The following is a 144,179-nucleotide window of genomic DNA, read 5'->3' as shown; positions in this document are numbered from 1 at the left end:
CCCACCCCCCAGCCACCAGGGGAAGCCTCAACCAGGCCCCCACCCATGTCTCCCACCACCCCCACCCCCAGCACTGTGGGCCACCTGCCAGCAGGCCCCCACCCATGTCCAACTCATGTTCCCCACCACCCCCACCCCCCAGCCACCAGGGGCAGCCTCCACCAGGCCCCCACCCATGTCTCCCACCACCCCCACCCCCCAGCACTGTGGGCCACCTGCCAGCAGGCCCCCACCCATGTCCAACTCATGTTCCCCACCACCCCCACCCCCCAGCCACCAGGGGCAGCCTCCACCAGGCCCCCACCCATGTCTCCCACCACCCCCACCCCCCAGCACTGTGGGGCACCTGCCAGCAGGCGCACACCCATGTCCAACTCATGTTCCCCACCACCCCCACCCTCCCAGCCACCAGGGGCAGCCTCCACCAGGCCCCCACCCATGTCTCCCACCACCCCCACCCCCCAGCACTGTGGGCCACCTGCCAGCAGGCCCCCACCCATGTCCAACTCATGTTCCCCACCACCCCCACCCCCCAGCCACCAGGGGCAGCCTCCACCAGGTCCCCACCCATGTCTCCCAGCACCCCCACCCCCCAGGCACCAGGGGCAGCCTCCACCAGGCCCCCACCCATGTCTCCCAGCACCCCCACCCCCCAGTCACCAGGGGCAGCCTCCACCAGGCCCCCACCCATGTCCCCCACCACCCCCACCCCCCAGCCACCAGGGGCAGCCTCCACCAGGCCCCCACCCATGTCTCCCACCACCCCCACCCCCCAGCACTGTGGGGCACCTGCCAGCAGGCCCACACCCATGTCCAACTCATGTTCCCCACCACCCCCACCCCCCAGCCACCAGGGGCAGCCTCCACCAGGCCCCCACCCATGTCTCCCAGTACCCCCACCCCCCAGCCACCAGGGGCAGCCTCCACCAGGCCCCCAACCATGTCTCCCAGCACCCCCACCCCCCAGTCACCAGGGGCAGCCTCCACCAGGCCCCCACCCATGTCTTCCACCACCCCCACCCCCCAGCCACCAGGGGCAGCCTCCACCAGGCCCCCACCCATGTCTCCCACCACCCCCACCCCCCAGCACTGTGGGCCACCTGCCAGCAGGCCCCCACCCATGTACAACTCATGTTCCCCACCACCCCCACCCCCCAGCCACCAGGGGCTGCCTCCACCAGGCCCCCACCCATGTCTCCCACCACCCCCACCCCCCACCACTGTGGGGCACCTGCCAGCAGGCCCCCACCCATGTCCAACTCATGTTCCCCACCACCCCCACCCCCCAGCACTGTGGGGCACCTGCCAGCAGGCCCCCACCCATGTCCAACTCATGTTCCCCACCACCCCCACCCCCCAGCCACCAGGGGCAGCCTCCACCAGACCCCCACCCATGTCTCCCACCACCCCCACCCCCAGCACTGTGGGGCACCCGCCAGCAGGCCCCCACCCATGTCCAACTCATGTTCCCCAGCACCCCCACCCACCAGCACTGTGGGGCACCTGCCAGCAGGCCCCCACCCATGTCGAACTCATGTTCCCCACCACCCCCACCCCCCAGCACTGTGGGGCACCTGCCAGCAGGCCCCCACCCATGTCCAACTCATGTTCACCACCACCCCCACCCCCCAGCACTGTGGGGCACCTCCCAGCAGGCCCCCACCCATGTGCAACTCATGTTCCCCAGCCAACATGTCATCACAATCTAGATCCCTGGTCCCTATGGTCAGCCTCGAAATGCAAAACACCCACCCGAGTATTGCATCCACCCACTCATAATTTGCAATTACATCACAGAACACCAATTGCAAGTTCCGAAACAAACACATTTCCCTCACATACACCCAATGGGTGTCAGTGAATCTCAAAACACATATCATGAAATGCATGAAACCAATGAGATACCACACATTGAAGTTCACCAAAAAAAATATGTATTAAAGGAAACATAAATAGAATAAAAAATGAAGAAACAGAAATGTGAATGTACAAAAATTAAAGAAGCATGTCCGTGAAAAAAAGCAAAACCAAAAATAAAAATCTAAAGTAATGTTGTCCAAAGTCAATGTCCACAAAACAAAATCCAATGGGAAATAAAAAAAAAAGCCATTGCTCCATGGTTAAAATGTGAAAAAAAAATACAATCCAACAGTGAACTATGTACATGGGAACAAGCCAGGGTCCATTATCCCAACAAAAGAAAGGAAACCTATCTAACTACACTAACTAATAAAATAAACTATATACAAAAATGTGGCCAATGTCCGAAAGGTCCAAATAAAATCAAAACAAAAATGAAACCTAACACTACCTACATAACTATGTACAAGGGCAGCGGGCTAGTTTCACGGCTCACTTGTGGATGTCCCGGGCCAGGGCATCATCGAACTCCTCCTCAATGTAACGGAGGCGGTCCTCCTCCATGTCCCCGAGGGTCCGCAGGGCCGTCGACGTATCCACCTCCAAACCCCTGCGGATTGCCTGGAGGCACTCGGCCCGCCTCAGGGCCCTCCGCATGGAGTTCTCCGCCCTGACCATTGTGAGCCGTGCCTCTTCTGCCCGCTGCCGCTCCGCATCTATGGCGTGGCCCAACCGCTGCCACACGGAAGACACTCTCTGTCCTGGGTCCTCCTGCCCTCCGGCCGATGCCTGCCCCTCCGATGTTGAAGGCCCCGAGCTTTCATGGCTCCCACCACGTTGCTGCTGCTGCTGTGCCTCTGCCCGTGCACTGCCTCCTGCTGCCTGCACATCCTCCGCCGGCTGGGGTGCAGTCGTAGATGTGGCCACCCCTGCTGGACGTCCGACTCCCGACTGTGGCAGGGATGCCTCCTCCACCAGCCTGGCCGCACCGTCAGAGGCAGCTCCACAGGGCACCCAGGTGACTGATGGGTGGGAAGATGGCACAGAGGACGACTGGCGCATAGGGGGTCCAGTTGAGGAGGGGGTAGTAGCAAGCCCCATCAGACGGAGGAATCCGGCCTGGGTGACCTGTCCCAGCAGGCAGACGTGGTCAACGAGCCATTCGAGATGACGTGCAGTCTCCTCATGAAAAGACTGCAGGTCACCTCGCATGGCCCGTTGACGCAACGCCACACCAGCCAGGACAGGCTCAACCCGGACCCGGATAGCCACGTCCGCAGGCAGAGGAAGGCCAGTTGACGTGAGCTCATCCCCTGCCTGAAAACGGGTCTGGACGTAGGCATCCCTGCTGGTGCAAGATGATGCAGGGACAGGATCAGGGACAGGATTGCACACAGGCACCTCCGCGGCGGCCTGTGCTGCCTCCTGTCCCTGGTCCTGCACTGCACCACTAGCACCAGTGGGATCCCCACCTCCAGACCCCGTCTCTGGTGCTTGCACGGCCACCTCCTCCACCAAACCCCCCACCAACCTGGATGACTCAGTGCCATCTTCCCCTGTTGGGCCCTGTGGGGTCCCAGCTGCCCCTTCTGCTGCCGAGGAGTCCAACTCCAACCTCCGCCTCTTGGACCTCCCCCCAGCAGCTGCGGCCTGGGACGCGGCACCGGACTCCTCACTCCCCGATGAGATCACAACATGGGAGGGGAGCCGGGCCTTGCGTCTCCGGCTGGCGGTGGGATCCCCGCCGCTGTGCTCCACAGCACCTTCTCCGCCCTCTTCATCAGTTGACGCTGCAGACAGGGAGAAACAAAACACAGGCATCAGGGCACTGTACAATGGACACATACACACATGACAGTTGTACATGAGTGGCATTGGCAAACCTCAGACATGTCATCACAATCCCCAACACACATGTCATTACAACTCGCACACATGAGCCATACCACAGCCATATCGCAACTGCCACCACCATCCATACACATACAACAGCATGAGCAGCCAAAGGTGAGCCAGACATCACATGCAACACAGGAAGTGCACCACACATGTACACACACCACCACACTTGCATGCATGTGTACACCTCTGCCAAGTGTCGCAGTGTTCAGACGGTCATCCATGTCACATCTGCCAATCAGGCTTCCACATACCGCTGTCACATGCATCCATGTTGCATCACTGTTGCACCCTTGTCAAATACACACACATGCACATGTACACAGTGCTGATACATGCAGCCGAAAACAACATACATGCGTGACATCACGGACATGTCTACTTACATACACATTCATCCAAAGATGTGTGCCCACACAACTGCATTTGGCATGCAAGCCTACACACACAAGCACCATCCATGTCTCACACATTCCAGCCCTCGCATGTGTCAGCCCCACGGCCCTGTACACCCCCGCCCATACTCGACCCCATACAAACAGATGTGCAACCTGCACACTACTGAATAATCACCACACGCACTGCTCACAATAAGGATGCATGTACACTCACCGCTCGACTCCAGACGGGTCTGCCTCTCAAGGACCTGGACGTGGAGCGCTGGGGATATGCGTTCCAGGACCCTCATCTGTTCTTCCGACAAGTGGCCCCGGCGCCCCTTGGCATCCGCTGCCTTCAAGAGGTGCCGGGCCTTGTTCAGGGTCCTGGACCTGAAGTCCTCCCAGCGCTTCTTGACATGTTGTAAGTCGCGGACTGCCACCCCCTCCGTGTTGATGGCAGTCACGATGTCAGTCCAGATCCGAGTCCGTCCTTCCTTGTTGGCGCAGGAACTTCCGAAGAGGGCATCATACTGCCCCAGGACTTGCTCCACCAGGACACCAACTTCGGAAGCACTGAAGCTGGTGCCCCTCTGCCTCTCTGGCCGGGAGTTGTCAGTGGTCTCAGATGGTGTTTGCCCCGACATGACAAAGGATCACCTTTACCCTTCGTCACCATCTCCCACCTTGTGTGTAAAAAGATGCCTGGACCCTCAGAATCCACACTCATTTCCAAAATCACAAAATTCAAGGCATAAAAACGAACCCGAACACCCTCCAGTAGATGACTTGACGTAGCAGTACCTCACAAAGGCCAAGTACTACAACAATGATGCAACAACCAAGGTAGCACAGCAAAACAATGTCACGACAGGATGTTGCACCATGAATGGATGTGTACTGTCACAGGTCCCCTGTACAGGCGCGGGAGTGTCACGAAACAACCACCCCCACCATGTCCCGGGTGCCTGCAAGGTCAAACTCACACAGGCCCCTGAGACCCTGGTGGGGAATGAGGTTCAGGGATATGCAGTCGGGACAGGTGTTGACACACTGGATGACTGGAATGAGTGGCAGGAGAGGGGAGGAGGAATGACACATGAAACTAGGGAATGCACGAAAATGTACAACCTGCATGAACACATACACAATCCAAACAAACTTGGACATCATTGTCATGGCCTTCTGTAGTCCAGGCTCAGGAGTGGTACGAACCAACCACCCCCTCTAGGGTTTTGGCGCCTGCAAGTTCGGGGCTTACACAGGCATCCGCAACCCCAGTGGGGAAAGAGGATCAGGGAACGTTGCTTGGATAGGCACAGGAAGCAGGAACACCGGGTAGAGGGTACAGGTTTCAAAATTGCATAGGATCACGGGTGATTAGGGAGAAAAAACATACCAAATTGAACCACACATACATCCATGCATCAGTACACTCCCCAGCAAGCCTATGCAGAGCAGTTCGAAAGAAAAACAACAAGACACTTAGCTCTGGTTTTGAGTGCTGGCCTCCTGCCTGCGCACTCGCAGGTCTGGTTACAGGAGCACTGCAATGCTGCAAAGAGAGCCACAGTCAACAACCTGTACGTGCCAATTACACAAAAACACAACACCAAACATGCCCCATAGCAACAAACTACTCTACAAACAGACAATCTGGGGTCGATGCTTCGTACCCATATATAACATCACCCCTGTGACGGGTCATACACAGTCAATGCAGTAAGTCAGCCGCTGGTGGGTGCGTGGCAAATGGAACACCAATGTGTCACAATTCACACAACATGCAATGTTCCCTGGGTAAGCCGACAGACCCATATAGCAAGCCATGACTACAGAGCAAGTTGCGTACCACCATGACCGAAACAAAGTTGGCAGTGCATTTATCATGAAGTACGTGGAAAAGACATGCACTGCACCCGAGTATGTCCCTTGCTGTATGTCCCTGTGAGCTGCCCCTTTCCATGTCTCGGAAGGCTACATGGTTGATACAAGTGCCTCAATGGACCTTGGTGTACCGGAGGGTATGTGCCACTACCCCTGCATGTGTCCCAGACAATCCTACTATCAACAGCCATCAGTCCACAAACACATCTGAGCTGCATTGTGTGCTTCAACACCAATATTCGTCTAAGCTCACCCTCAGTGCTGTGACTAAGCCTGCATGTGCAACTTGCCTGGTGCAAGCTTTGCTGTGTCGTGGCCCCCCTGTGATGCTCACCTTGCCTGGAGTTCCTTGGAACATGTCAGCAGTTCTAGGATGTGGGTCTGCAATCACTGTGCCTCTGCTTGTGCACACATGTGCATGTGGGCACCAACAAACGGGTCAGGAATTCCGTCGTCCAATGGGCCATGTCTGCTGGCAAAGGTGCTCTGGAGGCTCATCCCCCTGCAGAAAGGGCATGAAACACATGATTAATGCTTCAAAGTAATCTGTGTGTGTCTCATCAGGCATCTCATTACTTGACCATGTCAGAGACTCACATCACAAATCACACCATCAGTCTGTCTTTCACCTCCAAAGTGTGGAACACTATCTACAGCATGAATTGCAACAAGCACGTGTACAGGAAAGATATGAAACATACTACACAATGCATAGCAATCAATGTCCACATTAATCATGACACACCCCATCTAGCAAAAGCTGAACAGTGGACGATGACATCTAAATCATCCCCACTATGGGTGTCAACACAAGTCACACAGCACCAGACATGCCACAGATATGACAGTCCAAAGCCCTTGTGTAATATTCTGTAACACCGAACCATCCTTGCAAGCCCATGGATAAGGGAGGCAGGAGTGGCATATGTGAGTCAAGGACCCCAAGCAGCAATCACATACACAAGACAACCATGAAGGGCCCAGCTGGAACAGACAGTGGATGCCTTCAAAAGCCACAAAGCACCGCACCGTCACATGAAAGCACAATAGACTAGCAATTTTAAACTAACTCAACTATTAACTAATTACACTAACTATGGAAAACCGACATTACCTATTTAAACTAACTATCAAACAGAAACTTAACTAACTAAACTAAATGAAAAATCAAAAATGGCCACATACGACCCGGGGGGGAGGGGAGGCACCCAGGAGGGGGGAGGTACAGGGTGCTGCTCAACATCCACATGCGATGATGCTGAGCCAAAAAAAAAATCCTCCATGGGCTCAACGCCTGCACAGCACGACCTATGTGGGAGATAGATGGTCGTCCGAGTCTGGCTCATCCTGTAAAGGAGGACGTGGCACAGTAGCCTGGCCACGCCTAGCCGCAGCTTGCCCCTCGTCGGCAGCAAGTCTGCCGGACGGGTGAGCCTGGTTCAGTGTGGCGATGTTACATAGGTCTGCATGCAGAACCTCACGTGATACACATGCTTCCTCTTGCAAGGTAGCACGTGTAACACGGAGTTCCTCCTGCAAGGCCTGGCTGGACAACTGCTGCACCTCCCGGCAAGCCTGTAGCTCAGCCGAGATGGTACGCTCAAGCTGTGCAAACCTCTCCTCTGCCTGCTGCCTCTGGGACATCATAAGGACACCAAGAGTGGATCTGAGGGAAGCATACTCCTCCCTCAGGGCATCCATGTGCGCCTCTGCGTGAGCAGCAATTGCTTGACGCAGAGACGACATTTCAGCCTGGCGTGCCCTGTCTGAGGCCGCCATGCCCAGCCTGAGCGAGCGGGCCGTGGACCGTGCCGCCTGCTGCTGGAGAAGCAGGGGGGAGCACAGATCGGGCCACACACTCCATGCTCTCAGCGATGTTCCCAATTGCTGCCCCCTGCCGTTCGGAATTGGCAGTCATGTCTTGCTCCCACTCAGTATACAGCGGTTGTGCGCGGCGACCGCGTTGCCGGGCTTGACCCCTGCGGGACCCAAGGACCGGGGGTCCTCGCTGTGTTGGCACCGCCTGCGGCTGCACGACTACATGCCCCCGTCGACGTGATGTCCCAGGCACATCAGTGACTGGTGTGGAGGGTGACCCTGCGTCCCGATCCACCACGGGCGGAGGAACCAAGACTGTCTGATCCCTCAGTGCAGGTGTCGCAGACAGAGGAGTGTCCACATCAGAATCACTCACCCCTGAGACATGGACTTGATGCTCATCCAACTCAACATGGACGTCAGAGTCGTCATCAAGGCTGGACTCATAGGCAGCCAGAGACAAGATGGACTGCAGCACTTGGGGGTTTTCGTGGCCTACCACCCCACGGCCCCCACTAGTGCCGGGTTGATGTGGTGTTACCAACCCTGTGTCTGGCATGACAACACCATCCTCCGCCTCCATTGCGTCATCACCTGAAAAATAGAGAGAAAAAGGTCACTACACAGGTCAGAAGCACACGACACACACACACACCGACAGCAAAGACATCCGGCAGACATGTGACACACAACATATGACCTGGCATGCATGCTGGGTCTACTTTGAATAGCTTCTGTGATCAGACCTGTTGAAAGGTGGCAGTTCCCATGGAAGTGGGTCTATGCAGTGCAGAAAATGTGTACGCCACTCACTACCTACATGTACAAGCACTCCATGGTGTGTGCCAGGAAATGTGAAGGCAGTGCAATGTCAAATTCAGACATCACGTGCATTGTGCATTCAATGTGTTCCATGTCTAGAAGCCAAGCACCCCTCCACCCCAGTACCAAAGCAGGGATGCCTAGCATGGTATCAAAAGGCTGACCATACACCTGTGTATTGACAGGCAGTGTTGACTGGCATCAACAGCTTAATGTGATACAAATTACAACACTGCAAATGATGCTGGGACAGTGGGCAGGACACATGATGAAAACTCCGGAGGACGCCCACGTGTGAAGAAGACACAAGAGTTGGACAGAGTCATTGGCCATTGAACAGGCTGAGGCCTGTGAGCCACACAGATTGTCAGGGCCTAAACATGTGTGCAACGCAGGACTGAGCCACAGTTGACATGGGGAGGCCGATGAGATGGCAGGCAATGTATGTGACCAAGGACTCATATTACGGTGACCATCCAGTCAAGGACACATAGGGGCATGCGTGCAATGCACATGGAGCATGAATGGGCACTCATGTCCCTGCGGGACATCTGACCCATGCACAGTACAAGTGAGATACCCTGCATCGAGTACTAAGGCTGTACCACACGGCATATGTCTGGCAGTTTCTACGCTGGAAGTTAGCATCTACACAGGACACATGAACAAGAAACTACACTTTGGAAAGATTGAAGCAGACCAGTGCAAAGGTGGAACTGGAGTGCAGAGTGGCGGAAGAGGGGCAAGGGAGCATGCCCACATGGAGTCGCGCATGCAGGAAGAGGAGAAATGCATGACGGTAGCATTGCATTACTTACACATCAGAACCATGTACACGTCACATGTAGCAGCAATCATGCACAACGCATCCCACAAGTGAAACACACACGTCCTCAACAAACACGCATCAACACTCACTGGACTGGGCATCAAAGTCCAGCATCTCTCCCAGTACTTCAACCAATTCAGGTGGTATGAACTCCGCAACGAGAGCCTCATGCGGAGTGAGTTCTTCCTCCTCTGGTGCAGGCCCACCGCCAGTCACCAGAGTCAAGTTGTAATTTGAGGCACGTTTGGCCTTAGTGCTGCGCTTGATGTCATTCCAACGCTTTTTGCACTCCTGCGCCGTGCGCACCTCAAGCTGAATGAACTGACATGTTCCGCAACATGCTTCCAGTGGGTGTCACGTTGGGCAGCCGTAGTCTGACTATTGGCACCCACTAGCATGTCACGGCTGTGACCCCGCACGTAGTCCACGAGGAAGTCCAGTTCCTGCTTACAGAAAGGCTTCTTCCTCGACGTGCAGGAGGTCGTGGCTGTGTGTGGGGTCCCAGCCTGTGCTGCAGGTGCAACCTTCCTCCTCTTGGACTGTGGCGCAGATCCTGGCTGGCTAATGCCGCCCTGACCAGTATGGCCAGTGGGTTTGGTGGATTGAGCCAAGGGAGTGGCAGGTGGAGGGATGACCAAAGGCCTGACTTGTGTCAGTGGCAGCTGGGTGCCCACTAATGGACCCTGCGCAGCAACATCAGCTGTGGCAGGGTCATTGACCGCAACGGTCCTGGTTGGCAGACTCACAACCGGGGTGCTGTTGGGTGCATCTGCCCCTGCACTTGCCAACACCCGGCTGTTCGGGGCAGCAGATGACATGACTGCCCCAGGGACACGTGTCTTGGTCTGAGCAGCCCGCCGTGCCCATATGGTTTCCCCCCTGGCCTGTTGGAGATCTACCAAGGGCTCTTCAAGTGCCAACGCAGCCTGCGCTGGCAGACCCTGAGCCTGGGTAGCGGTGTCCACAGCTGCACCTGCAGCTACCACTACCCTTGGGCCCGTGGCAGTCGATGGAACGGACTGCCGGGTCATACGGGTGTCAGTGCCAGATGCAGGAGCTGCATCCCCCAGAACCACAGGGGGTGGTGGCATGGCTGCACCGACACATGGCACAACATTGTGCTCAAGTGGCGCACCCCTGCCTCTTCCCCCTCTGTGGCTGCCCTGGACACCCTGGAGTCCCCCTACTCCCTGGTCACCACGGCCACGTCCCCGACCACGCCCGCCACGAGGAGTACGCCCAGCGGAGGCGCCCCTCACCTTTGGTGGCCTCCCAACCATGGCACAGATGTAGTAGTGCTGGCGCAGATGGAGTGGTGCCAATGGGAGGTGTACACCACAATTGACAATGGGCAATTGGGGTGAAGGGGGTGGGAAGCAAGATGTTAACAGCCCCCTTGCACCTGCAAGGCTGTATGTGACCCCGGTGATGTGGTGACGGGTCACGCAACGCTCAGGCACCCCAAAACTGCAGTAAAACCGTGCACGCAACCCTGCAGCCTATGTGCGTGGATTCAACCTCCCGCAGTACGCGGTGGCACCCAGTAACACGAATAACGCGTACGCGTGGGACACGCAGGCTACTATGACATCGAAAATGGGTGCGATACACAGGGGCACCCGCAGTGGGAAAAAGAGCGTGTGCGACTCACCGTCTGACTAGCGCAATGCAGAAAAACACGCGTAGCCAATACCCCCGCCAAAAGAAGAGATACGTCCTTGATAGCTGTGAAGTTGTGATGACGCGCGAAACAACAGGAAGCAGCAACACACGTCGGTCTCCACGAAAGGTACGTACAGCGAACTGCTGGGCCCGCTCACCTTTAACCCGTGCTGAGGGAAACGCACGCGCGCGTCACGTCACTTACGCGCATGGGCCCTTTCCTCGTATTACACGCGGACGTGCAGTTTTTCATGCGCACTTACGCGGATGGGCCCTTTCATCGTATTGCACGCGGACGTGCAGTTTTTCACGCGCGCTGACGCGCATGGGCCCTTTCCTCGTATTGCACGCGGACGTGCAGTTTTTCACGCGCGCTTACGCACATGGGCCCTTTCCTCGCATTGCACGCGGACGTGCAGTTTTCCACTCGCGGTGAAATGCCCTTGCACGTCTGTACGCGTCACGTCACAGGGGCGCTTGCGCTTGAGGGGCCTTCTGTCCAATGAAAATGCGTATGCGTGCAGACGCGCTTAGGCGCTAAGGGCCTTTCCTCGAATTACACGCTGACGTGCAGATTTTTCACGTGCCAAATCACTCCGTATCAAGCTGGCCACGCGTAAGCACACAGAAGACCATGCTCCTGCCCACAAGTCCGAACTACTGCCCCCCAGAGCCCCGAGCATGCTCCCACCTGCCATCTGCTGCTGCCTGACTGCCTGCTGCCCACGTGCCCTGCCATTTGCTGCCTGCACATCAGCCAGGGGTGCTGTTGCTGTGACCACCCCTGCTGGAACCGAAGACTCCCGACTGGGATTCCATCGCTCCACAGCCCAGCCCCAGGACCCAATTGCCCACCCACTCCTGCCTCTGGGGTTGTCATGTCGGGGCAAACACCATCTGAGACCACTGACAACCCCCAGCCAGAGAGGCAGAGGGGCACCAGTTTCAGTGCCACCGAAGTTGGTGTCCTGGTGGAGCAAGTCCTGGGGCAGTATGATGCCCTCTTCGGAAGTTCCCGCGCCGACAAGGAAGGACGGACTCGGATCTGGACTGACATCGTGACTGCCATCAACGCGGAGGGGGTGGCAGTCCGCGACTTACAACATGTCAAGAAGCGCTGGGAGGACTTCAGGTCCAGGACCCTGAACAAGGCCCGGCGCCTCTTGAAGGCAGCGGATGCCAAGGGGCGCCGGAGCCACTTGTCGGAAGAACAGATGAGGGTCCTGGAACGCATATCCCCAGCGCTCCACGTCCAGGTCCTTGAGAGGCAAACCCGTCTGGAGTCGAGCGGTGAGTGTACATGCATCCTGATTGTGAGCAGTGCGTGTGGTGATTATTCAGTAGTGTGCAGGTTGCACATCTGTTTGTATGGGGTCGAGTATGGGTGGGGGTGTACAGGGCCATGGGGCTGACACATGCGAGGGCTGGAATGTGTGAGACATGGATGGTGCTTGTGTGTGTAGGCTTGCATGCCAAATGCAGTTGTGTGGGCACACATGTTTGGAGGAATGTGTATGTAAGTAGACATGTCCGTGATGTCACGCATGTATGTTGTTTTCGGCTGCATGTATCGGCACTGTGTACATGTGCATGTGTGTGTATTTGACAAGGGTGCAACAGTGATACAACATGGATGCATGTGACAGCGGTATGTGGAAGCCTGATTGGCATATGTGACATGGATGCCCGTCTGAACACTGTGACACTTGGCAGAGGTGTACACATGCATGCAAGTGTGGTGGTGTGTGTACATGTGTGGTGCACTTCCTGTGTTGCATGTGATGTCTGGCTCACCTTTGGCTGCTCATGCTGTTGTATGTGTATGGATGGTGGTGGCAGTTGCGATATGGCTGTGGTATGGCTCATGTGTGCGAGTTGTAATGACATGTGTGTTGGGGATTGTGATGACATGTCTGAGGTTTGCCAATGCCACTCATGTACAACTGTCATGTGTGTATGTGTCCATTGTACAGTGCCCTGATGCCTGTGTTTTGTTTCTCCCTGTCTGCAGCGTCAACTGATGAAGAGGGCGGAGAAGGTGCTGTGGAGCACAGCGGCGGGGATCCCACCGCCAGCCGGAGACGCAAGGCCCGGTTCCCCTCCCATGTTGTGATCTCGTCGGGGAGTGAGGAGTCCGGTGCCGCGTCCCAGGCCGCAGCTGCCGGTGGGAGGTCCAAGAGGCGGAGGTTGGAGTTGGACTCCTCGGCAGCAGAAGGGGCAGCTGGGACCCCACAGGGCCCAACAGGGGAAGATGGCACGGAGTCATCCAGGTTGGTGGGGGGTTTGGTGGAGGAGGAGGCCGTGCAAGTACCAGAGACGGGGTCTGGAGGTGGGGATCCCACTGGTGCTAGTGGTGCAGTGCAGGACCAGGGACAGGAGGCAGCACAGGCCGCCGCGGAGGTGCCTGTGTGCAATCCTGTCCCTGATCTTGTCCCTGCATCATCTTGCACCAGCAGGGATGCCTACGTCCAGACCCGTTTTCAGGCAGGGGATGAGCTCACGTCAACTGGCCTTCCTCTGCCTGCGGACGTGGCTATCCAGGTCCGGGTTGAGCCTGTCCTGGCTGGTGTGGCGTTGCGTCAACGGGCCATGCGAGGTGACCTGCAGTCTTTTCATGAAGAGACTGCACGTCATCTCGAATGGCTCGTTGACCACGTCAGCCTGCTGGGACAGGTCACCCAGGCCGGATTCCTCCGTCTGATGGGGCTTGCTACGACCCCCTCCTCAACTGGACCCCCTATGCGCCAGTCGTCCTCCGTGCCATCTTCCCACCCATCAGTCACCTGGGTGCCCTGTGGAGCTGCCTCTGACGGTGCGGCCAGGCTGGTGGAGGAGGCATCCCTGCCACAGTCGGGAGTCGGACGTCCAGCAGGGGTGGCCACATCTACGACTGCACCCCAGCCGGCGGAGGATGTGCAGGCAGCAGGAGGCAGTGCACGGGCAGAGGCACAGCAGCAGCAGCAACGTGGTGGGAGCCATGAAGGCTCGGGGCCTTCAACATCGGAGGGGCAGGCATCGGCCGGAGGGCAGGAAGACCCAGGACAGAGAGTGTCTTCCGTGTGGCAGCGGTTGGGCCACGCCATAGATGCGGAGCGGCAGCGGGCGGAAGAGGCACGGCTCACAATGGTCAGGGCGGAGAACTCCATGTGGAGGGCCCTGAGGCGGGCCGAGTGCCTCGAGGCAATCCGCAGGGGTTTGGAGGTGGAGACGTCGACGGCCCTGCGGACCCTCGGGGACATGGAGGAGGACCGCCTCCGGGACATTGAGGAGGAGTTCGATGATGCCCTGGGCCGGGATATCCACAAGTGATCCATGAAACTAGCCCGCTGCCCTTGTTCATAGTTGAGAAAAGGTAGTGTTAGGTTTCATTTTTGTTTTGATTTTATTTGGACCTTTCGGACATTGGCCACATTTTTGTATACAGTTTATTTTATTAGTTAGTGTAGTCAGATAGGTTTCCTTTCTTTTGTTGGGATAATGGACCCTGGCTTATTCCCATGTACATAGTTCACTGTTGGATTGTATTTTTTTTTCACTTTTTAACCATGGAGCAATGGCTTTATTTTTTATTTCCCATTGGATTTTGTTTTGTGGACATTGACTTTGGACAACATTACTTTGGAATTTTATTTTTGGTTTTGCTTTTTTTCACGGACATGCTTCTTTAAATTTTTGTACATTCACATTTCTGTTTCTTCATTTTTTATTCTATTTATGTTTCCTTTAATACATATTTTTTTTGGTGAACTTCAATGTGTGGTATCTCATTGGTTTCATGCATTACATGATATGTGTTTTGAGATTCACTGACACCCATTGGGTGTATGTGAGGGAGATGTGTTTGTTTCGGAACTTGCAATTGGTGTTCTGTGATGTAATTGCAAAATATGAGTGGGTGGATGTAATACTCGGGTGGGTGTTTTGCATTTGGAGGCTGACCATAGGGACCAGGGATCTAGATTGTGATGACATGTTGGCTGGGGAACATGAGTTGCACATGGGTGGGGGCCTGCTGGCAGGTGCCCCACAGTGCTGGGGGGTGGGGGTGGTGGGGAACATGAGTTGGACATGGGTGGGGGCCTGCTGCAGGTGCCCCACAGTGCTGCGGGGTGGGGGTGGTGGGGAACATGGGTGGGGGCCTGCTGGAGGCTGCCCCTGGTGACTGGGGGGGTGGGGTGCTGGGAGACATGGGTGGGGGCCTGGTGGAGGCTGCCCCTTGTGACTGGGGGGTGGGGGTGGTGGGAGACATGGGTGGGGGCTTGGTGGAGGCTGCCCCTGGTGGCTGGGAGGTGGTGGTGCTGGGAGACATGGGTTGGGGCCTGGTGGAGGCTGCCCCTGGTGACTGGGGGGGTGGGGGTGCTGGGAGACATGGGTGGGGGCCTGGTGGTGGGTGCCCCTGGTGGCTGGGGGGTGGGGGTGGTGGGAGACATGGGTGGGGGCCTGGTGGTGGGTGCCCCTGCACTGCTGGAGGGTGGGGGTGCTGGGGAACATGAGTTGGACATGGGTGGGGGCCTGCTGGCAGGTGCCCCACAGTGCTGGGGGGTGGGGGTGGTGGGGAACATGAGTTGGACATGGGTGGGGGCCTGCTGGCAGGTGCCCCACAGTGCTGGGGGGTGGGGGTGGTGGGGAACATGAGTTGGACATGGGTGGGGCCTGCTGGCAGGTGCCCCACAGTGCTGGGGGTGGGGGTGGTGGGGAACATGGTTGGGGGCCTGGTGGAGGCTGCCCCTGGTGACTGGGGGGGTGGGGGTGCTGGGAGACATGGGTGGGGGCCTGGTGGTGGGTGCCCCTGGTGGCTGGGGGTGGTGGGAGACATGGGTGGGGGCCTGGTGGTGGGTGCCCCTGCACTGCTGGGGATTGGGGGTGGTGGGAGACATGAGTTGGACATGGGTGGGGGCCTGCTGGCAGGTGCCCCACAGTGCTGGGGGTGGGGGTGGTGGGGAACATGAGTTGGACATGGGTGGGGGCCTGCTGGCAGGTGCCCCACAGTGCTGGGGGGTGGTGGTGGTGGGGAACATGGTTGGGGGCCTGGTGGAGGCTGCCCCTGGTGACTGGGAGACATGGGTGGGGGCCTGGTGGTGGGTGCCCCTGGTGGCTGGGGGGTGGGGGTGGTGGGAGACATGGGTGGGGGCCTGGTGGTGGGTGCCCCTGCACTGCTGGGGGGTGGGGGTGGTGTGAGACATGTGTTGGACATGGGTGGGGGCCTGCTGGCAGGTGTCCCACAGTGCTGGGGGGTGGGGGTGGTGGGGAACATGAGTTGGACATGGGTGGGGGCCTGCTGGCAGGTGCCCCACAGTGCTGGGGGGTGGGGGTGGTGGGGAACATGAGTTGGACATGGGTGGGGCCTGCTGGCAGGTGCCCCACAGTGCTGGGGGGTGGGGGTGGTGGGGAACATGGGTGGGGGCCTGCTGGAGGCTGCCCCTGGTGACTGGGGGGGTGGGGGTGCTGGGAGACATGGGTGGGGGCCTAGTGGTGGGTGCACCTGGTGGCTGGGGGGTGGGGGTGGTGGGAGACATGGGTGAGGGCCTGGTGGTGGGTGCCCCTGCACTGCTGGGGGGTGGGGGTGCTGGGGAACATGAGTTGGACATGGGTGGGGGCCTGCTGGCAGGTGCCCCACAGTGCAGGGGGATGGGGGTGGTGGGAGACATGGGTGGGGGCCTGGTGGAGGCTGCCCCTGCACTGCTGGGGGGGTGGGGGTGGTGGGAGACATGGGTGGGGGCCTGGTGGAGGCTGCCCCTACACTGCTGGGGGGATGGGGGTGGTGGGAGACATGGGTGGGGGCCTGGTGGAGGCTGCCCCTGGTAACTGGGGGGTGGGGGTGCTGGGAGACATGGGTGGGGGCCTGGTGGAGGCTGCCCCTGGTGGCTGGGGGGTGGTGGGGAACATGAGTTGGACATGGGTGGGGGCCTGCTGGGTGGTGCCCCACAGTGCTGGGGGGTGGGGGTGGTGGGGAACATGAGTTGTTCATGGGTGGGGGCCTGCTGGCAGGTGCCCCACAGTGCTGGGGGGTGGGGGTGGTGGGGAACATGGGTGGGGGCCTGCTGGAGGCTGCCCCTGGTGACTGGGGGTGCTGGGAGACATGGGTGGGGGCCTGGTGGTGGGTGCCCCTGGTGGCTGGGGGTGGTGGGAGACATGGGTGGGGGCCTGGTGGTGGGTGCCCCTGCACTGCTGGGGGGTGGGGGTGCTGGGGAACATGAGTTGGACATGGGTGGGGGCCTGCTGGCAGGTGCCCCACAGTGCTGGGGGGTGGGGGTGGTGGGGAACATGAGTTGGACATGGGTGGGGGCCTGCTGGCAGGTGCCCCACAGTGCTGGGGGTGGGGGTGGTGGGAAACATGAGTTGGACATGGGTGGGGGCCTGCTGGCAGGTGCCCCACAGTGCTGGGGGGTGGGGGTGGTGGAGAACATGGGTGGGGGCCTGGTGGAGGCTGCCCCTGCTGACCGGGGGTGTGGGGGTGCTGGGAGACATGGGTGGGGGCCTGGTGGTGGGTGCCCCTGGTGGCTGGGGGGTGGGGGTGGTGGGAGACATGGGTGGGGGCCTGGTGGTGGGTGCCCCTGCACTGCTGGGGGGTGGGGGTGCTGGGGAACATGAGTTGGACATGGGTGGGGGCCTGCTGGCAGGTGCCCCACAGTGCTGGGGGGTGGGGGTGGTGGTGAACATGAGTTGGACATGGGTGGGGGCCTGCTGGCAGGTGCCCCACAGTGCTGGGGGGTGGGGGTGGTGGGGAACATGAGTTGGACATGGGTGGGGGCCTGCTGGCAGGTGCCCCACAGTGCTGGGGGGTGGGGGTGCTGAGAGACATGGGTGGGGGCCTGGTGGAGGCTGCGCCTGGTGACTGGGGGGGTGGGGGTGCTGGGAGACATGGGTGGGGGCCTGGTGGTGGGTGCCCCTGGTGGCTGGGGGGTGGGGGTGGTGGGAGACATGGGTGGGGGCCTGGTGGTGGGTGCCCCTGCACTGCTGGGGGGTGGGGGTGGTGGGGAACATGAGTTGGACATGGGTGGGGGCCTGCTGGCAGGTGCCCCACAGTGCTGGGGGGTGGGGGTGGTGGGGAACATGAGTTGACATGGGTGGGGGCCTGGTGGAGGCTGCGCCTGGTGACTTGGGGGGTGGGGGTGCTGGGAGACATGGGTGGGGGCCTGGTGGTGGGTGCCCCTGGTGGCTGGGGGGTGGGGGTGGTGGGAGACATGGGTGGGGGCCTGGTGGTGTGTGCCCCTGCACTGCTGGGGGGTGGGGGTGGTGGGGAACATGAGTTGGACATGGGTGGGGGCCTGCTGGCAGGTGCCCCACAGTGCTGGGGGGTGGGGGTGGTGGGGAACATGAGTTGGACATGGGTGGGGGCCTGCTGGCAGGTGCCCCACAGTGCTGGGGGGTGGGGATGCTGGGAGACATGGGTGGGGGCCTGGTGGAGGCTGCGCCTGGTTACTGGGGGGGTGGGGGTGCTGGGAGACATGGGTGGGGGCCTGGTGGTGGGTGCCCCTGGTGGCTGGGGGGTGGGGGTGGTGGGAGACATGAGTGGGGGCCTGGTGGTGGGTGCCCCTGCACTGCTGGGGGGTGGGGGTGGTGGGGAACATGAGTTGGACATGGGTGGGGGCCTGCTGGCAGGTGCCCCACAGTGCTGGGGGGTGGGGGTGATGGGGAACATGAGTTGACATGGGTGGGGGCCTGCTGGCAGGTGCCCCACAGTGCTGGGGGGTGGGGGTGGTGGGGAACATGAGTTGGACATGGGTGGGGGCCTGCTGGCAGGTGCCCCACAGTGCTGGGGGGTGGGGTGGTGGGGAACATGAGTTGGACATGGGTGTGGGCCTGCTGGCAGGTGCCCCACAGTGCTGGGGGGTGGGGGTGGTGGGGAACATGAGTTGGACATGGGTGGGGGCCTGCTGGCAGGTGCCCCACAGTGCTGGGGGGTGGGGGTGGTGGGGAACATGAGTTGGACATGGGTGGGGGCCTGCTGGCAGGTGCCCCACAGTGCTGGGGGGTGGGGGTGGTGGGGAACATGAGTTGGACATGGGTGTGGGCCTGCTGGCAGGTGCCCCACAGTGCTGGGGGGTGGGGGTGGTGGGGAACATGAGTTGGACATGGGTGTGGGCCTTTTCTAACTATACCACAAGACAACTGGCACCTAATCACTCTGGTATTCAATCTCTTTTTTGACACTATGTATGAGTTCACTGGGATGTACAAGAGATGGACAGTGTAAATTTGACCACTGCACACTTCATCCTTTCTCTTTTTTGCTGTTCTGTACGCTCTGCCATTTAAATGACTATGATTTCGTCCATTTTGACAACATGGCATCATCTCATGTGTATATTACACTCACCCCGAATATGTATTTTGGTGTTTTTTCGAATGGGTTCTGGCCCCATTCCCCTTTCTTCTTTTAACTTGGTTTTGGAATACATTTCTTTCGTCCCATTTAACCTTAAATGCTTGGTTTGGATGTATTATGTGTATATTACTCAGTGTGATTTTGTGTTTTACATTATGAACAGTTTTGCCTTGAAAAGGACCCAATGTATGGGGTCGAAACACGTGTCAGCAGTTCTGTTTCTGTTTCACATAAACTTTGGACTAAGCACTCAGGCTGATGACTCTATTCTTAAGTACAATTTGGACGATTATCTCTCAATAACATCATTGATCAGGCATATCTGTGCATTTAATAATCTGTGTTAGGGCTGCGCAAGTGACCCTCTCCTTGGTGTTATTGTCTAAACCCAGAATTTATGAGGTAACTACTTGTCCCTCCAACGTGCAGCAACCCATTGTCTTCTCTTTTGACTTTATTAAGAAACCGCAAACTGTATTTCCCCTATTGCCATCTTTTATAGTCCCAGCGCCTCCGACATACGGCTTACCTCAAACCAAGTTTTGCAGTGATTTAGAAAAATGTCTGGCTTCAGATGAACATGTGGCATTAAAGTCGGCACCAATTAGAATGAAGTCATTAGGATGTTAAACATTGCAATCAGTGAGAATGGCAGAAAATTATTCAAGAAACTCTGGTAAGTCACCAATGACTGGGTTCCAATAAACATTTATCAACAACAACCATCTTGTCGCCGCACCCCATGCAACATTATATTGCGTCCCAAGAATTACCTGTGTGTTGAAACGTATGTATTGCACGTTACAAAATATCGAGTTACGGACAATTGTTAAAAGTTCGCCAGAAGGACATCCTCTCTTCAAACAAGTTGCATCTTGGTGAACTACGGGGAAACCATCTAAACTAAATGAAGAGGTGAGCCAGGTTTCCTGCAAGAGAATTACATCAAACTCTTTAAACAAGATATCAGTAATCACTTTATGTTGAAATGATAATGGACCATGTGTGTTCCAGATCACTACGTTCAGAATGTTATTAGTCTACAGATGGTGATTGGAAGCATTCAACCGCTGAAAAACATGAGTTATAATGTCTGGAAGAAGGGACAATACGTTGGAATTGTCTTTGGTTGTATGCACTTTGCTGATTCCCTGAGATCGAATGGTTGCAAGTTCCAGTCGTTGTTGCCTCGGTGGACTCATTTTAGCAGCATTTGCATGTGTCACTATTGACCCATGAGGGGAGATATGCGTCAAATTTGGTTTTTGGGAGAAGATATTAACCCCAAGATTTTTGAAGTTTGTTACGCATGAAAGCATAGCCGAGACACCTGCCGAAGATTTCAAAATGAGTTCAACAGTATGTGTGACTATATCATACGGAAAAGAAACACAATCTATATCATTAGATGAAAAAAGGTAAAGATTGGGTATTCCTTTTGTGTGGGACAAAATATTGCTTCTATTCAACGGTTGATGACCTTCTTTTTTTATTGATTAATTGAAACCATACTTTAAGTGCTGCAAAAAGTTTTTAAAGAAGTGTTGTTAGAAACAAGGTCTGCATCAGCCAAAGAAGAAGTTGATGGAAGGATCTCTAATATAGTTATAAGGTTAGTTGAATGAGAAATTGGGTCTTTATTTATGGCTGGTTTTGAGTTCACGTCTGAGGACTTGGTTTGACTCTTCTTACAAAAAATTTGAGCTAATTTCAATACTTTTATCGGAGAAGATTTCTCCATTTGAGACAGAGTGTGAGTTTTTATTGATTCAGCCACAGGAGATGGTTCAATGTTAGTTGAACGAGTAGGAATGAATGATCACAGAGGTTGTGTGATATCTTTCACTGGAGGTTCTGGTCGCACATCCTTCTTGCATTTTGATTTTTTGTCACTTATTCTATTGCAGTATCCAGAGCTTTGAAAAAGTTCCTTTTATCTGCTTTCTTTTTTGCTTTCTGCTTTGTGAACCACCAGAAGAGTGGTCTGAAGGGTTTATTTCTATAGATCTTTGTGAAGAGTCTTTTTTGCTTTCTTTATACTTTTTTTGCAGGCGCATTATTTGGCAGATTTTGCCCATCTGCTTCTTAATCTGTGATTAATGAAATTGCGTCCCTGTCTAAGGCTTTATCCAGACACTTTGTAGTTAATGATTTTTTTGAGGTTGTAATGAAAAAATGTGATCAGAGCATTAAGGTTGAGGCTGATACAGGAGTGTCGTCTTGACTATACAACTCTGTCAGTTAGGCTGGCAATGGCTCACTTTGTGTGGGCTTCTGAGAATGGAAAGCAGACATCATTGTCTTGATGTCTGACCAAATAATCTCATTGTGATTTTTCAACTGGGTGTAATCCTTATGGAGGCCAATCAACGAAGACATATGATGCTTGGCGTTTTGATCCAAGCATGTATAAAGGACTTTGAATTGAGTATGAACTGCATTGTTCATGCCAACTAAAGTGGCCTCCCAATTGCTGACCTCTCTAGTTAGTTCCATGACAATGCCAGCATAGGTATGAACCTCATCTTTTAGAGATTCAAACACGTTAACCAATTAATTTAAAACAAAAGTCAAAGCTGAAAGGGTTGGATCTTGACCTCTCTCGATATTTGCGTTTATGGTTTTTTCAATAGAGTTGTCACTAATGAGGATGTTGTCACAAGCACGTTTGTGAAGAGATCTTGGCGCTTGAATAGGGTGAATACTGTTTGTTGAAGCTAGCTCACAGTGAGATCTTATGTCATTTTCGTGACACTGAGATTGATCATCTTCCATAAGGTCAAGTGTTTGAATTGAATTGACCTGACAGTTATTTGGCAAAATGAAGTTTGATTGGGATTTATTTTTTTCCAAAGAACTCTGTGGATTTGGGTGGATAGGACTGGTGGCCATTCCAAAATGCTGTAATTCATTTAAGCTCCGGGATCTGGGTCTTCTTTTGTGAGCAAGTTCCTCAATGTGACGTTTCATAGTGGAAGTGGAGACAGTGTATTCCAAATTAGAAGTTAGTGTTTTTTCAGCAATTGGGAGAAGGTAACTGGCATATGTAATGGATCCTGGATTGGAAGTGCTAATTAAGGTGACGTACACAATTGTCTTGAGTTTTCGATAGACAAGTGTTTGTTTGGATCAGAGACTTGTACAGGACTTAGGGCTCCAGAGACAAAGTGTGAAGTTATATCACTGGATATGATAGAAGAGAATTGTCCATTTCAGGAGCTTTTAAATTGTCTTTAAGAGTTGTGCTGTGTAAATTATACATTCTTTATTGTGTTGATTCCAGTAGTTATGGGACACTGTGAGTCTTTCGCACAGGTGAACCGCCTTTGACCGCATTCAGTGGGTGCAGGGTTACACTTTGATTGTGGAAATGCCAGATAGTCGAGTAACTCGGTAGCACAAAGTGGTATAGTGTGAAGTAGCTGTGTATCTGAGCGTGGAACACAGAGGTCTGATTTAAATCAGGCCACAGACACTCCCACGCCAATTGGAAGACCCTGATATGCAATAAAGGTCGTTTTCAATATTACAATCACAGGCTCAAAGGCAAAATTGCTCGCAGTCACCTGTCATTGATGGAGGGGAAAAGTAAACTCAGTGGATTTGCTTGCCGAGTACGGGGCTCAAAGGCTATGAGCCCGCAGTCACACCAGGTGAGTCTTTAGAAATCAACAGATTTTGCAAGGTTATTTCAAGAGTTTCAGTTTGTGCAAGACATTTCCTTACTTCAAACGTGTGGGGGCTCAAAGGCAAGAGTAGCTGAGTCACTCTCAACAGTAAGGGACTACGTCACGCGGGGCCCAGTGAGGTTTGCTAAATATAATTTAACCTGCTCATGCTTTAGCAAGAAATATGAAAGGACATTTTAGCTCACCTTGCTGGATATTAAAACTGAGCTGATGGTGTGGATTAGGGCTGATCGCATCCACCCGCTTCCACTGCTGAACACAGCAGAACACTTTCACAACATTTCGGTCAATGCTGTACGAAGAGGAGGTGTATTTAATCCAGCCTCTTAAAGGCATACAACACGATTCCAGTAGCCAGCGTTGTTCGGATTAGCAATGCAGTAAGAATATAATGTTGAGAAACAGCAAGGTAGCAGAACACTTCCACAACACTTCGCTCAAGTCTGGATTACCCGCCTGCCAGACTAGATTTCTACAATTTACACTTTCAAAGATGATCATGTTTTGGGCTGCCACCCACTAGTTATAATTCTTCTTGTATTGCAGTGGGCCCGCGACCCTTATGCATTCCACTGGTGGGCTTTAATGCTGTTATTTGGGTACCAGAACTTGATACCTTGACTTAACGGGATCCTGGTCCCTTCGTTACCTAGTGTCCACTTGGACAGATCTGGTATACTCCCCTGCCATGTACTGTCCCACCTAGGTGTACTCCCAATGTTCGTATCTGTCTGTATGCATCTTTGTTGTTTCCTTGTGTCCCTCGGAATGAGCTTATCTGCTTCACACAGTTTGTGTTATATTGTAGATTCTCTTTCTCACCCCCTTGTGCTCTTCGGATGTTCTTATTGGGTTTATAAAGTGTGTATCTATTTGTATGCTACCCATTTCATCCCCTTGTACTCTTTGGGTTGTTTTCTATAAAGTTTGCAAAGTTCATATTATATTGCTCACGGTCCCTTTGACCCCCTTTGGCTTTTTGGGATGTTTTCATGAGCCTACTCAGCTCCCACAATCCCCCCTTGCCTGGTTTGTCATTTTCCCTAACTTTGGGAACTCTCTGGATGGGATGGTCTTCGGTCTCTTTTGGGTTTGGCATGAAATTTCTTCACTCCTGACATGCTCAATGTTCTTTTCCTAGCGGCTGTGCAGCTCCAGGGACTCTCGCTCACCTTCGGCTGCCCACAGCTCTCTTCCTGGTCAGTTTACCCTGGTCTAGTTTCCCATGTCTCTGCCAGTGATCAGGTCTGCCTCGCTAAAACCTCTCAGGTATCTGTGGCAGTTAATTTCCCGTCTTCGGATGCCTGGGTAAGGGACCAGCGTCTCCTTCCCCGCTCCTGCAGGGCTGGCTGTTTGACCCTGAAATGAGTGCTTCCGCCCTTTTTACTATCAGCCTTGCCTTTGGGCAACTGTACCACATGTGTTGGTTCTGCAGTGGGATTTCGCCTCCTTGCTTCATCTTCCTCGTCACAGTGATATTCTGCATCATGCTTGAATGAGTCTCCCTCTTCCTCATCATTTTAAGGATGCCCTCTGCTAAACTATGACAAATAGTGGTGTGGGGGATCAGTGTTAGGATCACGCCTGGACCCCCGCCACTAACTCATCATTTCTGGCTGTTCATTACGGCCTACCAGAGTCCATGCAGGCTGTGATGCTGACTTCAGTGGGGCTGCGGTGCCCGACAAGGCACAGAGACGCCATCCATAGACCAGGACGCACTGCACAGGAATGTAAATCAGCTGACATCACATCAGCATCTGGGATCCAGAGGTCCTTTCCTCTAATCACAAGCCGACGGGCAAGCTATTCCACGAACCATATATAATGAAGGCCACGTCATGACAGCGCAGTTCTTGCAACAGTGATTTACCCGCATAGATCCACATCTACATCCACATTCAGGTATTTAGCTAAGTGTTTAGTTGGTATACAGCTACTTTCCAGCGTCCAGGCCATTGCTAATGGTAAGCCTCCAATGCCTGATATGTTACATGTTTGTCTGCACCCAAGACCTGTTCATGTTATAGGTTATAGACTTAATATTAACCCACTGCCCTTTTCCCATTCAGCTCCAGCCTGGTCATCTTCACAGAGAGGGTGTGTCTAGTAGCATTCCTCCCTGGGGGGGAAGAACTCCCTTGTGTGGTATAGTTTTTCAAAGGGGATGTTTACCTTTATATTTGAGGGTATATTCTTCCGGAGCCCCCGAGAGTTCTGTATCTCGGCCTGCTGCACCTTAAAGACCCTGCAGACCTGACAATCAGATGGACTGGAAAGGGGGTTAAGTAAGGTGGGGACACCAAAGGGGTGTATGAATACTGGGTTCTCCCAGGACTATTGTCACCAATCCCACAAAGGGTTTCCCTCCCCATGAGATCCACCCGCTGAGTAACACCCCCACAGGGACTATTGAGTAGCAGCCTCACCTCCATGGCCTCATGGAAAGGAGCCTGCCCCATTGAAGATGTGACAATACCCTGGGATTCGTCACATCCCTCATTAACACAAAAATAACAAACTTACTGCAACTGTGCTGTCCCTTTTTTCCAAACAAAAAATGGACGCATCAAAAGTACTATCCCACTTTGCACATATATTCTTACACTGTTTTGAAGCTTAAGACATAAATGCATTGCACTATTAAACGGGCATTGGAAATGACACAGTTTGGACTTTTGTGTAGGCATGGAAAAGGCACTTTCCAGGCACTGCCGTAGTGGTGTTAACTGGCTATTGATGGTAGCAGGTGCAAAATGGTGCGAGTACCTGGGCATCTATTAGCAGTGCCTGCAATGTTGGCTTTGCCAATACTTGTTTTTAACAGGACTTCAGTGAAGGACACGCATAGTGCTAATAAATTGAGTGGCTGAAGTCAGACCTAGTTATACATTTGCATTACACTAGTAGCGCATTTACAACTCCAATTAATCCATTAACTCTCATAAGAATACTTTGAGAAGTGCAAAGATTAATGGGAAGGCTTGATTAAAGCAAGGTCAAAGAGTTCCCATGAGGCCGTTTTTTGGGCAGGGAGGGGCAGGAACTGGGCAGTGGTTGAAGTGTACGAAAAGAAGCAGTGGAACTATGTTACCTGCTGGCCTACACCCACTCCCCACGAACCCCATCACCATACCCCTTCCCACACACAATACAAAGACCCAAACACATGCACCTGTTGTTTCTGGCACGTTTAGTTTCAACTTCTTGCTACACTTTTATTTGAAAGGAAAACCATTCTGGAACAGTTTGTTTTTAAAATAAAAGTATAAGAACAGTAACACTGAATTTAAAAAAGTAGAGGAACACTGCTCCCAACCGCTCCTGCTCACTTCGACCACTGGAACAGGGTGAGAATGGCCATAGGAATTAACATGGCTGTTAGGCAGACTCATATGCAATACCCTTTGGGAACACTACACACAATTAAGACTACAAGTGTAAGTACAATTTCACCTTTGGTACAAGCCTGTACTACACAGTAAAGTGGTAGCGATGGCTGAGCAGCCAGACCTATCTCAAGAGTAAAGTGAGCAGTACAAGAGTTTACACAAAGGACAATTACTATGATTCAAACAAACACTGATCCAAGCTTTCTGAGTAAAATAATATACATTTATTTACACCATAATGTATGAAACAGTTCACTATCATAAAGCAGCAGAAAATCACAGTCTTAATATACTAAAACACCACCCAATCAATTCTGGACAAGTTAAGCTCAAAATGAAGTGTGAGCAAAATGGCACTCCAGCAATCTAAAAGGGAGGAAAGACAAGGTTATTCAAAATCAATAGAACCAACAAGTTATAGGCAGTGCAATCTAGAAAAGGCTACTACACCTATGATTCAAGTCAATAGGTCTGGTCCAATGTTAATGGTTCAGAGTCTTTGCAGAGGATCACACAGTTCAAAGTAGTTTGCGGTTAAATCTTTGCCAAGAGTTCAAAACGAAGTTGGTCAGAGAAAAAGTTATTCAAAGGAGAAGAGAAGGACAACCCTTCGTAGAGGCGAAGGATTTCAAGCACTTTCACTGTGGTCAGACAGAAAGAACGACTGAGTTTGCACAATACCATAAAAGAAGAAAAATGCTGTAGCTGAGGCAGTTGTTCCTGGCAGTTCCTGCAGGCTCACGGTTCCTGAAGCTTCAGTCGTGGTGACAAGAAGGAGGACGGCTGGAGGGTCCTGCACTGCCCAGGGATGAAGCCAGTAGTGGAGAAAAACGACGAATAAAATGGGCGCTCCTTAAAACCCAACTGGTTCTCTTCCCACTGGCTATCCGATCTACTGCAGCGATGCACAGCAGATTCAACCAGGATGAGGACCGGTGTCTGGCATTTGGCGAGCTGGTTGTTCCCACCAAGCTCAAGGGGAGAAGATTCCTTGCAGATCTCCTCAGTCATCGAAGTTTCAGGTGATTCGGACCTGCAGCAGGGCTTCACCGGGTGTCCAGTAGTTGCAGCAGTTGTCTTCCTTTAGCTTCTCATTGGTTCTCTCATTCCAGTGGCGACTCTGCCTTCCAGTCCCAGAGACTTTCTTTTTATGCACCAAATCCCCCATTCACACGGCCTGGCTGTCAATCGCACAGCAGCGTAGCTGTCCTGGCAGAGCAGCCAACTAGCCAATCAAACAAGAGTGTGATTTGGGTCTCCAAGGAGACCCTGTGCAGGGGGCATCAAAGCCCTCCCTCACATCCTGCCCAACCAGACACTCAGGTGCCTAAGGAGCGCTTCTGTGCAGAAGGCCCGACAAAGGAGGGCAAACAAAGGAACCATACCTGGTATGGTGCACAGAGTAAAACACTAGAAAGATCTTTACAAAAAGATATGGTGAAATAACTCGACCTGAACCAAGTTAAATAATAAGTGGATTACCGGGTTTGAGTTTGAGGCTACCACCATAGCCTCTAACGGTACCGGGGCTATTTTCATAGCTCGCGGTAGAATTAAAAATGGTAGATGCCACTGCCATCAGCCAAATCTTAGAGAAAGGGGAACATACTAATGTTCCATGAGAATCAGACAAAAGGAGATAACTATTAACCCCTCCAGTACTCTATTGGAAGATAGGGTGTGGTGGATCTGATAATTTAAAAAGACTAGTAAAGTCAATGGCAACTTTACATGTTCTGGGAGACAGTAGTCAGTCCCAAAAATTGGAATTTAAAGTGGGAAGTCTGAAAAGACAACCCTGTGTCACTGCACTAAAGGTGCTGTGTAACACACAGTAAAAAGACGATGCCTATGGGGTGGGTGAGACTCCTTAGTCCATGAGTTAAAAACGTACAACACACAAAAACACATGTACAAGTGGGAAAAAAAGGCTCACACTCTTACCAGGTAAAAAGATTAAACCCTTGAAATCCAGCAAAGCTGCTGAGGGACTCAACAGGTAAGGGAAATTAGCCATTCTGGAGAATTCTCCCTAACGCTCGCCCCCACAGACTAAGAGACAGGAGGATTTAACCCATTCCTGGATGAATCTCTTCACTCTAGTCGGTCAAACATCCTAGAGAGACCATCAGCATTTTGGTGGTGACATCCTGACCTGTGCTCAATGGGGAAATCAAACCCTTGCAGGCAGATTGACCATTTTAGTAGTTTGGGGTTTTCCCCTTTCATTTGCATCAACCATCTCAAGGGTTGGTGATCTGTCTGAATCACAAAAGTAGATCCATACAAGTATGGTCTAAACTTCTTCAGAGACCACACAACAGCAAAGCATTCACGCTTAATGGTTGCCCACCTTGTTTCTGGTTTCTTCAGCTTCCTGCTGATGAAGCAAATGGGGTGCTCCTTACCTTTCTCATCCAGTTGACTAAGGACTGCACCTAGACCTGTATTGGAGGCATCTGTCTGCACAACGAAGGGTAGGTGATAATCAGGAGCTCTTAGGACCGGAGCTTGACAAAGGGCTTTCTTCAGGTTTTCAAAGGCTTGAGTGCACTCCTCATTTCATCTGACCTTTTTTGGGATTTTGGAGAAAAGACCACATTCAAGGGAGAAGTTATGGTCCCATAGTTCTCTATGAAGTTCCTGTAGTACCCAGTGAGACCTAGGAAAGCTCTCACCTGGGTTTGAGTATTGGGGGTGGCCCAGTTTTGTACAGCTTGTACTTTGCTAGGCAATGGCCTTATTTCACCTCCTCTTACCCCATGACCCAGGTAGACCGCTTTTCTTTGACCAATTTGGCATTTACTTGCCTTTATGGTCAGATGGGCCTGCACAAGAGCCTGCAATACATACCCTGAGTGGTCAACATGTTCTTTCCAAGTAGGGCTGAACACTGCAATGTCATCCAAGTATGCCATGCAGAAGTCCTTATCCCTATTCAGAACTTGATTAACCATCCTTTGGAATGTAGCAGGTGCATTCTTTAATCCAAAAGGCATAACCTTAAACGGGTAGAGGCCTGCTGGGGTTGAAAATGCAGTTTTCTCCTTGGCATGGTCTGTCAGGGCTATTTGCCAATAGCCTGATGTAAGATCAAATGTACTGAGGTACTTGGCTGCACCAGGTCTAGCCACCAGTTCATCTGTCCTTGGTAAAGGATGGGCATCACTCTTTGTGACTGCATTTAGAGCTCTATAGTCCACACAGAATCTCAACTCCTTGAATCCTGCCTTTGGTACTAGAACAAGTGGACTAGACCATTTACTGGTAGATGGCTCTATAACCCCGAGATCAAGCATCTTTTTGACCTCCTCCTTTATGTGGGTCCTTACATGGTCTGACATTCTGTAACCCCTGCTTTTTACAGTTAAACAGTCACCGGATAGAATATCATGCTGACCTCAAAGGGTGAAGCCTGGTGATAGTGAAAACAGGGAGGCAAACTGATTTAACAGAAACTTGCACTCCTCCTGCTGTTCAGATGTCAGATTAGAAGAGAGATTAATTGCTTCTATTTTCTCATCTAAAGGCTGTCCTCTGAGTAGGTCAGGTAGAGGTTCACTGTCCTCCTCCTCTTGATCTGAAGCTAGAAGCAAAGCTCCTACTTATCGTCTCGAGACATAGACCTTCAAAAGGTTAGTGTGAAAGACTCTGGGAGCCTCCTTAGGTCTGCCTAAGTCCACTAGATAGTTCACCTCTCCAAGTTTTCCCACAACCTTGAAGGGTCCTATCCACTTGTCCTGCAAGGCCCTCTGCCCTGGTGGCACCATAACTAGCACAAGCTGGTCTTGAGAAAACTCAACCATGTTGGCCTTCTGGTCATGCCAATGTTTGACCTGAGCCTGACCTGCTTTCAAGTTATCACTAGCTTCAGCCATCATGTGTGACATTCTCCTCCGGAGACCTATCACATAGTCAGTCACTCTGACTAGCTTGGGGGAAGGAGCACTCTCCAACCCCTCCTTAATCGGGGCCAAAGGACCTCTCACTGGATGGCCATAAAGAAGTTAAAAGGGACTGTATCCAACTCCCTCCTGAGGGACTTCTCTATAAGCAAAGAGAAGGTATGGCAGTAGAAGGTCCCACTTTCTTTTAAGGGGTTCTTCTAAAGCACCTATCATGCTCTTCATAGTACAATTAAACCTTTCAACCAGTCCATTAGTTTGTGGATGGTAGGCTGTAGAGAACTTGTAACTGACACCACAGTTTTTCCACATGGCTTGCGTGTAGTGGGACATAAAATTGGACCCCCCTGTCGGATTTTACTTCCTTAGGAAACCCTACTCTGGTAAAAATACCAAGTAGAGCCTTAGCCACAGCCTAAGCCGTAACAGTTCTCATAGGTATCGGCTCAGGATATCTAGTAGCATGGTCTACTACAACCAGGATAAACCTGTTTCCTGAAGATGTGGAAGAGTGTGGGAGGGGTCAAGGGGACCGACAATGTTGATTCCCACCCTCTCAAAAGGAACTTCCACCACTGGGAAAGGCACCAATGGTGCCACATTTTTGGCTCCACTCTTGCCAGTGGTTTGGCAAGTGTGACAGCTCCTACAGAATTTGTTAACTTCTGAACCCATTTTAGGCCAGTAGAAGTATAAAGAGAGCATTTCCGTGGTCTTTTTGAAACTCAAGTGACCAGCCAAAGGTATCTCATAGGACAACTGTAGGAACTGGGGTCTGTTTTCTAGGGGCACTACAAGTCTTTTGCAGTCCCCAGGGATAGACTCAGTCGGTTCACTGTAGAAGAGGCCATCTTCCCAATGCAACCTGTGCTTCCCAGGCTCTTGCCCATCGAGCTGAGAAGCTGCCTGTAGGCGAAGACCTTCAAGAGTAGGACAATCTCTTTGTCCTCTGCTGAAGTCTGCCCTGTTGGGTCCACCTTCTGCCAGTAAAGACTGCAGCTCAGGATTATCAGCAGGATCCAGATCTCCAACTAGAGTAAGGTCCTCTTCCAGATCTTATTCTTCAGTAGCTGAATCAACCACACACAGTTGTACCTCACATTCAGCCTCAGCTGGTGGAGGAGTCACAGGAGTGACTTAGCACAATCTTGGGGGTGTCCTGGTTGGTAGCACAGGGGCGCTATCTGTTTTCTTCTGGGGTGGTCTTAAGTTTCCCCCCTGCCTCTTTCTTTTTCAAAATAGCAGTTAGTAAGTCCTGTGGACTGGGGGTGATAGTTTTCTCTATCAAGTCCCCTGGAGAACCTCTCAAGGTCCTCTCCATTGCAGGCCTAGTGAGCTCATGTTTTCTTTTACTGTGAGGCCTGGGGATACTAGACACAACTCCAAGAGATTTCAGGTCATTACCCAACAGGACTCTCCCAGGCACTTCACTCTGCACACTAACAGGTATTTTGACAGTCATGCCATTGCACTGGATGAGAGCTGGTAACTGGGGAAGCATTTGCACAGGGCCTCCAGCTAACTTGGTTGGGTGTTTGGGTGCCTTAGAAACATCCTCTACCTTGAAAAATGATTCATCAACCACAGTTATGCTGGCTCCAGTGTCTCTGATGGCAGGAGTCTCCTGGCCATTTACAAGACACTATCTTTATAATACTCTTTAGTATTATCTGGGATGGAATTATAGACATCTAAATTCTGTTCTTTATACAAACCCAGGGACACTAAAGAAACACTAGCTGAGACTCTCATGGGTTTATCAGCCAGTAGGTGAAAGTTTCCACTTGCCATAGGTACTTCTTCCGCTGGGGAGAAGGCTAAGGAGACAGTGTGGACCCCTGGAGGTTTACCCTTGCATCTGGTGATGAAGGGGGGTTTGTTCTGACTCACCTCTGGTTTTGCACCAGGAGGTACACCAGCCTGATTTGGTTTCCCTTGGGGCTAACCCTTGTTATATTTGGGGCCTTCTTTTGGATTGGAGGTATTAGAAATCTCCTTCTTATCTTTCTTAGGCTGCTTTCCCTCATCCTTCTTCTGAGTTGCCCCAGAATCCTTGTGAGTAGCACTGTTGGCAACCCACAAGTCAGCAGCCTTAGCTAACTTCTTTGGATCTATCTCCTTAGAATCAGCCAAGTGCTGTCTAAGCTGAGGAGAGCAGCCATCATATATTGACTCCAACATAACAAGATCTCTCATATCTTCATAAGTGTTAACTCTGTAACCCTTAATCCAACCCTCTAAATTCTTCAAACATTCACACACCCAGGTAGCCCAAGGGGTACCATCATGCGTTTTTAGGGTCCTAAACCTCTTAATGTACTGAGAAGGGGTCTTCCCAAAACTAACAATTAAAACTAGCTTCACACACTCATAATCCATCCTATCCACCTCCCCCAACTCCATCGCAACATCAGATGCAACAGTGGGTAGCCTAGGGAAGAGCCAAGGAAGCAACTGATTCCCTGTAATGTCTTGAATCCCATGGTTATACTGAAACATTGCCAATCAATCCAAAATATCAAGCTTAGCCTCATACATACCAACAATTTCTTTAGGCATACAGGGTATCATAGGACTTGAAGACCTAGAAGATTCTGGGAGAGAAGCATTCTCAATAGACAACGTTTTCATTTCTAGTGAATGGTTCAACTCCATTTCTCTGAGCTTAAGTTCTTGATGCTTTTGTTCAGATTGAGCAATAATACGTTTGAATTCCAATTCAAGCCTCATATTTTCTAGAGCAATGAATTCAGGACTGAGTGTAGGACCTGTATGGGTCCCAGTGGACAAAGGTTGAGGCTTCTGAGCAAGTGGAGGAGCAATAGGGCCTACATTTTGAGACTCATCTGCCTCCTCTAACTCATCCATAATATTTGACACATTATCTTCCTCATCATGTTTCACATTTGCTGGAGGGGTAGGCATTTCAGACCCACTCCCCAGACTTTGGTGCTCCAACAACTTTTCAATTAATTCTGACATTTTGCCTTTAACAGAGAGATTCCTATCTCTACGAAGACTTTTCAAATGATCAACAGTGTAAGTAAGGAGGGTCTCCTAACTGTAGCTTTCCATATCAGACATGATCAAAATTGCTTTTAGTGGTGTTTAGCCTTGTGGTTAGTTGAGCCAAGGTAATAGCAGCACTCTAAGTGTAATCACTATACGTTATCCTCACCACTGTACACCAGTGTTAGGCAGAATCATATGCAGTACCCTTTGGGAACACTACACACAATTAAGACTACAAGTGTAAGTACAATTTCACCTTTGGTACAGGCCTGTACTACACAGTAAAGTGGTAGCGATGGCTGAGCAGCCAGACTTATCTCAAGAGCAAAGTGAGCAGTACAAGAGTTTACACAAAGGACAATTACTATGATTCAAACAAACACTGATTCGAGGTTTCTGAGTAAAAGAATATACCTTTATTTACACCATCAGTTATAAAACAGTTCACTATCATAAAGCAGCAGAAAATCACAGTCTTATTTACTACAACACCACCCAATCAATTCTGGACAAGTTAAGCTCAAAATGAAGTGTGAGCAAAATGGCACTCCAGCAATTTAAAATGGAGAAAAGACAAGGTTATTCAAAATCAGTAGCACCAACAAGTTATAGGCAGGGAAATCTAGAAAAGGCTACTACAACTAGGATTCAAGTCAATAGGTCTGGGCCAATGTTAATGGTTCAGAGTCTTTGCAGAGGATCACACAGTTCAAAGTAGTTCACGGTTAAGTATTTGCCAAGAGTTCAAAACGGAGTTAGTCGGAGGAAAAGTTATTCAAAGGAGAAGAGAAGGACAACCCTTCGGAGAGATGAAGGATTTTGAGCACTTTCACTGCGGTCAGACGGAAAGAACGACCGAGTTTGCACAGTACCTTAAAAGAAGAAGAATGCTGTAGCTGAGGCAGTTGTTCCTGGCAGTTCCTGCAGGCTCATGGTTCCTGAAGCTTAAGTCGTGGTGACAAAAAGAAGGATGGCTGGAGGGTCCTGCACTGCCCAGGGATTAAGCCAGAAGCAGAGCAAAACGACAAATAAAAGGTGCGCTCCTTAAAACCCAAACTGGTTCTCTTCCTACTGGCTATCCAATCTACTGCAGCGATGCACATCAAATTCGACCAGCATGAGGACCGGTGTCTGGCGTTTGGTGAGCTGGTTGTTCCCACCAAGCTCAAGGGGAGAAGATTCGTTGCAGATCTCCTCTGTCGTCGAAGTTTCAGGCGATTCAGACCTGCAGCAGGGCTTCACCGGGTGTCCAGTAGTTGCAGCAGTCGTCTTCCTTCAGCTTCTCGTTGGTTCTCTCGTTCCAGTGGCGACTCTTCCTTCCAGTCCCAGAGACTGGCTTTTTTTGTACCGAATCTCCCATTCACAGAGCCTGGCTCCGAATCTCCCATTCACAGAGCCTGGCTGTCAATCAAAGAGCAAGGTGGCTGTCCTGGCAGGGCAGCCACCTAGCCAATCAAACAAGAGTGCAACTTGGGTCTCCAAGGACACCCTGTGCAGGGGCCCTCAAACTCCTCCCACACATCCTGCCCACCCAGACACTCAGGCGTCTAAGGAGGGCTTCTGTGCAGAAGCCCGCCAAAGGACAGTGAACAAAGGAACCAAACCTGGTTTGGCACTCAGAGTAAAACACTACAAAGACCTTTACAAAAAGATATGGCGAAACAACTCGACCGGAACCAAGTAAAATAAAAAGTTGATTACCGGGTTTGAGTTTGAGGCTACCACCATAGCCTCTAACGGTACCAGGGCTATTTTCATAGCTCGCAGTAGAATACAAAATGGCAGATACCACTGCCGCCAGCCAAGTCTTAGAGAAAGGGGAACATACTAATGTTCATGAGAATCAGACAAAAGGGGATAACTATTAACCTCTCCAGCACGCTATTGGAAGATAGGGTGTACTGGGTCTGTAAATTTAAAAAGACTAGTAAAGTCAATGGCAACTTTACATGTTCTAGAAGACAGTAGTCAGTCCCAGAAAATTGAGTTTGAAGTGGAAGTCTGAAAAGACAACCTGGGTCACTGCACTAAAGGTGCTGTGTAGCACACAGTAAAAAGATGATGCCTATGGGGTAGGTGAGACTCCATAGTCCATGAGTAAAACATGTACAACACACAGCAAAACACATGTAAGAGTGGGAAAAAAGGCTCACACTCTTACCAGGTAAAAAGGTTAAACCCTAGAAATCCAGCAAAGCTGCTGAGGGACTCAACAGGTAAGGGAAATTAGCCATGCTGGAGAATTCTCCCTAACAATGGCCATGGGCAGTCAATAAGTGTGCAAGTAGCCAATCAACACCTACAAGCTATTTCTCTCTGTCTGTACTCGAATACAATAGTGTGGGATTTTTGGTGGTGTTAATGCACCGCCCAATAGCTTGAACTAAGAAGGTAGAACTGTAGGCTTTGTCATTGTTTGTGTTCAATTGATTCATTCAGGGTTTCTTTCACTCATGCCTTTTTCAATAGATTTTAGATGTTCAAGATGTAGACCTACTGGCCTACCATACAATGTCAAGCCCCTCCCAGCAAACACTTTCACCCCTAGCTGTTACAATATTGAACAGGAACCACGCCAACATAATTAGACATACTCGCCACGCAACTGAGCACTGGGGAAAACAGCATTTAACCTTCGAGCTACTGCCTTCATTTCCAACGGCGGGAATCTCTGCTTCGATCAGAAAGCTTCCAGCTGTGCTGCATGATTTTCATTCCCCAGGAAAACGCGGTTTCGTTTAGCTACTGCGGGAAAGTTAAAGATATGAATAATGTGTTCTACTTCATTCCACACTGAGTCTACTTTCGTCGCTTTAAAGCAATTCCAGGGAATTTTTGAATAATGGAGGAGTAATATGAGCGTACTTACACACAGGCAGTGCAATATAGAGAACATCTTGACAAGACCAAAGATTGATGCACACTCCACATTCAACTTTATTATCCATTCCAGCTATCTAAAACACAACCATAATGTGCTTGCTGGTGTATGTTAGTTCTATGCTGCCAAGTATATTGTAATTCATGAGGAGGCTATTTGTAGCTTAAATACTATGCAGCAACTCAAAAAGGATCGACTAAAAATGTTCATGGCTTTGCACAGTATCACCTTGTAGAGCACCGTCTCTTTACACTTGCATTTGGTGTAGAATCATAAAAGCATTACAGCCACGTGTATACACGAGGTGGGGCATAGTGGCTGTGGTGCTGCACTGCTGTGTACTTTTTACACAGGAGGATAAACACATTGGTGTAATGGGAATTTGATTTATGTCTCATCATTAGCAATTTACCACCTTCCGAATAGTTCCCATTGAAAAGTACACAATTCATCTATTCATGTTGTATTATTTATTTATTTATTTCTGCCTGTGCCCTAAATGAATAGACCTTACCACAGCCCACATATACATTTAAAATGTCAACCTCATTCATTTACAAACCCATTTTTTGTAAATAACAATACAATGCAATTCATAACGATCTAGAACAGTAATCCAAATAAAAAAAAACCCAAACGGAATCCCAAGTGTGCGATCTAATTCCCTCAACAAAATGCCCGAAAATATAATTCCTAAATGCACCCAATTCCGGGCATTCACACACTACGAGTTGTAGTGATTCCACATAGAAGTGGCAATATCTACAATTGGAGCCTTCCACACCTTTAACTTTCCATCAAAATGTATTTTCCTTTGTCGGCAGCAGGTTTAAGCGAAAACGCAACATGGTTCTAGCAAAGACCCAGGATGGGTGCATTAACAAGTATGGAGTACAACAACGCAATCTACGATTCGCCCTATATAAATCTATAGAACTCTTGTAATTTTTAGATTTTTCACAGGTGTTAATCCAATCATGTTGGTGATGTTTTCCCCTTACTTGCAGTCTGTACTGGATCTTCCAAAGGCCCTGGATCTGAGCGATTGCGGTACCAGGAGTTTAAGACAAAGCAAAGATCTGAGTGCTCTGTTAGACTGAAGCCAAGCAAATACAGAAGAGGTGGAATGATGGAGAATCTTATGTATTATGGTTACAACTTTAAATTGAATTCTCACGTAAATTCAGAGGCAGTGGAGCGTTTTCAGGACCGGGGTCATACACGTTTATTTACTGCTAATTGTTGCAACTCGAACTGCAGAATTTTGAAGGATCTTTTTTGTTATTAAAATGTTTTGCATTTAACAATATACAAGATAATCAATGTACAGTCAATATTTACATTAAACCCTTCTCTCCGCGCGTACTGAAATTAGACACAGAGCTAGTACATGTCGAGGAAACTATTTCAAATCTTCTCAAAAACAACAACTTTTTTCCTACAATAAATAATCCTTTCCATGTCAGCCAACTTTACAATTTTGTCCATCCAAACATGGATTTCTGGAGATGTTCTTGAATTCCACCCTCGTAAAATTATTTTTTTTGCTACAATGCTACCTCCAAATAGCCATTTCTGTTGTGAGGTACTTAGATCAATTAGTATTTCGTCATCTCCAAGAATTCATGTATTGAAATCATACTCCAAGTTAAGTCTTAATACATTGTTACAAATGATGCATAGCCTATTCCAGAAATCCCTCACTCTCTCACACTCCCATAGCATATGTTCCAAACTACATGTGTACACAACCCCAACAGTCATTCGTATCAGAGAGGCCTCTCTTATGTAATGTCTCAGGCGTCCTTACACTTGGTTCAGGATTTTAATCTGACGCGATCTTTCACCCAAGCTAATTGAGGACAGGGAAGCATCCTTGCAGATTATCCTCCATCTTCCTGGGATCATCTCACATGTCAGTCTACTTGCCCATTCTTCCATAATTAAGCTATTGTCATCAGATCTAGAAACAATACGTTTGTAATACTCGCTAGCCCACCTTCAAATTTACCATATTTTGAAGGATCTGAAGACACCAAATGGACTGTTTCGTTAATATTGCATAAAGACAGTAACCTAATTTCACCCCAACTATATATAGCCCATGCCAGTGTGGCACAATCAGCTTGAGTTGAGAAATCAGTGGTTGAAGTTGTCTTAAGGTCATTATGTAGAAAGGATTGAACTTGTTAAAGTGTTTCTGTCAGCTACCTGTGTGCATTGACCACCACAGCGACTGTACATTTACTGTTTGCATGAAGAATAAGGGTTGCTAGACCTCACAGACTGTCACCCACCACTGCATGGGATCAAATAGGCCATGGTTGTTTCTGCCTTCAGTGCATCTTTTATGTCTAGAAATGCTTCCTTATGGAGATTAGACCAGAACCAAGTAACACTGTTCTTTGGGACATGGGGCCTCATTCCGAGGTTGGTGCTAGTCATGGCGCTATTAGCGCCATGACTAGCACCATTACCGGTACCGTGTCCGCCCTTGTTCAATGGGGACTTACCGGTCTAGTCCGACCTTTGCGGGACCGGTAAGTCCCCATTGAAAATGTCAATCCCCATTCGAGCCCCCATAGGGCTCAATGGGACGGGGAAGGTGACAATAATGGTACCGTAAATTACGGTACCGTTATTGACCCCGGAATCCCTTTGCGGGTCCCGTCCTTAACGCCTGCTAAAACCAGGCGTTAAGGGAAGGACCCGCAAAGGGACCTCGGTATAGGGCGCAAAGGGATTACCGGCACCGGTGTCCTTACCGTTGCCCGGTATCCCTTTGCGCCCGGGTCGTAATGACCCCCATGGTGCTTTTTTACAGGTTCTTCAGACTGGTCAAGCTGGAGATAATTCTCCCACAATAGTTACCTGTGCCCAATAGGATCCTCATTTAGCAGGTGTGTTTGACTGTTAGGTAGCCCTGGCTTCTACCACCATCTATTGCTGAAGCCATTGTGACAGTAGAAACATACCCACAGGATGTGAGGCATTACTGCATGAACTGACATTTCTTTCAACTGGATGTGATGCATTCTTCTTTCTATTTTGAAATAACTCCTTTCAAACAGTAATGGTGTCGTGTGCCAGGAAGTTGTGGTGTTCACAGTCAGCTTATCTTGCCCTGTTAATGAGAGGAGGGTGGCCCTGAGTTGTGTAGTCAGTTTGGGGAAGAAGCAAGCTGGGTGTGCCCTCTTGCCTACGCCAAGGTTGGTGCATGTTAAAAACCACAGGCTTTATTTTAGCAGGGAACATGAACATGTGTGCAGCATTGACCATGCAGCAATACCTACTGATGCTTCACGCTGAGCATGTGGTTGATAGAAAACCAAGCCTGGAATTGTGCACCGTCGCCCCATGTATTGCAATCCTTCTGCACGTCAAAGAGAGGACCTAGGGCCTAATTCACAGAACAGTAATATAATGGCAAAACCCGATTGGAAAACACTCTGTAAATTACGTCCGAAGTATGTTAAAAATAACGTGCATATGTGTATGTTTGACTATAGGGTGTGTGTGCAAGTTTGTGTATGCCTCCGCATTTGTGATATGGCGGCCACCATTACAAAATGTGCTTTCTGTACCTTTAGATGCTGATGCAGCCTGTGTATGCACGGGTGTATGCACGGGTTTCTACTCTACACCGTCATGTGTGCATCTCATTTTCTAGCTTAGCCAATTGTTAGTAACTTTCCTGGCAGATGTCATTTTAGCATATACACAAAACAAAAAAAATAAATAGTTGATCTTTGGTACTGCGTTACATAGCACAGCGAGTAGAGCGCTCGCTTTGACATCTGTGCAGAGCCTGCTGACGCAGGTTCGAATCCCGGCAGGGCTAAACTCAGCCTTTCATCCTTCCGAGGTCGATAAATGAGCACCACACATTGTGGGAAATAAGCAGCGCTCAGATACCTTAGGGTTCGTAGTGCTATATAAATGCACAAACATACAGGGCACTGGCCTCATATATTTGCCTGCAGGGCCTGTTCTGGAGTTCCCTGTGTCCTGCAGGCTCGGACTGACCGATAGGGCAATAGGCCCAGGGCCAAACCAAAAACACCAAATGCTGGTGTGGGCCTGTTTGGTTGGTCAAAGTGGGGCATTTTTTTGGCCTATTTGAGTTTGAAGAGTTAATTCACTCCGTGGATAGTAGTTTTGACCAGTGTTGATGAATAAATGTTTTTTAAAATGCACAATTTGCACCATGCTTTATCAAAAAACGTACTCGAATGGATTGTCATTTGCAACTGTCGGACACTTCCATTGGTGCACAATTTTATGGCCCAGTTCGCCCCTGAGGCCCTGTGCCACAAAATACACAGAGACCCCCAGCACCACAAGGGACATTACAGAAAAGCACATTACAAAGGGTTTCATCAGGCAGTCTTTGATTTTCAAGGGCATCATTGATAATGGATCAAAACCTTGGACTTGCTCGAAAATTTCGAACTGGAATTCAAGATGCACTTGTAATATGGGTGTTTGACTCAGCTCAAATAAAAATCCATGTAAATACGGACTTCTGGGATAATGGTGGCTAAGGAAGTGATGCAGTAGGACCATCACTTCCTGCCTGGAGCCGTTCTCCGACAGGAAGATCAGAGAAACAGACCACAGCCATACGAAAAAAAAATCTCCATCTAATTGAACATATTGACTTCCTTTTTGTGATTGAACTCATTTAGTTTTGAGAAAAACTTTATTTTGGTTTATTTCGTTTTGTTATAAAGGAAAAGAAAATCAATGTTCTTACTCGGTTTTGTTCTTCTTTCGATTCACTTATTTATTTTAAAATCGAATTCAAAATTATGCAGCATTTTGTTTAATCTTCTGCCTTTGAGCTGTGAGTTGTTTAACCGTTTTTTGCAAAGTTTATTTTCCCATTGTATGCTTTCTGATTGTTTCTTTTATTATCTTTTACATTCATTTTGATATTTTCTGTAAAAATATAAGCGTTTGTGTAAGCCATTGCGTTGTGAATGAATACCTCCCAGTTGTTGAGAGCAGAGTAGTGATTTCCATTTTAATTTTATTGTTTTATTACAATTTATTTTTCTTCATGTTTAGCAATTTTCTAAATGAAAAGTTCATCTTTTCATGTGATTGAATAGCAATTAGTAACCCGGCGAGAGCGAAGCAGAATGCAACAAGCATTCTGATTGGCTCTCGCCAGGTCCCTACCCGGCCGGGAATCCCTCCGTCGGGATTCCACGGCCTTTGTCCCCAGCTGGGGGCGTAGCAGCCCCTCAGCCAATGAGGGGGCTCGAAGCTGGGCCCTCCCCGCGGCTGAGAGGCTGCCTTCGCCCCCCACCGGGGACTCGGGTAAGTCTTTTTTTTTGTAATCCCTTCCCTCCCTCACACCCGCCCCCCCAACTTACCGTCTTGGTCCTACGTCCCCGGCGGGGGACGAGGGAAGCCTCCAGCTGTGTGGAGACTTGGAGCGGGGCCATCCCTGCTCCGCGCCTCCACACGGCTGGAGGCTTCCCTCGTCCCCCGCCGGGGACGCAGGTACGTTTTTTTTTTTTCCGTCCCAACCCCACTTACCTTCTTTTTGATCCTTTTTTCGGGAGCGGACGCGCTGGGAACACTTGTGTTCCCAGCGCGTCCGCTCCCGATGGCCGCCATGGAAAGGGAACACGGACTCCATTTTCCCTTTCGATGGCAGCGGCCATTTTTTTTTTTTTGAAACGCCGCAGCGTTTCGGGCCAAAATAAAAAGCTTTTAGTGCCCCAGTCACACAATTTTTGCTGGCCAGGGTACTAATAGCAATAGAACCCTCGCGTCGGGAGCATTACCGACTCTGGTAATGCCCCGGGGCCTTCGGTAAGGCCCTCGCTTCACTCGGGTCCTTACCTATGGGGCCCGGGGCATTACCTGAGTCGGTAATGCCCCCGACGCTCGGGTTCTATTGCTTAATTAATTTCTTTAGCAGGCAGCTATTTTTCTTGTTTCATGCATTTCTTTTTTTTCAAGCCACAGTACCTTATTCCTTGAAAAAAAATATAATTCCATACATAACATATTTTCCAAAGCTTTGTACTGGCTAGCAAACTGCAAAAGAAAGGAGAGGGAGAGCCATTACAATTGTTGAGAGTGCATTAATTATGCTTAATAAAGTCTTCATTTGTACAGAACCAGCCAGTTAAATTTGTCAGATTGGTGAATTTCTGTGAAGGAGAGACATTAAACATTTTCAGGGAGCAACATTTCTTTGTGGGATGGCCATTAGAATTTTTGTGAGTAAGACTTTTCTGTAAGGGGTAACCATTTTAATTTTTCAGAGAGGTACTTTTCTGTGAAAGGGAAACATGTTAATTTTTGAGTTAGCAGCTTTTGTGCAAGGGAGAGCCTTTTTTCAGAGTGCAGCCTGTTCTGTGAGGCAGAGCTATAATACACAAGTGTAGGTAATATTATTATTATTATTATTATTATTGTTATTGTTATTATTATTATTAGTGTTATAGAACACAGTGAAGGCAGCAGAGAAACAGGGAGCAGGGAGATAACAACAGGGGAGGGGGAGAGTGGGCAATTTGGCAGCAAGTGATGTACAATCAGTAAAGTTAACAATAGGGATCAGATCACCCTGTCCCACATAGGGTGGGGAGTTGTGGGTGTGTGGACCTAGGTGTTAGGGAGGAGCCATTACTTGAAGAGGAGGGTCTTCAGCTTCTTCCTGAACTGTAGAAGCAAGGGGGCGAGTCTGATGTTGACTGGGAGGAGGCTCCCAAGTCTTGGAGAATAGACAGAGAAGGCCTATCTTCTGGTTCTTTCCTTCCTGCACTGGTGGAGATCAAGTCTCCACATGTCCTTACTTCTGGTGCATTGTAGGCAAGCAGATATGGTGAGTTTCCCAGTGAGGTAGTTTGGGGACTTTATGGTCTGCAATTGAAGGGTGCCAGCCTTGTAGATGATGCAGCAGGATATGAAGATCATACAGGCTTACAGCGGGAGCCAGTGTAGTTAGATTAGTCATGCTGCAGCATGCAGGACACATCTCATGGGTGTCATGGTAATGGGTGCAAGGCCTTCCAATATGGCATTGCTGCCATCCAGGGAGAGAAGTTGTTTTCTGATATGACGGGCTTGATGGTGACCCTAAACTTGTCTCATCTCTTTCGGACATGGACTCAGCCTTCTACTTATCCTCCAATGTCTGCCTTGTGCCCTTCTATCACTTGTTTATCTTCTTCTACTTCAACCTCTCCTCTTCCCTCTCTCTCTGTGTCTATGTCTTCATTCTATATTATCTCTAATGCTGACATGGTCATTTCTCTTTCAATGTCCCATCCAACTTCAGCAGCTTCTGACTCTACTCCTTACTCCATCATTCCTAAAATCTACCCTTCTCTATTACGTTATCTTATGGTTTTGTTTAATGTTTCACTGCTAAACCTCATCCTTTCTCTCCTTGTTCAAGCATGCCACTATTCTCCTTATCCTCAAAAAAACGTTCTCTTGACCGCTTGCTCCTTCTAATTTCTGTTCAATATCAATCCTTCCTTATTCATCTGAACCTCTAGAATGTCTGGTTTACTCTCAACTTTCCTCTTTTATTATTTCTGACTTCATTCGTCCCCATTTTCAGTTTGGTTTCCTCCCCTGCCATTCCACTGACACCACCTGCTCTCTCTCTCCATGACTCTCCTTTTCACTTGCTTTGCAAAACATTTTTCTCTCTTAATTTCTTCTTGACTTCGACACTGTTGATCACTCTCTTCTTCTTTCTTCCCTTTCCTCTCTTGGCTTTTCTGGTGCTGTTCTGCACTGGATCCAATCTTAACTGTCGGATCATACTTATTTAGTTTCCTGGGCTGGAAAATTTTCACCTACTCTCCCCCTCTGCCATGGCATCCCCCAAGGCTCTATCCTGGGCCTGCTCCTTTTTTCCCTCTATACCTGTCCTCCATCTCTATGCTGATGACACTCACCTCTTTCTATCTTTCTCTGCATTCTCAGTCTCTATCCATGCTACTATGACCTCTTGCCTCCTGGCTATCAAATCTTGAATGTCAGACCACTTTCTCGTTCTTAGCTCTCCTACAACTGAGGTTCTTTTCTTTCCCACCTCAACCATTCCTCCCCCACCGTCCCCGCCACCATTTCTTTTTCTCCCTCCTTGCTTCCCATCGCTCTCTCAGCCCGCATCTTAGACATACACCTTGATTCCGCTCTTTCGTTCTCTTTCCACATCTCATCTCTCTCTTACTCTTGCAGGTTCCACCTGTTCAACATCCATAAGGCCCACCCTTTTCTCAATTTCCATATTTCCATGCTTCTAAACTCCTAACCTTGTCTCTATCTTTTCTCATCTTTTCTATTGCTCGTCTCTTCGTTTCGGACTTCCTATCTCCCACCTTAGCCCTCAAATCTATTTGCATCTCCTCCATTCATCTTCTCTTTTCACTTTCTCCTCATTACAATATCTATCCAGCTCTTTCTTCCCTTCATTGGCAACCCTTCCATTCTCATAGCAAGTACAACTTCCTCTGTCTGGTCTTCAACACCCTCCATAATCTCCCCTTACCATCCTTGCTTTCTTCGTATTCTCCTGCACAGTCTCTCCATTCTCAGGCTCAATTCCTTCTTTCGGTTTTCCGCTCACCTGTCACCCAATCTCGTTTTCGTTCCTTCCATCTCTTGGCCACCCCTCACTGGAATTCCCTTCGCTCACTTTCTTACTATTCTCTCTTTCGTTCAGGCCTTAAGACCCACTTTCTCTGTAACATTTTAGTATTCTGGTTACTTTTCAGTTAAATTGTACCTCTCTGTGGTTCTTTGTTAAGCGATTTGGCCTAAAGCGTTTTATAAGTTCAAATAAACAAACAACATACATATAAAACCCTTGAGATTCATAGCAGAGAGCCAGGTCAGGATGTCAAGGTGTTCAGTGTTGTTGGTCAGCAGTAGGAATTCAGTCTTAGAGGGGTTGAGTTTCAGGTAAGCACTGGATATCCACGAAATGGTTCCATGTCAGGCAGGCCTTGATCCTGTGAATGTCTTCAATGGAGGATATCTTGAGGTAGAGCTGCATGTCATCTGCGTATTTGTGGATGAGGATGTTGTATGGCGTGAGGAGGGTTAACTTAATCAAGGCAATGACATTTCAGCCCATAGAGATGAACAATAACCTTTGTATTTCTCGCTCGGCCAGTCAGCTACACTTTATAAACACCTTGAATAACTTCACTTTTGTTCCTTTGAACCCTTATTAGTCAGCATACATGGACTGTCTTTAACAACAAATATGTGAGAAGCATATTATCCTCCTTGTAGTTATGAATAGAACATCTTGGATGCAAGTCAAATCATCTATCAAAAGTGTATGCTCAAAAGATGTCAGGGTCTGGGTCGTTTCTAAAAATATATCAAACCATTTTCTTGGGGGTTCTCTGTATGTGGACAATGCAATGATATTCAAACAATTTGTGGACTCACTCTAGCTTGCAAACCCCAATCCCCTAAAAGTGAAATGTTGAAATGTTTTTGCTTGTATCATCTGAATTGATTTGCTATACTCTGTGCTCTTGTGTAAAGCAATTTTGGCCGGTTTCAGTTCTGTGACTATCAGGGTGCACAAGATGATGTTTCACAGCGGCAAAACAAAACAAACCAATCATCCTGGAAACCTGTCTTTACATGGATCTTCACTTCTAGGCCCAGGGTAACTGATCTTGCAACATAGTTCACTATGTCCCTGGCAGCCAAAACTGGAAATTGACCTGCCAAGAACACCAGCACTAAATAGACCAACAAAGCTGAAAAAACTGCAGCGACAACAACCAAAGTGCAGACAGCACCAGGTATCCTGTACCTGCCTTCCTAAACATGCAAGCATGTAGACTGCTCTTAAGGTGGATTTCTAGAATCTAGCCTGCCAGACCGATTTTAGGAGGCCAATCTAGTTATAGTGAACAGGGTAGCCAAAACCCAATCAAGGTAGCAGAGGTGAGCAGTCAAGGATATTCTGAGGAGAGTGTGAGTGGGGTCATGAGTCCCCAATGAGCCCACACAGTAAAGCACACAATAATTCAATTTAGTCAGTTGAGTACACAGATACTATATTTATTCTAGGCCCAAAACACATACTATGGGCCACATCACGAGTTGGGTAGTAGCCCTTAAATGCGTCAGTAACGCTATTACTGCTACATTTAAGGGCTGTCCCAATCACGAGTTGGGCAGAAAGATTTGAGTTTGACCTCCAGCTTTTTGCTGGAGGTTAAAAATCCTGCTTTCTGCCCTTTTTTGGCTGTTTTCGGTGCTATTAATACTCACGCAATTACCGCTGGTGGTAATAGCACCCCCCATCCCCATTGGGTTCAATGGACTCATTGGTGAATGGGCAATAACCGCCCAACCGCTACTTGAAATCCAGTGCTAATAGCGTCAGACCGAGTAGCGCTAGCACTATTTGTGTTGGCGGTATCCTGGTGGTAATAAAGCCAGGATACCGCCAGACTTGTGGTGAGGCCCTATGTAATGTAACAAGCAGGTGATAATATTGCACAACACTCAATTATAAACATATATACAGTCACCATAGGTTCTTAGGAATGCATTCAATGACTTATTCAACAAAAAGGAAGGTAAGTAGTGATATAGTAAGAGTGAACCAAATCACAAGAAATATACCCTAACATTAGAAGTCCAATCCATATGAAGAGTGAAGGCTTGTGCCCAAGAGTCATAAAGTTTCTTCTCAGAAAAAGGGTCTGGTGTAGGAAGAGTTCTTGTGTTGGTGGAATGTTCTGGAGAAGATATTCAACAAAGATACTGGTAAGAAAAATGATGTTCCTACCTATTTGGAACCGCTGCTTTTAGACATGATGATCAAAAAGCGATGGAATGGAACAGCAAAAGTTTATTCTATAGCTCATTCTATAGTTCATTCTAAGGAGAACAGGTGGAACAAATGTTTGGTGTTTACTTACCCCACTGACTCTGATTTTCCCAGAGGACTAGAGGGGTTGACTGGGGGTTGCTGGAGGTATGTTTTCTTGCCGCTGGTTCCAGTGAGAGGTGCCTAGGAGCTGCGGGTGTAAGGATTCTTCCAGTACATTCTAGGAGCAGAGCGAAACCCTTGGTGATGAAAAAATGCAGAAAGCACTGATGCAGACCTCTTCAGGACACTTCACCAGACGGTGAAAGATGAATTAGAGTGACGGCTACTGCACCCAGGTGACAGCATTCGTCTTTCCCATCACGGTTGTAGAAGACCTTCCAGAGCAGGATCCCTTGAAGCTGGCAGGCTTAAATTCAGCAGGAAGGCAGCTTACACAACAAGCTGGTGACTACCAGCGTTCCGATGACAAATGCAGAACAGCAATTAATCTAGCGAGATAGCCCTCTGGAGAGATGGTCAGGCCACCGGATAGTGCAGGCACACTTCTAAAGGCTCCGGATGACTGTATCCTCGAGAACACATTGAGACTTGTTGGTTCCACCTACCTAAATGTTGAAGCAGGTTGGGTAGTCCAGCAGGACTTCACCGGGCCAAACGCAGGAAGGGATGCTGGGCCTCTTTGAGTGTCATCCATGGACCTTAATTCAGCTGCTCTTCTACACAGAATACTTGGCTCCAATGCTGATCTGAAGAAACGGCTACAGGAGTCCTCTTCTTATCCAAGATTCTGCCTGCAAGCAAGTTCAAGCCCACCAATGGTAAGGATTTGCACCATTAAAACAGCTAACAGTGATCCAATCAAAGACCACTGTGGGTTTCACTCATGCCCCACACTCAGATTTTCGTGCATCATGGATGTTGAGTGGAACCAGATAGTCCCACCCCCTTCCTGGGCCACACACACACAGAAAGGCATCACTAGCCCGCAAATCAACAGCTTTCCCGAGCAAGGGCATGATTGTATAAGGGATTTCCTGACCTGGCAAGGCAGGAAGAAGGCCAAACAACAATATGGCCAAAGTACAAGTGAAAATCTTGAGTCCTGCCCATTTTAGGGTAATAGCCACGTTCAGTAGCCGTGCACCGTAAATGCGAATGTTCACACTAGAAATAACACAAAACTGGTAAAGTTTGTCTTTAGGCACATATAAAGGTAACCAAAAATCCTAAGTGTAAAAGACTAAGGTGATAAAAAAGTAGCCCCACTGCACTGCATTGCAAGATGGTGTGTGTGCACTGTTCCAAAGTTACCAAAAACGTAGAAGGTAAAAATTCAAAAGGGAAACTATGTTCCCAGTACTGATAGTCTGAGGCACTGGTGAGCGTCCTCATAGCAAAATGAGCAAAAGGCCATGGGAGTGAATCTGAAGGCTTCACTTCCCTGTACAAAGAAGTCAAACAGATTCAAAAGCAAAAGGAAAAAGTTTGGAGGTGCATGGAACTATGGAGGGGAACGTTGCTAAAAGAGAAATCTTTCCTAACAACTCCTATCACTGCAACACTGTTCTCAACCACAATCTCCCAAATACTGGCAACCCCCGTCTATTTGTTATGGTTTCATCCCATTTTCTCGGAGGGTGCATTGGCATTGGCATGGATCGCCCAGTTGCAATGCATTAGCTGTATCAACTCACACTTCTGCCAACCAATGCTCACAGCACTGCAGTTACAAGAACAGCATCATCAGAGGACAAGGGTCTCAAAGAGCAGAAATCAGCATAGTCGATAATGGCATCAAACTTCAAATGAGCCTAGAGGATCACCACGCACCATGCATGCACATGATGTAGCAGTGCACGCGGCGGCTGCCTCTGCTGTTTTTTTGAGATAGCATAGAGAGACTCTGATTTATATCTGTAGTTAAATAATGTTCTTTTAGGAAAGATGTTGATTTTCGTTTACTTATTTTAAAAGAAAGAAATCAGAAATTGGGGTCTGATGTATTGCTACTCATTACACGCTTCGTTGTATTTTCTAGAGGAAATACTTCCTAACTTGTTTACCACTACTGGCACTAGGTTTCGCAGAATGACTGGCAGATTAAGACTGGTAACTTGAGAGTAAGTCCCCAATTTCAGAGACCATGGGACTCTATTGTATCTTTGCAGCAAAGATTGTGATGCAGAAATTCCTCCACTATTTGGCATTAATTGGAGTATATACCTCATCACTTGGCCACAGGTATCTCCTATAACTTAACACTAAACATGGCATGGTAAAAGTGGCAGCAATTCCATTAGCGCCAAAGAAAATGGTGGTTACGGAATTGCCAAAAATGTGTTTTCCTGTCATATGTCTTCATTTCAGAACATTGTTCATAAAAGATTTTTTGTACTTTCAGATTTTCTCACTGGGTTGAACCGACTCCACACACTTTGAATCAAGAGCTGTGTGGCTTGAAAAAGACTTAGCGATTTGAACCAATGCATGTCTACTCTTGTGTAAAAAAAACAACAAGTGCTTCGAATTGGGTTGAGCTGATTTGAGCCATGTACACGTTGCATTGGACATTTACTAACATCCCTATGGAGGCTCGAACGGCTGAAACAGAACTAATCAAGACGGCCGAGAGGATAGCTCAGGGGCAAAGTGTTTGTCTTGTAGGCAAGACAACGCAGAGCATCACAGCTCCAAAGCTTGGTCTCAAGCTTAGAAACCGGTCTATGGTGTTAAGTGCTTAAAAGATTAATTCATTAGCCATTTGGCATGATTCGAACCTGCTTTCAAGTTGGGCACTTTAAGGCTCGGTCATCCCTAGTATGGATGGTCACTATTATTATATATGGAGTAATTCTATAGTCTAGTAAACCCTAAGTGAGGCATTTTGATAGCATACACTGCAAATGGAATCCCTCCAAGAGACTCCCAAATTTGGAACATTAAACCTTACATGATTTTCCTAGCATTACACACTTTGGTTAAATGTTGAAACCAGGATTTTGGCCCAGTCCACATTGTAAGCACTTGATTAAATATCTACTCAGCATTTTGAACTATAAATATGTGCTATGGTTTGGATGTCAAGAAGTTAAATAAAAATTAGTATCTTTGCTTTGTGATATTACGTAAAGTGTATCTGAACGCTGTTTTCTCGTGCATATTCTCTACATATTGTATATATGTTAATGTCTATATATATTATTTTTATTTTTGCTTATGTCATTTATGTCTAAACGCTGTACAACAAGGGTGTAGTAAATACGTTCAAAGAAAAAAGTATAATAATAAGTTGCATAGAATTATCTCAATAAGTACATAAATCACATAGGAAAATAACCTGGAAATATAGAAATCATTATAGAAACGTGTAGGACGGAGTATGGTTATGCCCTTATTTGCAACACCCCTGTCAGTTCGAATTGTTAAATGGATTCAGGCTTAGCCCACAAAGCCTGGAGGAGCACCAGGGTGCATCCATTTGCTGCACCGGCTGCTCTTTTTTCTCCTACAGCCACACGTGCAGGGTTCGCGCCTGCACACTCGAGTCTCATGAGGCTACGGCAGTTGCCGTCTCCTCACACTTGCTTGCAGGCACACTGTTATTTGTGGCCCTTTTCAGTCTTTAGACTGCTTTTAAACTCTTGGCTATTTGTTCTTTGATGTCTTCATTTCAAGACTGAATGTTGGTTGGTATATTCCTTGCATCATGCCTACCTGTGTCCCAGTGCCCTTCATTCGGCACCACTGTCAAGTTTCCAATTGCTAGGTTTTGTAACAGAATTCTGTTTGCACTTGGTTGTCACAAATACCCCTTATCCATTGGCCAGGCCCTGGGGTAGTATTCTTGTGTACCCTGGCGGTTACGGATATCCTTTCTCCCGGATGTCTAAAGTGTTTTCTTATTTCAGCGTCAGTCCCAATTCCAGTGTAGCTTCCCCAACTCATTAGTGTTAGTTCTAGGATAAAACATAGTTGCAGTATCCTTGCCTCATTTCTGTTGGTTCTGTCATTGCTTTGTCATGCCCTTTAAATTCCTCTGTCCAGTATGTTCACCCTATGATTTCATTTACCTTGACCCAGTTACTGACTCCAAGTTCCAGTCTGGCTTTCCAATTAAAGATTTCTTCTCACCTTCTCCTGCTTCGTGGTGCGTTTTAAACCCATCCACTCTAAAGGTGTGCATCTGTATCTTTTTTAGTGTGCCACCTACCTTTTATCAAGAGTGCAATATGCAACCTATTAATAGTGTAAAGCATGCAGAGTACACCTTACCATTCTTTTCGAAACAAGATGCTGGGTCACTGCGATTTTATGAACTTTGCAAGTTTCGTTAGACTTGTAGTGGGGCAGTTGTTGGCTAGAAAGCAGGGCCCCCCTGCCTCCTGCCTTCCCCAGAAAACACAGAATTACAGAATCAGAAAGAACACATTTGAAACTGCACTTTAAATTCTCCTGTAAATGCAGCTGGCACAAAGGGGACAGAGAAGGCATTAGCTTGAACAATTACTATGTCTTTTTATATAGAATAGACTAGACTAGGTGACCGGAAAGCGTGTATAACAAATCGACATACTGTGTCCCTAGTCAGGCACAGAGTGCTGAGGCGAAGGTATTTCAGACTAATGTACTACACAACCTTAATCTACTCCAGAAAAGATCCAAAAAGAAATCCATCTTCCATAACATGAGCTCTCAAGAGATAATAGCCATGAACAACCTTTTGGACAATGAGACCATCATAATCCGCAAGGCGGACAAAGGTGGGGCTATCATCCTACAAGACAGGGATAAATATGTCTGGGAGTGCAACAGACAACTATTAGATCTCAGTTGCTATCGCCATTTGGAGGCTAATCCGACCCCCAAACTCAAAGAAATCATTGATGCCAAAGTCGAAAAAGCAAGACAAAGGGGTTGGATAACCTCTAAAGAGGCTGATTTTCTCAGAAAAGACAAACCAAGGATACCTCAATTTTACACACTTCTGAAAATCCACAAATGTCTATCAGATCCACCTGGCAGGCCCATCGTCTCAGGAGTGGACTCTGAATTAGAACCTCTGACCAGATTTGCGGACGCTTTCCTTCAACCATTAGTCCGCCAAATGGCTTCACATGTACAAGATACTGTCCAAATAATCAAAGAAGTAGAAAGTGCTGCCTTCAACCCCAAACTAGAGATTCTAGTTGGCTTGGATGTAGTAGCACTATATACCCGCATTCCACAGAGGGCCTCCATAGAAATGCTTGAAGAGAAATTGTTGACAGACCACACAGTAAGCAAAACTCCTATCTGTTTCATTCTCTGGTGTGCCGAAATGAGCCTGCAAGAGAGCAACTTCCACTTCAACAGAGATTTTTATCAGCAGATCCAAGGCACTGCTATGGGTGCCACACTGGCACCTAGTATCGCCAATCTCTACATGGAGCAGTTTGAACGGATCAAGATCTTACCTAATCCTTTGAAAAAAACATAAGGACATGGCGTAGGTACATCAATGACATTTTTGTCATATGGAAAGGCACAGAAAATGATCTAATACAGTTCCTCACGTGGATTAATACTCAGGACAAATTTCTTGACTTTACATCTACCTACAGCAGAACAAATTTGAATTTTCTGGACATTACCATTCCAGTGAATGACGTGTTGAATGAACTATTCGTCACACCATACAGCAAACCCACTGAAAGAAATTCTATGCTACATTACGATAGTTTCCATCCAAAACACGTGAGGGATAACCTGCCTCTGGGACAATTTCTCAGACTTAAATGCAACAGCTCACAAAAAATTGCCTTTTTGACAGATGCCATTAAAATGCAAGAAAACCTGGCAGGACGAGGTTACCCAAAGGAAGTAACCAACAGAGCATTGAAAAGGGCTAAGAACAACCATCGCGAGGCGCTTTTGGAATATAATGAACACAATAACCCTAGCAAACAGGACAAACTAGTGTTCGTGAACACTTACAGTAACATGTCAAACCAAATCAAGAAAATCAACCTAAAAAACTGGACAGTTGTGGACAAAAGCGAGACGCCAGTTCCAATACCTACAGTGGCTTTTAAAAGGAGCAAAAACATTAAAGATCTCATCACCCAGAACGATATAACCATTAGGCAACATAGCGAAAAAACCATTGCTGAAATTTGGAATATGCCTCCCATAACCTGCCATTTTCCCTGTGGACAATGTACTTACTGCACATTTACCAGCAAAAGCACAGAGGTTGACATTGTTTTACCATCCCCCTGGAAACAGAGCAAACATACGAATTGCAACTCCGCGATGGTAATTTATGCCATCTGCTGCCCATGCCAAAAGATCTACGTTGGAAAAACAGAAAGAAGAGTGAAACTAAGGATTGGGGAACACAGGAGCTGCCTGAAAAATAGAATCAGCAATGCCCCACTGGTAGACCACTGGGTAGAAAATAAACACTCAATAGATGACAAAAGTGCATTAACCGGCCTTAATGAGAAAATTGATTGGCACCAAATATAATTCATGCTTGCTATACTGACCAGCGAGCTAATGGGAGTGACCCATGTAGCTATGTAGCATAATTTCTTGCCACTAAGTCTCTGCTGGCCCTTGCATTATACCCTTCCTTTGGCAAGCAGCAGGAGCCAAGAGTGAATTAGCCTCCACCTTTTGCCAATTGGGTTTCTCGTTTGGTAATTACATATTGTCATCTACTGTAATATTGCCATTTAACGCCACATGTACTAGCCTGCAGCTGGCCATACTTTGATCTAGCACTAAAATCCGCCCGAGATTAAAACCTGCCCGAGATCGAGAGAACGGCACACGGCTTAAGCTTCCATTTTGCTGGTGGGAGTGGTGTCTCTTACCCAGTCCCCATTGTCAAGCTAATGCCAAATATGTCATCCAATTGAAAGGCACGCTTCTCCATGCTCCTATTGCATTTAAGGAAATTAACAGGTCACATGACCGTACAAATCCAGACCGAGACACACTGGAGTCTCAGCAGTGTAGCTCCGCGTTTCTGCAGCACCGCGTACTTGTGACGGGTAAGTTTTGCATCGCTGAATGCGACTTTGGGTCCTGTGTACAGACACACATCTGTTTCAACTGTGATTCAATTAGCTTTCATTTCCTGGACATGGTCCCCTAACAGAATCATGGGTACCTCAATTAGTGCATCTTTTCCCTTTTCGCAGTGGCTCGCACTCCGTAAAGACCATCATCTTAAACGGTTCCTTTAAGCAAGCCTCCACGCGCTCAGAGTTTTCCAGCAAGACTGCACTGGGCGGTCCCTTCTTACTCACCCTCTCGTGAACCAGCCACACTTGTGCCCTTTACAGAAGCGGTAACCACAGGCACTGGCTCCTTCAATTTAAGAAGGTATTGAAGAGTATTTATCCCCTTCTGGAAGCAAGATGACAATAATTAGTCCACACCCTGTTTACATTTCAGTGACTGCAGCGTTTTTGCTTTCTCTCTCTCCCCTTTTCACAAACAGCCTGACCTGTGTGGATTCTGATCAAGTTCCCCCATTGGCATTCTATTCCACCGTGGGAAGCTTCGCTATATGCATGATAAACAACTACCCATGGTCCCAAGCTTAAAGTTGACCTCTTATAGCACCAACAGCATACGATAAGGAGTTCTGCATGCATTAATTAAGATTAACGAATGAACCTTCGGTGTTCTCGGGACATTCTCCTTTGGCTCTTTTTAATTGGCTAGTCCCCAGCTTGTCCCCCTTGGCCATGACATTATGGTTGGACCAATACCCACGCAGTTGGTGCTGTGGGCTCCCCCCTCTATTGTCCCAAGGGAACCTGCACAACATAAGGTTGGTGCTGGCATATCTTTCTATCCATTCTGCCACCGTTCCCGCCTGTGGGTCCTTGTTTCCCTCTCTTTTTGGCGCACTTACTCCCTCAAAATAATAGCCTTTTGGGCCATTTTTCTTCCCTCTTTTATACAGGCATGGTATTAAAACCGTATTTAGCAATCTTATGTTGACTGTTGAACATGATTGCACCAGACAAATGGTAATTTTTTCCATTTCCTTACTGTTTCTAGGTAATCCGTGGTGAAACTAGCTGCCACATTGTGGACACATCACCAACCCGATATTAAGCATCTTGAGGCTTGTGATATGTGTCTATAGTAACACACTCATGAGTGTTGAGTACACACTAATATTGTTATTGGTATGGACATGAGCTTTACCTTGTCTTGTTTTAGCTGAATTTGCACAACAGTGTTCTGTTTTGTTTGTTACTTATTGTTGACAGTCCCTGATGAGTTTCCTTGCACAAACTTTGCACCTGTTACATTTTGGAAAGAAACATGTTGGTATGAATTGTATGTATGTGGATGAATGAGTAACGGTGAGTTTGAATGGAGTGTTAGATTAAGTTTACAAGAGCAATTTGCACAGCACATGACACTTTCATTTACACCACTGACCTTCTAGGCCATTGTGACTAAATACCGTTGTCCTATCGTTTTACTGTCTGTTACATCTTTTGCACTGTTCTATATCGATTTCAGTTAGCACCATTTATTATTGTGTATCTCCATTTTGTGTCGAATCACTTATGGTGACCATCGGCACTGTTCAAGTTTTTATCTTTATATGTTAATAAAATTGTCTATTTTTTTAAGTTTGATCCGGTGGGTGCTTCTGAATCTAATATAGCGGCAGCACAAACCTGTTCTGATGGTTTCTGGTATTATCAATGGTATCTTACTGTGAAAACAGTTTCAATAGCTTACCTAACCTTAATGTTTGTTGATAAAGGTGAAGAACCTTAATGAGGGCTGGTTAGTAGTGGGCAGTGCCACTCCCTCAGCTTTCTTTTTGTGTGTAAAGACAGGAAAGCTTGTACTAAGATAGGGACTCACAACACTAATAGGGCAGTATTTCTATAGGTAGGGTCATGTTGCAGCGTACCCATAGGGGGGAAATGTCATGTGCCAGACATGCAGCAGGCCGGTAGGCAGAAAATAAATGCAGAGCTAATGTGTTTTGCAGAAGAAACATAAACGTGACCGAAAGCCATTTTAAAAATTGCACCAGCAGAGCATTCAACCTTGCTACTTTAAGAAAAGCCAAGTTGAACACGCTTGAACAAATCAGGGCAAATGCTGTAGCCAGCTTGACGGTGACTAAGCCAAAGGAATGTCAATGCCGAGCCGTCGCAGGACGTGCAAATGGTGGAGTAAGATATTATTGTGTTCGGTTAGTTGTCTGATAAATCAAGTTACAAGGACACAGCAAACCGTTTCAAGTTTATAACATCCATGGAAATCAGAAGGAGGTGACAGATTAATATTAATAATCATTATTCATAAATATGTCAAGAATTGGATGGCGATATGAAGGCCTTGAGCATGGCATGGGAGGTAACCTGGGCTATTTGATTTAATTAAAATACAGCGACACACTTGTCTCTTCCTCTCTCTTACCTAGATAAACATATCATCATGCAGCCAGTTAATGGATAGTGTGACTGCATTGTACACGATTGGCACATGTCTTTTTTCACCACAGAAGTAATTTAGGGCCTACTAATTAATTTCCATATATGATGAGGTAGCACTTTTTTAGGGAAGGTCCATGGGTGGGGTCTTAGATAACGATTGTCCAATCCTTAGGTGCACACATATAGGTTCCATATTTAGCTTAGTTGAGGGAGCCAATGAGCAGGAGCAAAAGGTTTTCATAACGGTGACATCACAGGGACCCTTCTGTACTATATAAACTCCTGTTATCTGTTCAAACGTTGGAGAATTCTGCGGTGAGAGCTTTGCTTTTATCTTGATTTTTCCCCAGGAATATTACAATAAACTGGTTACCCTGCATTTGGAAAACCACAAGTATCTCTTTTGACAAGTGCCAGTTAGAGGGCAATTTGACATTTTCTGACCCTCATCACACTTACACTGCAAATAAACTATATCTTACTACATGATGGTTTGCCCTTGCAGTCTACAGTAATTTGCTCATACATTAATCTTTCATTCTCTTATTTTCTTGCCATTTTGCAATATCGAACACCTCTCTAGTGAGACCCATCTAGGTCTCACTGGTAACGCAGCTTTGTAATGTATGTGCCTCCTTGGGGGCCCTTAAAGTGGGACTTCAGCAATGGTGCTGCTCATTTTCCCTGGGCAAGCATTCTCACTTAATCATGCATGGCCATGTGTGGCCATTTTATCACATGCAGAGATGTTCTTGCCTGCTTCACAGATCCCTAAAATGACAGCTTTATTAATACTCAGTACACTGGCTACTGTAATTTACTTTGTTGCAGAGTGAGTGTGTGCGTGTGTGCGTGTGTGTGTGTGTGTGTGTTCGTGTGTTTGTTTGTTTGTTTGTTTGGCTGGAGCCTTGGAATCACCATTAAAGTTAATTTCTAATGGTATCCCTGTTCATGAGCTCAAAAATCACAGCCTTCACTCCACCCCCTTCTAATCTCTCCCCCCCTCTTCTTTCTTCCAAATCTCTCACAGTACACTTTCTTAGCAGCTTGCTACTTTGATTGCTAGCCTGCATCTTTATTTGTCTGATTCTCCTTTTCCTCACTCTAAAAGTCTAATGTCTTTAGGAAGTGCCTCCTCTATCACCTAGGATTTTCTTTCCTCTACTCCCGTTTGTTGCCCACTTCTTTGACGCGCCCACCCACCCCTAGTATTCCATCGTTCCTCTATCTGCTCATCCCCATTTTTGTTCCTGCCTGGGTGTAGCAAGTCTCTGTGTTGCCCACATGTTGGGGTATGGCTTGCGTTTCTGTGTTGCCTACTTGGGGGGTGTTACTGAATACTTTTACTGACTCTGAATATGGCTTCACTCATATACCAAACTGTTTGGTGTCCGAGTTAGTGCTAGTTCAGGCTACGAATTAGGCTATCTGTGCCCCCATTGCCTTACTTCTATTTCCCTACAATTCCTATGTTGACTTTGAACTGTACCGTAATGCAGTTCAGGGGGGCTAAGCATGTGCTGTCAATTTGCACTGTCTCACTAAAGAAGCTGTAGCTCTACCTGATAGTGTATGCAGATTCCTGAGCCCAAACTCAGAATACTTGGTTACTTTGACACGCAATATTGTTATATATCGTAAGTGCTGTTAGTAAACCCAGCAATGGATGTCTAGGTCCTCTACAAAATGTGCATTGTTCCCAAAAAGTAGAAGTTGATCAACAGCTCTACACGCTTACTGCTGTTTGCCAAGGCACTGATAGTTCAGGTTTGATACCGATATTGTTGTGTCCTCTTCTTTTGGCATCCAGTTAAATCAATAGCTTGACTACATTTGCTCTTGATTTGTAGCAAATACATATTGGGGTGCTTGACAGTGCTCCTTTTTACTCTGTACTTGCGTGCTATAAAATCGGATGCACAGCTTAATGCTGCTTGCGTTCCCTATATTACTTACGCCTCATCTGTGCATGCTCTATGTTATGTTATGTGGTATTTGTATTACACGTACTGCCATTGCAATGCGTCGAAGCATTGAGAGGCTGAACGCCCTTTGGAAAACCATAGTCTGAGGATTGAGAAGTGATGAAGGAGTTATAAAATGCGTGTGTGCATTTATAGCCATTACAAAGGTAGCGTAGGTTAGGAGTAGCTAGGTTCCTAACATCAGCCTGTGATTATCAGCAGGTGGGACGGGTACTATGAAAGTATCAAAGGAGTCAGTGAAATCATGAGAATCACTAAGTGTCAAGCTATGTGAAATGCCTGGACCGAATTGTGCCTGGCACTCAACTACTTGAAAAAAGTCACTCGGGCTGAGGGTGATGTGTGTTAAGAGTGGGTGTAGACAGGCTATGTGTGTTGCAGTTGCTCGCAGCTGAGCAGGCAAATCCCCTGGAGGGGCATAGCTGTATTCCCTGTGATGCAGGGCCTGAGGGTCTGGCTGAGGTGGACCAAAAACCTAGATAGATTTATGCTTCCGGAGCATATCATATAGGCAAATGGTTTGCACCCAAGAGTGATCCGACTAAGTCTGTGAGGGTGCTGATAGGACGATCTAGGCCTTGAGATCCTTTCTGAAGGCAGGGTGACCATCTCTGCGATGGATAGAGTCAAAGAGTGAGTTCCAGGTGGTGGGTGCTCAGACCAAGAAAGAGGCCCCCACACCCTCCCCCCATATGGGTTGAGTTTGTGATTGGAATGACGAGACGTGCCAAGCCTGACCTCAGACTTTTGTTGGGCCTGTAGCGTGTGCATTTATTCTGTAGGTATTCCGGTCCTTTGTTTAAAGCAGAACATTACCTTCAACAGTCTTAATACTTAGTGTCCTGATCTACGGTCCATTCAGCTTTATGGATTTTGTTGGCAGAGCCCCCCACTGTAGCTTGCTGATTGTTAGGAGAGCCTACCCTTATTGTACCTACCGATGACCCTTAGAGTACTCACAAAATATCTGTGCACACTTTGGATCCAAAAACTAATGTTGTCTATCCCAATTGTAACTGTATGCTATACACTGGTCCTGCAGCTTTACCCTTTGGGAAGTTGGTTATCCCTAAGAAAGTTGACTCCCATTGGCACATGTTAAATACACAAACTCCACCTCTACCTATTTCAGTCTGTTAGACTCTAGTACACCAGATTTGTAGCTGCCCATCCCACCTGGTTGAAACATTCATCTAAACACTACAGTTTTTGTTTGCTTCTTTAAAAGACCTATCCTACCTTCCAAGTAGGATCTGTACAGCTATACATACCACAGCTCATGAGCTGAAGAAGTATTTTGTCTTCTACATGCTCTTGCAATGTACAGTAACTGTGGCTGCTGAGACCATAATGAGAAATCTTCTGACTGTAGGTCCATCCAATTGCAATGGACCCTGGAAAACCTTAGTAACCGTGTGAAACTACAGACATGCAGTCTTTTTAATATGAAAACTACATCTTCAAGCACTTTTTTATGAACTATTTAATAATTACCTGACTTCTTGCAACACCAAAGCAGCTATGAATAAGGCCTAACATCTCATCCTGAGAACCAATCCATGCAAGACATTTGCGGACACCTCTATGAACTTCCCCTTGAAGGAAATAATTGCTGACATTTTCTTCTTTACATAATACCCCAGTACATGGATCACCTTTCTCCAATCAAAGTTCTTTAGCTCTGACTTGTCTTCTACAGATTGAATGTTTGCCCTTGTGGGTCTCCAAATAAAAGGTTGTCCTGCACCATGTATGTCAATGACACTATCATGGTGCAAGGAAAAAACAAAACTTGTTGTTCTTTGATCACATGATTCCCTTTCCTATAAAATATGGGGCACTGATGCTCATGCTAGTCTGCAAATCCTTCTGGGCACTACCCTATCTTTAAAAGACGGCCAGCACATCTTATACTGACTAGCCATGCAACTGCCTTCCTCAAAGATTGGGCAGACAATGTCTCCAGCATACAATCCGTCTGATAAAGTTCTGCTGAACAGTGGGTAAGACTGCTCCTCTAATATTTCTAACAATGCAGGTTCTGAAGACAAAGTAGGATGGATTTAAGATAGGGAATGGACTAAGCCAGGTAGATAGGCTAGTGATACAGTTCTATCCTATAGATACTCACTAGATATGTTTTGAAACAGACCTTCCGGATTCTGGTCAGGGATTCTGGTCAGGGATTCTGGTCAGGACAGACTGCTGGGCACACCGGATTGGACTGGGTCTGTTCACAGCACGGCACGGGACTGGATTGGGTGTACAATGGCTCTGGTCACAGCTCGGCACAGGACTGGATTGGATCTCTTGGTTATGATGATAATTCTTTTAGCAGGCAAGCAGTACAGCACAACCTGGCTGTCTATTTCCCCTTAGGTTTCTGGGGTTCTGGTTCTGGAATTTTAAGGCCAAGCTGAAAATGGTTCAGCTATGCAATGGGCCTTCCTGCTATTCCAAGTTTCTGGAGTCTGGAGAAAGTAAGATGGATGGTTCTGCTGCAGAGTGCTCTGCCAGCAATCGGTTAGTGGGTGAATCTGTGTCTTTTTCTGAGTGCTGAGCTGTCTCTATTTATGCTTAGGATAAAGGGGTGTGTGTGCTGGTTTATCCTAGGCGCGGCCCTTGGACAGGGATTGGTGAGGGTCTCCTCTCTTCCTTGATAGGAGGAGAAAAACAGGGTGTCACCTTTATGATGTGGGTTTATGAGGCCTAGCGTCCACCCCAAGCCTCATGAACACAAAATCTACTTTTGGTACAATACATATTTCCATGTGTGCAACCTCTATAACAATCATATATACAGATTACATATTTTGTGTAGCAGATACTCCTCCAAACCCGTTGCTGTAGGATCTTGTGTCTGCTTTCCACCGAATTTCGCCCTTTTTATCAGGAACACAATGTCCAGTTTAGGAGCAAATTTCTACAAATGTGCACATTGAACATGGGCATAAGTGTATGAAGTTTCATGCTTCTATCAAAAATACAGTTTGTGTAATATCACAGAGTTCTGGCACCTTTCAAAATGTGCAGCCAATATTTACATTAACAATGCTGTTATTTTTGTGTTTTTGACAATTTTACACAGTAAGTTATCAGTCTTTTTAAAATGTGTCTTTGGTCCTTGTTAAGCAATAAATGGTTGTTTGTCTCCGCCTCCTTCTGTCTATCTGCAGTTCAGAAGAAGTCTCCTCCCAGTTCCTCCTTGGCCCAGGTGTTATGATGCCTACCCCGGGCATCAGGACCAAGCCCATCAGCTCCGGGAGCAGGCATCCAGATACTTATTAAAACCCCAACAGCCCCGGCTGGGGACTGTTTGGGTTCAGTCCTGGCGCCTTAGGCATCAGGCTCATCATAGAAATCAGTCCTGGCGCCATAGGCACCAGGCTCATAGACTTTACTTACCTGATGCAGACCATGCTGCTAGTGAGTCCAAGCCAACGTGAGGCCTGGATGGGACTATTTTATTACTGGGACTATTTTTTACTCGGGCGTGGTTCTCTAGGGAACTTCTTACCTGGAACTACTTTGGAGGCTATTTAAACCATGCCCGAACAACAGCACACGCTTCACGTTATTCTTCATCCAGCAGCGTAACGCTCACCGTGCCTGCAGTCTGCATCCAGTCTTCTGACACGCCCACCTCGAATCTGGAGCTCCTTAAACAAAGAGGAAAGAAAAGGACAAGGTTAGAAAACAAACTATTTTCGAATTCCTCACCTGATTCCGGATCCATCTCGCCTGCGGACCTGGAAAGAACATCATTTCTGTACGCGTCGCATCTCCAGCTGCAGCACCGCGCCATACTCACCAATCCTAGCAGCATCTTTCGATTCGGCGCTGCCTCCATCATTTCTTCGCTGAACTTCCGGCACCTGGGGGACAAAAGAAAACAACAAGGTGAGCCGAGAAAACCAACAAATATAACTCTTATCACCATGGACTCACCTGATTTACCACCGGTGGCATTATTCTATAACTCTCCACATCTTCATGTGCCGCACCTGCAAAGAGAGAGAAAACAACACGTTAAACACGTGCAACATTTATCGGACAGCGTCGGGTAATACAGACTCTTACCTGAGCGCCATTAGCTGCCACGAGGGCATCTTCTCATGATCTCAGCTGCAAGACAAGGAAGGAAAGGGGGACAAGAGTGAAACATCGGACATATTGAACTCTATGAACTTGATACTTACTGGACCTTGAGTCAATACTCTCCGGAACTCTCCCATGCCTTCAAACCAGTGAAGTAACTGGCATCAACGCGCCCCTGCAATCCATGCAGGATGGAGAGCTCATCTTTCAAGAATATAAGGTGAGATTGCTGAGAGGGCACTTCGGAGGTGATTAGTTGGGAGGTCTGTGGGGGGTGTCATCACTTGAATCCACGGGTGGCTAAATCCATCCCTCCACTTGCAGGAGAATACTTGTACGGGTCACGCAGACAAGATTAGGAGGGCCAGTCCAGTCAGTCATCTCTGCACTACGCATCACGTTGGTGGAGACCGCAGCCGTCCGGATCCAACCGACGCCCCTGTGGGAGCCAGGTGAGCTTAACAGAAAGCAAAGCCTCTCTATAAATCCCCACCCGGGCGTTATGGAAACCTCAGAAACCGACCAACTGGCCCAATTATTGGGGGAATTTAGGGCAGAAGTGCACTCCGCTCGCCAAGAGACTGATGCCCTCAGGAGAGAACTGATTGTCTCGAAGGAGCACACTGACGATCTGGCTAGGCAACTGCTGCAAAACCAAGCAGGGCAAACACCTTTACCAGGACTCGGGGGGAATCCAAATCCTGTTTCATCAAGCAATCCGGTGCAAATGGTTTTACCAGGGGCTATTCCTTAAGCTCCACCTGAACGCTTTGCTGGGGACCCAAAAAGGTTTGCTGTGTTTATAAACCAATGTCGCTTGCACTTTTTATGCAGACCTGGAGCTTTTCCAAATGACCAAGCCAAAGTAGCTTTTGTATTATCATATTTGAGTGACAGTGCAGCTGACTGGTCGATTCCACTAGTCAATCAGGATGACCCTCTTCTTCGGGACTTTCAGGTTTTTCAAATGAGCATGGAAAGACTATTCGCCAGACATTCCCAGGGACAGGCCCTGGATAACAAACTTTTATCCCTACGACAAGGTAACCAGGATCTGTTAACCTATATCACAACCTTTTATAGGTTGGTGGTGGAAACCGGATGGCCAGAGGTAAAACGAATTACACTATTTCATCGTGGACTTCGGGGAAAACTTAAAGATGTTTTGGCCCAAGTTGTGAACCCACCCCAGGATTGCGCAGAATATATAGACTTAGTGGTCCAGTTAGACCACCAACTTCAGAATAGAAAGGCTGACCGAGCTAAGTTCGAGAATCGGGTATTGGTTAAACCCAACGTCACCCCCAAAGGAACAGATGCAGCAGAACCTATGCAGATCAGGGGCGTTAAAGGACTCTTAACTCAAAAAGAGAGAGAAAGGAGACGGCAGATGCAATTGTGTCTATACTGTGGGGCCTCAGGACATTTTCTACGGGATTGCCCTATAAAACCATCCAAGAAAGTAGTCGGAGTTGCTGATAGAAATCAAACAGAACCTGATTCGGGAAACGACCACGCCCGACAAGCGTAGAGGTCCGTTTGCCGAGCTTGAAGAAGGACACTCAGGCCTCGCACCTAATCATACCAATGGTCCTTATTGATCCAAGGCAGCCATCACTTATGCACGCAGTAAGGGCATACATTTATAGCGGGGCCGTAGGAGACTATATGGACCACGAATTGGCTTCTAGGATGAATCTACCTTTCTGCAAAAAAACCTCTTCGGATGTCATCACCACAGTTGATGGAACTGAAATTGCCTCTGGGCCTGTAACTCATTCCACCACAGAGATGACACTGTTGGGTCAAGATGGGCATCGAGAGACTATTGTGTTTGATTTAATCAAAGCCCCGCAGTTCCAAATAACACTGGGGACACCTTGGTTGGAAACACATAATCCTAGTATTGATTGGTGAGAAAAGAGAATAACTTTCCCAGATTGTGCACACACCTGTTATCCGGAAAAAACCTTGAACAAAGGCCTGGCCACAGTCGCTAATCCAGTCGTGCAGTTACCTCAGGAATGTCAAGAATTCCAGGATGTTTTTCAAAAAGAACAGGCAAACACCTTACCACCTCACAGATCATACTATTGTCAAATCGACCTCATACCCGGTGCACAACCTCCATGCAGTAGGATCTACACCCTTACAGAACCCGAAAACCTTCACCTACGACAATACTTGGACCAATACATTCCTAATGGCTTCTTTCGTCCATCTAAGTCCCCTGCATCCTCAGCTTTATTCTTCATGCCTAAAAAGGAAGGTGACCTCAGAACGTGCATAGACGACCGTGCATTAAATCAGATCATGGTGAAGAACCGATACCCATTGCCTCTGATCCCCGAATTACTAGACCAAGTAAAGGATGCTTGCATCTACACCAAATTAGATCTCCGAGGGGCATATCATCTGGTACGTGTAAAGAAAGGCGACGAATGGAAGACTGCCTTTCGCACCAAGTACGGATTATTCGAATATCAGGTGATGCCCTTCGGGTTGTGCAATGCACCAGCAGCCTTCCAGTATTTTATGAAGGATGTCCTTCGTGAACTCATTGACGTCTTTGTTGTCGTATACATAAACGATATTCTAGTGTACTCCTCCTCAGAATCAGACCATGTTAAGCATGTGCGTGCAGTCCTTGAGAAACTACGCCAGCACAAGTTATATGCAAAATTGGAAAAATGTGTTTTTCATGCTGCGGAAGTTGAATTCCTTGGATTTCTCCTCACTGGACTCTCGAAAGGTGGACGCAATTCTCAAGTGGCCATCACCCAGTTCAGTTAAAGGGGTACAAAGCATGCACGGATTTGCTCATTTCTACCGCAGATTCATTCCGGATTTCTCACATTTTGTACACCCTATCACAGCACTTTTGCGTAAAAACAAACGGTTCTTGTGGACCGAAGAGGCTGAAAAGGCCGTCCAAGAGCTGAAAGCGAAATGCATGTCTGCACCTGTCTTAAAGCATCCACGCCCTGAAATTCCATACATAGTTGAAACTGATGCATCCAGTTTAGCCATGGGAGCCTTCCTGTCCCAGAAGGATCCTGAAACCGGTCAACTTCACCCAGTAGCATTTTGGTCCAGAAAGTTCTCAGCACCCGAGTTAAACTATGCGGTTACCGATAAAGAGTTATTAGCCATCAAATCCGCCTTCAATGCTTGGCGGCATTATCTTCTCAGTGCCAGGCATACCATTACTGCAATCACCGATCACCGGAACTTGCAGTATTTAAAAACAGCCAAAGCCCAATCGTCGCGCCAACTTCGATGGGCATTGTTCTTTGCCGAGTTTGATTTCGTGATCACTTATCAACCAGGCTGTAAAAATGGCAAGGCAGATGCCTTATCCCGAATAAGGATGGGAGAAGCATATGCGAACCCGGAACCGGTGCCTATAATTTCAGAACAAAGAATTCTTGGCATAACTACTCTACAGACACTAGAGGATATTCATGTAAAGATCCAACAACTCTTCGATCCAACAGCCCTGCAGGACTGGGTAAAGAAAGGCCCGGACTACTCAGTCATCAATGACCTACCTTATTATCAAGGGTGACTATTTCTACCACACAAGGAACTACAAGAACTAGTCATCTCCAATTATCATGACAGCCTGATGGAAGGGCACCCAGGCATCGCAAAAACTGAAGCTAAAATTAAGAGACAATTCTGGTGGCCCACCTGGCGAAAAGACGTAAAGTCATTTGTGATGTCTTGTGGCATTTGCGCCCAAAACAAAAGTCAGAAGAAAAAACCAGCTGGCCTTTTACAACCTTTGGATATTCCACCTACACCGTGGCACACCTTATCTTTAGACTTTATTATAGATCTACCTCCATGTAATGGATTTAACACCATTCTAGTTATTGTGGATCTTTTTTCCAAGATGACCCACTTTATTCCTTTAAAGGGATTACCTTCTGCTTCAATTCTGGCCAAGGAGTTCCTCGAAAACATTGTTCGAATACACGGATTTCCTTCCGTACTGGTCTCTGACCGAGGTAGTCAATTCATTTTACATTTTTGGAAGAAATGTTGTCAATTTGCGCAAATCGACGTGAGGTTATCAACCAGTCACCATCCCCAGACCGATGGTCAGACAGAGAGGACCAACCAGACCCTTGAACAGTACCTACGTTGCATGCTACACCAGACCGAAAGTAATTGGAAAGATATTTTATGGATTTCCGAGTATGAATACAATAACTCTGTACATTCAGGAACCGGACAAAGCCCCTTTTATACTATATATGGACATCACCCTCGAACCTCAGAACTAGATTCGCCTCAGCACTTAGAAATGCCCGCAGTTAGTCATTTGCACTCTACTATTACACAAGCCTTAAGGAGGCAACAGAACATTTGAAACAAGCAAAAGAGAAATATAAGAAAAATGCTGATCAACATAGAGGTGAAAATCCACAATACCAGATTGGGGATCAAGTTTGGCTGGCTACAAAACAAATACCTCTGAAGGGAACTCCGACTTTTAACCCTAGATATTTGGCACCTTATACCATTAAGGCCATTATCAACCCGGTGGCCGTCAAATTGGAATTACCCTCTAATATGCAAATTCATCCTGTCTTTCATGTTTCACTTTTAAAACCAGTTCAACCAGGAATAAGATTAACCAAACCACCCAACCCCATCTTGATAGATGGAGAACCTAAATTCAAGGTAAAAAAATATCTTGGACTCCAAGATGGTTAAATCAAAACTTTTTTATTTAATCGATTGGAAGGGCTATGGACCACAAGAAAGGTCATGGGAGCCTAGTGACCATGTTCATGCACCTCGGTTGGTGAAGAGATTCCATCGGGACTTCCCAGACAAACCAGGGCCAACGGGAAGAACAACTTTAGGAGGGGCCTTGGGGGGGAGTGCTGTCATGATGCCTACCCCCGGGCATCAGGACCAAGCCCATCAGCTCCGGGAGCAGGCATCCAGATACTTATTAAAACCCCAACAGCCCTGGCTGGGGGCTGTTTGGGTTCAGTCCTGGCGCCTTAGGCACCAGACTCATCATAGAAATCAGTCCTGGCGCCATAGGCACCAGGCTCATAGACTTTACTTACCTGATGCAGACCATGCTGCTAGTGAGTCCAAGCCAACGTGAGGCCTGGATGGGACTATTTTATTATATGGACTATTTTTTACTCGGGCGTGGTTCTAGGGAACTTCTTACCTGGAACTACTTTGGAGGCTATTTAAACCACGCCCGAACAACAGCACACGCTTCGCGTTATTCTGCATCCAGCAGCGTAACGCTCACAGTGCCTGCAGTCTGCATCCAGTCTTCTGACACGCCCGCCTCGAATCTGAAGCTCCTAAAACAAAGAGGAAAGAAAAGGACAAGGTTAGAAAAGAACTATTTTCGAATTCCTCACCTGATTCCGGATCCATCTCGCCTCCGGACATGGAAAGAACATAATGTCTGTACGCGTTGCATCTCCAGCTGCAGCGCCGCGCCATACTCACCAATCCTTGCAGCATCTTTCGATTCGGCGCTGCCTCCATCATTTCTTCGCTGAACTCCGGCACCTGGGGGACAAAAGAAAACAACAAGGTGAGCCGAGAAAACCAACAAATATAACTCTTATCCCCATAGACTTACCTGATTTACCACCGGAGGCATTATTCTATAAATCTCCACATCTTCATGTGCCGCACCTGCAAAGAGAGAGAAAACAACACGTTAAACACGTGCAACATTTACTGGACAGCGTCGGGTAATACAGACTCTTACCTGAGCGCCACCAGCTGCCACAAGGGCATCTTCTCACGATCTCAGCTGCAAGACAAGGAAGGAAAGGGGGACAAGAGTGAAACATCGGACATATTGAACTCTATGAACTTGATACTTACTGGATCTTGCCAGGAACCTCAGAGTCAATACTCTCCGGAACTCTCCCACGCCTTCAAACCAGTGAAGTAACTGGCATCAACGCGCCCCTGCAATCCATGCAGGATGGAGAGCTCATCTTTCAAGAATATAAGGTGAGATTTCTGAGAGGGCACTTCAGAGGTGATTAGTTGAGAGGACTGTGGGGGTGCCATCACTTGAATCCACGGGTGGCTAAATCCATCCCTCCACTTGCAGGAGAATACTTCTATGGGTCACGCAGACAAGAGTAGGAGGGCCAGTCCAGTCAGTCATCTCTGCACTACGCATCACGTTGGTGGAGACCGCAGCCATCCGGATCCGACCGACGCCCCTGTGGGAGCCAGGTGAGCATAACACCAGGCCATTTTACGACCCTTCACACTTGGCAGTTCCTGTAGCTGGAAGATGTCCATTGTCTCCTTCCACTGCAGACCAAATTCTCCTGCCACCCTATAATCATCACTTAGGTGTGATTTCCTGGTGGAGGGAAGCAGAAGGGAGAGGCTCTGCCTCTGTGGGGGAAGCTGTTATACTGGTTTGGTTGCTTTTAGTCAGGCTTAAATTCAAATGTTAATTTTGTTGCATTTTTCCTTTGCTTCAAACAAACTTGTAATTTCAAAACAAGCAGCTAGAACAATTATTCCAGATTCTAAACCATGGGATTAAACAGTTACAGCGTAGGTTACCCTCAATAACAGGCCACTTAGTTTTCAAACATTTGATTTCAGTTTGTACAAGTTTACAGTTTCTCATGCAGGCTTCTGACAGCTGTCATTCAGGCGGCTGAGGGTACTGTGCCCAGATTTTAACAGATTCCACAGGCAGGCAACTTTTTCTGTGGATGTTTCTTTGACAAATTCAGCTTTTCAGGACATTATAAATTCACCATGATTTCTTGAACTAAGTGAATTGTAGCACCCAACAAGAATATTGGATGTTTGAGGGTTGTTTTGTATCGGCATTCTGCAGTTTCAGCAACCAAGAAAAAGGATTTAAAAGCAAGATTTTGGATTTCTTTCAGCAAAGCGCTGCTTTTCCCTCTGTGCTCCGTTTTTACTTGTTGTGAAGCTCAGTGACATGTTTCAGGAGTGAGATCTCTGTTCCACCACTGACAACATGCATGGTATATTTGGCAGCCATCGTTTTTGAGTTGCAAAGCCCGATTTCCATAGGTTTTGGCGCACACAAGGGTTTTGCTGCCATTTTTATATTTCTGGCACCATCAGAACACAGGGATGCCGCATGGCAGAGCAAAAGTGGATAAAGACATCCCACACCGCGAATGGGCAATTACCGGGGTATTCCGACCCCGCCGGACCGGTAATTGCCCTTTCACGGGTGCCGGTAGATCCCCTTTCCCATTTCAGCCCCATAGGGTTCAATGGGAATGAGGATGCCTGTAGCACCGGCACGTTCATAACGGTGCCGGTGCTACAGGCATGCTGTGCTCGCGGGTGCCTTTCATTCCGCCAGAGCAGACCTGGCAGAATGAAATGCACCTGTGGCACAACTCAGAGTTTTCCGGTCCGGTAACAACGGTACCGGCAAGCATACCGGTACCGTTGTTACCGGACTGGAAACCTCATAATGAGGCCCAGTGTCTCATAGCGAGAGAACCATTGGGACCTGGATTCTTCCCAGTATAGTAGTTATTTAGTACAGTTGACCCTACAAGTCTGCCCAAACCACTTCTGAGAATTTGCAGGGAAATAATAAGGCACCCTTTCCACAATTGAGAGACCCTGAGTGCTCTCTGAGCAGACACAAAGGTACAGCATATAAAAATACACCTTTTCCTTTAAGGGAAATAAAATCCCTGCACTTAATGATGGTAGCATGTCTTTAGATACAATTTCAGCTTCATTGAATGAGTTTTTTCTCAGAGTACTCAGAGACAACAACCAATTTCAGCCCTCGTCCAATTACAAGATACAGATGTAGACCCTAATTTGAAGTCCCACCTATCGAAGGAAAGTACATAGTTTGAAAATGAACAGACCCAGTTATTTAGTGTGGATTGCACGACCAGGAGACTTACTCTGGGAGAAGGATGGAGACTGAAGAGCAGTGGAAGAAGCAGGCACTGGAGAGATGGGGAAAGAGACAAGGTGGCAACAATAAAGGCATGAAAAGGTGCTCAGAGCTAAGACAGTAAAGAAGGAGGTGGCAAAATAAGAAGACAGAGAGAACATCAGGTGTAGATGAGAATTAAAGGAGTGGCCGAGATGGTAATAACATTGGAAAGAGGGCAGTTGCAGAAAGTGATATCATCAAGAGGAGGGAGTGGAGGCTGAGGAGAGGTGATGAGAATCAGGGTGTAGGAGTGGCTGGCAAATCCCAAGGCCAAGGAGAAGGTGACGACATAAGGGGATGGCAGTGACAAAGAGGAGGTAACATCTGAGGCAGAGAGTGACATGGAGGAGGTGTAGGAAGGTGGAGGTAGAAGTAAAGGTGGCATGGACGATAATATCAGAAATAATAATGGGTTGAATGTGTTGACACCAGGTAGGAAAACCAGAACAGACTAGGTGGTAACAATTTGAAAGTTGGAAGACAAGTTACCATCAGGAGGGAATGGACGACTGGTAGACGAAAAGGCAAAAACATCAGCTAACCAATGGACTGACGCAGAGTACAATCTGTGATATAGCCATATCAGTAAGATTCTTGCAGGTTTTTTGGCTGTATGCAGGACCAAAGGGTGGAGGAGCAATGAGACAAAGAAAGGAGCATATTGGACGATCGGAGTGGTGAAGGGAGAAGAACCAGGAGAAAGCCCAGGAAAAGCCAATGACCATTCTCTTGCCCTCCTTCTTGGCTACATCAATTGATCTACCTACTTGAAAGGCTTCATGCCTGAGTGAGACTTGGGGAAAGCCTGCATCTAGTACTAAAAGTGAAGAAGAGTCTGGGTCACCCTAAATCCAGAAATTCCCAGAAGGGTGGGACAATACATGTGTCATCCCTGTAAGCCCAGCTCACCTGTGGAAGGGTTGTGTGTGTATTCTGGTCAAACAGCCTAACATTGCTAGATGATGCTTTGTGGGGTCTGGCAATGCCTCTCTCTAGCATGACTCTCCCTAGCGGGACAGTCTCCCATTAGGCGCTGTCCTGGGTGACATAAATCAAAGGACCCACCAACTCCAAAAGGACTAGTTGCACCCTGGGGTGATGCCTATCAAAGGGGCATTTGAGGCAAGAGTCCTTGGATTGGGACTCACAGCACCTGACAATGAAGACAGCCAGGCTCCCTGGGATTTCGCTGTCGATCCACTATGAGCCATGATTCAAGCCCATTCGACCCTGTCATACCAACAGGAATCTCTGGAGCTGACTATGCCAATCAACTGATCTTCTGCACTCTTCTGCACTCTCGAACAAGTTCACTGCTGCACCGTGCCAGCTAAGTGCGTGAACTTGAAACTCATTGCTGCACATGCCAAATATGAACTGATTTTGGAACCACCAGCATCTTTGTTACCAATCCACATCAACAGACGTACTGAACATGGTGGCCTCATCGAACCGTAACCTTCGAAATCCACCCGTAACAAACTGTGCATCCAGTCACCAACATCTTCAGCATCAAACCAATTGTCAATTTGAACTGTGCATCCAGTCACCAGCATCTCCACCATCAAAATGACTGGCAAATCTACCTTTGTTTCCATTATGATCCACAATTCATCGACCACTACTGCGAACTGCAATGATCTTTAGCTCAAACCCAGCTCAACACCTGCTGCCTGCCTAGAACAATGCAATCACCACATTCAAGCCTTATTCAAGCCAACAAACAGCACAGAGAAGCCTGGTTCACCATTGTTGAGATACCAAGAACGGCAAAGGTGTTATTGACTGCTAACTGTCCCCTTAGCCCATCTGTGGGCCCTAGTGACAGGTTTTTAGGGCCTTTAACCCCCTTTCTCTCAAAATAACATATCCTTTACAAACATTGGTTATTTCTTGCCCATCTCCACCTGTTTCATCACCCAGAGTGCTGGATCTTTCTATCTTTGCATATTCTGTGTTCTTTCCGCAGGGGTGGGTTTTGTGTAGTGTTTTCTATTGAGTTATTATTGCAGACGGTGTGTTTAATTAAAGTATACCCATTTCTGTAGAACCTTGATGGGGCATTCCTTTATTTTGGACTTGTATACTTTGTTGTTTGAGTTGCTACTGCTTCACATTCTCACCCCTTGCGAGTATAGCCTTCCCGCAGTCTATGTTATCACAAAAGGAGCAGGAGGTATATCTCTTAACTGTGCCTGTTTCATCTTCATGGTTAGGATCACTCTTATTTTGTAGAAGTGTGAGGGCTGAGTAGGTGGTATAGACACTACTCATCCTTGCATTCTTGCAGGGCATAAGCCATTTTGTCCCACTGGTGGCCGTGGTTGGGATTTGAAAAATAAAAGAGCACAGTTAAAATTAGAATCACTACCAGGCATTTTTAAATTGCTATAATGGAACTTGATGATCTCTGCAACCACCTTGTCAGTAGTTGAGCTCTGTGAGTTCGGCCAAGTAAGGTGAAAACCTGCAAAGAAAGCCCAGACAACGGTTAATGTAGTTTCCAAGAGCTCCCAGAGGTCCAACTGGTCTCAGACTTCAGTCAGACCCCAAGCTTCTGTAAGGTCCAAAGTTTCCATTAGGTCCCGAGTGAGTCACACTGGGGAGGCCTAGATAAATGGAGTTCCTTCTAGAGGAAATAAGGTTGGCCTTAGAGGAAAGGAAGCAAAGGTATGCTGCTGCATTAGCAGACAATGCACAGATGGCTGCAGCTGCTTTACCAGAACTGAGGCAGAAGGAAACTACTGCTCTGGAGGAGCCGAAAAAAAAAGGGATTTTGTGCTATTGTGCAAAATGGAACAAGAGAGTCAGCAGGGAAAGCAGCCACCTACCCAATGACTTGATCCATCCTTATGAGGGGGGAAGAGATATTTTTGACTGGATCAAAACGCTGGAGTTAGCTTACTGCATCCAGGAGGTTGAAGAGGAGGTGTGGGGTTCAGCCCTTATCAATCAACTCTACAACAGTTGGAACTGATGTAATTATTCAATTTGCTCCTGAGGAGAGGCCAATCTATTCAAAGATGGAGGCTATGATGCTCAGGAATGTCTGCAAAACAGAACAGTACCTCAGTAGCTTTTGATCTCAAAAAGAAGGGGAGTTAAAGCTTTTGGGCATTTGCACATGAGTCCTTGAAGTACCTGAATGGATAGGATCACTGGTAACAAATGTAACACTTTTGAGGGCCTGTTAATTTAATTCTATGCAAGATTACCCTTCATAATTGTGAGATGGAGTTGCACCAGCATTTAGTGGACAAGAAAATCACTGCATGCCATTATTTTGCTGAAGTAACCTACTCTGTGGTAATTTAACAAAAGTCACTTTGTCGGGGAAGTAAATATAAATATTTTTGTAAGGGTTAGAGGGCAATGGGAGATGGGAAGGTGGGGGGTTGGCATGGTATTGGGGAGAGGGCAGGATATGGGGACCAACCTGTAAAAAATGTAAAAAACAAAATGGAAGGCTGCGGAAATCACAGAACCTAGAGAGCTTGCTACTGGAGTCAACAAAACGTCTCCGGCAACCACATCTGAGCCAGATGAGATGGCAAAGGCAAATCTAAGGAGGAAAAGGCCATTTACCCTCACCCCTGCTATTAAAGGACCCCAAAAGCATGACTGGAAATTCCCACCACATGGATCATCAGCTCCCACAGAATAAAATAGTGAAGATGACCCCACACTGGCACACCCACTACCACAGCCCAAGAAGCTGCTTTCTCTGTGGAGACATGACAATAGGTGAGGTGATCCATCTTGCAAGGGCAGAACCAAGCTGGCGATAGTTAGTGCTACCTGCATGGAGGAAGAAGTCATAGTAAATATGGGCATCATAGATGATCAATTCCAACTAGACCCTGGACTGGCTGAATGTTTTCTAGTCACTCTGAGTGGGCAAGGTACTTGGTCTCCAGCAGAGGCCCTCGTTCCTTCGAATACTCAGATCTTTTTGGAGCATGATTTCATAAATGGGAACAAACCTCAAGCAGTGCATAATACTGCTGCAAGTATCACCTGTGTCCCGCAGCGGTAGGTGCAAGAGGATCAGATAATTCCTGTTCCAGTCAAGGTAGTCAGGGGATTTGGTGGCCTCACCCAAGGCCCACTGGCCATTTATTTATTTATTTACATGTTTATTAACTGCCACACGCCCATAGGCCTCAGAGCGCTATTACAAAAAAACAACAAAGCAAATAGACCAAAGACAGAAACATGACAGCAATAATTACACAAATAAATATCACAGGTTAACTAGAGCAATTACAGATAATCCTAATAACATACAATGAGAACATTTCTAGGCAAAAGGTTAGACCTTATTAAGGTCGAGTACTAATCTCAAGTTCAAGGAGCCCTTTGGCAGATAACGGAATATACTTAGGAAAAGTGGCAAGTTACTGGTCCCACACCCCACCAAGACACAGTCCCTGTTTTTCTGGGCCCACCAGCCATCCAGCTCAAACCCACGTATGATCTTCAAATCAGAAGTTCTATCAACTCCCAACCTTGTTCTCTGGAAAAGCCATGCCAATACTTTATTACATAGCGCATCTCTGGATTATTTCCATCCTGCCTACTTTATGTTCGTAATGTTAAAGTTTCTTCGATCCATGATGAAGTATCTTGTAGTTTTATCCAATATAATCAGCATTTTTTTTTCACTCGTAAAGTTTTATAGTTGGCTGGATTAATTTTAGAGTTTGCCAATCAAGATGAACGAGAAGGTCTGGGTTTAACTTTGTATGCAATAGTAGAAGGTATGGCGGTGGAATCCTGTAAAAACTCACTAGTTGCCAATGGTAAAGGGAATGACACTGCATGTTGGCTTCATATAGCATCATATCCCAAGCAATCAATTACTTTCTGCATAGTTTGCGAGGACTGGTCTGCCCTCTCGGGGTGTAGTTCAGTTTGGCAAAAATGTTCTTTTTTATCCAAGTGACGTTGTGCCACTAATAGAATTTGTGGGTATGTTTGACAGGAGTTATCCATTTTAACTAAATGCTTTTTCTTAGCATAGTTGTCCAGCAGATCTACCCATGTACAGAAGTCAGAGTAACTGTTACACAGATCACGCTCTTTAGATATAATTTGCATCCACTTTGCAGGAGAGATATGCTCTTAGGAATTTTCCTCAGACACCGGCAGAGGCTGTATAGTAGGGTGTATCAGTAACTCCTGAGAGGCCTTCTTCCCTTTTTCTCCAGGAAAATATGTGGCTGTAGGGAGGAGCATCATAGCGTCATTGTTGCTTCCTGTTTGGACTTCAGGAATAGCAATCCCTACAGTTTCCAATTTGTTTGCCTGGCAGACCAATTCCTTGCTTGTATTATGAGTGCCAGTGACCATATCGGGGACATCATCAGTATCAGAGGGCCCATCTAGTCTCCTAACCCAGAGTCTCTGTCTCCTGCATGAACTAAGTGTAAGGACCTCTGACAGATGGTCCCTATTAGGTACTGAGGATGAGGCTATAGTACCATATGCCAGATCTGACACATTGATAGACACATAAACTGAAGGCTTTTTTGAAACAGAAACATAATTTCTTGTTACAGGCATGTTGCAATAAAAAGAAAAGCTTTTTGATGGTTTTATAGTAGCATAGATGTGCACGTAATAGCAGTAGGTTTTCCCAACATGAGCTGATTTACGCTAAGAGAGACCTTGTCTAGGAAGAAACTAATAACAACAAACTGATTGAACATCAAGAAACTGTGTTAAATTATGGTTCCACCCTCTTCCATATGCACTGGCATCAGCTCTAACTCACCGGAGTTGGTGACAAAAACTGGGTCACTGATACACCAATGCCATCTGGGCTGTCAGGGTCACAGGACTTGCCGGCTACGAGGCATCTGAAATGCAAAAACCAAAGGCACCCTCACGCCGGAATACCACGATGCTGCAGCTTCAGCCGTTGGAGCTGACAAGCCACAAACAGAGCGGCGGAAGAAGAAGAAATGACCCAACAATGGCCCGAGAAACGTCAAGCCGCACTGTCAGCAGAGAGCTACAGCCACTTACGACAATAATGATGAGGAATTTAGTTGGAGGCGAGAGACCTCCCAGCACTGTGCCCCCGTCAAAGACCCAATTGCAGTGGAATGTCTGTTAGGTAATGACTGGTGTGACCAATCTAGCAACATCATTACTGATTCTCTGGAGAGAAGCTTCTCTTACGTGGCCAGGAAAACACAGAAGCTACCTGGCTCTGAACTTGGGGGTGGCTATCTGTGGGAGACCACATAGGGGAGGAAAAACTCCAGAGAGGCAGGAAAACACTGAATCAAAATAATCCTTCACATGTAATTCTTAATGACACCCATGTGTCTTTGCAACTTGTCTGTATGGCTTATTGTGACGCAGATAAAGAATTCCCAAGTTTTCTTGATCAACAACCTTATTTACCGCCCCCCCCTTTTTAAGTACTGAGACGAGGAAGAGGGGTGGAACAATGTGGATGACCAGAAGCGGTAAGCAACCGCTGAGTTCTAGTCTTTTGAAATTGTTAACTAATGCTAGGATGTTTAAAACATACACAGCGAGAGGCACAGACTGCAGCGGAACCCAGCTTGTGCGGAGACTGGTTGGAGCGCCGGAGGCAAGCACACTGTGAAAAGTAGCACAGAGACTGGCGTGAACGGCATGCAGAGAGACCAGGCCAAGAAAAGCTCTGTGGTTTATTGCTATTGGCAGCTGTACCGACCAGAAGCAAAGGAAGATAAAGCGGGAGTCAAACAGCTAACGACAAGCATCCCCAGTTAACAAATCGAAGAAGACGGAAGGGCGTGAGGAATGCCAGAACTGCCCGGTAATCCCCAAGAGAGCGAGTGGGTTAACGGAGCGCTTGAGAGCAAGAAAGTCAATTAAAGTAATTGGAGGACCTGATACAAATACTAACAGTTTTAAGAAAGGATCGGTGACCCAAATCTTGGAAAGAGAAATTCATACAAAAAGACAGTGTGAAGAAAGGGTCAGTGACCCAATGTTTGGAAAAAGACATTGACATGAATACGACCAGTGGTAAGAAAGGGTTTGTGACCCAATATTTGAAAAGACGAGGTGTTACCAATAATAAGAACTTTGCTGAGAAAGGGTTGGTGACCCAATACTGGAAAAGCATTATTTCTTGGATGAAAGAAAGAGTGAGTGAAGAATGGAAAAGCCCTGGCAGGATGGTGAACCAGGCAAACAGTGAGTCTGGGACTCTCAACCATGAAAGGATATACAGCCCTTGCAGGAGAGTAAAGCAGGCACTGGGGAAGCCTATGACCTGCACCCAAGAAATAGAATTGTGATATCCTGGTGTGAAGACTGGTAGGGGGTGGTCTGTACTTCTGCTCTCTATATGGTAGAGGGGAGGCACAGAGGACCCCAGCCTAGATTCTCTATTCGGTAGCTATGGTCGAGCAATCAAGGCCTAGCTTCTCAGGAGGTGATGCAGGCTGGTTCTTAAGTACAGTGTAGTCCCCAAGCCCCCACAAAGGAATGTCCACACACTGTATTGGTTAGAACACAGTCTTTATATAATCAATATTCAAGGTTATGTACACTTATCATAATAAATCACTTTGTACTTTGGAAAATCAACAATGGCAAATATATACAATTCTAAAGTGGTACCACCCTTTGTATTAGATCTCATTAAAGTGCATCAACAATACTGTAACAATGTCACACAGATCAATAGAGTGAAACCAGCAATAGAGAGAGGAGAGAAAATAAGATGGTTGAGCAATAGGCAGAATACTGGCCCCTACCACTAGACACAGTTCTGTGTGGAGATCCCCCCACCTGGGCAACCTGTAAAATAAAGATATAGCACAAGCCCAGTCCATATATTGTCCTGCAAGTCTTATTCCCTCCTATAATGTTTTTACCCCCCCAATGTACCTGGTGGAGTCGAGTTCTTCGAAGAGGCGTCGACAGATCCTTCTTGAGCGACCCCCTTTCAAGCGGGAGTCACGGATCGTCGAGAGGCGTCGAGAAGCGTCGAGGAACTCGGCGTTCGGCGTCAGGGAATCGACGGCCCTTCTTGAATGCCTTCCCTTTCAAGCGGGAGACACGGGGCGTCGAACGTCCGACAACAAACAGGGTAGAACGGCGTCGATGAGGCGGCAGCTTCGATCCAAGCGGTGCTCGTCGACGACGGAGCGTTGGCGTCCTGCAAGGCAGAGGCGTGCGTGGCACCTCGATGACAATTGTTCTGGACTGCAAAGATTGTGAAGACGGGGGCCCAGCAAGGGCGTCGAGTCGTTCGAGTCTTTGTGGTCTTCGGGTGGTGGGAAACCCACCGGCAGGTTTCTCCTCGGCGCGTTGGTCGTCCTCGACTTTCTCCGGCAGGATAAAGCGGTCGACGGTGCGGACGAGGGAGTCCTTCGATTCAAATGTTCTTAGGCAAGGAGCGGACGGCTCCGGTCGTCGGCGGCACGGCATCAAGTGGTTCCCACGGCTGGGCAACACAACTACGACGGGCCTCCAGTGGTTACACAGACCTGCGAACCCTGGTCGACGGCAATGGACTTCGACGGCGGCGATGTCCGGGTGCTTCACTTCGATCTCCTCGGCGGTCCCGTCTCGGGTCGGCAGCCTTTCGAGGGTCTGACTTCCAGAGCGCTTCGGCAAAGATGTAGCGGTGCTCGATGATCCCTCGGAGCAGGGGAAGAGGGCGCCTTACCAGGTCCTCTCTCGGGTCAGTCCTCGACCAATTCGGCAGCTTTCAGATCGGTCGAAGCAAGTGCAACAGCAAGTCTTCTTCTTCCAGCTGGGCGTCGAGGATCAGCAGTTCCAGTTACTCTTAGAGTGGAGACTCAGCTACGGAACGCTTCTGAACAATTACCAGTGGTGAGAGGTCCCCAGATATACTATTCTGTCTCTCATCCACACTGCTGGCACACACTCAGCAGCCAATCATACAGAAGGGCATTCATGCAGTCAATCAGCCAATCAGGCACACAGTGCATTCAGGCCACACTCCTCCCTTTCAGACACTCACAACAAGGAATGTGGATTGGAACAAGTACCCAGCCATTCAACACTACACACTGCATTCAGGCCAGTTTCGGGCAGGGCTGTCTCAGTCTTTGTCTCTCATGCCAGAAACCAGACAACCACAACAAGGAGTGTATATTGGTCACACACTCCATTCACCCAGGATCCCACCCACAGGAGGTACCCACAACATACAGTCACTGGGAAGGCTCCAGTCAGTCTAGCTGGGCCTTCACAACAACACCATATATGGAACTTCCACCCAACAGCCAGTCAGGGGGAAGGGACAGAGTCAGGGCTTCCCAGGACTTTGGGAAAACAAGGTAACAGGCAATAGAAAGCAAGAGGCCACAGGGGCCATCTTGTTTCCTATCAGGAATCAACTGATCCCAATGGCAGGGCCTGGGTATCCCAAAATGGAGGACACCCAGAGCACCTGTCAAATTCAGCATGGAGCTGCCACCAGCCCATACCCTGCTCTGTGGGCCACCCACAGGTGCCCAAAAACATACACTAGGGGCACAGGGTTGTACCCCTACCCATGGGTGCCATAAGGGTATCCCATGGGTCTGTTCACCAAACCAAAGGAGAGAGCTGCACTGCCAGGAGTCCCACAGAACACACTATAAAAACAGTAAAGGACAAGAATTCAGAGGCCCTGTCCCTCTGATGCATTTCCAGCATCACACCTGGCAGGAGAGTAAACCAGGCACAGTGCGAGACTGGGACCCGCACCCAAAAACCGAACTGTGATATCATGGCAGGAGAGTAAATTAGGAGTAAGAAGAGAAGTAAACCTGAAAGTGTAGAGAACAAATACAAAAAGGGAAGACCCATACATTTTTTCAAAGATCAGTAATAAAGTCACAATACACTGGCAGGAGAGCACACCAGGGGCAATAAGAGGAACAGTCAAAGGAAAAGGGAAGGACCATACCTCTTTAATGTTAATTTAGAACACAGAGTGGGATAAACTGGACATTGAAAAGAACTGTGTATTTCAAGGAGACTCAAGGGAAGAGACTTCCTCCTAGAACCGTAATAAAGTGAAATTCACCCTCCCAGAAGAATTGGGTTGTATACGAATTGTTCGTTTTACAACTGTTCGAATTACAATTGATCTTTTCACAATTGACCGAATTGTGAAGGTCAATTGTAACATATATGTGGGGGGAAACCCCCCACAATCCCCCACCCAACGCCAAACCCCCCAAAACCCCTATATATATATATATATATATATATATATATATATATATATATATATATATATATATATATATATATATATATATATTACCAAACCGATATATATATATATATATATATATAAATACGGTCAATTGTGAAAAGGTCAATTGTGACCCTTTAAATTCGGTCAATTGTTCATTCGAACAATTGTAAAAGAACAATTTGGGTAATACCAAGAAATGTAGGAGAAGGGAAGTTCCCTTTCCTGGTGGAACTGAATTCCTTTGTTTTCAACACCTTAGAACGTTGTATTTTGAAGTCTGAAAGAAGCTATAAGTACCATTTTTACACATCATATTAAGTTTAGTGTGTAAGGGTCAGTTCAGGATTTTGGATCAGGACGGAGGACGCGCTTTTGTTTAACATACTGACACAGACGTTCCTTAGTTTTGTTGAGGCAGGGAAACCTCTCTTAGGATTAGGGATAGATAGGATTTATTTGTGTGATAAAAGTTGACACTTAACACTTTACATGCATACATACACACCAAAATCATTGCTGCAGTCACTAGATCTAGGGTAAATAAGCAGCATGAGGAGCAGCCCTTGAGGTCATAGGCAGAGGAGCTCTTTCAGCTAGAGATGGCGAAAGACCTGGTCCCCCGGTACTACACAGTCCAGATTCTAAGTCCACAGAGGTGCCTGTTCCTGCCACAGAGGGCCTATTAGTCATTGAGGTGCCTACTGCAATGACTCCCAATTCATTGACCTCATGGTTGCCTGTGGGTGTAGAACGACAATTTGAGGTGGAGGGCAAAGTGGTTTCATACCTAAGAGGCCTGCCTTAACTGATTGACTTGTCATCAGCTGGGGGCTCAAGTCAGGCTGACTTTTACAATGCACAGAGTGACTGTGCCACTCCGACTGTACTGTGTGATCAGGTAGGGAAACATGCCCATGGGAAATCCTCAGGGATGTTCAGGGTGTACTAGGAGAATGGTCTCCTGTGCAGTGAGCTCAAGAATTCTGTGGCAGGAGGTTGGTTGTTCCCCAATGCCACAGGAGGATCCTACTGGACTTGGCTCACAACAGTCCTCTGGCAGGCCACCTAGATGATGACCAAGACACCCGACAACAGGTTGTCTACCCATTTTTACTAGTCCCAGATGGGTGTAAAACTCCAGGTGGTTGTAAGGTCCTATCAGAATTTGCAAGCATTCGGTAATTCCAGGAGAGTGAAAAAGGCCCCCTTAATTCTCCTATCAGGAGTTGAGCTGCCATTCAAGAGAATAGGCATGGACATTGTGGGTCCTTTGGATCCTCAGACCTCCTCAAGGAACTGGTACATCTTGGTTGTGGTAGACCATGCCACACGGTACCCACAGGCAGTAAGCCCGAGAAGCATCAAAGCTCCCTGTGGCGTTGAAGGTTTTAACAAGGATATTCTCTCATGTGGGATTCCTAAAGAAGTTATTTCTGACAGGCGATCCAAGTTTATACCCATGTATATGAAGACTATGTGGGATGAGTGTGGGGTTACACACCTTACAGACACAGACCAATGGGCTTCTTCAGAGGTTCAACAAGACCCTGAAAGGCATGACAGGTGGTTTGAAAGATCACCTAAGGAGAAAGTGTGATATACTCCTGCCATGCCTTCTGTTTGCCTACTATGAGGTGCCACAGAGTGGTGTAGGGTTCAGTCACTTTGAAATCCTGTTTTGGTCTTCCCGTTAGGGTTCTGCTAAATCTGGTGTGGGAAGGATGGGAGAGCGATTCCCAAACTCCTTCTAACAACACCGTTTTTTATGTGCTTGGCCTCAGAACAAAAATGGCCACGTACAGACAACAGAGTACCCGAAATCTTCGGTTCAGCTAGGAGCTCATGAAGCAATGGCATAACCAGAAGCCCACAGTGACAGAATATACTCCAGGACAGATGGTCAGGATTAGGGAAACTGTCAAACCCAGTGCCCTTCATTACAAGTAGACTGGGCCCTATGTGGTCCTGGAAAAGATCACTGAGGTTAACTACGTCAATGAAACAAATACATCAAGCCAGATGCACAGGGTCTTCCATGTCAACTGTTTGAAGCCTGGCTACAGCAGGGATGACTTGGTATAGGCTCTCATGACTGATGATGATACTGAGGGGGAGACATATCCCTTCCCCCACCTGTTACACTCAGAGTACACAGATGAGTCTCTGGCGGAAGTCTGGCTATCCCCAGACCTAAGCAAACAGCAATTGTGCGACTGCCGGCAACTGTTGGGCCAGTACGCAAGTCTGTTCTCACTGACCCAAGGTAAAATTGATTGGATTATCCATAATTTTGACACTGGAGACAGTAAGCCGGTGAAGAGAAGAATTCGCTGGATGTCCAATGAGGTTGAGGACACCATCAAGATATACGATTTGAAGATGTTGGAAGTAGGGGAAATTGAGCCTTCCCACAGCCCATTATCTAGACCTGGGGTACTGGTATCAAAATGTCAAGTAGTGGGAAGACTGAAGTCTGCTTTTGTGTAGACAACAGAGGGCTCAATACCGTTGTCAAGACAGATGCACACCCCATACCTTGGGTAGATGAGCTCATTGATAAGTTATGAGTGCCTTTGACCTCACAACAGTGTATTAGCAGGTCGGCCAAGTTGACAAAGCACAGGAGCGGTCAGAGGTATTCCTCTCAGAAAGACACTGGCAGTTTACTGTAATGCCCTTTGTGTTAAACAATGCCACTGATCCCTTTCAGAGGATGGTGAATTAGGTACTATCTGGGTTAGATGACTTTGCCTATCTTGTGGAGGTTCTTCTCTTTAGTCATACCTGGAAAGATCATCTATCCTACCTGAAACAGGTGCTTCAAGCCATGCAGAAAGCTGGCTTGACAATCAAGGCATCCAAGCGTCAGATAGCTCAGGGCACTGTTACATGGGACAATGCTATGTTGGTGGTAGGAAACTGCCTCTCCAGGCCAAAATCCAGGCTGTGGTGGATTGGGATATTCTCACTACCCAAACTCTGGTGGGGGCCTTCTTGGGGCTCACAGGTTACTTCAGGCTTTTTAAACCAAGGGGTATGGTCCCTTGCCTGTCCGCTCAACAACGTAACATCTAAGAACCTGCCAAAGAAGGTCCCTTGGATCTCTTCCTGCCAAACCTCTTTCCAGAGCTTGAAGGATGGGTTTTGAAATGTCCTATTTCTAAAGTTCCCAGATTATGGGCAGGTATTCATCATTCAGACAGACGTTTGTGCATTTGAAATTGGTGCATTGTTAATGCACTTAAGCTCTGAGGGGATAGAGCAAACGTGTGTATCTCAGTAGGCGCTTGGCCAAGCGAAAGCGCAACTAGGCCACAAATTTAAAAAAGAGGCTTTTGTGGTAGTTTGGGCGGTACGCAGCCTGAACCCCCTTCATATGTGCGTTGTCTATTACTGTCCAAACAGACCACAGGCCTCTAAAGTGATGTATGGCCATGCAGGGAGAGAATCCCATGTTCTTGCATTGGGTCAAATCTCTACAGGTATTGGACATGGACATCAAACACAAACCTGGGTCACAGCACCACATTACAGATGGCCTCAGTAGATACTTTTACCTTGAGGATGTGCCTCTCAACCTTTTTGGCTGGGGGCGTCTAAGGAATTGCCATCCGGTAAGGGTGTAGAAGCCCTGTTTCTTTTTTATTTGTATTAATGAATAAAATTATGCAGGAATTTCCATCTCAGAAAGAGTGATTGGCCAACCAGATCTCCTTTCACAAGCTGCATGCCAAAAGCATAGTGTACACCTGTGCCCTGTTGAATCATATTCCAGTCTGCAGTGCTTGTACTATAGTGGCACAGAACATGTTCGGGGGTCACATGTGCCCCCTTGGCAGCTGCAGTGATAGCAAAGTCACTTCAGCACAGGGGATGCAATAAGATATGCATCTCTGTTCCCAAACCACACAACTATGAGAGTTACTATCCTGGCTGCAGTTGTAAACATTAAATATAAGGTGTACATGAGTTTAGCGTATGGTGGCTAGTATCTGTCATACTTATTAAGCCACATCAGATTGATATCATACATGTTTCAGCCCTGTGAGTGCAGTTCATTTGTGGAAGGGTTATTTTTATTCTAGTGAGGCTGCATGGCCCAGCCAGCTTGCAAGACAAGAGACTGAATGACTGGGCCTCTCCTTTGATCATTGGAGACGTCCAGCAGGAACTTTTCTGGGAAACAGAAATCAACGGGCCCAACCATTCCAAAAGGACTAGCATTTGATGCCATCGACAAGGGAATGGGACAGGGTTATTGTAGAGGAACTTTTAAAATGACTGTGTGGCATTTGGGAGAGTTTCTGAAAGAATGAAAGAGCATTGCCCATGAAATGTACCTTGTCCCAAATAAAAGTCTTAAAACTGAACCTTTGAGTTGTGTTCTCTTTGGAGTTCATTTGATTTTGTGAAACCAAAGAGAATGTTCCTGACAGGGGATCCATCTTCATATCAACTTACTGTGAGGGGTCAGCAGTGTGAGACTCAAGATTTTGGGCCTCATTACGGGTCGGGCGGTCCGGAAATAACAGTGGCGGTAAACCCGCCGCCACTGTTAATTACGGACCGCCCGATCTCGAGTCCTGAAGGCGGGAGGTGGCGTTCCCGCCAGGTCTGACCTGGCGGGTTTAACACCGGCCGCCTGCAGGCGGACGTGGAAACACCAGCACCATCAGGAGATGGTGCTGGTGTTTCCACTTCCCCATTCCCATTGAGTCCTATAGTAGTCGATGGGAATGGGGATTTACCGAATTCCGCCTCCGGAATTCCCAGGACACCAGGGTCGTAATGCCCTGGTAATTCCGGGAGTCACGGAGGCGGAATGGTAATACGAGTCCAGCGGTAACCGAGCCGGAAAAACCGGCTGGTTGCCGCTGGACTCGTAATGAGGCCCATTGTTTATTATTCTCAAGCTTAAACATTTTATATTAAAACCAAATAACCAATAAACACTAACAAAACCTACTCTATCAGTGGAATACCTACCCAGTCTAGGATCTAAGTGAAAACCTCCGAGCATTCACAATACTAACCCTCACACTAAACAACATAAACATTTAAATACACATGTAAACAAAAGGTTTCCAAACAACCAGTGTCTTGGATGACTTCCACTGGTTCTGTGCAGATCGTGTTCCCCCACAAATGTCCCCAAACTGAATTCTTCCAAGGAAAAGAAAAGTCTTGAAATGTTCCAAAGAAGCAAAAGTTCACACAAATAAAAATCCACTGATAGCAATTCTTCTTCGCTTAATGAAAAGATTCCACTTTCCAAGTTCCACAAAGAAAACAACAGTATCAATGGGATTCCTGGAAAGCCTCTCTCCAGGAAAAGAGGAACAGAGTTGAAGACAAAAGTACCACTTTTGCTTAACAACTATTCTGTTTGCAACGCCCGCTATATACAATTTTGTCAAGATGCTTCTGCTTAAGAATTGCTCTCTCTCCAGCATCTCCCTTGATGAAACTGTGAGAGCAGGCTCCCTTTCAGGCTCCCTTGCCCCACAATTGACCTTTGACTTCAGCTATATTCAACTACTACAGTTCTGACAATTGTATTTGAAACCACAGTTCTGCTGCTCTGCTGCTACTGCAATTTATAAGGTTAGGCAACTTCTGCAAGACTTCTTCGACCTCTACAGATTGGCAAGGCACTCTTCTCTCTTATGTGGTAAGAGAGGTCAGACTCTTTGCCTTTCCTTCCGTATTGTAGCTACAAACCACACTTATACTGCTACTGATACAAAGACTTCTTTGACCTCTTCAGGTTGGCAAGGCACTCTTCTCCTTGTGTCACAAGAAAGTGCAGCCTCTTTGCTTTCCTTCCGCCTTGTAGTTGCCAACTACAGTTATTTTGAACAAGTATCCCTTCTTAAGCTTCAATGACACTGTTTCTTCAGTGGCTATCTGAAGAGTATAGTGCCACTCTTTTCAGCCTTGGATAACATGTGTTACCCTTAGTGTTGGAAGTCTTTGAGGTAACACAGCTTTAACAACTCTTAAATAATATTGTTCAGTTCTTAGATGAGCTGGGTATGCAGTAATAGGGTTTGGGCTACTGGTTTGGGCTATACTTATTCTCTGCTCAGCTTCTACTACTCTTATAACTTCTGCTTTTTGTTCGGGATGTTACAAGAGATCAATTTTCCAATAAAAACAAAACTAAGCACACATGATTTCGTTTTACCTTTGAACTGCCACTTCAAAGTTACGCATTACCACCTTTCGGTCAACTTCTAGCCTCCAGGCTACTCGGGAAACAATGTCTCATGTGCGACTTCTCAAGATGTGAGAACTGTGCTGTGCTTGTAACGCTTTTTCAATTAAGATTCAAGAGCTTTACCGGCAGCGTTCTCTGTATTAACAAGAGCCATGCGACTGCTCGTCATTGAGTTTTGCTTAAGAATTGGAATAAAAAGGCTTTTACAACTGGGCAGTGTTTAAGCTTTGATAATTTCATTGCATGTCACATTTCCTGTTTTAATATGACTTCCCACTTTTACGAAGAAGTTTATCTCGCTCAAATATGCATGCAAGTGTTAAGAAAGCTGGCTACAGTTACCGGCAAACTACTTTGGTTCATTTGGAGTACGGAGCTTCACTTTCCTGACTTCACGATCACTGGGACTGTGGGCTGCTTCTTCTTCCTGACTTGGTTTCTTCAACTACTACTGCTGCAAGCATTCTTAGGACACACAACCCTCTGCTGCACGGGTGTCTCAGATCAAGCCTCATCAAATGAGAGACTTCCCCTCTCCAGTTCCCCTTGGCTTACTTCTGCACAATGACCTTGGTTGGATGCACAACTTCACCTCTGCATTCACAATAATTAGACGCTCCCGGAAAGACTGTCTGTTTCTTCCAGTCTCTTCCAATGCTATCACAGCCAAACAAGGTTTGTGAGCACAGGACCAAATAAGAGCCTGCAGGTGAAATCTGCCCATCCTCTGCTCAGGCGTCCCTTCTGTGGTCACACATCCTTGTGAACTGCCAGCCTCATGCTCTGCTCCTTCTACTTCTGCTACTGTTGACTTTCCAGCACCCACTACAGCTTCTTTCTATTGGTCCTCCCTGCAGAAGCCTTTTATGCCCCTCAGGTGGATTAATTGGTTTCAGGTACAGGCCCTTACAACTAATTGCCTGACCCTTCCAAAAGCTGGTAGGTTTGCCTGCCTGACCTGAGCACCTGCATGTCTCTTTAGCCCTCTTCTTCTCTTCTTATTCACAGTACCTGAGGGATTCTGAGACATACAGTCCACTGTAGACAATTTCAATTTCTCTACATCTCTAAAACAATTAAGTTAAAATGTTGCTCCTTTGATAATAGGAGTAAATGTGTTTAACCTGTTTTAGACACCTTACACTAGTAGGACCAAAAGGGGTCTTACACCTGAGTGTACCCTTATTGATTGTATTCACACATTGAAGGACTCAGGTGAATCAATTGTATGTAGGGTTATTCTTGGGATTTTTCCATTATATTTTCGGGTTGCCCTCCTCTCTGGGTTTCTGAAGTTCAATTTTTAAAACTGCTTCGCAGATGAAAACGTTTCAAAATCTTTATTCCATTTCGCTGTCCACAGGATTTAAAAATCTTTGGCTGAAAAACAATTCTAAATTGCCAGGGTGAGACTGTGTACTATTTATTATTTCTAGTGACACAGTGAAAACATGCCGTAGTGATTTGTTCGATTCTCCTGAACACTATGAGCTGGTCTTCCAGATTTCTTAGGGGACTCAGTTCAGAGTGTGGAGTTGTCCTCATATTATCTTCTTTAAGAGGATCATTATCCAAACTTCCACCGAGTTTCAAGTTTATCACTCATCTGGTAGGTTGGAAAGGAAAAGCCTACCGGTTTCAGTGGTGTAGACAATTTTCAACCACTTTCATCGGGGCTATAGAGTCAGACACTGAGTGCTGTGCCTTCTTGGAGGTTACTTATTTAAATGGAGTTAAGACAGGAGATCCCACCTGTAGTTGGAAGAGAAGTGGGATAGGGGGCAAACAGAGGCAGACACGTATGATGTTGTAGGAAGTACGATAGATGTAAAATTACTGTATAAGCCAGGGGGACAAAACCCCTTGGTATTTCCTAGTGCGTGCCTTACCCACAAGTTGGAGACCCCATAGATTTCAATCCATGTAGTCAGGAAGTGTGCATAAATTGCTTCCATATCAGCATTCTGCTGCTTCTATGCCCGGGAGCCTAAAGTGAGAGATATATTGTTATAATATCGCACCTAGAGGGCCTAGCAAATCACTACGGCACGTTTTCACTGTGTCTCTAACAATAATAAATAGAACACAGTCTCACCCTGGCAATTTAGAATTGTTTTTCGGCCAGAGATTTTTAAATCCTGTGGCCAGAGAAACGGAATAAAGATTTTGAAAAGTTTTAACCGTTTTTAGAGACAGATGGGAAAGAAAAGGTCACATTTTACCATTCCTGTTGGTATACCTATGACATTGTGGAGGATGTGGATTTTTAGGGGTATAAAAGATAGGTTCTTTCGGTTCAAAACTCAGTGGAAGTACTTCTCTAGATTTTACCTTTATACCATTGGTAGGAGGTTGAGATATATTAAAGTGGCAATAAGCCAATCCCTCCTCTACGTTTGGGATAAATGAATTCTTCCCCCATGAAAGGTACGATTTCTCATCTTGTGGAATCCCCTCACCTCTGTGGGCCTTGTCTCCACCCAGGTGATCCTCCCACAACACCACCCCAGGATTAGGATCAGGAAGCATCTACCCTCTTCTGGCCCCCATGGAGGAGACTTTAGGCAGGGTTTTAGTGGGGTAACCACAGGTATCTCCACATTTCATAAGGGCTAGGTGATTACAATCTACAATCTAAAGTTACTTTAAATATATATATATATATATATGGAGAGAGAGATTTAGGTTGCACGTTTTTGACTGGCTACCATGGACAGAATAAGGGTCTGGTTGAAATGTGTGACAAAACCTAGAAGAGAATGATAGGTGCTTTTGTGGTAGGCCTCTAAAATAAATGGGACCACCTATTATCATCTCTCTTATTTGCTTATTGTTCCTCCAGCATGGGAAACTCCAGTGACATGCCCTGAATCTCTTTGATCAGAACCACAATTTGTGAACCTAACTAGAGACACCACTGCACTCTCCTCTTTATAAAATGTCTTCATTTATTCTGCACCTGTGGGATCCCCTGACTCCAAGATATGTGTTCCATTCATCAGGAGATGGAGCCATCTGTTGTGGATCTTGCCCATATGGCAGTGTCATCTCCCTGGTTGCAAAGTCGGGACACTCTTCGAAAGGCTCTGCACTGACAAGACTCCAAACCAAATGTCTTAATCTGGGCTCCAACTGAGGTATTGATTATGTTTCTTTATTCATTTATTTTATGTATGTATTGGATATTTATAATGCGCCTATATGGCCAAATGGTGTTTCAAGATGCATCAAGACAAGAGAGGGGGAGTTAAGGGAGAAACAAACAATAGCATTCCTACTAGCTCTTGAAACATTTGGAATGTGCAAGTGCTGTAACAAGAATGGAGGGGAAGGGAGGGGAGGAGAGGGGAACAGAGGAGAGTAACAGGAAAGAAGACATACAATAACATTCCTGCTAGGTCATGAGACAATTCGAAGTGTGCAAGTACAGTAAAATGAAAAGAGGGGAGTAGGGGAAAGAGGGGGAAGTGTGGGTTGGGGGTGAACAGGGAAGAAGACAACAGTAGCATTCCTACTAGGTCATGAGACAATTCAGAGCGTGCAAGTGCGGTAACAGAAAAGGAGGTAGTCGGCAGCTACGTGGAAGTGTAGGTTAGGGATTAGCAGGGAAGAAGACAACAGTAACGTTCCTACTAGGTCATTCAACAATTTGATGCGTGCAAGTGCAGTGACATAAGAGGGGAGAGGAGGGAGGTGGGGAAGTAAAGTAGGAATAAACAGGGAAGAAGACAACAGTAGCATTCCTACTAGGTCGTGAGACTATTCGGAGCATGCAAGTGCGGTAACAGAAAAGAGGGGAGAGAGGGGAGGATAGGAAGTGTAGGATAGGGATGAACAGGGAAGAAGACATCAGTAATGTTCCTACTAGGTTGTGAGATGATTCAGAGCGTGTGCATGTGGTAACAGAAAAGAGAGGAGAGGGGGGGGGAAGTATAGGATGGGATTAACAGGGAAGAAGACAACCGTAGTGTTCCTACTAGGTCATGAGGCAATTCGAAGCGTGCAAGTTCAGTGTCAGAAGAGCAGATAGGGAGAAGGAGGGGAGTGTAGGTTGGGATGAACAGAGAAGAAGACAACAGTAGCGTTCCTACTAGGTTGTGAGACAATTTGGAGTGTACAGGTGCAGTAACTGTAAAGAGGCAAAGGGGGAGGAGGGGAAGTGAAGGATGAGGATGAACAGGGACAAAGACAACAGTAGCGTTCCTACTAGGTCGTGAGACAATTTGGAGCATGCAATGCAGTAACAGAAAAGAGGGTATAGGGAGGACGGTGGAAAGTGTAGGTTGGGGATTAACAGAGAAGAAGACAACAGTAGCATTCCTACTAGGTCCTCAGAAGATTCGAAGCGTGCAAGTGCAGTGACAGAAGATGGGAGAGGGATAAGGGGGGGAGTTAAGGATGGGGATGAACAGGGAAGAAGACAAACAATAACATTCCTACTAGGTCATGAGATGATTTGGAGTATGCATGTACAGTAACAGAAAAGAGGGGATTGGCAGGAGGAGGGAAAGTGTAGTTTGGGTATGAACAGGGAAGAAGACAACAATAGCATTCCTACTAGGTTGTTAGACAATTCGGAGCATGCAAGTCTGGTAACAGAAAAGAGGGGAGTGGAGGGGAAGTTTAGGATGGGGATGAACAGGGAAGAAGACAACAGTAGTATTCCTACTAGGTCGTGAGACAATTCAGAGCATGCAAGTGCGGTAACAGAAAAGAGAGGAAAGGGGGCGGAGGGGAAGTATAGGATGGGATTAACAGGGAAGAAGACAAAACCGTAGTGTTCCTACTAGGTCATGAGACAATTTGAAGTGTGCAAGTGCAGTGAGAGAAGAGGGGAGGAGGCACGAGGGGAAGTGAAGTATAGATAAACAGGGAAGAAGACAAACAATAACTTTCTTACTAGGTCGTGAAACAATTCGGAGCATGCAAGTGCAGTAGCAGAACAGAGGGGATAAGGAGGAGGGGGGTGTAGGTTGGGGATGAACAGGGAACAAGACAACAGTAGCATTCCTATTAGGTCATGGGACAATTTGGAGCATGCAAGTGTGGTAACAGAAAAGAGGGGGAGGAGGGGAAGTATAGGATGGGAATGAAGAGGGAAGAATACAACAGTAGAGTTCCTACTAGGTAATGAGACAATTCGGAGCGTGCAAGTGCGGTGACAGAAGTGAGGGGAGAGGCGGGAGTAGGGGAAGCGCAGGTGGCGGAGGAACAGGAATGCTCAGGGCGGAGGGAGCAGAAGGGAACTTAAAGTGCCAGTAAACATGTTCACCTGCACTTTAAGGAGAGGGTGCAAAAGGGCATGCTAGAGGAGAAGCGGGAAGGAGCACAGTGGCAAGAAGTGATCACAGAGTCGACCAAGGCTGGAGCAACAGATGCAATGCAGTACTTGAAGTTCAGGAGGAGAAGGGGAACACAAGTTTGATGAGACAGAGCTGGGCCATTAGAGACCTCCCCAGGTGAGCGGGAGAAAAAGAGTAGAATAGGGGGGGATTGTAGAGGGGAGCCAAGGGAGGCCTTAGAGCAGGTGAGCGAGGAGCAAGAAGCAAATTCAACGCAACAGCAATGCAACCATCTAGAATCAATCATCCAGGATAAAGGGAAAAACCTAGGTTTCAACATACAGCAGAAAAGCAAAAACACCTAGATACGAATTTCCTGGAAAGAGGGAAAAAGATCTAAGTTTCAACATACAGCAGAAAATCAAAAATACCTAGATACTGATTTCCTGGAAGGGGGAAGACGGTCTAGGTTTCAACATACAGCAGAAAAGCAAAACACCTAAATACAAATTTCTTGAAAAGGGGGGTTTCAAACAAACAGCAGGAAAAGCATAAAAACCTTGATGCAAGTTAACTAGAAGGGCCTAGGTGCCAGAGATGGACAACATACAATTGTGGACGATGTGAAGCAGATTGCAGCATTGGTATAAGGATTAACAAGAGAGGTTGGGCAGTTTGATAGGGAGCAGTAAAGGCTGTTCTCCCTGCTTGCACCTTTCTTAACCTTGTCAGTCACTGCTGGTTGACGGCTGCACTGCATGCTCCTTCGGCGAACACAGACAAACATAGTTTGGAGATGCTACTGTGGGATCTGACCTTTGGCCCAGGGCCCTTCACCGCAGTTGTTGCAACGGGCAGTGGGGCTGCCCTAGAAAGGTGGAGGAAATAGGGCTCCATAACCAATCAGATGAACTGGAGGTGGTGTGGGAGGAGGAGAGAGCAGGAAGCTGGTGGGTTTGGGAGCAGGGGGCGATGCAAAGAGTGCAGAGAGCACAACAAGAAAAAGGGAAAACAAATAAAAAGAAAAAAGAAGTCCTCAGAATGCAAAAAACGTCACCTATGGCACGCATATAGAGTGCGCCATTGGTGAACAGAGAGTGTATCCCGCTGTAATCTTAGCAGGAAGGGCTCCATGACCAATCAGAAGGAATGGAGGCATTGCGGGAGGAGGGAGGAGGGAAGAGCAGGAAGTGGGTGGAGGTGGAAGCAGGGGGGATGCAAAGAGCACGGCGAACGCAACCAGAAAAAGGGAAAACAAAGAAAAGAAAAATAGAAGGGACTGCAGGACGCAGAATGTAAAAAACGTCACCTATGGCACGTATATAGAGTGTGCCAATACAGCGGGTGCACAGAGAGTGTATCCCACTGTAATCTTAGCAGGAAAGGCTCCATGACCAAGCGGAAGGACTGAAGGTGGTGCGGGACATGGGAGGAGGCGAGAGCAGGAAGCGCATGCTGGTGGGAGCAGGGGGGGTCAAAGTGCAACTAGAAAAAGGAAAAACAAAGAAAAAGAAAAATAGAAAGGCCGCAGGCCACATAATCTAAAAAATCTCACCTCCGGCATGTAGATAGAGAGTTCCAATATAGTGGGTGCATGGAGAGTGTAGCCCACTGTAATTTTAGCAGGAAAGGCTCCATGACCAATCTGAGGGACCGGAGGAGGTGCGGGAGGAGAGGCGAGCAGGAAGTAGGTGGGGGTGGGAGCAGGGGGGATGCAAAGAGCATGCAGAGCGCAACCAGAAAAAGGGAAAACAAAGAAAAAGATAAATAGACGGAATGTGCCACACGTAATCATATCATGCTTCTATATCAGTGTGTTGTTCCATGTCATGTTATTATTATTGTTAATTTGTAATAGGCGAAGGACAATCAGATTGTTTCAATCAATCAGATTGCCCCTTGCCAGGTCGTTACCAGCCCCAAAAAGACTTACCTGCTGTGGTTCTGTGCACCACGTGCTTCGCCGATCGTCCCCGATCTGTGACTAGCCACCATGGAAAGGGAGAAGGGACTACATGTAGTCCCTTCACTCCGTTTCATGGTGGCCATTTTCATTGTTTACTTTAAACAAAAAATCATTTTCATGGCCACCATGCAAAGAGAGAAGGGACTATGTGTAATCCCTGTGCTCCTTTCCATGGCAGCCATTTTCTTTCTTTACTTTTTTTAATATCTTTTTCATGCCACCATGGAAAGGGAAAAGAGACTACGTGTTGTTCCTTCTCCCCGATCCATGACAGCTTTTTTCTTTTTGAGTTGCAAAACGGTTTCCACGCCTTTCACAACTTGAAAAAAAATACTATTAGTACCCCGGTGCAACGTGCCGGGGTACTAATAGCAATAGAACCATTGCACAGGGGAATTGACAGTAGGGTAATGCCCTGAGGGCTACTTTAAAGCCCTTGCTTCGCTCAGGCTTGTGACTCTTGCCCTGGGGGCATTACACAAACAGTAATGCCCGCCTTCTCGGGTTCTGTTGCTTTAGTGCAACAAGAGGTCAATAAAAATATAACTTATTTAACCAGTGATGTCACATTTGATGTAATTATTGAGCTCATCAGTGATGTCGTGTATGATGCCATTAGTGATGTAATGTGTTATGTCATCATTGTGGTCATACACTGCACAAAAGGGTGTGCGAATTTAAGGTGGCTTTAGCTGAATTTCAGGGGTTTTGTTGTGTGAAGTTCTCACATTAATGTCCCTGCAACAAAAGTTGTTTTCCTTGAATGTCAAGGGTTTTGTTATGAAGTATTGCTCACCTTAACATCCCTGCAACTACAGTTTTTTTCCTTGAATTTCAATGGTTATGGTATTCCATAGATTTTCTCTGCAACAATAGCCTTTGGCCGTGCCCACTATATATTTTAGAAAACGACCAGACCACTAGCCATAATAATTGTTAATTCTATGCAAAAAAACCTATGTTTACCGCAATGGCTTACCTTATTTCTTTCATGGATGTCCCATTTTCCCAGTTCAGTCAGTTTTACATCTGTGAAAGAGAATGCAATACATTTGATATTAGAAATATAAAGATAATATAATATATAACAGTAATGTATAAATATAGAATGTATTCCTAGTACTCAACCAATACAGGTTGTACAGATTCATCATTGTGTAGAGGAAAAAAGTTCTCATTGGAGAGAAAACAAAACTCTATTTACTTATCTAAAATGTCTAAAAATAAATAAATATTTGCACACAAATGATATACTATCTCACTATGTTCATGGGTAAAACACCTACACTAAACATTTAGGTAAATACGAACCTGGTTTTGCATTAACAAATTCTAATTAGAATTGCCCGCAAACATAAATGGTTTGTGCACCTCCAAAGGTACATCAAATTTTCGATAGAAAATAAGTACAATAATAATATCATAACAATAAATAACTATGTACACAGCACCAATATTTAATTTCTCTACAAACTTTGTTTCATGTTATATGATCTTCATTTTGCAGAGTAGTTTATGTAACCTAATTATGTCTTCAGTTTTACAAATAAAAATATGAAGAAATGCCAACTTTGTACCATTATTGTAAAATCTTGTCGTACCATTATTTGAACTATAGGGTTGGCGTCTCATGGTATCAGTAACATTAGTGTGCACACACTATCTGAGAATATTCGCCATGCTCTCAGCCTGGAGGAGCTTGAAATTATAGCCCGTGCTCCACTAGTGGAAATTTGTGAAACATAATAGTGTGTCGCTGTCACTAACCATTGTGTTGTAGCCACAACAATCGACAGAGGATGACGCCATCTGATGGGGTGCACATACAACAAATCTCAATCCAAGCTTCTAGGTACGTATAACGCACCACTCTGATGGACAATGGCGACAGGCATGGCTAACCGCACACATCAGACTACAGCAACGATTATGACAAATTGTACACATCAGAATACAGCAACGACTATGACAAATTCCGTCTTGCTGGTCACTTAATTGTTCTTCCTACTTACACCAGACTACATCTCAACACCTCTGACATCAGTGTGCAGCGAAGACCTATGACATATTCAGGCCAGCTGGACATATAGCAAGTCTCTAGCACTCACACCATCTCCTGGCCCCTCAGCACCCATCCACAGGCCTGATCTTGTGTGTTGCTTTTTACTAGAGCTTGGCCAGCCCTGCTAAGCCTTATTATGGCCAAATGCAGACACACATTCTAATTCTACTCCATGATCTCAAATGCTCTGCGCTTCTGCCCCCAGTGGCGTTCCCACCACTAGTACATTGAGACTATAAAAATACTAAAAGACGCTGTATACTTGACAACTACAATACAATACCATTTAATATTACCAAGATCAATGTCCCTTCTGAGTTCATACTGGCGGGCCCTGTGAATGGGACTTGAACTTGTATGACCTTCCTGGTCATAATCCAAAATTCTCCCTTATTCAGCTGCTCGATGATCTTATAGGGAGATAATATATTACCTTTCATGGCATAATCTTGGGGATTTGAACTCTAGAATTTCTGCGGACTCCACTGTATATCAGACATCCCAACATCAATACGTAAACAAAGTGTACATGATTCCTGTGGGCTAGATTGGGCCATTCTTTTAGGGTAATTTGTTTTGATTATCCTTAATGGCCGTTATCAGGGTAACCACCCCGGATGTTTTCTAATAGGGTAACTGGTAAGAGTGTCTCTATCCTGGATTCTATTTTTATTTCTCAAAAACTGTTCAGAGGTGGCATTTCCATGTTTGTCTCACATAGGGAGAAGAGTGACCATTTCCCTCTATTTGTGGGTCTAGAGACACTTAAAGTTGGACCTATCCATGACAATGTAGGGCAATAATCCTTAACTGTTGCTATAATCGGATTGCTTGGTGTGAAAAATCCTATGGATCCCTCACTGAAACCCTGCCTAAAGTCTCCTCCGAGGTGGCCAGGGAAAGGCAGACACTTCCTGATCCTGACCTTGGGTGGTGTACTGTGGAAGGATCACCTTGCAGGAGACAGGCACCAGGGTGCTCAGGAGATCCGGTAGGATGAGCCACAGTATTTGTCCTCTGAAAGGAAGTGCCTTTCTGGGTTGCCAAAACAGGTAATGGCATATTGTCATTATGATGACCCTGACCAACATATAAGATCTATGACTCAGGGTATAAGTTATGTTAAAACTGAGCAAACCTTGTTAACAGAAAGAGTTTTTAGGGTACTGTAGTATGAACACCCTCCTTTCTCCCAAAGGTATAATGTGAAAGGAACTAACAAAATTGTATTAAATCAAATGTCTTGCTCTGTAACAACCAATTCTAATGGTTCATCTTTTAAGATGTTTAAGGGAAATAAATCTACCCTTGGAAGTAACTCAAACCTTAAAAGAACTAACTTTGTTGAAGGGGACTATAAATCCCATAATCCGATGAGTACTGGGGTGAGGAAGAGGGCTGAAGAGGCATGATGTAGCAGTAGTCAGCCAATAAACCCTAACAGCCCATACCTGTAGAAACCTGGGAGGCATAAAAGGCCCCCTCAGTAGCAGGCAATTGGAAAGAGCTGGAACTGTTACTGGAATGCAGGCTGTAGCAGTAGTAGCAGAGAGAAAACACAAGGCTTGCAAACCAAGCAGAAGAGGGAGAACAAGAGGGACACCAGAACGTGGAGAAAGCAGATTTTACCTGCTTGTTCTGAGAGGGTCATGTTCCCCCAAACAGCGTGCAGGAGAGCGGTCTTTCCCCATGTGAGCCTGATTGCCGTGGTTGAAGTGCAGCAAATGTTTTGGAGGCGGAGGCGAGGAGCAGTTGTCAAGCCATGGGTCTCAGGAGTGAGAGGGGCTCCATAACTGTGTGGCCGGAATAGAGACACCTTCAGTGAAGAAGGGTTGGGTCTCTAAAAGTCCAGAAGCAGTAGAAGTTGTGGCAGAAGTCATGGAAGCAGTGTGACCCATAGAGCGAGTGTTAAAGAAGTCAGTGAGTGAATCCTAGCATTCTTATACCTTGCACAAGCATTGCTGGCAACAGTATCCAGTTCCCTATTCACTTGTGTTTGATTTAAAGCAAGCTGAAGTTGTTTGTTGTAGTTAGAATACATGAAAAATGGAAAAGTAGTATATTGGGAAAATCATTTTACTCACATGAAGAGCAAACGCTGCTTAAACCCATTTATCACAGGAATACAATTCAATACAAGCATTTAACCTTTAAAAATTACCTTAAGAAGTCGGTTGTGTGTGACTAATTATGATTTCTAAAGAAAGACTGCACTCTTTTCTTTACTTTAATATGGCATACCTTTTCATATATAAGAAGTTAAAGTGTATCTACTATTGAAGAAGGGAACAAGCATTGCCCAGGTCAAGAGAATCCCTATTTTAAAAGTGAAACCATCCTTTCTCAGAGTTAAAAAGCAATCTAACGGTAACTGTGAAGTTAATAACAGTTCAAATAGCCTGAGATCCATGTTTGCAAGCATTACCTAATGCTAAGAGAGTGGCACCAAGGCTGATGCAGGCTGACACAGGCTGACACGGGCTCAGGGAGCATCGAGCTGCACTGCACTGACCTCTCCAAGATACGGAGGTACTCGCAGTTAGCAACGTGCAGCTTGCAGTGGTGCCATGTGTTGAGCTCTGGCCCTGGCCACAGTCATAGAGCCGAGAGCAGTGAGCGGTAGTTCTGTGAAAGCCTCTGCCTCCTTGATAAACGGTAAGCAGTAGGCAGAGTTAGCAGAATAAGTGTCTTAGATGTGAACAGGTGGCAAGCTCAGTTCACTTATGTACAGACTACAGATCCCTTAGGCATTCCAATGATTCTGGATGTAAAAACGTGGAAACACAAGAATATTGTTGATTTGGGTGCTGTTGGGGGTGTTGTAGCCTGACAGGAGACAGTGAGGTTAACCCCTTTTGATCCTGCCAGGCCAGGCAGATGAAGCTCCCGGTCTTGCCCGCACTGTTTGTGCGGTAAGGTGGAAGTGCTTTCTAAATTTGTGCAAGGATTGGAAGGATTGCTTGGACTTCTACACCCATATAACAAAGTGGAGTCAAGTGGGAGTTTGCCAAAGTTCACCGGGGGTCGCAGTAAAAGCAGTTTAAACTCGAACATCTACTTGTTGGAGAAATGCAGACACCAAAGAGCCCACCTGCGATTCGAAGCTGTCTTAAGTTAAGACGGGGTGTTACTGCGGGGAATGTGACTGATGTGGTGGATGCGGATCAAGAACAGGAATTGACGGATGGGATTTACCCACCTCCAGCCCCTATTTCAAACTCTCTGAGCGAAGCACTTGACGAAGCGACAGAGACGGGAGGGGGGTTCTGGATGTGGGTTTGTTAGCAGAGCAGGCTGATTTGAAGCACGCTGGAGGATAAAAAGTGCTCAGATGTAAACCAAGATAAAAGGGCAAGGTGAAGTCTTCCCAAATGGACAAGAGCGCAAAAGCCAAGAAGGGAACAGTGAGGAGAGCAGGATTGAAGCACGGCAGTGCCCAGTAAGTGGACAGAATGCAGACTTAGCAGCCCATTTGGAAAAAGAGCTGACTGATCTTACTATTAAAATCACCCATCAGAAAAGGCTTAGCCTGTCAATAGTCAAGGATTGATTGAGGATCTTGGACAAATCTTTAAAACAGACTGATGTTGTTGCAGCACTGCAAGCTTTCAAAGTGGGGATCTTGTCCGCTTGCCCAGAAAGAGTGATGTGCCCAACACAGTGGATATCTGTGCAGCAGCAAACAGATGAGAGGACTGTGATGCTGCCGCAGGGAGTGGTCAAAGCTCAGGAGATGAAAGGAGAGGATTTACCATGTATGGATGGTGAGGAAGGTCAAAGTAAAAATCAACCCATAAGTGAGGCCTTCGCTAATGAGAGTGCTGATGACCAAGTTTCATGGATGGGGATGATGCCTCTTCTACTATCTCATCGGCGTCCTCCAGTCAACATTCTCTTCTACGCTCTGGATGTCTTGGTGAGAGCAGATGGAATAGAGAAGCCCTTTTGCAAACTGAAGATAGGGCCTTCCTTCAACAGATCATGATGGCCTCCATTACAACATCCTTAGTGCATTTTAGAAAGCTCTACATGTCTTTATGTACTGGCTTGCAGGATCAGTCCTCCCTTAATGCAGCTATGTCTAATAAATTGGTAGGATTGGAGTTCCTGGCTAATAAGGTTGATTCCCATTTAGACAAGGAGGCAGAAGCATCTACCAAGTGGCAAGACTGTTTATCCGACTTGGCAAGGAGGGAAACTTTAGATAAATCGTTAATGATGAAGGCTCTGTTGTCTGACTGTAAATGGATGAGAGCACATTTTAAGAACACGCAACTGATGGAAAGATTCGCCCCTCATGAGGAAAGAGTAATAAAATAACATAACAAGCCAGCCGAGCCTTGTCAGCCACTTCCGGAGAAGCCTGAGCCTCAGAAATCGACCATAGAAGAAAATGTCTTTTCAATGTTTAAGTCATGTAGGCCTCTGGAAGTCATTAAAGCACCAGCCAATGACTCAAAGAAAAAAATACAACCTATGAAAAAATCTAAAAATTTGACGGGGACAACCAAATTAAAGTTAAATGGCTCTAGAGCCTTCTTAAGAAATCTGCGCTCACCACCACTGTCTGACAATAGACCCACAGAAAAGCGAGCGAGGAAAGAATTAAACTTCCAATAGTGGAGTCAACTAATAAAGCATTGAATTGATCGGAAACCGTGGAAGAGGAGGCTTTTGAAGAACTACCAATACAAAAGGGTGTGAGGAGCTTTAAAAAATTGGAAGAAAAAAGAATGGGAAGCATCCAACAAGAAAAACTTAAACCCCTCCCACCCCCTCTTGTGGAGGTGAAAAGAGCTAGAGAGAAGGTCAAACTACAGGAGAAACCTCTGAGATGGGAAAACAGCAACCAAAAATCAATTAAGAAGCCCAGCCCACAGGCTACTGCTAAGATCTATTTGGAACAAATTGTGGCAGGTCCGAATGTGCCAGTACTAAACAGGAGGCATGTACTAAGATTGCTGAACTGCATCCTTCCTGCTCATTGGATTTCATCAGGGGACATAAAAATTGTGGAATTCGTCATGGAAATAAGGACTGATTGGGTCATACTGCATTTGAATTCACAAGAAAAGAAGGATCTACTGCTCTCACTAAAGGAGAAGTTTCTCCCATTGGCTATGATATAGTTGACTATCACACAAGAATAAGAGCGACCTGGAGAGAGGCGACGATCCCTAAGAATGGAATTAAGAGTGACTTGGTGGCAGAGGTTGTGAAAACGGGAGATTGAAAGGCAAAGGTGTCCGTGGACAGAGTAGACCTAAAATCAACTACTTTTCAAAAAAAAAAGGGCTTGACGTTACTGAAGTTTATGGTTGCAAACCAAGAAGGAAAATCAAGTGGAGAGACAAAAAGCCTAGAAGATGCTCAAATGTGAGATCGATCCTGGGGCTGGTTAGAGGGGGCACTTGGAAAGTCAAAGGGGCAATAGACTCATAGAGGCGTTGGACTGGAGTCCATCAGAATTGCCTCATGGAACACCAGATGTTTTAAGGCTCTGTTTGCGAAAAAAAATCCCCTGGTTTGGAAACATTTTATATGCTGTGCTTTCAAGAGTCATGGTTAAGAACTCTGCCCCTTAGTGAAGGATATGCTTCCTATTTGAATCCGGCCCCTAAAGGTCTAACTGGACGTCCCTAGTCAGGACTCCTAACCCTGATCAAAGCAGGAACTGGTTTGAATGTAGACCATGACCCTGATAAGATCGGGAGAGGATCAAATTATTCCACTTCTCCTTATTAACATCTACTGGAGAGTAAACATATCCAATGAAGCCAAATTCATAGAGTCAATCACTAGGGCAATGGATGATGTAATGAGAGAGGGAGATGCCCCTAGAATTATCGTTTGTGGAGATTTTAATATCACACTCCTAAGTTTAGCTGGTAGTCCTTTGAAAGAAGGCAAACTAGAGGGGAGAGCCTGGAAGTGGATGCAAAGTATGAGTGAGAGAGACATGTATATGCTAATGCCCAGACGGAGGGCAATATCCCTGGGAGTTGGACATGGACATTTGGGGAGTTAACATCTTGTATCGATTCCTGTTTTACATCAGAAACTTTAAGAGAGAAGGTCAGCAGTTTTGAGATAGTGCCGCAGAAATCTAGCGATCACGACCTGCTGGGTATATGGGTGGAAACTAAGGGAATGCTCTAAGAAAATGGGAGAGGTTGAATTGGAATGGGGAAACAATTGTGTAAGGCTAAAATCTAAGGAGGCGATGCAAATAGCTTATCGATACAGGGTTGTAATCCATGAAAATCCAAATGGGGTGGACTACCAGAAAGAATATGCTAGGAAAGGATCCAATAAAGCAAAAGGTGAATGGACTCAGAAGCATGTCTATGAAGACAGATGCGAAGTTCCATCAGAAAGATTCGGATGGACGGGGAAAATCTAAAGAAGGAGAGAATACTCAAAGCCAAGCAAAAAATTGAAAATGGCTAACTGCTACCAAAATGATGAGGGCCAAGAAAGATGCATAGCGCATGCTTATAGCAGTTTGCGCTAAAAACACCGGAAATATGTGGGAGTTGATTTATAACAGAGCAGTATTTCGGCCAGCAAACTCCATTAGTATGGTAACGGAAACAGCCTGGGTTACCCATTAAACGGCCCTATTCTCTGACCCGGGTTGGTTAGAGGATAAGAGACCGGTTCCCCAAGTCCAAAGATGGAATTTTGATGAGGTTGATGCTGAAATCATGATAGGAAATCTAAGTGCATCCAGGGCAGCAGGGCCCGATGGCCTCTCCAATCAGGAATTGAAGAAGAACAATGGTGAATGGGGAAGACCTCTGGTAATAATGTTTTCACAGATTATGCAGAAAAAGGAAATACCAGCAACTTGGAGAGAAGTTAACATCGTCCCCATTTTCAAAAAACGGGTGAGGGCTGAACCCAAGACCCGGTGGGAAAGCTACTGTCCTACTGAGGGATTTAAAGACCTGGGCGGATGAGAGTGGAATCCTAGACCCGATACAAACCGGGCTTGTTAAGGGGGTAGGGACATCACTCAACCTCTTTATTATTAACATCCTTAAAGAGAGGGCTTTTGAATCCAAAACCTGCCTCTATCTGACATTTATGGCCCTCGCACAGGCATTTGATGGGGTTATTAGATAAAAACTTTGGAGCCCTGTTGACCTGGTAGAGGCCATTAAGGCCTTATACATGAACACTCATGTGCGTTTTAGGTTCTCAGGAAAAGGTCATCTGTCAAAGAAAATCCCAACCCATCGAGGCTTAAAAGAGGGATGCGCTTTGACTCCATTTCTATCCTGCCTCTACATTGCTGACTTGGCTAGGTCACAAAAGGATGTGAATACCTTCCCGCCCAAAATCAATCACACTGTAGTACCATGGATATTCTTTACAGATTTAGTCTTTCTTGATTTAACACCCATTGGACTTCAGAGAAGGATTGGCGCTTTTGTCACTTTTCTCAATGAAAATGGTATGAAGATTAATGTGACCAAGTCTAAAGTTTTGAATATGAAGTCAGCTCAAAGAAAAAAGAGCAGTGGATTCACATTGAGAGTGGGTGCAAGCCAGTTGGAAGTAGTGGATTCCATGGTTTATCTAGGGGTAGTTATAAACAGGAACGTGAATCAAAGGGCTCAATACCTGTATTTAAGGTCTACGCTAATAGCTCTAACCAACCAGGGAATGGTGTTCCATCTTACGTTTGGGAAGTTCTCGATGGTCCCGATCATCTGCTTTTACAAGCAGAAGGTGGCCCAGATACTAACATATGGGCTGAAACCTGCCTGCATCTATCCAGGAAAATCTGGGAAAGACTGCAAGACTTCTTCTTGTGCTGTTTATTGAGGCTCCCCAATGCACTACTAATGAACACGATTAGGCAAGAACTTAAATTGCAATCATTGGAATCTATGGTTGTGTGGAAAACCTTAGCCCTTTACAGAAAATGTGTTTATGAGTCATTGGGAACCCCGTTTGCAATTTTGGATCCGCTCAATGAAGGGCAGGACAGATATCTAATGCAGTGGAGGACAAAGATTGAAAGCATCCTAACTGAAAGGGGGATCCCCACTGGTGATCTTGCGGCTAATCCCACTAAAGTGAAAAAGGAGCTCCAATGCTTAGATTGGATAACTACGGTGGAGAAAGGGAGTCAAGATAAACTGAGGCAGACTGAGGCAGTCTCTAAACTTGGAAAGAAAAGGTCTCAACTGCCTCCCAAGATACCTACAAAAGTTCCCCTCACAAGGTTACCGAGACCTTCTCCTCAGGTGTCAGCTTAATATATTAAGCATTAGAGAGGTACTATGGGAAAGAAAAATAACAGGGTTTATGTATGCCCAATGTAGATTCTGCAGTGAGAAAGGAACTATACAAACGCTGCTTCATTGGGTAACTGCTTGTATCTCATTGTGAGAAGTAAGAGCTGCATTTCTAGTTGGACAACCTATTGCCCGTGAGTGGCTCTAAATGATGGGAATGGGTCCTGTTGGGGGAAAAAACAAGCATGGTGATTATGGTGATGAAAATGGTGGAATATGTGTTAAAGAAAGCAGAGAGCATAAAGGATGGTGGAATAATTAACAATACAGGGGTTGTCTCCCATGAATAATGAGATCAATGCTACCTTTGTTGTATATGGGTCCCTTTTGGAGATCTCCAGTTTGAAAATGTTTCTTTTGCCTTCCTCCCCTCCTTTTATTTTAAGAAGCAGTCAACCAATTTGTGAAGTAATTTTTTATTCTGTCTCTTCATCTTTTAGTTGGAAGATAAATGTATCATAGTGATGATAAAATGATCTAGAGACTGAAAAGGATTGAGGAATTAAATGTTAAAGGTTTAAATTTGTTTTCTGTTGTAAACCAAATAAAACATTTTAATTAAAAGGAAACCTGTACATCAGGAAATACTAACTGATATCCAAGAACTGTGTATCACTGACAGTTGTGGATATTTCATTTCTTTCGAACTGTGGCAAGTCTTCTTGAAGAGGTGACAAATCATCATGGTTGGGATTACCATTGGGCTATTTGGTGGCAGTGGAAAGTGGATCTTTCACCAAGGAGAAAGATTTGCTATAATTCGAACTTTGGTTAACAAACCTTACCGGAGTGTCCAGAGTGTGATGCCTTGCTGCTGTGCTGTGCAGTCTTTCTTTGCAGTCTATTGGAAGGAGGAGTTGACTATTAAAACCCTGGCACAACACAGAGCATCACAGAGTGTCCAAAGTGTGTTGCCTGTGCTTGCATCGTGCCTTGCTGCTGTGCTGTGCCGTCTTTCTTTGCACTATATTGGAAGGGGGAGTTCACTATAAACACCCTGGCACAAAACAGAGCATCGCAGAGTGTTCAGAGTTTGTTGCATGTGCCTGCATCATGCCTTGCTGCTGTTCTGTGAAGTCTTTCTTTGCACTCTGTTGGACACAGGAGTGCCCTATAAAGACCCTGACATAAGGCAGAGCATTGCAGAGTGTCCAGAGTGTGTTGCCTGTGTTACCTGGGGCGTCTGGTGCCACAGGGGATCGAACTCCAATCCATATGCTAGTACTGTCTCCCAGCTGCTTCCTTGCTTCAGAATTGTGACCTATTGACCTGTATGGAATTGGCTCGAACTTGCAGCCAAACCTGCTTACTGTTGCTGAGGGAAGCGTATCTGTGGAAGTCTGTCTGCCACAAGATAACTGCAGACCCCCCCAACGAGGAGCTCGGAAGAACTGCAAGGTGCCTGGTTGATGCAGATTTACTAGATCCCCAAACTGAGCAGCCACCAAATTCAAGTGTTACATTACCGTTGATTAACATGGTTGGAGGGGCGGGTACGGCGAACATGACTGCCCTGGTTTCATGTTCAGGGCCTTTCAGAGAGATTGAAGAAGCCACCCACTCTGAGGGCACCCCTCCACTGATCACCGCCAGAGGCGGGACGAGGGAAATCACCACTCAGGGTGAAACCAGTCTTCAGGTTCCTCAAACCTGCACCAGTGAAAAGATTTTTGCTCAAGATATTGCCCCCCATTTTCAAAGCTACTCGACAATCTAATATCAAGATCCAGGACTCAAAATCAGAATTTTTGGCTCGCAAGTTCTTTCCGGGCCAAACAATCATAGTCCTTATCCACTGCCACCCCCTGGAAGAAAACTACAAACAATCAGTGACACGCAAGCTGGTGAGATCTCCAACATAGATTTACTGCCGGGAGCTTGTTCTGTGAGCTACCCTGATATAGATGGTATCTCCCTTGGGACCACACAAAACAGTGCTGATGCCTGATCTTCAGTGTCAGAATTAAGAATGCAATCTGTTCACAAAGCCACAAAAGCCTCACTCCTCGTGGAGCTAAGGAAGGAGGTGAGGAAGGAGTACAGGATGAGAACTGCCCCCTTGGAGAGCCGGATTTTCCCTACCTCACCCACGTTGAGACTAGATGCAAACCCATTGACTGCTAAATCGCCCTCCCACTCTCCCTGTTCCTCCCCCAGGGACTATAAATAAGTCGGTAAATCAAGCAATGAACCAGCCCGGGTGGTTCGGGTGCTGATTCACAAAGAGAACACACTACCAAAGGCTGATATATATTCCATAGCTGTGAACACCAACAAGTCAGACGACGAAACGAACAAGACGGAGAAGGAGGAGCATGTTGGCGAGAAGGAAAAGGGGAGAATCCATGTGGGGCTGATTATCTCCTAAGGAGCCGAAAGACTAGCTGCTACTGCGGTGCAACAACCCCCCTCTATGACCCCCACCTGTATGCAAGAAACTACTCTCTCTCACAAGGGTAACATGAAGCATGCCTTTAATAAGAATCAAAAGACAAAACTTCTTAAGATTACACTAGCAGTACAGTCTTCTTCAGACTCCGAAGCTAGATCAACTGAGGGGGTGGAGCAGAGGAGGAATTGGAATTATGACCGGGTACAAGACCAAGGTGTGCACCCAAATTTGATGGTTTGAGTAATCTTGACCCAGTAACACTGCAAGCCATTCTTATGTCATCCATCAATATCTCCCTGGCCCTGTTCCTGAAACTTTATGAAAGGTTAAACGATAACCTTAGGGACCAAGTTACCTTAACAGCCCTGATGAACTCCAAACTAATTTACATTGAATCCTTTATGAATACAATAAATGAAGTCTGGGAAGAAAATATGGCAGCTGAAATCAACACCCGCCCCAATCTCATGACATTGTTAAAAGAAGTGAAAGAAGAAAAAACATTATTACTAAACCTATCAAAGGACATCTTGAAAGCAACCATTCAGATAAATGGTCCAGGTCCCCTGCAACACCAACCACAGGCATCCGAAATTACCACAAAATCTCAAAGTATCACAGACAGGACCCAGCGGACGAACAGAGACCCTATATGGGTCGATCAAACGCAGGTGAAGGCAGTAAATCCAACGGAGCATATTCTTGTAAGAGAAGTGATGAAAGAGAGAGGAGAAAATCAAGTGCCCCATGACAGGGAGCCTTCTTTCCGTCTGGCCCTGATCCTCAATTAATTAAAGCCACAACGGATGAGTCAGCTTCACCTGTTAAGGAATGTGATCATTGAAGCCTTTGACCCAGAAACAGAGGTGGACATAGAACCCCTAACAGCGGCGATAGACACCCAAACAGCCTAAAATTTTGAAATCTTTGGTGTAAAGCCAAAACACAAAAGCTGTGCAAAAATTCAAACAGCGCTGAAAGAAAACCCCAAAAATCTGAAAACCTTTCGATGTCCCAACTCAACCAGTTCAAAGTGCTTTTTGAGGAAACTACGCGTGCAAGAAAAAATCGTATCATCAAACACTGCAGGCAAAAATACTTCAGCAAATGAAGGTTCGACCTGAGATGGTACCCGAAGCTACACAAAATAAAAAAATGAGTGAAGAGGAACCGGAATTGCCCGTGCCATGTGGTGAAATTTCAGTAACTGAGACGAACAATTACTGAAACAAACCTGATGGACCTCTCCGTCTATGATGTTGAAGAGTGCGCCTCAACCATCAGTGGAGATATAGGGGCTGTAGGAGAGAATTCAAGGATACCAAGTTCACCCCATCTCCTAAATTACAAAAACGGGCATGTGATGTGAAGTAGAGTCAATTTTTCATCCCATTGCTGAAAGGGCAGAAAAAAAAAATCGAACTGCTTCCACATCACCAAGAGGTCCAAAGTACAGACAAGTGTCCTTTAAAGGGGGCTAGTCCGATGAAAATCTAAAAATGGATCCAACTCATAAACAACCACAACCAAAGCACCTCAATCAGGACAAAGTGATTATGAGGTCAAAACAAAGCACCAAGCACCCCGCAAAATAACAATATAAATGAAAGCTCCTGTAATATCATTGAATTAGAACGTATTTTAAACATCCAATAGAAACAACATTCTTAAGTTGCTTCATTACATTCCAAATTTGTAGACTCCTTCCTCACAGAACATCAAAACAGTTGAATTTCAATGTGAAGAAAAAATTGATTGCATGAACATACACATTCCCTAAAGCATGGTGTTCAATCAAATCCTATTAGCTGAACCTAAGTTAAGATCGTTGGGATTTGGGCTCCGCAAATAAAGTTCACTTCAGGGAGAGGTGCAAACCTCGCACTACACGAGGATGAGTCCCGTTGTCCTAAAATGAAAAGCCACACACCCAAGCAAACTAGTCAATATGAGTCGGAAAGAGAAGTTGAATCTATCTGCCATAACAAAAACTGTTTAAAAATCAAGGTAAACACAAACAGTGGGGCCAGAAGTACCCTCTGTGAATTAAAAACAAACAATAAAGAGGAAGGAAGTAAACCCGAATGTTATTCCTGGTATTGGTTGGCAAAAGGTTTAGCTTCAATTTCTAAGCAATAATGCCTGGAAAAGAAACCAGCTTTGAATATTATATTGACATCAAGGAATTCAAGAGGCTTGGCGCACCTCTTCAGTAACGCAGAGCGGGAGTGGACTAGATCAGATATTAGCTGCTTACAGGAGACTTGACTGAGAGAAAAAACAGTGATTGATGGTTGTTCAGTAATTCTTAAGCCAGCCATCAAAGGTCTAAAAGGACATTCTAAATCAGGTCTTATAATGATCGTAAGAAATAGTTTACATCGGACGGTCATTGAAAATGCTGATCCCAGTGCCTACATTCAATGTGTGATGATCGCACTAGGCAATAGATCCTCTGTTTTGTGTGAATGGGTACTTCTAATAAACATCTATTGGAATCCAGTGGACATAGGAACTGCAAAATGAATAGATCAAACAATCAACCTATTAAATGAAGCAAAAATAAAGTTCAAAAACATAAAGATCATCATATGTGAAGATTTGAACATCGATTGTTTGCACCATACTACTACTAAATTGACAGAGGAGATTGAGCATCAACTTGCACCCCATAATAAAAGATAGACAGATGATTAAGCTGGATGCAAGTCATGGATGAATGAGATTCCACATGCTAAATGGAAACATTGCGGGAGACATCCTTGGCACTGCGACATGGCGGCGGGGGAAATCTTCTGCCACGTTAGACTACAGATTCGTCTCATCAAACATCATAGATAAGATTTCATCAATGAGAATAGTAAAGACTGAGAGAAGTGACAACGAGATTCTAGAGATAACCTGGAACCATCACATGTCAAGAAACCCAATGATGAACATTGTTAAAATTGAACTAGAAACGGATAGAAACAGATTAAGAATAAGACGCACGGATGTCACCACACTGGAAAGAACTTAGCAATCTTTATTGATTCGGAGACCGGGAAGCAGATTACATCCCGCACCTGCTCTGCTACATGGAACAGAGCAAATGTGCAGGTAAACCGCAATACATTAATAAGCACAAATATGACTCTGTAATAGTAGCTCAGAGAAAAGATCTAAGGAGAGATATAAAAGCTTTGAAAAGTCTACCGAAGTTGATAAGAGCTGAATCGATAAAGAAACTTAGACAATGATTTCACAATTGACTGAAAAAATACAAATCCACCCTTGTGCAGAATTATGGAGAACATATGCTTCGTATAGTGCTTAGAAAGAACTCCAGACAATTCTGGGAAATAATTAATAACTTAGGTTCACTGGACAAGGCACTGCAATGTAATCCCATAGCGGAAGACGTATGGGTAACACACTTTTCTCAACTGTTCAGTAGCTCAAACATTAACAAACCAACTGAATCCTTGATCAGGGGTTTCACATAGAACCTACAAATAGATAGAGATGAGATGCTGGTCCTGATAAAAACTGCAAGTGCTTCACTAACATTAGGTCCACAGGGGCTCTCAAACCATATTCTGAAAACAAATCCAGATCAGTGGGCCGACTTCTGCTTCACCATGTTCAAATACGTCTCGACGAATGCCTGGATTCCCCCCTCATAGAAATGTGCAATCTTAGTGCCAATTTTTAAGAGGAGAGAGCAATTAGACTCAGCAAACTAACGTCCAATTACGTTACTTGACGTTCTAGGGAAATTGCAACAATTTTACAGAAACGGTTGAAAAATTGGGCCTTTATAAATGGGCAACTTTGACAAACGGCAGACAGGATTTGTAAGAGGCATTGGTTGCAATGTGAAACTTTTATTACTAAATGCTCTAAAAATCTGATCACTGGAAACAGGCAGACCACTGTACCTACCCTTTATAGATTTAAAACATGCCTTCGATAGCATCAACTGGCATTCCCTCTGGCAAAATCTGAAATGCTATAAGTGTCCAGATGATCTTTTGGCACCGATAATTGACCTTCATATGGACACTTCGATTCTGATATGGATAGATAACGCTGGACATCTATCAAAGAAGATCGCCACCCAGAAAGATGTGAAACAGGGATGTTCACTGGCATCAGATATATTCAGTCTTTACATCTCTGACTTAAAACATGTACTAAATGATCCGTTAATATGTCCACCACGAATGAGCGGAGAGCCTCTAGGCTGGATGAATTGAGCCGATGACATTGTCCTGTTAGTACAAAGAGGACTGGAAATCCTGCAGTTATATACTGAGTCAAACAACTTGGAAATCAACATAGGAAAATCGGAAATGTTAGTGTTTCAAAACTTGCAAGGAAAAAGAAAGAGGACTTTCAGTTTGGACCTGGGTAAAGACATAATGTGAGTAGTGAAGGTAACAAAATACCTAGGTATGTTGTTGAATTCCAACCATGATGATAATCCCGGGATTATGGAACAAAAAATAAAAGTGAAAGGTTTGAGGGCTCAGACCCAAATGATCCAAAAGAAATATTGGAAATGTTCTTTATCTCCGGTCATTGAATTTTAGAAAATGAAAGTCATCCCTATTTTGACATACGACGCTCAGGCGTCGCTACACCCTGGGAAACATGGTACCTGTTGGAAGGCCACTTTTGGAAAAAAGTATTTGGCCTTCCGAGTTCCTTACCTATAGCTGCGATCAGATGGGAGTTGGGGCTAGTCTCCATGTACAGGAGGATTACATGGAACTCACTCAGTCTTTTCAGGAAATCAATCATGGAAAACAGCCCAGGGCAATTTAAGATCTTAGAAGATAAGCCAGAAATCTCCAATGATGCAGTATTAAGGACATGGTGTACTAACTAAACTTATTCTAAATTGCATAGACTCCTACAAACCTCAGCTGAAAAATAACCCTTACCAAACTAAACTATAATTGTGGTGTGGCAAAATAAAATAGCAGATTGTTAAATATAGTGCCAAAATATTTCACCAAATTTCCTAGCCCCGCTCAAAGAAATCTATTTCTTAGGTTTAGAATGAACGTAATTCACACAAAAGAAGCCTTCTTTGCACGGAAACAAGACAGAACTTTGGACTCCCTTTGTAGATTCTGCAGGATGCATACAGAAAATGTACAGCATCTGCTTCTGGGTAGCGAGTCTCTCAAAACCCAGAGATCAAAATATTTGGAGGACCTTTCATCAGAAACTCCATTGATTGATTTGGAAGAGTGGTGGGAGTGATTTTACTGTGGAAATGAATATAAGTACATTTTTGGTATAGCACATTTTTTAAGGGAAATGTTACCGGGCTTAAAGCAATTCAAAGGACAGGTAGAAAGGAGTTAAAATCTAAAAATGAAGATGGCACATATAATCTTTTGATGCAAACTTGTCTATACCTTTGTATATCTTTGGAAGCTGATGTAATTGATATTTCATTTGTAGACATGTGAATATGCCAGGTAAAAGTTTGTAATAAACTATATACTTATAAATAAAAAAGATTTTTTTCTACAAACCTTATCATGACTTTGAAACATTAAGAACCAATTTGAGACATTTCTTTCTTTAGTTGAACATTTACAGAGTTGACCTTGAATCCTTGGGAAGGGAATAGACCCAGGAGATCAGAAGGCTGATTCAGAAACTCTGAATGTTGTTTATGTTATGTTGTACATTCTCTTGTGTATTTGTTTCTTAGTGAGGGCCAGATATTCTGTTTTAGAGTTGTTTCCCTTAGCTTGGTTAGGCAGGGACATCCTCATCATAGTAGGGATAGTGAGGCATTTTACTCCAGTTATTTTGAGAATAAAAGGGCATGTTTTGAAATTCATCAGATAGTTGTCTGCCTCGCATTACTGACCCCTCACACAGGACAGATTGAACATGGCCATGGCTAACCTGAAAAACAGACATGAAATAGGTGGTAGGCCAGGCCATATTTGTTAAACAGTATGGTTTTAAGTTTCTTTCTAAAGATTATGTACGAAAACTCCTCTTGGATACTATAAAGTCCCTAGTTCGTATACCAAATAGGGGAACGAGCGATCAAGACTTGGAATGATTAGTTGCTACATGAGCTCACGTGAACCAATGGAGCCCAGTGATGGGTGACGATAATTATTTTCCCCTGCTTACCTTCCAGGGGACCTGATATTCACTCCATTCACCTGTGATCTCTTGCAACCAACAGGAGACTGGGCCCTTCACACCACCAGATACAGGCCTACAACATCTGGCCACAAGGTAACAATCGAAAAGTATGTTACTGACCTCAGTCATCTTTTAGATCTTGTTACACAAATGAATAAGCTATGGGGAAATAAGGAGGGGGGTATGAGCCACTCTGGCCATGGCCTGGACATGTTACCTCCAGTTAAAAAAGACTTCTGCAGAACACATTATATATACCAATGCAATAAGAACATATAGTAATCAAGATAACACTACCAAACCCAGACCAAAGGTTTTTCCATCAATTCTCCCTAGGTATATGTGGTAACCTACACCATATCCTGTGAAGCAAACGATCCACTCAGACACAGAAAGTAAAAGGTCCTGATGAAGATGACATACGTATGAAGGTCATCGAAACCGGTCGACCACAAGAATTGACGATATCCCCCAAGGAGACTGGGATGCAGGATTTTACCAACACCACTGTACCGGAGAACACAGTTTCTCCTTCTTCTGACATCTGATTAACTCATTTTGAACAATTGTAACCAGGGAAACCTGAGGTTGTGATAGAATCCACTGTTCAAGATAAGGGGCTTTTGCCCACAACCCCTGAATCTTCATAGCTTTTAAATTTAAAAAAAAAACTGTTTGGAATCTTTTTAGAAAACCTTTTTAAGAAGTACATCGTTGGCACACTTGTTTGGTATAAAGTAATAGAGGGCTCAGGTGCCCCATGGAAAAAGGTTCTCCTCGAAATGCCAACGTGACAAAACATGATGATATCTGCTAAAAACCATAGTAGACAACCATTGTAGAGGCAGGAATTGAAATTGCACCATCAAATTGGGGTGATTAGGAGATTTGTCAAAGAGCATAGTGGTTATACTCTATTGCCCACTATTTTGTCAGTATATAAAGTAAAGATCCCTCCAACCATTTTGTATGGCGCTAAAGTATGGGGGAATTTCCACTTTAACAAATTATGGAAGTTGGAAGGGTGGTGCCTCAAGTCACTAATTAATTTGCCAAGTCAACTCCTGTTAGAGTACATGTATGCTGATTTTGGTCTTAAAAGTATTGGGTACCAACTCAAAATCCACAAGGCCTCCCTATTCTGGAAATTGGCATCCCGCCCACAGTATACTCTTTTAAGCTACACTTTTGAGGCTTTGGACATTTCTAGAGAATTTAGGCCTACTAGTTTAATGAGGTTTATATGCAGTGTTAATCACTGCTGCGATAGCCTTGAACTCAAACTTGCTTGCATTACACTGCATCGATTTATGTCTGTGTATAAAGAAGAACCCTCCACCATTGATCAGGAGCAACACCTTATATATTTGGCAATGTAAACCACTTAGCGGATAGTACATTTAATAAATACCTAAACCGCTCAACTATTCCTCTCTGTTTGATTTCCCCAACAACATTATTCTTCACAGAATATATTTACCTAAAACTCAACTTGATTAATACATTGCAGGTCACAAATATGGGAAAGGGAAATTAAAAAAATATGATATTATTCAGATTATGTGGTCATTATGTGATTGAGACGGCTAAATGTCTTTTAGTGGATTGCGACAGCGTAATATCACTGCAGCGTTGGATGTACTTGGAATGTGGAATATTTGTAGGGAAGTAGTGATGAAGGATGCTGGGGAAAATGCTTTGCCAGGAATTACATGGTCCTAATTTATCATATGCCTAAAATGTGGTGTAATGGAAAAGAGATTCTGAATATATTGACATTTGAGTAGGCTTTGAAGATGCTATAAAAATGTTTTTTTTTCTCAATTTCAATTGAGTTTGAAGTGCATTTATTAATTATTGTATAAAAAGCCGTACCAGCTAAACTATACTATAAATAAATAAAAATACTTAAAAAATAATACTCAGTCTGTTCTGGATAGTAATGATTTGTAAGGTGTGAGCTTGGGCCACATTTATTTGGTCCCTGGACTGATTGAATACCAGAGTCCAACCATGGATAGTCACTAAACGCATCAATAGTGATTACACCTTTGACAGCTATGCCATAATGCAAAAAGCTATGTTTTCTGATTGCAGAGCCAATAGCGCAAAGGTTAAAACATCATATTGACAGTGGCAAGGATGCACATCCAAGTTACCTTCTTTCAAAGAAAATGCTGAAAAGTGTAGAATGAGCTGTGTGCTGGAAGGGAATCGTTTTTTGTATTGTTATAAAAATATTGTTTTGTTTATATCTATGACAAATGTCTCAGAGGGAAAGACCAGCACCTTTGTGTATCCCAAGAGGCATTGCCAGTTCCAAAATGCATCTTTATCCATTACACCTTTAATGCAAAAAGCTATTCTTTCTTTTTTTGCTTTAAAAAAGACCCATTGTCTCAGAGGTTAGAGCATTGTTTTAACAATTTCAAGATCGCACGTCCAAGTCTCCTCATTGGCATTAAAATGCTCAAAGTGGTACATTGAGCTATCAAGAGTGAAGAAATAAGTACCATTTAAAATTATATTTTACTATTATAGAAATATTTGTTATCTTTATTTCCATTGGAAATGGTTCAGAGAAAGAAACCAGCACCTTTGTTTATCCCAACAACCAGCATTGCTAGTTCCCAGACACACCATCATCCGTTACACCTTTGACCACCATGTCATAAGGCAAAAAGCTATCCCTTCATAGCGGAGGTGCAGTGGCTCAAAAGTTGGAGCATAAGGTTACCAGTAGCAAGGATTTCGGCATGAAAATGCACACAATTGTAGCTTAAGGTGTGTATTTGGAGAAAATCTGGGAAGAATTTTCATTTTGTCTACCGTTATTATAATACTGCTTATTGTTATGTGCATTGCAAATGACTCAGAGAGGAAGAACAGCACCTTTCTTTATACCTACAAACATTTCTAGTTCCCAGAGACATCTTCATCCATTACATCTTTGACCACCATGTCATTATGCAAATAGTTATGCATTAAACAAGACCCAGTAGCTCAGAGTTTAGAGAATGGGTTTAGTAATGGCCCTGTTGCCTGTTCGTTCAAGTCCCCTCAGTCGGATGAAAATGCTCAATAAGTTGAGCTGCACATTGTGAGGAAGTAGACAAACTGCTTAACTTTTGCACTTTTTACTGTTAGGAAAGATTTCATAATTGTAGGTAATTTTCCTTCCATGTGGCAACCCCCAAACTTTTTGCTGTTGTTTTACACCCTGATCTAGACTTTGCCGGAGAAGCGCAGCCTTCCGCCGCACTCCTCTGGGCTTTCGCTCCATTCTTACGGGGAAACTGACATGCCCTTAAAACAGTCAGTACCGGGAGACTTCGTTTCCCTTAGTCCTTTCCTCATGTTGCAGCTTTTGAGCAACATGAAACAAGAGTGCACCGTAACTTACATTACCGCGCTCTTGGGTCTCTAGTCATTACAATGGCCCTTTAAACTCTCGCTGGACTTATCATGAAATGTGCAAGTGTGTCACCGACGGGACTGGTGGCAGCTATCGTTTCTTTGTGTTTTGAACCCCTTTTTGCCATGCTAACCGCGCTTCCCACGTTTGGCCCAAATGGGTGGCCTGGCCTCCAAAATGGCCATGCCACGAGGTTCTTTGTCCTGTCCGCTGACCGTCTTGCCCTCACCTTCCCCTAGGTCGAGCCAACACGGGGCAGTCCTTATTTGGTCATGCACTTTCCCGTGAAACACAATGCTTTCACGGGCTTCTGCATGCCTTGTGTGTGCCTCCAGGATGTGGGCTGAGATGTCTGTTCCCAATACACATCCTGGGTGCCAGAGAGTCTAGAGTGTCTTAAATGCCTGGGACCACTGTGGTCCGTGATAGGTCCACGTATGGTGTGAGTGTTTTGTGAGCAGATCTCCCATTGGGTCCTCTCCGTTTTGGTGCAAAGGAAACTCTGGATAAGAGGAGGCTGGAAACACCACTACCATGTCGATTTCCTGAGTTCTCACGATCAAATGATAAGGAGCCAAGTATCCTGCAACTAAGAAGCTGAGTCGAGGAATTGCTGGTGTCCCACTGAAGGTTTGGCACCCTGCAGTGCTGTCGTCCTGTGAGACCGCTCTGCCTCTGATCGAATCCTCGGCACTCTCACACGATCCGTACACTTGGCATTCCCAGGTCTGAAGTGAGACGTGTGCTTTGGGACCGGAATACCTGCGGTTGCCGAGTTGCCCTGCTGTGGTAACAAACCTGTGCTTGTTCGCTGCATTTGGGACACCCTTGACCCTGACTCCTGCTGTCGCGGAATCTACACGGCGTCGAGACATCCTGCTAAACGCATCTGAACCTGCCAGTACCGAAACAGAACCTGAAAAGCCTGGGTCTGCCTGCATCGGGGACCGGTGAGTAGTCAATACCCTAACCGGTCGCCCTCCCGCAGGAGCATGTGGCTTTCCATCACTGTCGTAAACAGCAACCCTTTTCCACACTCGCGCCCTGCTTCTGCCCACAAGCGGAGGCCGCGCTTGAGTAGCAGAGAACTGTTCTTCATCGTTTTGTTCACCTCTCTGAACTGCCTGATTTCCCTGAAGAGACTCTCCTTTGCCCGTTGGCACCCGCGTGTGCAGGTACCTTTGAGCACAAGGCTCCACTCTTCGTAGGGCTCGGACTTCCTTATAGTTAGGTGGCCTCTGATGTCGAACTGGGTCTAACGATTACTTGCACTGCCTGTTTTCCTCCCCATCTAGGTGGTCTGCATATTTCGTGCTTCTAACTCTTTAGACCCCTTGGTCTTGTATATATATTGTATTGCTTGTGATGTGTTGGTTTATTGGAGTTTTACCGTGATTCTTTACTATGGTCGATGTTACAAAGGCCTTGTAATAAATGTGTCTATATTTTTAATATCATTTGACACGAAAGGACCAAAAAGAGGGTCTCATGCCTGAGTGTACCGTTATATATTCGCACAATAGAGGACTCAGGTTGATCGGTTCTTTGGGGCATATTGTAGTCAAATATCTAATTCAGAGTTTGGGTTCGCCCTCTTGTGAGGTACTTGAGATTGCTTTCAAAACTGTTTCATAGATGAAAAAAGATTTTTTTATTAAATTTCTCTATCCACAGGGTATAAAAAGAGGATACATATATATGTATTTACTTGTATTAATTATTCACAATTTCCTCAGAATTCAGGTCTCCCTTTTTATTTCTTCTGCTCTGGTCTTTTTCATAATTTTACCAGAGTCTTTTTAGGGATAATGGTGTGTTAGGCAGAAACCTGTGCAGTTCCCTTTGGGAACACTGCAAAAGATTTAGGACTACAGGTGTTAGCAGTAAACCCACTTGGTAGCAGTCTGTACCACCCAGATTTACCTGGTAGCTGTGGCTGAGCAGTCAGACTTCCCTCAAGAAGAGTTAGGCTGTATGCAAAGTATACACAATAGGCACTCAGACACAATAATACAAGCAAACACTGACCAGAGCTTTGGTATCAAAGTATATAATTATTTATTTAAAAACACACTGTTTGAAACACTCCAGCACTCTTATTGTAAAACACTCTAAACACAGTTACTATTATAATATATACAACCCTTATTCCTTATCAGATAAGTCTTAGTTAACACCACTTATTTCCATACAGAGGTGAGCGCTTAACTATAGATGGCACTCCAATAAGTTTATGAAGAAGGGAGGGAAAAAGACAGAATATGGAAAGGTACACCACTCTAAGATTTAGGAACACTATTAGCAAGGCAGAAGAGCAAAAAGTCACTTGTGAGCCGAAGTCCATAGGCTGGGCCCACTCTTAGAGAGAGCAGAGCACAAATGCGCCCAAGATCACACAGTTACACTAGGCTTAGAAAGTCTTGCAGAGAGTTCGAAAAGAGTTTAGAGAGGCTCAGAAAAGTTTAGCCAGGGTGTCCCAGGCTAACCCAGGTTTGAGAGCCGGGGGCTCAATCTACCCCGTACAGTCGGTAGCAAGGGAAGCCAGACGGGACACGGTACCTTAAGTGGGAAGGATCCTCCAGCGGTGGCAGTTTTTCCTGGCAGCGGTTGCAAGTCTCGCCGTCGTCCAGGGGAAGAGAAGATCTCGACTTGGAGGAAAGATGAAGGTTGTTGCACTGCCAGGGAAGAAACCAGCCGCAGAGTTTTCTGATTAAAGGTATTACACTTTATTTCACGGTCGTGGTAAAACGTGGTATTCCGGTTGCCGGGGTGCTTGGCACAGGCAAGGCGGCCACGAGATGCGTCGGGAAGGCGAAAAGACGGTGAAACTGGTTATCCCCACCAGTCAAAGGAAGAAGACTCTCCGGCGGGAGATCTCCTCTGTCGTTGGGAAAAGTGGTGAGACGGTCCAGCAGGGCTCCACCGGTGGTGTCGTCGTGGCAGGTCGGCTCAGCTTCTCCCTCGTCAGATTCTTATGTCCTGCGGCGACTTCTCAAGTTCCAGTCCCCAAAGCCCTGCTTTTATGCAGAAAACCCACATTCACTCAGCCTAGCTGTCACTCAAACATGCTAAGTGGTGAGCCGGCCGGCTCACCACTTGGGCCAATCAGGACGGAGTGCAACTTGAGTTGCCTAGGCAACTCAGTCCAGGGTGCCTAAATCCCCCTCCACCCCTCCTAAGTACCCCAGACAGAGTGGCACCACTTTGGAAGGCTTCTGTGGAGAAGCCCGCCAAAAAAGTGGAACAAAGGGCTCGACTTGGGTTGAAGTCACAGAAGAGAACACAAACGACATTTTAGAACCGAGTTTTGGCAAAAAATACCAACCGGAGAATTAATAATAATTAAATAAACCGGCGGTATGTTCGAGGCTATCGTAATTAAATAAATAAAGATAGTAGCCTCGAACAATGGGGAAATCCCATAGAGAAATATTTGCGGTTGAATATAAAAAGTAGTATCCACTGCCACCAGCCAAAACTCGATCAGGGTAGACGGAGACCTGCCCCCTCGACTAACAGACCCCGGGGCAGTCGAATTGCCCCGGCCAGTACGTCCACAATATGATGGTTTGTACTGGTTCTGTTCAGAATTTGAGACTAGTAAAGTCAATGGTGACTTTACATGCCCTGGGAGACAGTAGTCAGTCCCAGGGTATGGAGTCTATACTGGGGGGTCACTATGACACCCCTGTGTTACTGCACTGAGGGTGCTGTGTAACACACATCACAAAAACAAATGAAGCCCTATGGAGTAAAAGACCCCATAGCCCATTAAACACATCTAGAGTCAAAGAAACACACTCAAATCATGCCCAAGAGTGAGGGTAGAAGAGTCTCACTCTTGGCAGGAGAAAAAAATAAACCCCAAAAATTCAGCAAAGCTGCTGGAGGACTCACTAGGTTAGGAAATTCAGCCTAAACAGAGAATTCTCCCTAACACTCGCCCCCCCCCCCTCGACTAAGGCACAGGAGGATTTAATCCACTCCTGGATGAACCTCATACCTCTAGTCGATGACATACATCCTAGAGAGTCCATCAGCATTTTGATGGTGACACCCTGACCTGTGCTCAATGGTGAAATCAAACCCTTGCAGGCAGATTGACCATCTCAATAGTTTTGGATTTTCTCCCTCATTTGCATTAACCATCTCAAGGGTTGGTGGTCAGTCTGAATGACAAAAGTAGAACCATATAAGTATGGCCTAAACTTCTTCAGTGCCCACACAATAGCAAAGCATTCTCTTTCGATTGTTGCCCACCTTGTCTCAGGATCCTTCAGTTTACGGCTGATGAAGCAAATGGGGTGCGCCCTACCCTTCTCATCCAGTTGGCTTAGAACTGCACCTATACCTACATTGGAAGCATCAGTTTGTACAATGAAAGTTTGGTGGTAGTCAGGAGCTCTCAGTACTGGAGCTTGGCAAAGAGCTTTCTTCCGTTTTTCAAAGGCCTGATTGCACTCCTCATTCCATTTGACCTTTTTAGGGAATTTTGGAGAGGAGATTACATTCAGTGGACAAGCTATGGTCCCATAGTTCTCAATGAAATTCCTGTAATACCCAGTGAGGCCTAGGAAGGCTCTCACCTGGGTTTGAGTAGTAGGTGTTGTCCAATTTTGCACAGCTTCAGTTTTGCTGAGCAAAGGCCTTATTTCTCCACCTCCTACCTCATGCCCAAGGTAGACCACTTTACTTTGACCTATCTGGCATTTACTTGCCTTGATAGTCAAATTGGCCTGTTCAAGAGCCTGCAAAACATGCCCTAGGTGGTCCACATGTTCCTCCCAGGTGTGGCTGAAGACTGCAATGTCATCCAAGTATGCCATGCAGAAGTCCTCCATCCCAGCTAGAACTTGATTCACCATCCTTTGGAATGTAGCAGGTGCATTTTTTAATCCAAAAGGCATGACCTTAAACTGGTACAAGCCAACTGGGGTTGAAAATGCAGTTTTCTCCTAGGCATGGTCTGTCAAGGCTATTTGCCAATAGCCTGACGTAAGGTCAAATGTGCTGAGGTACTTGGCGGCACCAAGTTTATCCACCAACTCATCTGTCCTTGGCAAAGGGTGGGCATCAGTCTTCGTGACTGCATTAAGAGCTCTATAGTCCACACAGAATCTCAAGTCTTTGGATCCTGCCTTTGGTACTAACACAACTGGGCTAGACCATGGACTAGTAGAGGGCTCTATTACCCCGAGATCAAGCATCTTCTTGACCTCCCCTTTGATATGGGTTCTCACATTTTCTGACATTCTGTATCCTCTGCTTTTGACTGGCAGACAGTCACCAGTGAGTATCTCATGCTGTCCCCAAGGGGTCAAGCCTGGTGAGAGTGAGAACAGGGAGGCAAACTGATTTAACATAGATTTGCACTCCTCTTGGTGCTCAGGTGTCAGATCTGAAGAGAGATTGACTCCTTCAATTTTCTCATCTAAAGGTACACCTCTGAGGAGATCAGAGAGAGATTCACTCTCTTCTTCCTCTGCTGCTGAAGCTAGAAGCAAGGCTCCTACTTCAGGTCTGTAGACGTACGCTTTCAGTCGGTTGGTGTGGAAGACTCTAGGAGCTTCCCTGGGTCTGCCCAGATCCACCAGATAGTTGACCTCCCCAAGTTTTCCCACAACTTTGAAGGGTCCCATCCATTTGTCTTGCAAGGCCCTCTGCCTTGTTGGGAGCATAACGAGAACTAGCTGGTCTTGAGTGAACTCAACCATGTTAGCCTTTTGATCATGCCAATGCTTGACCAAACCTTGTCCAGCTTTCAGGTTATCACTTGCTTCTGCCATCATGTGTGACATCCTCCTTCGGAGACCTATCACATAGTCAGTCACTTTGACTGGCTTGAGGGGAGGAGCACCTTCCAATCCCTCCTTAATCAGGGCCAACGGACCTCTGACTGGATGGCCATAGAGAAGTTCAAAGGGAGAATAACCTACTCCCTCCTGAGGGACTTCTCTATAAGCAAAGAGAAGGCATGGCAGTAGAAGGTCCCACTTTCTTTTCAGAGGTTCATCTAAAGCACCTATCATGCTCTTCATGGTTCTGTTAAACCTTTCTACCAACCCATTTGTCTGGGGGTGGTATGCAGTTGAGAACTTGTAAGTAACTCCACAGGTTTTCCACATGGCTTTCATGTAGTGGGACATAAAGTTTGACCCCCTGTCGGATATTACTTCCTTAGGAAACCCAACCCTGGTAAAAATACCAAGGAGGGCCTTAGCTACAGCCGGAGCTGTAACAGTCCTCATAGGAATTGCCTCAGGGTACCTAGTAGCATGGTCTACTACAACAAGGATAAACCTGTTGCCTGAGGAGGTTGGGGGATCAAGGGGACCAACGATGTCAATCCCTACCCTCTCAAATGGGACTCCCACAACAGGGAGAAGCACTACAGGTGCCACATTGTTGGAGCCAACCTTACCAGAAGTTTGGCAGGTATGGCAGCTCTTGCAAAACTTATCTACTTCCGCCCCCATTTTTGGCCAATAGAAGTAGAGTGAGAGCCTTTCCTTGGTCTTCTTGAAACTCAAGTGACCAGCCAAAGGAATCTCGTGGGCTAAGTGCAAGAACTGTTGTCTGTTTTCTTGAGGTACTACAAGGCGCATGTAGTCTCCAGGTTCAGACTCAGTTGGTTCACTGTAGAAGAGGCCATTTTACCAGTGCAACTTATACTTCCCAGGCTCTTGCCCATCAGCCTGAGCAGCTGCCTGGTGGTGGAGACCCTGCAGAGTTGGACATTCTCTTTGTCCCTTACGAAAAGCTGCCCTGCTGGGCCCACCTTCTGCCAGTAAAGACTGCAGCTCAGGATGGTCCTCAGGGTCCAGATCTCCAATAAGTTCTTGGCCTCCCACTAGCTCTTCTTCAGAGTCTAGTTCAACCAGACAGAGTTGTACCTCCCTCTCAGCCTCAGCTGGAGGTGGAGTTACAGGTGTAACTGTGGACAACCGAGGGGAAGTCCTTGTTGGAAGCACTGGAGTGCTTGCTGCTGGCTTTTTCCTAGGAGTCTTGGGTTGCCCCTTTGCTCCTGATCTGGTAGTTACTGCAGTGAGTTGCTCCAGTGGTAAAGGAGTGATCTCTGTCATCATCTCCATAGATAACCCTCGTAGGGTTTTCTCTCTTGCAGGTTTTGGGAGCTCCTGTAACCTTTTACTAGGGGGTATGTGACACAACTCCAAGAGCTTTCAGGTCATTACCCAACAGAACCCTACCTGGTACTTCACATTGTATACTGACAGGTATCTTTACAGCCATATCATTACACTGGATGAGAAATAGTAACTGGGGACACATATGTACAGGCCCTCCAGCTAACTTGGTGAGGCATTTGGGTGCCTTAGCAACATCCTCTGCCTTGAAAAAGGATTCATCCACCACAGTTATGCTGGCCCCAGTGTCTCTAATGGCAGGAGTCTCCTGACCATTCACCTGGACACTGGCTTTATAATACTCTTTAGCATTATCTGGGATAGAATTATACACATCTAAATTCTGTTGTTCCCACAACCCCAGAAAGACTAAAGAAACACTGGCTGAGACACCAATGGGTTCATCAGCCAGCAGTAGAAAGTTTCCACTTGCCATTGGGACTTCCTCTTCTGGAGCGAAGGCTAAGGAGGCAAGTTGGATCCCTGAAGGTTTAGCCTTGCATCTGGGATCTCCTTTCACATGGTCAGTAGAGCCACAAACAAAGCATTTACCGAATGCCTTCTGGAATGGTGGCTTGTTCTGGCCTCCATCTGGTTTGGCACCAGAGGGTACACTATTCTGCTGTGGTTTCCCTTGTGGCTTACCCTTATGGTTTTGTTTGGGGCCCTCTTTGGAATTTGAAGTATTAGAATTCTCTTTTGAGTCCTTTTTAGGCTGTTTCCCCTCATCCTTTTTCTGAGTTACCCCAGAATCCTTGTGAGTGGCCCTGTTGGCAACCCACAAGTCAGCAGCCTTAGCTAGCTTTCGGGAATCAAATTCCTTTGAATCAGCCAAGTGCTGTCTGAGCTCAGGAGAGCAGGCATCATAAATTGACTCCAACATAAAAAGATTCTTCATACCTTCATAAGTGTTCACCTTGTAACCCTTAATCCGTCCCTCTAAGTTTTTCAACCCTTCACTCACCCAGGTAGCCCAAGGGGTACCATCATGCTTTTTGAGGGTTCTAAACCTCTTAAGATACTGGGAAGGGGTCTTCCCAAATCTAGCTATCAGAGCTAGTTTCACACATTCATACTCTTTCCTATCCTCCTCCCCCAACTCCATTACCACATCAGTTGCAACAGGGGGAAGCCTAGTGAACACCCAGGTGAGTACGTCATTTCCTGTGATGTTCTGGAGCCCATGATTATATTCAAACAGAGACAACCAATCCAACACATCCAACTTAGGCTCATACATACCAACCAATTCTTTAGGCATCCTGGGTCTTTTAGGACTGGAACTTCTAGAGGAGCCAGAGAGAGAAGCATTTTCAACAGACAATTTCTTCATTTCTAGCTCATGCTTGAGCTCCATTTCCTTTAGCCTTAGTTCTTGATTCAGTTCCTGGTGTCTTTGTTCAGCCTGAGTATTCAGTCTCATGAACTCTAGTTCAAGTTTCATTTTCTCTAGCTCAAGATATTGAGGACTAAGTGTGGGACCTGGCAAAGGTCCAGTAGGTACAGCAGGCAGAGCAGACATAGGCCTAGGGGGGACAGTCACAGCAGCCTCACCCTCCTCTTCTGACTCTTCCTCAAGATTATCAACATTTTGATCAACATCAATCTCTATACTGTTATCTACAGTTTCTGGCATGGTAGGATCCTCTGAACCATCATCCAGACTTTGGTTAGCTAACAACCTTTCTATCAATTCCATTTTCTTGCCTTTAGTCAGGAGATTCTTATGCTTACAGAGAACTCTTAAACAATCAGCAGTTTTTGTAGCAAGGGACTCTTGACTATAATTTTCCATAGTTGACATGTTAGAAATATTACTTTTTCAGTGCTAATCTTTGTGGTTAGTTGCACTAAGGTCTCTTAAAGCACTCTAAAATGTATACTCAATACAAATCCCACCGCTGTACACCAGTGTTAGGCAGAAACCTGTGCAGTTACCTTTGGGAACACTGCAAAAGATTTAGGACTACAGGTGTTAGCAGTAAACCCACTTGGTAGCAGTCTGTACCACCCAGATTTACCTGGTAGCTGTGGCTGAGCAGTCAGACTTCCCTGAAGAAGAGTTAGGCAGTATGCAAAGTATACACAATAGGCACTCAGACACAATAATACAAGCAAACACTGACCAGAGCTTTGGTATCAAAGTATATAATTATTTATTTAAAAACACACTGTTTGAAACACTCCAGCACTCTTATTGTAAAACACTCTAAACACAGATACTATTATAATATATACAACCCTTATTCCTTATCAGATAAGTCTTAGTTAACACCACTTATTTCCATACAGAAGTGAGCGCTTAACTATAGATGGCACTCCAATAAATGTATGAAGAAGGGAGGGAAAAAGACAGAATATGGAAAGGTACACCACTCTAAGATTTAGGAACACTATTAGCAAGGCAGAAGAGCAAAAAGTCACTTGTGAGCCAAAGTCCATAGGCTGGGCCCACTCTTAGAGAGAGCAGAGCACAACTGCGCCCAAGATCACACAGTTACACTAGGCTTAGAAAGTCTTGCAGAGAGTTCGAAAAGAGTTTAGAGAGGCTCAGAAAAGTTTAGCCATGGTGTCCCAGGCTAACCCAGGTTCGAAAGCCGGGGGCTAAATCTACCCCGTACAGTCGGTGGCAAGGGAAGCCAGACGGGACACGGTACCTTAAGTGGGAAGGATCCTCCAGCGGTGGCAGTTGTTCCTGGCAGCGGTTGCAAGTCTCGTCGTCGTCAAGGGGAAGAGAAGATCTCGACTTGGAGGAAAGATGAAGGTCGTTGCACTGCCAAGGAAGAAACCAGCCGCAGAGTTTTCCGGTTTTCCGGTTAAAGGTATTATTTTGCGGTCGTGGTAAAACGTGGTATTCCGGTTGCCGGGCTGCTTGGCACAGGCAAGGCGGCCACGAGATGCGTCGGGAAGGCGAAAAGACGGTGAAACTGGTTATCCCCACCAGTCAAAGGAAGAAGACTCTCCAGCGGGAGATCTCCTCTGTCGTTGGGAAAAGTGGTGAGACGGTCCAGCAGGGCTCCACCGGTGGTGTCGTCGTGTCAAGTCGGCTCAGCTTCTCCCTCGTCGGATTCTTAGGCCCTGTGGCGACTTCTGAAGTTCCAGTCCCCAAAGCCCTGCTTTTATGCAGAAAACCCCCATTCACTCAGCCTAGCTGTCACTCAAACATGCTAAGTGGTGAGCCGGCCGGCTCACCACTTGGGCCAATCAGGACGGAGTGCGACTTGAGTTGCCTAGGCAAATCAGTCCAGGGTGCCTAAATCCCCCTCCACCCCTCCTAAGTACCCCAGACAGAGTGGCACCACTTTGAAGGGCTTCTGTGGAGAGGCCCGCCAAAAAAGTGGAACAAAGGGCTCGACTTGGGTTGGAGTCACAGAAGAGAACACAAACGCCATTTTAGAACCGGGTTTTGGCAAAAAATACCAACTGGAGAATTAATAATAATTAAATAAACTGGCGGTATGTTCGAGGCTATCGTAATTAAATAAATAAAGATAGTAGCCTCGAACAATGGGAAAATCCCATAGAGAAATATTTGCGGTTGAATATAAAAAGTAGTATCCACTGCCACCAGCCAAAACTCGATCAGGGGGGACGGAGACGTGCCCCCTCAACTAACAGACCCCGGGGCAGTCGAATTGCCCCTGCCAGTACGTCCACAATATGATGGTTTGTACTGGTTCTGTTCAGAATTTGAGACTAGTAAAGTCAATGGGGACTTTACATGCCCTGGGAGACAGTAGTCAGTCCCAGGGTATGGAGTCTATACTGGGGGGTCACTATGACACCCCTGTGTTACTGCACTGAGGGTGCTGTGTAACACACAATCCAAAAACACATGAAGCCCTATGGAGTAAAAGACCCCATAGCCCATTAAACACATCTAGAGTCAAAGAAACACACTCAAATCATGCTCAAGAGTGAGGGTAGAAGAGTCTCACTCTTCGCAGGAGAAAAAAATAAACCCCAAAAATCCAGCAAAGCTGCTGGGGGACTCACTAGGTTAGGAAATTCAGCCTAAACAGAGAATTCTCCCTAACATGGTGATTCACATCTTTTTGAGGGGGAGTGAGAGAATTTACCTCCATAGGTGTGGATGAGAGAATCTTGAAGATTCTTGCCTCGTTTTATCGCAAATCTCAGTCTCTCTAAATTGGACTCGCCTAGATTCAGGAGCGGCCACAGTTTAATCACTTCTTTCTTGATTTTATTAGTTAATGGTGAGAAGCTGAAGATGGCAGTTATTTTCTCCTCGTTCTTTTTCTCTCAGGTGTTGTTCTAATGTGGTGTCTCGTGGGATATTTTTTGCTCTTTTTCTAGCTCTATTTATCGTGCGCTTCGGATAGCCAGGGTCCTGAAGTTTGTAGCACAGTGGGCCCGACTGTTCTTCATAAGCCTGCAGTGTTGAGCAATTCCTCCGGTACCTAAGGAATTGTCCAAAGGGTAAATTGTTTCTCTTGCTGGATGGGTGGTAGCTTGTATATTTCAAAAGAGAGTTTCTGTCTGTGGTTTTGTTATATACCTTGGTGTTTATTTGATTGTTTCTTATCTCCAGATCCAGATCTCAAAAGTGAACAGATGTTTTACTGTGTGTTTCAGAGAAAGTGAGAAAAGGATTCTGTTCATTAAGCCAGGTGAGAAAGATAGTAAGTTCTTGTTCATTGCCTTGGAATATCATCAGGACATCATCGATGTATCTCTTCCACAAATTTATATGTGTGCCCCATGGGTTAGTGGTGGGGTGGATGGTTTTCTCTTCAAAATCTTGCCACATATAGGTTCGCCAGGCTTGGCGCAAAGGTCGTACCCATCGCAGTGCCTGATATTTGTTCGAAGAGTGAACTTTCGTACATGAAATAATTTGTTGTCAAGGCACTCTCAGCAAGCTGCATGATAAGATTAATAGGTGTTTCGAGTGGTGGAGTCGTATCTCTAAGAATCTTTTCGATAACTTGTAAGGTTGCCATTTGTGGAATCTTAGTATATAATGACTCAATGTCCAAAGTGACAAGTAGTTGGCCTTCTGTGTCAAAGGGGAAATCCTTAAGTAACCGGAGGACTGCAGTGGTATCCTTCAGATGTGATTTCATGTCGCTCACTTTAGGTTTTAGGAAAAAGTCAACAAATTCTGACAGTGGTTCCAAGATGGAGGTACCGATCAACCTGAATCCTCTATTGTGTGAATATATTTTTAATATAACGCCTGTCTGGAGTAATTTGTAAGCGTCCTCGCTTTGTGTGCTCATTGCGGGCTTTCAGTCACCCTCACCCCTCTTGAGACCTAGTCTTGACCGCCGCCATTGCTACCCTGATTGGTCTGGCTTGTCCAGAGGTTACCCTGTTCCAAGAAACTAGGCTGGCCTTCTGAACCTCTGCCCCTCCAGGTCAGAGTTCAGAAATCCATCTTAACATTTACCGTTATAAAACTATTGATTTATCTTTATTTTCATATCAAATGGTTCAGAAAGAGAGCGCGATCAGCAGCTTTGTTTATCCCAACAGGCATTGATGGTTCCCAGATCCATATCAATTACACCCTTGACTGACATGTTATAGCAAAATCGTATGCTTCCTTAAGGGCAACCCAGTGGCTCAGAAGTTAGAGCATGGGTTTGTGAATGGCAAAGCTGCAAGTAAAAGTCCCTTCATTGGCACGAGAATATTCATACTTATATGTTCAGCTTTGCCTTCGAAGGAAAAAGGTATAAAATGTCAACTTTTTATATTTTTTTACGGTTATAAAAATGTTGTTTTTTCTTTTTTTCCATTGCAGATGGCTCAGGGAGAGAGAGAGACCAGCACCTTTTTATATCCAAATAAGCATTGCTAGTTTTCAGATGCACCTTAATCCATCACATCTTCAAAACCCATGTCATACTGCAAAAAGCTATGTTTTATGCAGTGGGCACAGTAGCTCAGAGGTTAGAGCATGGGTTCAACAAGGGCATGGTTTTAGGTTCTCCTTGTTGACATGGAAATGCTCAAACTGGTAGGTTGAGCTGTGTGTTTGGAAGAAATCTCTCTGAAAAGCATTTACGGCAGGCCAGGATCATAATGAAATATCCAGCAGCATACTGAAAACAGTGATGAAGACCCCACAGAGACACTCTTGCTCAGCAACCCATTAAATCAGGCCCAACAGGCCATACTTCCATAATAGAAGAGGTCTACCATTCACAGGTGCATGGCCACAACATGGTTGCATGGTATCCCCATAGCAAAGACACAGTGATTGCAAGTGCACCTCTATGCACAGCTTCAATTAAAATTAAAACAAAATAGAAGGAAACATTTACAAGTCAAGTGTAAATCTATATTTAATTGAATAATGTATGTATTTATTAAATTAATATACATGCAACCAAATTGGTTTTGTATATACAATATCAGAACTTCTCACAGTAAGATAAAACACATTTCACAATAAAAGATTAAAAGAAATCATAATTTTCACAATTAAAATTGGGAAAAATTGACTAAAAGTACAATATTTTTTTTTACAACGTAAAACATGTGAACTGTTGAAATGAACATCCAGAATAATACCTATACAATCAACATCATCAAAAACTAGTTTGTTCTATTTCTATTTACAACACACCTTCAGAAAGTTGGTTTAAAATGTCCTCACATTTCCATAAATAGATCCCAACATTGTGAAGTAGTGGCACAATTGAACTGGTTGTCATACGATTTTAGGTACGATGTTCTAAGACCATGCAGGCTTTCACACGCAGCTAATAAGTGTTTCAGTGTTTCCAGTTCCATGTTGCCAGAAAGTCAACACCACCCACTAACTCTTCGTACTCCATTAAAAGCAACCTTTAGCTCCCAGGTTGTGCTGCAATTTTTTATTTACTAGCAAATACTTGCGTATTACTTTAGGAGCTGGTTAGGCTTTAATATATGCTGGTGAAAATGTTCAATTTAGTAAACACCACTGTACTTAAGAGTTGCCAAATTTGCAATATTTGCTTCCAAGGTACTTTCCTTAACCTTCTTTTTTTAATCATGTTTTAAAGCATCCTTTAGCTTGGCTGGGCATAGTATTGGCATATTTGTTCCTCCATATTTTATGGGCACCCCTCATCTTACCCAGACATCCTATCTGTATGCAATTATCAACACTCTTAAATGCGGCTAAGAAGGGGACTCCAATTGTGTTATCTAATACTGACATTTTTTCATAACTTTTCATAACTCATCGTTATTCTGTTATTAACATCTACAGTGATGCTCTTGATATCAAATTCAAGAAGGATGTATTCTGTTGACACACATTGTGGAAGGCGCAACAATTCCCGCAGTATAAATTCTTCTAATCTTTGCATTTGGGGAAGGTATTTGTAGCCCCAAATTGCCGCCCCATATAGTATTATGGATTTAACTCTTGCATGATAAAGGAGTAATATTGTTTCAATAGAAAAACTCATACGTTTGCCAATGAAGCTACTAATGGCTCTAGTTTCCTTTAGACATTTACTTTTAAGGTCAGACCAGTGTGATTTCCAATTCAATCTGGTGTCCACCATCAGCCCAAGGTATTTATAAGTATCTACTTGTCCAAGATTCTTACCATCTAAAGTCCAGACATGTTTTTTCAGCTGAGAATGATTTTTTGCAATAACCGTGATTTTACTTTTATCATTATTTACCTTCAAGTTATTATTTTTGGCAAATTCTCCTAGAGCATTCAATAGTATCTGCAAACCATGTGGTGTATGATCCAGTAGGAGCAGATCATCGGTGTAGGCCAACTAATTGAAGCTAAATGCTTCTACTTTTGCTGGACAGCATAAGGGACTTGACCTAGAACCTTGAAAATCTGCCAGATAAAGATTGAATAATGTTGCAGCAACTTTGCAGCTCTGTTTGACCCCAAGATACATGGCAAATGATTTTGAGAGTTTTTCTTGGGTATCAAGACGAATTTGCACGGTAGTTTCAGAATATGATATCATGAACATTTTTGACAGGCCAGGTGGAATGTGCCAATTACTAAGTTTAGTCCCAAGTTTATTTCTGTTCACCAAGTCAAAAGCTGCGCTGAAGTCTATATATTCGCAGTACATATTAGACTGACAACGCCTCCAGGAGTATTCTACTGTAGTGGTTAGAATCATTTTATTGCCAGAGGTATTAGATTTTTCTATAAATCCTGTCTGATTAGGTGGGAGAATCTTATTAAGGCGAATCCAAGTTCCGCCAAAAGTGCAACATTTTTGCTGGGATATCCAGCATCGCCAACAGACGCTAGTTTGCTGGATTATTCCACGCCCCTTTTTTATAAACAGGCAAGATGTTTCTTTTCTTTCACGTGGCAGGAATAGATCCCCTCATTAAATAGAATAATCAAGGCACGGGACCAGCCCTCCGGGGAAGCTTTTATCGAATTATTACAAACTCCATCTGAATCTGCTGCTCCAGAGCTATTTAAAAGAATTATAATGTTATATATATCATTCACTGTGGCCAGACATACCCAAGGAAACTCTAGCAATGATACCCTTTCGTCAAATATTTCAAGGGTACCAAGATTGGCTTGGATATATATTTCCCACTCCAGTTCAGTTACACAATTAATCAGAAGGTCCCTAGCCTTTGAGCGCCGTATGACCAGCCAGATTTCTGTGGAGTATTTTTGTTTAGCTAATATCGCTATTTTTTTCCATAGCTCAACCTCAGACAATCTTTTGTATGCAGTTAGTCAACGGCGATAAGTTAGCTTAATTGTTTTTATTTATCGATTTAGTATCAAAGCTTTCAAAGTCTATAGCAGGATGTAATATCAAGGCTTTGTCCTAGCGCATTTTATTTTTGCAGTGGCAACTTTTTTATCATAATTAACTCTTTTAGTTAATTTGAGATTGGAATGTTCCATCGGATTTTTATACTTGCACTTAGAGCGACAGGTCTCAACAATTTGAGCGACCATGCAGGTGAATCCTATAACAGTTTCCTCATGAATCACAGATTTTAACTGTTGGTTCTTTATGATATAGGCTAACAGCAATTCTTGGGCAATAATTTTGCCCTTTTCAACAGTCTTGCTATTCCGCACAATGCGATTATGAGCCATGTTCAAAGAGAGATCACAATTCATAACATAAATAGCTGTCTGAGGCACAGGAAATAATAGTTTAGTGAATACACATAAAGGATAGTGATCATTTTCTGCTCTTGAAACAATTCCCATGGCCATTATCAATGCTAGACCTGCTATATTGACAAAAAAGTAATCCATTTTTGATGCACTTCTTCCTGCAGTGCATGTAACGCCCATTTTAGCATCTCCCGGACAAATGCCATTAAGCATGGTAAATTCAGAGTCTTCAAAAAAGTTGATCCAAAGTTTACTCTGATGATTATAAAACATTTTTGTTGCTGGGGCAGAGGCACTGTTTTCATTAGAGCAGGTTTGGATGATCTTTATTTTGATGTTAAAATCACCCATAAGCCATATTGGACTTATGGGTGATTTATCAAATGTTTAACAATGTGATATTTGTTTTAGTATCTACACAATTGGGGGGATCGTAGATGTTTATTACCGATATCTTCCACTTGCTTTGGATTAAGAAGGCTGCTTGTTTGTTAGGTGTACTTTCTTCGAGGCCTACTAAGTTCCATGGGTGTTTGGCAGTAAGAAGTAATCCATCCTTTGGCCGACCACGCAGTCCCTTAGTGGAAACCTGTTGTAAAGTCACTCACCCGTAAAATTCAATTTCATTCACTAGCAATGTCTCTTGTATGGCTGCCAGCATGAAACACTCCATATTTGTTGCTAACCCATCTGCCACAAACATATGAGAAAACCCATGTGAGTTCCAGGAAAGTAACAGATTCTCAACATCAAGGCTGCGGTGTAAAATGAGCTTTAAAAGCAGCTGGCAGCCATTGCCAGTATCAGTCTAGTGTGACATCATCTGCTACACATATTGCTGATATCTGGTTAACATCTTTATTCAGGCTAACATTCCGATTTCTTCCCCTATCCTGTTCACTGCTAACACCTGGAGGAGGTATGACCCTAGTTTTGTTAATAGGCAGATTATTAGATTTATTTTCAGCAGCTTGAGTAATTGGGACAGTAGTCTGAACATTCACTGTGTTAGCATTGGGATTCATTCTTAGTGCTGGCAAGCAGTATCTCTCTCTCACATGTTTCTAGACTACTTAACAACTAAGACCAACCTGTACCTCCCAGAGGTTGTCATCAGAGAACAGCAAATAATCAGTCAACTATAGAGACCCTACATTTTTGGAGAAGTTCAAAAGTACCCCACTGTGCCTGTTCATAGTCAGTGTGAATTGAATATGGGAATTTCAGTCCTCATATTTATTGAACCGCACACCCAAGTAATCATAGAAAGCAACATTTTCTATTTTTACTCCATTTAACTTAAGGTCAATAGAAAGTAATGTTTTTTTTGTTTTTTCTCTGGCATGTAATAATCTTACTTTTTGTTATGTTGTTAACTAGATTCATATTGCTACTTGAAGAGGCAAATTCAGCAAACACCTTCCTATGCCCTGCTGAGTTATAGATACAAAAAACGGCATCATCTGCAAACAGTAAAATATGCACACGTTCCTTATTTATCAGTGGTGCATCTGTTTGTGTTTTCAAAATGGATTTTGCAAGGCCATTGATGAATAATATAAATAAGTATGGGGCCATTACCCATCCCTGTCCCTGCCCCTTGCTAACTGATAAAGGCTCTGTCAATTCTTCCCGCAACAGCCTTCAATCAACATTATCAAAGGCTGCCTTTAAGTCAATGAAGACCAAGTATAGGGTCATATCAATCCGAACAATAAATTTATGTGCAATTAAAGAGAGCCTAAAGGTCTGATCCATAGTGTCTCCAAATTGTGTACTAGGAACTGTTCCAGTTGGCGAATGACACTGAGCAGGGGTTCAATGTCATATGGATCGAGCTGTGTTGGGCTGATGATGATACAGAACCGCTACGTCCTGGATATACTAACAGCAATGGAAGGAGGTGTGTGCAAAAAGATCATGAGTTCATGTTACACATTCGTGCCTTCAAAGAGGCAGATAATGGGACCATGTCACATGCCATAGCTGCAGTACACTACCCAGGGGCCAAGATGAAAAAGGAATCCGGTGTTCAAGAGGAAGACTGGTTCACAATGGCTTTCAGCTGGGCTCCGTCCTGGCTGGGAGTACGGGTGAAGACAATGGTGCCTATCATCGTGTTTAATCTGGTTCTTTTTTGCATGCACCAATTGGGAATTCGATGTTGAGCCAAAGCAGTACCTAATAGCGCAATGATGATGGTTTCAGTTGGTGTTTCAAAAGCACCTCGTAGTACAACAGAGATCGAATTCCAAACTTACCTCCCCATCCCCACATGATCCCCATACCCTATAGTGATGAAGTAGACAGGCTATACCACACGATCATTGTCCCTCCTCCAGACCCCGAAAACTATTAGGAAGTCTGGGTAGATTTAGCAGGAGATGGAGGCTGCATGTATATGACATGTACTCCTGAAGAGTATGCACAAGCGGGAGAAAGCCTGTGAAATGTATGTAGGGCATGGATGCTGATAAAGGGAACGCCCTCCATATGAAGTTGCAGCTAGAAGGGAAAAAGAGCACAAATATGTGGAGGAATTTGTTACTGTATAAGTAACAGAAGGGGGGAATTGTGGGAAGGAAATTAGCACCGCCTAGGCACTTTAGCTTGAGGCCAGTCCCATAGATAGACGTGCAATGTACTAGGAGGGAAAGGGCTGTGCTAAGAAACCTGGCACAAATACAATATCATGGGAATTATAGATGCGTAGACTTAGTTGCACCAGTGGCATTGGTAAGGGGGTAAGAGGGCTATAGCCCCGAGTCTCTTGGTTGCAGCCCCGGATAGAAGATCAGGGGTTGCAATTGAAAATGATAGCTAGCCCCAAGTCCCAACAGTCCTAACATTAGCAAAGCCCCAGATCTTTTACAGACCTAGCAACACCCCTTGTGTGCGCATATAAATAGACGCCATTTTATAGTTATAGGAGACACATTCAGTTCTTCATGGCTGCCCTGTAAACGAAACCTGAAGATGCCCAAACGTTAACGGCAGATGAGCCTGCACTGCTAATTCTCACAGACACCTCCCTTTGTAATTTAACTGTTGCAATTACTTATTATCCCAGAAAGGAATGCACACTGAAAGGCAATGAGACAGCACCAGGATCCTTGCGGCTTGCATTCATCACAGCCAGGCCAACAGCAGACTTCCAAACCCCACCCAAGCCCCCAGGAGTAATGGCACCCACCACTGATCCAGTCCAAGAACCCCTGCATTGCACGATAGTGGGCGACCTCCGCCCACCAGTAATTAAACCAATGGGAATTAAAGATTTAAATGAACACGACCATTTCACCTTATCCCATAAATACACCCTTTGTAGTATGAGATACAGGGAGCAATACAGTATAGCTCAAAACGAGGGTGGAAGCCTTGGGTGCATAGAGTACGATATGAATCCAGCAGGAAATGTGCGGGTCAGCATGACCATGTTCCTCCCCTGTGAAAGTCCCCATGTTTTCCCAGGTGCATGCCATGGTGAGGTGTAGTAGTATTGTACAATAGTAACCCTGAAAAGGCAACATGTGAAAGCCTGTCCTCCAGTCCAAGGAGAGACGTGTTGAGCTGAGCCCACGTGAGAAGAGACAGGCGGACGAGACGGGAGCCAATCATAGCCTGGCATCCCCGATGGAGCAGGCCCATGCATACAAGACATTCACTAACCTGTCTTGTGAATTTCAGCTGTATGTAATGATGACACATTGTGCCATTATAATGTATTGTTCATGCAGACTCTGGCAGAACGTTCTCGAGCAGCAGAGTCATTTTCTCACACCTTTATCTTTTCTACGATTAAAACTTGTCATCCTTGCAAGCAATCTCTTGGCCTTTTTTCCCAAGCGGGTTGTATGTCCTCTGATGTGAGCATACAGGGGCGTGCCTTCAGGAGCATGACAAGATTTTATGCAGAGTTGTTTATCTGTTGGGGGATAGAGGATTAAGCAAGGACAAATGTATGTTCATAAAAGAGTTTGTAGAGTATTTGGGGAATGAAGTGTCCCAAGAGGGGGTTAAGCCTAAACAGGAATTGACAAGATAAAGAAGATTACAACACCTGTGAATAAGAGTGAGTTGCAGTCTTTCTTAGGTATGGTAGAATTCTACCAGACATATGTTAGACATTTTGAAGAGATAGTTGCCGAGATGAGGAATTTGTTGCAGAGAGGTGTGGAATATAAATAGAATTTGGAAATGTGAGAGTGAATTCTGCAAGATAAAAGATTTAATTGATATATCGGTATCTTTGGGACAGTTTGACATTCAGAGAAAAACAGTTATTACTGTGTTTTAAAGTGATACAGGACTTGAAGCAGTACTGCCTCAGAGAGGTGATGGTGGTGTGGAAAGAATGATTGTGCGTGCATTAAGAGTGCTGAGGAGACCAGAGAAATCCTATAAATTGTTGGAAGAAGAGGTGTTAGCTTGCAATTGAGCAGTTGAGACATTTGGGCATTTGTGTGGGGGTCCGAGTTTTTTGGAGTACAGATCACAGTCCCCCAACAGCGATTTTATAATCAAAAATTATGGATAAAGTTTCTCAAAGACTGTTGTGGCGAGAATGCAATGTTACTCATTTGTTGTGGATGTTTTCTGGGAAAGGATAATTAATTTGCAGACCATCTAACTTGCGAGATAGAGAAGGAGAGAGAGGATAAACGAGGACATCAGGAACGTCCTTTCACCAAAATGCCTGAGGTTCGCGGAAGTGACATCACACGACCCTTGACCTCTGATGACATCACAGGAAGTGATATCATTTGACACCACCCCGAAGTGAGATCACAAGAAGGAAGCGATGGAACATAACCTTTCACCCCATGACAAAACAGGAAGTGGCATCACATAGCATTGTTTCTGAGTACACTACAAAAAATATGGTTACGATATCACTGTAAAGTGATACACATTTCATACGAGAATGGATCACCATATATATCATTAAGATCAGTGCATATAGGCCCATATTACTAAATCACTGTGAATGCAAGCCGATATCCAAGGCCAAATGATAATGATGTGTTATTATATAGCACTTACGCTTAAGCGCTTCATATAGAAAAAATATTCATACAATATTACCAAACCTGTGTTGGTACACATTTATCAACCTCAGCAGGATGAAAGGCTGAGTTGACCTTGCTGGGAGTCGAACCTGCAACCTGCAGATCACAAACACATTGCAGCAGCCAGCGCTCTACCCACTGAGCTATCTTACTGGCTATAGCCATTAGAAAACCAGCAACTCCAGAAACAAAGAGCCACATCCCATGAGCCTCAATGTAGAAAAGAAATATGTATATATTTTGTGGGGAATTTATTTTTTGGGGTAGCAAAGGAGACCACAGGGTCACAGATGCGACCCCTGGCGACTCCTAAATGACACCCATGCAGGACATGCGATAAAAAGGTTACAAATGCTATGGGGAGTGTGGAATCTGAGTGGCAGCACAAAGACATGATGGATAGCGAAGTGAGAGCATATTGTGGAGGTGAAGATGGAATGAGTATGGAAGGTGGATTACTTTATAGTTCACAAAAAAAGTTGTAATTCCAAGTGGATTGAGGGACATATTGGTGGACATTGTGCACATTGGACACGTCAGCATCATAAACACGAAGGCAGTACTGGCGGCTGATTATTTGTGGCCAGGTTTTGACAGGGCGGTTGAGAGGAGGTTTGATGGAGGTTTGGAGTGTGAGCAAGCAGGGAACGGTGTGTGTGTGGATGTACCAGGCCAATATTGTGTCCAAATGTCCCAGAGAAATTCGGAGAGGAGTTGATGATGGATATTTTGGGTCCTGTAGAAATTGGTGGAAGACATTTGAGGTTTAGTGTGGTGCTTGTGGATTTATTGTCGTGTTGGATCAGAGTTAAGTTTGTCAGAGATAGTGGAGGGGGTACTGTTGTCATTTTCCTAGAGGTGTTCGGAAGGAAGGTTACCCAGATGCGACTCCTGGTGATCCCTAAATGACACCCATCGGGGACATGCGATAAAGAGGTTGCGAAAGCTATGCAGAGTGTGGAATCTGAGTGGCCGCACAAAGACATGATGGATAGCGAAGTGAGAGCATATTGTGAAGGTGGATATGGAATGAATGTGGAAGGTGGATTACTTTATAGTTCATGAAAAGTGGTCATTCCAAGTTGATTGAGGGACAAATTGGGGGACATTGTGCACATGTGGACACATCAGCATCACAAACACGAAGGCAGTACTGGTGGCTGATTATTGGTGGCCAGGTTTTGACAGGGCGGTTGAGAGGAGGTTTGGAGTGTGACCAAGCAGGGAAAGGTGTGTGTGCATGTACAAGGCCAATATTGTGTCCAAATGTCCCAGAGAAATTCTAAGAGGAGTTGATGATGGATATTTTGGGTCCTCTAGAAATTGGTGGAGGACATTTGAGGTTTAGTGTGGTGCTTGTGGATTTATTGTCATGTTGGATCAGAGTTAAGTTTGTCAGAGATATTGGAGAGGGTACTGTTGTCATTTTCCTAGAGGAGGTGTTCGGAAGGGAAGGTTATCCAGCAACCATTTTGACAGATAATGGAGCTCACATCTGTGGGTGAGTGATGAAGGAGTATTTTTCACAGTGTGTAATTGTGCACAAAAGAAGAGCCATCCTTAATCCTTAATGTAATGGTATTGCAGAAAGAGTGAACCGTAGCATACTGGATGCAATAAGGATGGCAGAGATGTGTTGAAGATAAATAAAGACTGTGTTGGAAAGGATAAATGGTTTGAGCATGTGTCTGTGTGTGATGATGGAGAGGTGCCACAACTTTGATGAGAGAGTGGAAAGGAAATTCCAAGGTGTGTCCTTCCTGGTTAGAACATGCAAAAGGACAAGTATGGCTTTGGAGGAAGTGAAGACAAGAGTTGCTCAAAGCAAAGATAAAATTAAGGAAGTGAAAGAAAGGGGTCAAGGAACTCATTTTGGAAAGTGGTAATGGGGTAAGGACAAAGAAAGAAGTAGTAAGGAGAAAGGGTGATACCTTGAACAGTGATTTTGCGTGGTGTAGGAGAGGCTTGGTATAACAAGTATGGCACTGACATAATAGGTACAATTTGTAAAAGGTTTCCGGGGTTGGAAAAACTCTTACTTTGCCCTATAACTTAGATGGGAGTAGTCTTGACTATGTAATGATAAACAGAACAGTCCCAGTGAAGTCTGTCAAATCAAAATGGCCTATGCTAACAAAACCTAATGCCTGCCCTATCTCTTCTGCAAAAATTGTATGCAGGAGAAAAGTATGCAAAGGAAAAATCAGTTTCAAAGGAATAAATGTAGCTGAATCAGCTCTCCTCCCCAAGTTAGATCACAGTTTAACATAATAAATAGTTCCAAAACGTGGATCGAGACCCACATGGCCTCCCACATCCAAGTCTTTCTTTCTAGACTTCAAAATAATGTTTCAACAAAATGTTCTTGCAGGCCTCCCTCTGTCGGGCTCAAACCTCTCAAAACACATTTCACCTAGGTCCCCCTCTGACGGGCTCAGATCTTTCAAAACACAGTTCACGTTGGTCCCCCTCTGTCAGGCTCAGACCATTCAAAACCAAGTTCAACAAAACTTTCAAGGGGACTCCCTTCCCCAAGCTTTTTACACTTCGGGTCTCCCTCAGTCAGGCTCAGACTGCTTTTGGATGTTGAAGTCTTTTGAATGTGCAAGGCTTTCTTTACAAACCTGCACTTGACCACTTTGACTAAAAAGTTCAAGGTTCAACTTTCACTCTCCCCTTTTCTAGAGTTAATTTTGCTTACTTTGCTTTTGCAGTTCATTTGCTTTATCGTTTTCAAACAATGCACCTTTCACAGAGACTTTCGAGTGGAATACTTCCATTACGTCGGATCACCCCGTTACTCAGTATTGCTGATCTCATAGCTGTCCTTACTTCCAAGTTCCTTCACAGGTCTGCCTTTCTTCATGTCTAATCTACATGCATGCAGCCTTCACTTGTGATGTAATGTTGCCACTTCAAACTTTCTTTAACACACACCGGTCTCTCAGGTCAGTTGCCAACTCACCGGCAGTGTGTGTTTCTTTCTTGGTTTTCCATTTTCCAAATCATGAGTCAAGGTTAGTACCATAGGCCTCACCTCCCTAACTCACCTCCCTAACTCTGTGGCTCACCCGTGAGGACTGCTGGTATTCTTGAAATACAATGCTGCTTTCTAATTTGGGATCTGGCCTTCTCCACATGTCTTTCGCGGCCTGTCAGAGGCAATGACCTCCAGTAGGGAACTCTTGGGGATTTTGACCCGCTGCTGCATCCCTTGCTCCAGTAGGTTTGCCTTCATCCCGGAAGTGCTGCTCATACTCTTGTTCTGCCTTGCTCAGAGTGTCTTTTTCAATTCTGCCTTTTATCTGTGTGAGGAGAGCTAATTGATATCATGTGTATGGACTTAAAGTCAAGTGCCTGACTTTGCCTGACCCGATTAACGGGACATGTCCAGTCTGATGTATGAGAGTTAGTCTTGTTACTCTCAGTCACCCTCTTCCTCAGACCAGTGTTTGTGTAAAAGGGTGAGGGGGAGATCGGAAATCGGAGAGAAGTAGGATGAGTTGGATGAACAAAAAAAGGTGGAATATCGTGTCTCACCATCCGCTGCCTCACCCCCACTCCCTGAAGACCCCTCACCCAGGTGATCCTCCCGCACTGGTCCACTCCCAGGGTCTGGATCCAAAGGTGATGGCCGTCACCTGTCCACCTGAGAAAGAGATCCCCGGAGACAAACAGGTGAGACACCCTGTGGTTTCTCACAGTAGGTAGATCAGATGTTAGATGGTGTGAGAATTAAAGGCAGAGCAGACAAGTATGGAATCTGAGCAGTGTTGTTAATGAAAAACTTCCAAGGGTGTGATGAGTAGTGAACCTATAATGGAAGGGAGGTACGTGGTACATGAGTTTCTAGGTAATAGAGTGTAGGACAGCATGAGATCAGTCTGTGTGATATAAGGGAATAAGGGTCTTGTGGACTGGAGAGAGGAGTTGGTGAGGGGGCGCTCTCTATACTTTGCTACTTTGGTGTGAGAAGATAATGAAGATCAAAACTGCCTATGCGTTACTGTGATCTTTGTAGTATAGACCCAGTATAGACCCAGTGGCTCAGAGGTTAGAACATGGGTTTTCCACTTTTGCAGATTCGAATTTCTTCATTGACATGACAATACTCAAACTCGTAAGTTGAGTTGTCCATTGGGAAATATTTAACTCTTTATTTCTTTACTTTAAAAAATATATCTTTATTGTTATATCCATTGCAAGTGGCTCATAGAGAGAAAGACCAGAATCTTGGTTGATCCCAATCAGCATTGGTAGTTTTAGCTGCATCGGCATCCATTACACCTTTGCATGCCATGTCATAATGCAAAAATCTATGCTTTCTGCAGTTAGATCCTGATATTCAGAGGTCAGGGCAGGGGGCTACTAATGGCAATGTTGCAAGTTCATTTGCATGAAAGTACTCAAACTCTTATATTGAGTTGCATGTTGGGGGAAACAGGTACCATTTTTGTTTTTGTATTTTTATAAAAATATTGTTTTATCATTAGTTCCATTACAAATTGCTGAGAGAGAGAGACCCCAGTATCTTTATTTATCTCAACTGGCATTGCTAGTTGCAAGATGCATCTTCACCCATTACACCTTTAACCACAATGTCATAATGCAAAAAGCTAAGGTTTTTTTATGTTGACCCAATGGCTCAGAGGTTGGTGCATGGGCTTGCCAATGACAAGGTTTGTGGTTATATTCCCCTAGTTTTCATAAAAATTAACAACCTAGTAAATGAGCTCTTCATTGGGAGAAAATAGGTAAAATTAATAATTTTTAATTTTCTTTTTCACTGCTTTAAAAATATATCTGTATCTTTATTTCCATTGCAAATGGATCAGCAAGACAGATCAGCACCTTTGATTATCAGAACCGACATTGCTAGTTCCCAGTTTCATCTTCGTCCATTACATCTTTGACCACCACGTCATAAATCAAAAAGCTATGCTTTATTAAGGGAAACCCAGTGCCTTTGACATGGGTTTATCAATTATAAGATTACAGGTTCAAGTTTCTTCATTGGGATACAAATGCACAAACTTGTAAGTTGAGCTGTTCATTGGGAGGATATAGGAAAAATGTATAGTATTGAATTTATTTTACTGCTATAAAAATGTTGTATCTTGTGAAAAAGTCATGGTAAGACAGACACAAGTGATCACAGTTCAAGGGTGTTTATTGAACAATGAATGCTGTGTGCAGGTTGAAAAAACACCTAATCTAAACCTAAATCAAGATGGGAGCAAGCATCGACCATCAAATGAATAGTAAGGAAGTCCTAGTGGTGGTGTGTCAAATAAAAAGGGCCTATACTAAGAAACCAATTGCCAAACCTTACAACTAATACAAAAAAGTGTGGGTGATGGCTTCACCCCTGGATCTCCCTCAGTCAAGTTCGGACCCCTCTTGATGGTCAGTACTTGGGTGATTCTTTCACCCCTGGATCTCCCTCTTCCGGGCATTGATCCCTCTTTCACAAATCTTAATGTCTTTTTAAACAGTTCCAATGGACATCCCTCCGCAGGGTTCACTCTTGTCAACACACTGTTTCTTGGGAATTTAGTCGTGCCCCCTTTTCATTAGTATCCCTCCGCCTGGTTCATTCTTGTTAACTTTCACGTTGGCTTGCATTTTTGGGATTCACTTCCCTTGCTTTCTCATAAAACGGGATTCATTTCCCTTGTGTTTACACGGATGTAGATCAAAGTCTTTCGATTGTACAGGGATTTTACTAGACCTCATGTATGACCACTTTGACCTCTTTCAGCGACTCTCCTATGGTCTTCTGGTACCCATAGTTTCGCTCAGTTGGGGATCAACCAGAGTCTTTTTTTGACGTAGTACTAATAGACAAGTTAAAAAGCACTGATTTCACCACTGGTTGTGTTGACAGGGTATTATAAAGTGACTCGAAGATTGAGTATTCACAGTTTGGGTTCATCAGTTCTTAGATTTCTACATTTGAAAGCCCTTCCATGTAGTGGTCTTAACAGCCATAGTCAAAACATTAGTGAGTGGAGGAGTAAAACTAGCCTAGACAGCTCTCCTGGATTCCATGTGTCCTAGAGGGTCATCAATGCAGATAACATCCGCTAT

This window comes from Ambystoma mexicanum, chromosome 8 (genome assembly GCF_040938575.1).
Source record: "Ambystoma mexicanum isolate Mex_15411 chromosome 8, UKY_AmexF1_1, whole genome shotgun sequence".
Lineage (NCBI taxonomy): Eukaryota > Metazoa > Chordata > Amphibia > Caudata > Ambystomatidae > Ambystoma > Ambystoma mexicanum.
This window is presented reverse-complemented; position numbering follows the sequence as displayed.